Source organism: Lepus europaeus, chromosome 20, assembly GCF_033115175.1.
Source record: "Lepus europaeus isolate LE1 chromosome 20, mLepTim1.pri, whole genome shotgun sequence".
In the NCBI taxonomy this organism is placed as follows: domain Eukaryota; kingdom Metazoa; phylum Chordata; class Mammalia; order Lagomorpha; family Leporidae; genus Lepus; species Lepus europaeus.
Window position 1 is genome coordinate 63,034,360 of NC_084846.1, and position 124,701 is coordinate 63,159,060.

The 124,701-nt window shown below is 60.9% G+C and overlaps 3 protein-coding genes across 20 annotated transcripts in view; 1 reads left to right on the plus strand and 2 right to left on the minus strand.

The window, feature by feature from the left end:
• Nucleotides 1–421, minus strand: part of GCK (glucokinase) — a 10,672-nt gene extending 10,251 nt beyond the window's left edge. The window contains exon 1 of the mRNA XM_062178435.1: nt 273–421. Coding sequence (XP_062034419.1) covers nt 273–296 — 24 coding nt within the window. The 5' untranslated portion in view covers nt 297–421. The remainder of the gene's footprint in view (nt 1–272) is intronic.
• A 36,013-nt stretch (nt 422–36,434) lies between these two features.
• Nucleotides 36,435–45,119, plus strand: YKT6 (YKT6 v-SNARE homolog). Its single transcript, XM_062178611.1, has 7 exons — nt 36,435–36,590; nt 39,129–39,211; nt 40,910–41,010; nt 41,775–41,879; nt 42,129–42,194; nt 43,851–43,952; nt 44,781–45,119. The coding sequence occupies exons 1-7, from the start codon at nt 36,487–36,489 to the stop codon at nt 44,814–44,816; spliced, it is 597 nt and encodes a 198-aa protein (XP_062034595.1). The 5' UTR covers nt 36,435–36,486; the 3' UTR covers nt 44,817–45,119.
• A 3,619-nt stretch (nt 45,120–48,738) lies between these two features.
• On the minus strand, nt 48,739–120,768 carry CAMK2B (calcium/calmodulin dependent protein kinase II beta). 18 transcript variants are annotated; one of them, XM_062179492.1, is made up of 23 exons: nt 120,696–120,768; nt 90,377–90,471; nt 80,590–80,649; nt 76,176–76,230; nt 72,352–72,417; nt 68,782–68,854; nt 65,619–65,721; nt 65,461–65,544; nt 65,018–65,112; nt 64,786–64,908; nt 64,373–64,456; nt 63,647–63,689; nt 62,627–62,701; nt 58,908–58,945; nt 58,747–58,818; nt 57,552–57,596; nt 56,357–56,405; nt 54,967–55,095; nt 53,993–54,121; nt 50,770–50,845; nt 50,599–50,693; nt 49,906–50,020; nt 48,739–49,809 (listed from the first exon to the last, which is right to left on the minus strand). In XM_062179492.1, exons 1-23 carry the CDS (start codon nt 120,758–120,760, stop codon nt 49,653–49,655), a joined length of 1,926 nt encoding a protein of 641 aa, XP_062035476.1. In that variant the 5' UTR covers nt 120,761–120,768; the 3' UTR covers nt 48,739–49,652. The 18 variants fall into 18 exon arrangements, with proteins under 18 accessions (XP_062035476.1, XP_062035481.1, XP_062035480.1 ...); XM_062179493.1 differs by having other exon boundaries at nt 49,721–49,809; nt 49,906–50,139; XM_062179497.1 differs by lacking the exon at nt 62,627–62,701.
• Nucleotides 120,769–124,701: the final 3,933 nt, after the last annotated feature.

Sequence of the window (124,701 nt, forward strand, 5' to 3'; positions counted from 1 at the left end):
AGATGGCACAGGATCTTCACGCTGCCTGACCGTGGAGCCAGGCCAGGCAGTTTGGACCCCAGGACTGCCCTAGCAGCTGCACCGTGGGTGGCCACAGCTAGCAAGGGATGGTGGGGAGAGTGGCCAGCTGGTAGGGTACCGCTACCTTTGCCAGGACTCCCATTGGCGCAGGGGTTCAGTGCCTGCTCACCATCCCCAGACCCCAATCTAGAATCTGCAAAACCCATGTGTCGCCCACTCCAGGGTCCCTTGGGCTGTGGGGGGATCCTTACCAGAGTCGTGGCTTCCATGGTCATACCCCAGGGTGCAGGAGAAGGAGGCTTTGGGGGAAATGGAGACACTCGCGCCTGCTGAGGCCGGAGCACGGTGGTAGCCCTGTAGCCTGTGGCTGCCTGTACAAGCAAGGTCTGGCCCAGAGTCACCTAGGGCGGGCAGCCTGGGGCTTCTGCACTGAGGGCCAGCAGGTGGCTGCTGAAATAGTCTGTCCGCTGCCACAGGGCCAGGGGCAGGACCGGAAGGGCAGAGAGGCCGCTCAGGGTCAAAGTGGACAGGACCATGGGGCAGGTCCGGGGCAGGCGGCTGTGCCCTCTGAGCACAGGTCAGGATCGCAGCCCATGGGCAGGAGGGACTGTAGGCAGCCCAGCCGCCCTCCACCCCTCGTGAGGGTAGGGCATCTCCAGGCTGCCCTGAGGGCTGGGATGCTCAGAGAGAGGCTCGCAGACAGGGGTCCTGAGGGACCCAGCCGGTGCCGGTGCCAGTGCCTGGTGGCCCTGCACCTGCACAGAGCTCCACTGTGCCTTTCCTACAACCAGAGACCTGCATGGTGCGTGGGTGATGAGGGTGGGCCAGTGGCTGGGAACCAGGTCCAAGGCCTTTGCAGGAAGGACCCGGCCCTGAGCGTGGTGGGGCTGGAAAAGAGGAACACAGGACCCAGGGGCTCCTGATGCTCAGGGCAGCCAGTAGGGACCCAAGGGCAGCAGGGCCTTCAGCCCACCAGCACCTGGCCAGCCACTGGCTCCGAGTACTGCAGGAGCTGCAGGCAGGGGCAAGTCCCCGGGGACACCAAGATGCCCCCGCTAAGTAGCAACACACATTGCAGCTGACACTCTGCCCTCATTCAGTGTGGCCCTGCCTCCAAATGCCTCAATCCAAAGGCCAAACAGGAAGGCAGGCAGGCCTGAGGTTTTGTGACTGGGGCTCCATTTGGGTGCACATATCCTGGGGGCAGGCAGCATCTTCCCAGGCCCCAGCCTGGGCTCGCTCAGGAGTGACCCTGACACGGCCTGCACCAGCTGGTCCTTGCCAAGCTCTGCTAAAAATAGCCCGAGCTGAAGGCGGTTCAGGGTCCACAGGGCCCTTGTCAGCACGCCAGGCTCTCCCGCCAATGGCGAGGTGCTCACCCCCAAGGAAGCCCTTGACACGATTGATCCCTTTCCCAAAATAGAGCAGAGACAGCCTCACCAGATCCCGTGTGACAGGCCACTGATCCCGACCCCTGGCTCCCAGCCTCTGTTTGCTCATGGGGGGGGGGCTTATGCCGGGGCTGGCGTTGGGGCCGCTTTCAGGACCAGCCAGGCCAAGCATGCACCAAGCCGGCCTGGTGCACAGCACAGATCAGGAGGACCTATACCCTGCAGCCCGGTTCACGGGGAGATGGGCGCACGGGCGCGGACGGAGCAGGCGTGGCTGGGCTGCTCTTCCTCTCTGCAGGTACCCAGGTGGCCTTGCCTGGGGGCCATCTCCTCCCATTCCCCACCCCCCTGGTCCTGTCTCTGCGCTTCCTCTGCAGGTGGGGGAGCGACACTGGGGGCCAACACTGCACTGCAAGCCAAGGTCCCTGGCCTGAAGTGCTTTGGGGTGGACAAGCCTGTCCTAAACTTGTCCAGACAGGAGTGGCCAGGAGGGAAGGGCCTCGGGGTTGAGCGCTCAGGAGTGGTGCCCTGGACATGCCTCAGTCTCCGGTGTCTCCAGGGCTGTCCGAGGGCGATGGGGAAATGGGGCCGAGCAGTGCACCCAGGGCTGGGTGTCTCTGGAGACAGCGAGCTCCCCGTTGAAGGGGAGGCAGAGGACCAGAGAAAGAAGGGGCTGGCTTGTGTCCACTGTTGCTCCCGGGGCCGATCGACAGGCGAGACTTGGTTTTCTCTCGTTTTTGTTAAGGGAATCACATGACAAAGTCAGTGATGGGTACTTATTCACTCCAGTATCAAAGACAGGGCACAGCCCACACATCTGACTCCAGGGAGCGGCTAAAGCAGTGATGCTGTCTTTACACACACTTGGCAGCGATGCTGAGACAGACCTGGGTCACCAACAGGATGCTGGTCACAGACGCCACGATGGCTTCCACTCTGCTCTCACTCTGGTAGCTTCCCCCGGGGCACACCAGCTGCGGGGTGCTGGGGACACGAGGAGCCAGTGGGAAGGTCCCTTGGGAGGAAGAGGAGCCTCCAGCCACTGTGCAGCTCCCACTGGCCAGGCATGTGGGTGACCACCCCACCTCCTGCACACCCGCCTCAGCAGAGACCCCAAGCCAGACCACCTGCTGCCCTGCGTCAGGAAACCCACAGAGGCGCGTGAGAGAGAGAAGGCTTGTTGCTGGGAGCTGCTGGGTTCCAAGGCGGTTGGGTCCACAGCTGTGGACAACAAACACAGGGGAACCCAGTCAGAAAACACAGCCGGGTGCCTGTGGCCCAAGATCAGTGCCCGTGACCCAGACCCTGCACCTCAGGGGTCAGCACAGCACCGGTGACAGTGATCACCTTGCTGGTGGAAACACGAGTGACTTTAGCTTACTTCCCTCTCTGCTTTTCTGCTAATATATATATAAATATATATTATATATTAATATACATATTATATTAATATATATTATATTATTATATTATATAATTATACATAATATATTATATTATATAATTATATTATATATTATATAATATATAATATAGTGTTATAAAATATATAATAAAATATTATAGAATGATATCTATATTTCTGCTAATATATATAATATATTATATTAATATATATTATATTATATTATTATATAAAATTATATTATATTGTATAATTATATAATATAGTATAATTATATAATTATATATTATATTATTATATATTATAAAATATATAATAAAATATATTTATATATTTCTGCTAATATATGTATATATAAAATATTTATTTATTGACTTGAAAGGCAAAGCTACAGAGAGGCAGAGGCAGAGCAAGAGAGGGGTCTTCCATTCGTTGTTCACTCTCCAAATGGCCACAACGGCCAGAGCTGGGCCAATCCGAAGCTAGGAGCTGGGAGCTTCCCACATGGGTGCAGGGCCCAAGGACTTGGACCATCTTCTACTGCTTTCCCAGGCCATAGCAGAGAGCTGGATGGGAAGTGGAGCAGCCAAAACTTGAACCAGTGCCCATATGGGATGCCGGCACTGCAGGCGGTGGCTTTACCCGCCAGGCCAGAGCATCGGCCCCTGGTTCCTACATTCTTGTGTAATGAGCTGTAACCAAGTCATCTCTTAAAATTAGTGAGAAATCTAAAAAGCGAGAAAAAACTGGAAGTGTGGGTTCATCTGGTCTTCTGAGCTCTGAGGCCCAGACTCCCAAGGGTGGAGGTTCACAGCCTAACGAGCCGACTCCCCAGACCCCAGTGCAGCAGGGAGCCAGGACACCAGAGAGTGACTGGGTGCCCCCACCCCCACCCTGGCCTGGTCCTGACCAAGCACAGGTCTGCTGATGCAATGGGTCTGGAGGCCAGGCCCGTGTTGCAAGTGTTTGCTCACTGCAGAGTAGCTTCCAGACTGGCTGTACCCTGTGCTGGGGCAGGCCAGGGGCCTGGTGAGTACCAGTGTCATGTCAGGCAGTGGGAGGTGGCCTGTGGCCAAGCTGTCAGGGGCAGAGAGGCAGCAGAGCGTGCCAGGGGGGAGTGCCCAGGGGCTGCTGCTTGCTGGATGCCCTGCCGGCCCCTTCACTGGCGGCCACTGGCCTGGGAGCTGGGGGAAACCGAGGCCCACGGAGAGAAGGGAACTTGGGAAGATGCACCAGTCCAGGGGACTCGGCCGGGACTCAGCAGGTCCGGCTGCCTCCAGGACTGTTCTTCAGAGTTCTGCAGGCCAAGCACACGCTGGGAGCCTGGACGTGTCCTTTATGGCCGTGTGCCTGCTGGAGATGCCAGAGGCTTTGGCTCCAGCCTGCAGAGTTGGGACACGGTGCCCGCGGAGACCTGCTCCATCCCAGGACTGCCTCTGACAGCAGGTGGGGCTGGCGGCCTGGGGCAGCGTCAGGGCGAGGCCTCGAGACCAGCGCTGTGTGGGGGATAAGGGCAGCGCTTGGATGGGGGCAGGGAGGTCCTGTGCCCCGGCTGGACCACAGCACTGGCTGTGCACCAGGGCCCTGGCTCACTCCCAGGTAACGCAGGAGCGCGCGGTCCCTGTCTGCATCCAAAGGCCGGTCCTGCCTGCCTCCCACCGGCTCTAGGACCAGGGCCGTGGGCAACGCTTTACCGTTCCTTGGTTCATTCATCGGTGAAAGGGGACCACAGTCTGTCTGCCTCAGAGGGCGACTGAGGGCAGAGAAGGCTCCTGGTGCATCCAGGAGCTCGCGGCTGTGCTGCCAAAGGCGGTTCTACTGCCTGGGCCAGAGCTAGGACCCAGCCGCCCCACGGTCCTGGTCTGCGGCAGTTCAGTGCCCAGATCCCAGCCCAGTGCCTACTGCTTATCTCAGTGTTCTCAGGAGAAAGACCGGGGTGCAGCCTCGTTGATGCCAGTCCCACACGACACCAATGGAGCTTTTTGTCTGCAATGACGAGGGAACGACGTCATGGAAAATGGTGGAGGAGGAAGCTCCGAGGGCTAGTCCCTCTGTATCCAACTAACCATTAAGTGAGGGGAAAAACCATAAGAATCAACTGCTTCAGAACTCTGGAGCCTGGGGCCGGCGTTGTGGCATAGTGGGTAAAGCCACTGCCTGCAACGCCGACATCCCATATGGGTTGCCGTTCATGTCCTGGATGCTCTACTTTCAATCCAGCTCCCTGATAATACACCTAGGAAAGCCCTTGTACCCACGTGGGAGACCCAGATGAAGCTCCTGGCTCCTGGCTTTGGCTTGGTCACTGTGGCCACCTCTCTCTGCCTCTCTCTGTAACTCTGCCTTTCAAATAAATCTTTTTGTTGTTGCTGTTAAAATAAAAACTCTAGGGCTGGCACCATGGCTCAATAGGCTAATCCTCTGCCTGCAGCACCAGCACACCAGGTTCTAGTCCCGCTTGGGGCGCTGGATTCTGTCCCGGTTGCTCCTCTTCCAGGCCAGCTCTCTGCTGTGGCCAGGGAGTGCAGTGGAGGATGGCCCAAGTGCTTGAGCCCTGCACCCCATGGGAGACCAGGAGAAGCACCTGGCTCCTGGCTTCAGATCGACGTGGTGTGCTGGCCACAGCGGCCATTGGGGGGTGAACCAATGGAAAAGGAACACCTTTCTCTCTGTCTCTCTCTCTCACTGTCCACTCTGCCTGTCAAATAAATAAATAAGAACTCTAGAACCTGCCTGGACACCTACAGCAAACACAGGCATGCCTGATGAAGGGACGTGTGGTGGGGAGAACCAGCTGCCGCCATTCCTCAGCCCTCTGTGGCCATGGGGCCAGCACCTGCGTTCCCAGAGGAGCCGCTCGGAGCAAGTGTGGGAAGACAGGACCTTGTTGTCTTGAAGCCTGGGCGGTGTGGCTTGGTTGGTCTAGCTGTTCCCTGGGGACCCGGGTAGAGCTTGCTGCTTTTTTTTTCCCCCTGGCTTCAGCAGCCTCCTTGGTAGCATCTGTCTGAAGATCTAAAGAAACGTGCATGCTTGGTTTGGGGGCCTGGGGGTCACTTTTTGATTCACACATTTAAGGAATTTTCTTAAGAGCCGCAGGCTGACTGCAGAGACGAACAGACTCTTGTGATGACACAAAGTTTAGGATGCACACAGCAGAGCCGTTCAGAGGTCTGTACAGGTGGACAGATGCAGCGAGCAGCGGAGCGAGGGGGAGAAGCGGACTTGCAGTTACCGCATCATCTATGCAAATGTCCAGGCTCAGTCAAACGCTGCAAGGCACAGCTCCCCCCGCCCCACGGAGAAAAATGTGACTCAATTACAGGAAGAAAGAATTTGGAAGAAACGATCCCCAAGGAAGCCCACCCATTGGAATTATTAGTCCAAGTCATTAAATTGGCTGTCTTAAATAGGTTTAATACGTTAAAGGAAACCATGGGCAAAGAATGAAAGCAGATCTGTAATGTAGGAGAGATAGGGAGTCGCCGTGAAGAGACAGAGGAATTTTAAAGGAACGAAATAAGAATTCTGGAGTTGAAGGTACAGCAACCGAAGTGGAAATGGCACTGGAGGTTTCAATGGCAAATCTGAGCAGGCAGAAGAAAGAACTTGAAGACGGAGTAATTGAAATTATTCTGTCTGCAGAGCGAGAGAGAGAGAGAGCAAGAGCGAGAGCGAGCGAGAGAGAGAGAAGACATGAAGCTGGAGGACCTTGGGACACCATTAACCACACCAACAGGAATTCAAAAAGGAGACGAGAGATGGAAAGAGGCAGAATATCTGAAGAACAGGGGCCAGCATCACGGTGCAGCAGGTTAAACCACGGCCTGTGACCCCAGCGGATGCTCCATACTGGAGGGGCTGGTGCGGGCTCCCGTTGCTCTGCTTCCAAGCCAGCTTCCTGCTAATACACCTGGAAATGCAGCGGAAGATGGCCTAAGTGCTTGGGCCCTTGTCACCCACGTGAGGGCCCGGGCTCCAGCCTTCGTTCTGACAGTCCCAGTCACTGTGGCCATTTGGGGGAATGAACCAGCGGATGGAAGATCCTGTCCTTCTCTGTAGCTCTGCCTTTCAAGTACATAAAATACATCTTAAAAATATATTTAAAGAAAGAATGGTGAAACAGTTTCCCAAACCTGATGAAAAACATGAATATACGTGCCTAAGGAGATCAATGAACCCCAAGCAGGATAGGAGATCTACACGGAGACATGTACTAGTCCAAATGTCAAAAGATAGAGACAAAGAGGAAATCTTGAAAAGCGGAGAAAAGCGCAGGCATCAAAGGTACTGAACGAGGCCAACGGCAGATTCCTCATCGGAAGCCACGGGATCCACAAGAAATGGGACGGCACACTTCCAGTGCTGACAGTGCGGTGGGCGTTTGACCCAGCAGTTAGGATCCCCATATCTCACATCAGAATGCTTGGGCTCAGTTCCTGACTTCAGTTCCTGATTACCGCTTCCTGGTGGCATGGGCCCTGGGAGGCAGGGGGCTGGCTCAGGTGGTGAGGTTCCTGCCACCCAGTGACACCCACATGGGAGCCTTGGATTGGGCTCTCAGATCCTGGCTTTGGCCTGGCCTAGCCCTTGCTATTGCAGACATTTGGGGAGTGAGCCAGTGGATAGGAACACACACACACACACACACACACTAGCTCTCTTCCCTCTTTCTCTTTCACTATACACACACATACATTCTCTATCTATGCCTCTCAAATAAATAAGTTCTTAAAAAAAAAGAATGTTCAATTAACAAACAAAGTGCTGAAAGAAAAGGAAATCTATCAACCAAGATTTCTATAGCCAACAAAAATACTCTTCAAAAAATAAAGGTAACATTAAGACATATTTCAGGTCAACAAAACCAAACAAAGAAGAATTCATGACCAAGGCCTGCCTTGCAAGAAATGCTAAAGGGAAACCTTACAGCTAAAATGAAGACACTAGATAATAACTTAAAGCCATATGCAGAAATAAAAGACATTGGCAAAGGTCACTAATAGGCAAATATAACAGTCAGTATTAGTGTACTTTTGATTCATAATTGTTCTTGTTCCTCCATATGACTTAAAAAGCAAATCCAAGTGGAAGATGGCCCAATGCCTGGGCCCTGGCACCCAAGTGGGAGACCTGGAAGAAGCTCCTGGCTTCAGATTGGCCCAGCTCCGCTGTTGTGGCCATCCAGTGGATGGAAGACCTCTCTGTCTCTCTCTCTCTGCCTGTAACTCTGCCTCTCAAATAAATAAATAAATCTATTAAAAAAGTAAATGCAAAAAAATCATTATGCATCTGTGTTAGTGGTTATACCATATTAAAAAAAAACAGAATGTGTGAAAATAGCAATACAAAGGAAGAGGGACAGAGATGTATAGGAGTGTTTATACGCTGTTGGAACTAACAGCATTTCTCAAACTGGATTCTTACAAGTTTAAGATGTTAAGTGTCACCCCTAAGGCAGCCATCAAGAAATTAAATAAAAATATACAGAAAAGAAGTAAAACAAGATGAAACAACACCAAAAGATAAAAAATAATTTTGAAAAAAGATTTATTTATTTGAAAGGTGGAGAGAGATTTTCCATCTTCCACCCACTGGTTCATTCCACAGTTGGTCACAAAAGCCAGGTGTCAGCCAGGCCAGCCAGAAACTCCATCCCCGTCTCCCACACGGGTGGCAGGGGTCCAAGTATTTTTTTGGCCTACCTTCTGCTGCCTTCCTAGGCACATTGGGAGGAAGCTGGATCAAAAGCAGCGTAAGGACCGGCACTTTGGGGCATAGCGGTTAAAGTCTCTGCCCATATGGGTGCCGGCAAGTCCCAGCTGCTCCACCTCTGATCCAGTTCCCTGCTAAAGTGCCTAGGAAATCCTTGGGCCCTGCCCCCTGTGGGAGACCTGGGAGAACCTCCTGGCCCCTGGTTTTGGAACAGCCAGGCTCTGGCTGTTGCAGCCATTTGGGGAATGAATCAGTGCATGGAAGATCTCTCTCTCTCTCTCTCTCTCTAACTCTGCCTTTCAAATAAATAAATAGATAATTTTTTTAAAAAGGTAAGTGGCAGAAATTTCCTTTTCATAATTACTCTAAATGTAAATAAATCTTAAAAAAAAAAGAGTACCCAGACTTGAACCAGCACATGACCCCTTTGTATGCTGTCTACAGAGCACTTTATGTATAAAGACACAAAGAGCTTAAAGGTAAAGGGATGGGAGAAGATATTCCACTAAAATGGTAACAGAGAGAGACACACAGAGAGAGCACTATATTATTGTAATGCAAAATAGATTTTAAATAAAGTCTCAGAATATAAAAAAAGGACATAGTGTTTACTAATTAAAGAGCCCCAAAATACATGAAACAAAAATTTAGATGATTGAAGGGAAGACCAGAGTGTTCTTCAACAATGGTTGGGGACTTCAATATATCACTTTCAATAATGGATTGAACAACCAAACAGAATGTCGACCAGGAGGGGACTGGACAGACATAGACCACTCAGTCCTAACCAGCACAAGCTACCCACCAGCGGAAGATCACGCATCCCTCTCAAGCACGCGTGGTCACACAATCCGTCCTAACACTCACAAAGCAGCTTCTTGGACCACATATGAACCTAGAAATAAGTAGCAGAAAGCTCACAGATGCATGGAAGCTAAACAAGACGCTCTTAAACAACCGCGGGCCAAAGAAGAAATCAAAAGGGAAATCAGAAAATATGAGTGAAAAGGAAAGCACAAGCTACCACACTGTGGGACGCAGTGACGACAGTGTCACAAGGAAACACAGCTGAAAATGTTGACATTCGAGATGAAGGGTCTCAAACCAATAACCTGTGTTCACAGCCTAAGGAACCAGCAGAGGGAGAGAAAACTAAACCCAAAGCCAGGAGAAAGATCAATAAAGATTAGATTGGATATAAATAACATATATATATAAATAAAATATAAATAAAGATTAGAGTGGAGATAAACAAAATGGAAAAACAATAGTGGAAAGTGAATGAAGACAGAAGCTGGTCTTTGAAAAGACGAACAAAATTAACGAACCTTTAACTGGCTCACTAGACGTGGAGCACCCCAATTATTAAAATCAGAAAGACTGGACGTTATTGCCAACCTCACAGAAATACAGAGGGTTAAAGAGAATACTATCAACAACTGTAAGTCAACGAATTGGCTAACTTGGATGAAATGGAAAAATACCTGGGAGATCTCTCTTGCTCTCTCTCTCTCTCTTGCTCTCTTGTGCTCTCTCTCTCACTCTCTCACTCTTTTGTGTGCTCGCTCTCTCTCTCTCACCCACTGTCTCTCCCTCCCCCTCTGTAACTTTGTCTTTCAAATAAATAAATCTTAAAAGAAGAACCGACATGCTATATTACATTACTCAAACAAAGGAGAGAAGTACAGGTCACATGGATCGATGCAGAAACCATCCAACACCTGTCAGGACCGAAGCACACTGGAAGGGAATTTCATCAACTCGATAAAGGGCATTCCTGAAACCCCACAGCTAACATCACACTCAATGGTAAAAGACGCATACGTGTTCCCCTAAGAGCAGGAACAAGACAAGACCACCCATGTTTGCTATTTCTAATCAACAGAGTACTGGAATCAGCGGAGAAAACACACAAGCTGTGCAAGCTGGAGAGGCTGTGGCCTGAGGTCTGAGTCCTCTCATAACTCCTATGCTGCATCCTGATCCCCACAGGGGGGCCCTTCGGGAGGGGACGCGGGGGCTCCAGCGAGCTGCCTTGCCCCTTCTGCCTTGTGAGGTCGCATGGAGACGGTGCCACGGGAAAGCAGAGAGCAGCACTCACCGCCCCCACTCGGCCAGTGCCTGCATCCCGGACTTCCTGGCCCCAGAACCAGAAATGGATGTCTGCTGTCTACAAATGACCCAGTGTACGGCCTTTTGTCTTAGCAGTCAGAACGGACTAAGGCAGAGAGCGAGAGGTAAAGCTCTCTTTAGTTCAGATGACACGAAATTCCATGCTCAAAAATCCACAACATCATTAGTTATTGCGGAAATGAAAATCAAAACCACAGTGAGATCCACTCCACACCCACTAGCATCGCTATATTAATTAAAAAGAATAGAAGAGGTTGGCATTGGGGTTGAGCCACCACCTGTGACACTGGCATCCCACACAAGTGCTCTCTAAAGTCTTGGCCGCTCCATTTCCAAACCAGCTCCCTGCTAATGTGTCTAGGAAAGCAGAGGAAGATGGTCCAGGTAGCTGGGCCCCTGCCACCCACGTGGGAGACCTCTATGGGGTTCCAGGCTCCTGGCTTTGGCCTGGCTCAGCCTGGGCCATTGCAGCCATGTGGTGAATGAACCAGCAGGTGGAAGAGCTCTCTCTCTCTCTGTCTGTCTCTCCTGCTCTGTCTATAACTCTGTCTTTTAATAAACAACATAAATCTATAAAAAAAAAAAAAAGAAGAAGAAACAAGTGTTGACAAAGAAGCAGAGAAAATGGAACCCTCACGCATGGCTGGTGGGAATGCGAAGTGAGTCAGCTGCCAGGGAAAAGTTTGGCAGTTCATCAAAACATTGGCTATAAAACTGCCCTGTAACCCAGCACTGCACTCTGAATATAGGCATAGTTTTTTTTTTTTTTTTTTTTTGACAGGCAGAGTGGATACTGAGAGAGAGAGACAGAGAGAAAGGTCTTCCTTTTTGCCATTGGTTCACCCTCCAGTGGCTGCTGCGGCCGGCACATTGTGCTGATCCGAAGCCAGGAGCCAGGTGCTTCTCCTGGTCTCCCATGCAGGTGCAGGGCCCAAGCACTTGGGCCATCCTCCACTGCCTTCCCGAGCCATAGCAGAGAGCTGGCCTGGAAGAGGGGCAACCAGGATAGAATCCGGCGCCCCAACCGGGACTAGAACCCGGTGTGCTGGCGCCGCAAGGCGGAGGATTAGCCTGTTAAGCCATGGCGCCAGCCTGGGCATAGGTTCTTAAAGAACTGAAAACAGGGACTCAAACAGATCCTTGTGTGCCCGTAATATCACAGGTTACAAGTCGGACAAACCTTGAAAACATAGACCAGCCTTACATATAAGGACAGACATTGTATGTACATTTATAGTAAAGATAAGAACAGGCAAACTCACAGAGACAGGAAGTAGAATTGTGCTTCCAGGGAGGATGGAGGGACTGTGCGCTGTGAGTTTCTAAACAGGGCAGTGAAATGGTTCTGGAAGCAGTATGATGACTGCCTGGTATTGTGAATGTAACTAATGCCACTGAATCGTATCTTTACAAGCAGTTAAAACGGTCAATTTTATGTCATATATAATTTACCACAATGAATAGGAGAACGACTGACGAGCTCACCTATTCTCATGGTAAAAAAAAAATCCCGTTTTCTTTCCCTAAAGGGAATCACCCCTCAGTCACACCTGAACGGTCACAGCGTGTACCAGCAGTGCCTTGCCCAGTGGTGGACCCTGCGTGGCCTACAAGCAGGGCCGGAGAAGTTAACCACAGCTCAGGACTCTTCCAGAATGGGAGACACGCCGAGGAGGGTCTCCTGCCAGCCATCAAGACATTCCACTGGACAAGGGCGATCAGCCTACGGCAGAGTCACGGGTGGGGCCTGCTGCGTCAGGGCCTCAAGGTCCCCACTATTAACAGGGGGACAGGGACTAAGAAGAAAGGAAGGAAAGAAAGAAAAAGGAAGAAAGAAAGAGCACAGGAGGGAGGGAGGAAGGAAAGAAGGAAGGAGAGAGAAAGAGAGAAAGAGAGAGAGAGAGAGAGAGAGAGAGAGAGAAGATATTAAAGGGCAGACATGGGGCCGGTGCTGCGGCGCAGTAGGTTAATCCTCCGCCTGTGGTGCTGGCATCCCATATGGGCACCAGTTCTAGTCCCAGCTGCTCCTCTTCCAATCCAGCTCTCTGCTAATGACCAGGGATAGCAGTGGAAGATGGTCCAAGTGCTTGGGCCTCTGTACCATGTGAGGAGCCCAGAGGAGGCTCCTGGCTTCTGGCTTTGGATCAGCCCAGCTCCAGCTGTTGTGGCCATTTGGGGAGTGAACCAACAGAGGGAAGACCTCTCTCTCTGCCTCTCCCTCTCACGGTCTGTAACTCTACCTCTCAAATAAATAAAATCTTAAAAAATAAAATAAAATCTTAAAAGGGCAGACATTCAGCCCAGCAGATTAAGATGTCTGTGGGCCCCATCGGAGCGCCTGGTTCAGTCCCCGGCTCTGGCTCTGCCTCCAGCCTCCTGCTAATGAGACTCTAGGAGGCAGTGGTGATGGCCCAAGGAATGGGCCTTCTGCCGCCATGTGGGCACCTGGATTGAGCTTCATCTCTGCCCCAGCCCAGGCCAGGTGGGCAAGCTGGGAGGAACCAGTGGACGGGAGCTGTCTCTGTGTCTTTCTGTCTCTCAAACCAACAAAGCAACCAAAGGTAGAGGTAACAACCATATCCAGGAGTGACCTTTGGTTGGGGTTCTGCTGCTTCTGAGCGAATCCATGAGCGGCCCTTGAGTTTCCGAGGGCAGAGCCCACCAGCAACGCCCGCGGAACAGGCCCCTGACTCGGTGGCGGGAGGTGGGCTGCGGAAGCAGAGCGTGGCCAGGAGAGCCTCCCACGGCCGAGCACAGGGGACGTGGACGGGTGTGCTCCCAGGAGCAGCAAGGCGAGCACGGTTTCCGGCTGCCCAAGATCCTGCTGGTGCTGCAGACTAGCATCTGGGTTTTCCATCCTTCCCTTTCCCAAACAGGAAGTTTCAGGAAGGACGTCTGCCCTTGTCCCCTCCTCGAGGGACAGGTGGCTCTTCTTCAGTCACAGGCAGCCTTGGCTGAGCCCACAGCCAGAGCTCCCCTCCCCATTTCCCAGAAGAGCTGCCTCAGGACAGAGGGGTTCAGGGAAGAACAAATATTTGAGTGGCTCAGATCCCAGGCGCACAGAGCATCCCCCTGCCCACGACGGTGCCGCGGGCTAGAAATGAGCAGCAGAGAGCAAGCGAAAACTCTGTCCACTCGAGAAGGGAAAAATCACTGCTGTAGATGGCACCTGGGTCCGAGGGGACCTTGGACTACGGAGACTTTGTGGGCAAACGACCGTGCAGTGCCGGGACAGTGTGGTTGGCAGCGAGGCAGTCCTCACAGGCATGTTTCACCCGCACATGCACTTCTCAGCACTAAGTGGGAAGCCAGGGAGCAGCGCATGGCTCTCAAGATGCCAAAGACAGCCCTGCCCTGGAGACGAAGTAAAATCAGAATCAAGGAATCAGCGATGGAAACAGAAACCCATCATACAGATAGCACACAAATCCACACGACGGCAAATGCGGTTAACAAGTCCCAAAGCCAGCTCTTTGGAAAGACCGAGGAAACAGACAACACTTAGTGATGGGTTCACCACCCGCAGGGAAGATGCTAATGAACAATCTCAGAAATGAGAAAGGACCCGGCGCAGACAAGGGGCAGCACAGGGAGTCTCGTGGGAGTTATACACAGGCTTCCTTCAACCCATCTTAAAAATCTGGAGCAGACACGGGGCCAGCGCCATGGCTCACTTGGTTAATCCTCCGCCTGCAGCGCCGGCATCCCATATGGGCGCTGGTTCTAGTCCCGGTTGCTCCTCTTCCTGTCCAGCTCTCTGCTGTGGCCCGGGAGTGCAGTGGAGGATGGCCCAGGTCCTTGGTTCCTGCACCCACATGGAAGACCAGGAGGAAGCATCTGGCTCCTGGCTTTGGATTGGCGCAGCGCGGGCCGTAGTGGCCATTTGGGGGTGAACCAACGGAAGGAAGACCTTTCTCTCTGTCTCTAACTTTACCTGTCCAATAAAAAAAAAATCTGGAGTAGACGATGATTACCAGCACTGACTCAGGAAGACTGGAAGGCCTGAGCAGACGATAACAGCAGAGGAAATGCTCCCTGGCGTGGAGAAACTTTCCCTAACCAGGATGCCAGGCCCACCCAGCGGCTCTGCTCCCAGCCCAGCTTCCTGCCGATGCACCGTGGGAGGCAGCAGACGGTGACTCAAGTGCTTGGGTTCCTTCCACCCACAGGAGAGACCCAAACTGCGTTCCAGGACCCTGGCTGCAGCCTGGCCCAGTCCTGGCCGTTGTAGGCATTTGGGGATAAGTTAGTGGATGGAAGCACTCTCTTTCTCTCTCTCTCTCTCTGCCTATTAAGCAGATGAAAATAAATAAAAAACATGAAAGAACAATAAAGCATGGATGTAGGTATGCCTCGTGCAAGGCCTGGCCAGTGACGAGGGTTACTCTCAGCTTATCAGACGAGGCGATGAGAGACCGGCCCTGCTGGCTGTCGCAATGCATGCCAGGGACCCTGAGCCCTGCAGGTGCGTCATGGCTGTCCCACACATGACAGCTGGGCAAGGATGGGGCTTGGAGAACGATGCTAGTGGCTCCTGCTATGGCTTTAGGACTTTATCGTGGAGGGAAAGCCATGTGCGCTCAGAAGACACTGCAGTGACTTGGATTTTGCTCTCTTCCTGGCTAGCAGTGTGTTGTGTGGCCACATCTTCCCTCGTGACGCTGGGTGTCGGCAGCATCTCCATGACCACAGGGGAATGCCGGCCCCCGCAGCGTGCCATGCTGCCGGCGGGGTGTTCTCGGCTATGACCGCCCCTTGTAAGTCCAGGAGCATCTGTGTCTACACCAGCCACCGTCTCCAGCTCTTTATGTGGATCACTGGGTTTGATCCTCTAGCGGTCCTTTCTGTTTCAGACAAAGTAACTTAGAGATTCTCGTGATCCTCGCTAGCACACGGCTCAGCCCCTGCTGTTTCCAGGGCCCTCCCGGTCACTGGATGCCCTACCTCCAGGGACATGGAGGCCACACAAGCTGAGACTTCCCTGCAGGAGGCAGCAGCTGCTGGGCTGGGCGGTGGGGGTAGTGGATGCCCCAGTTCATAGAAACAGAAGTACCCGTGGACCCAGGCTGCTCAGCGGGGCCTGGGGAGAGCCACCCTCCCCTCCTAGCGAAAATCCCCCTGGTAAGTCCCTGTGTCCAGAGCACGTACCTCACTGCGAGGTGACACTGGAAAAAAAAGAAGTTTTCAGGGGCCGGCACTGTGGCGCAGTGGGTTAATGTCTGGCCTGAAGCGCTGACATCCCATATGGGTGCCTGTTCGAGTCCCGGCTGCTCCACTTCTGACCCAGCTCTCTGCTATGGCCCAGGAAAGCAGTGGAGGATGGCCCAAGTCCTTGGGCCTCTGCACCTGCATGGGAGACCCAGAGGAAGCTCCTGGCTCCTGCCTTTGGATCGGCGCCACTCTGACTGTTGAGGCCAATTGGGGAGTGAACCAGTGGATGGAAGACCTCTCTCTCTCTGCCTCTCCTTCTCTCTCTGTGTAACTCTGACTTTCAAATAAATAAATAAATCTTAAAAAAACAAAACCTTTGAAAAAAACTCACCAAAGAAGGCCTAGTAAGTTTACAAAAATGCATACAGCACCATTCATCAGAGAAATGCAGACCCAAACCCATACGGTGTCCACCGCACACCCACTGAAACGGCTCCGAGTGTCGGGGCAGGGGATGGAACAACCAGAGTCCTTAGGCATGACCGGAGTAGGAGCCACATGGTCCAGCTCCAAGCCTTTGGAGGATGGTTTGACCATCTTCTGAGGGCAAATTCTTATCACGTGATGACTCCACCAGGTAGTGATCCCCCAGAGGAGACCCTCTCTCCACACAAAGACCTGCGCTTGAGGGGTCAGCAGTGTGGCACAGCAGGCTAAGCTCTGCTTGACACTGGCATCCCACATCCGCATCAGGCTTAGTCCTGGCTGCACCACTTCCGACCTGGCTCCCTGCTCAAGCACCTGGGGAACCAGTGGATAACAATACAAGTACTGGAACACCTGCCACCCACATGGGAGACCTGGATGAGTTCCTGGCTCCTGGCTTTGGCCTGGGTCAGACCTGGCTGTTACAGCCATTTGAGAAGTGAACCAACAGAGGGAAGATCAGCTTCACAATGCCCACCAGCTGGTGCGTGGCTAGACAGATAAACCGACACAGCACACGCGCACAGATTGCGCTCAGCTCTGCGGGAGGGGCACAGACAGGCAGGCCGGTGACCTGTGCCCAGCACTGCCCCAACAGGAGGAAGGCAGGCATGGAAGCCGTGTTCTTAGTGGTTCCATGAACGCGACATTGCAGCAAAGGCAAGACAAGGGGGAGAAAGCAGGGCCTGGGGCTTGGGGGGGGAGGAAGATCCGCCTCAGTGGTGAGGTCACGGGCTCCCACCTGACAGAACTCACTGTGGGCGTTGTAGGAAGGGGTTTACGTCATCGCTAACGCAAGGCGAGGCTGGGAGGTCAGGAAGGAAGGGTCTTCACGCACGAGTGCCTGATGGCGGCTGCCAGACCCACAAGCACACACAAAGGCCCCACAACCCTAAACAAAGAGACGTCTGCCAGGACACCTGCCCGGCCACTGTCTGTCCTGCCTCCCTCTGGGACTGCCGGGTCATGAATCCTCGTGGGCAAGCAAGACTGGCCCAGATGCCCACACGCAGGCCTCCTCACCTTTGCCTTCAGAACCTCCCAGCCCCCGCCCCCTCCAACATGCTCACCCTTCGCCACGGCACGTGCAACGCTCTGCCCCTCCACGTAAACGCTGGAACCCCCCACCACTACGGAGGCCAACGTCACACACTGTTCCCTTACAAAGCTGGGTTTTGTTGTATGGAGGGGGCCAGCAGAGGATGAGGTGGGAATGGCTACCAGGCAGCTACCTGGGGGTTGCATCCACATCTCTCCTTTCGGGGATGGAGGAGATGGAAGGCATGGTTCACGTCCAGTGTGGCAACTGAGAGCTGCCCAGGCACCCACACCATTCCTCCGTGCCCCAAGAGCTGGCAGCTGGACCCTCTCCTGGGACCCTCCTGGATCTAGGAAGTTAAGCTGGGACAAAGACTGAAGTATCACACATGGTTTGTCTAAAACGCAGATCTAACTGGGCATCCTGAGTTTGTATTTGCCACATTTGGCAGGCCTAGCCTCACCCCAGGACCGCAGTGCCCCATGACGTAGGAGCACGCAGGCTGGCCCTGCTCAGAGGGACAGCCTTGCATGTCATTCATGCCACAGTGTGGCATCCCTGGAACCTGTTCCCTGGCCTGGGCTCTTCTCCTTCCTGGGAGCCCCCGTCAGAAGGCACACGTGACCAATCTGTGTCTCGGGCTGTCTGTGGGACCAGACACCACTGAGAGCAGGGTGAGCCTGGAACCGGTCTCTGCAGGTGGGACTCTTCCCCCCCTGACAGCACGGCCACCCCAGCGCATGGCAGCATCTACCCGGGACGGCGGCAGACAGGGCGGCACTGGCTCACCCGGCATCTCTGGCACCAAGGGGCTTGGGGGGCAGACATTAGCCCTGAGCTGTGCAACGGAGCCGCTGACGAGGCCTGCAGTGGACCCGCCTTGAGGCCGGGCGTCTTCCCTCTCCTTTTCTGTTCCTGCCACATCCGGTTTCTCCCTTAAACGCCACTTTCCCAGAATCCCAAACGCAAGCTGCCCGTGGGAACTTGAGGAGGCAGGCCCAGATCAGACCTCCCCTTCCTGCTGTGCAGACGTGAGCCCTACACGGCCCTGGAAGAGTGGCGGGAAGCAGCCGCCTGCACCTCTCCCATCACTACAGCATCACTTCACGTCGTTACATTACACACGTCATTACGGAGCATCGCAGGTGTGCACTTGGAGTGCCAGCACAGGGGACCTACTTCCTCTGGTCACGCCCTGGGGGGCAGAGAAGCTGCTCGGCCTCGCACCACCCCCTTTCTGATCTGCACTGTCAACCCCAGCAAAGATCCCAGCAGTGGGATCCCAGCACACAGCCAGGTCTCCAGGTCTCGCCAGGGGTGTGGGTTTGCTGCTTGCTGTGGAGATCCCAGGGCGTACTGCCTGGCATTCAATCATGCGTGCAGAAACACTACTGAGCGCCTACTGTGTACCCGTGGTGACTGAAACCTCTGCAGCCAGTCATAACTCTGGGGACAGAAAACACAAACCGACCTTCAAGACACAGCAACCGCTCTCGAGGTCCAGAGGAGGGTGCTGCCAGGTCCACTCGGGGAGGCCCTGGCGCCTGACCCCTCCGAATCCACAGTCGCTTCCTGACACGTCCTCACTGAGTGGCCGTCCACTAGGTTGGTGACCCCAGCCCTGACGGCTCCTCTAAGCCCCAGCCACGGCATCACCTACCACCCTGACAAGCCCTTCTGGAGGCCCTACAGCCACTTTCCTGCTCCCCTCTGTGCTGGGGATCGTCTCTTAGCACTCACACCCACACCTGCCCCTGGGGTCTCCCGTGTCCCAGGGGCTGGAGGCTGCAGGCTGCACCTTCCAGCCTCCCTTGAAGAAAGACTCCTGGTCCTGCCTTCAAGTCAACCATAGCTCAAGCGCCTGTGTGGTTGGGAGGTCCATGCAGCTGACCAGCAAGCTGTGGTCAGCGTGAGTGTCAGGGGTGCCGGGACCGCGGCCCAGCGTCAGGAACATGACGCTGCCCAGGCCATGGCAGTCCTGTCCCCGGGTGGTTCTGCCGGTCAAACAGAATGAAACCATCCGCGAAGCACGGTGGACAGGTCCTGTTGGCCCGAGTTCCCTCCTGGACCCTCTCTCTTCCCTTCTTCCACCGCCCTGACCGCAGCGTCCCAGGAGGATCCTGGCAACGGCCCTCAGAGGTCGCACTGCTGCCGCCCTTGACCCTACGGCCTCTTCCCCGCTCAGCCACCCATGTGACCTCTGAGGTCGTAAAATGAGGGCAGCAGCTCCCTGCCTCTGCTGGCTCTCCAGCCTGGGAAAGATCCACTTTCCTGCTTATCCGCCCGTGTTCTGAGACTGCAAGGCTGAGGCGGGTCCTTGACAGAGGGGTTGTTAAGCTCGCAGCTCTGGGCGGCTGAGAGCACGGGGCTGGCTACTGCTCGGCCCTACGTAGAGCACTGTGGGGGCAGCACATGGTGGGAGTGATGAGCGGGGGAGACCAGCTGGTGAGACAGAAGCCAGAGAGTGGCTGGGGTCAGGCTCTCTCTTTTCTAGCAACTCATTCTTACAGGAGCTAACCGGGTGCCCCAAGATCTACTTAGTCCCTTCACCCCTGCAGAGGGAGCACCCTGAAGGCCTAATCACCACCTTCAGGCCCCACCTCCATGGAGGCCCCATGACCTCTCACATCGCCACACTGAGGCACATCTAGGCACAGTGGTCATGCTGTCCTCCACAGCCCCACCCCTGCTCCGACTCCACCCTCCACAGCCCTGCACACTGACTGCTCCCACTCTGAGCCCACCCCTGCTCCGACCCCACCCTCCACAGCCCTGCACACTGACTGCTCCCACTCTGAGCCCACCCCTGCTCTGACTCTGCCTTCCATGGCCATTGGTGAGATAAACACTGGAGCCAGCAATCGCTGAAATTCGGCATAGGTTTTTTTTTTTTTTTTTTCCATAATGTGTATCATCCACGAACATTGTGAAATGGCCTTGTATGGAGTACATGTATAAATGATACTTCCCTGCAGGGTTAGCCCTGTGGCACAGCGGGTAAAGCCGTCACCTGCAGTGCTGGCATCCCATACGGGTGCTGGTTTGAGACCCAGCTGCTCCACTTCCGATCTGGCTCTCTGTTATGGCCTGGGAAAGCAGTGGAAGATGGCCCAAGTCCTTGGGCCCTTGCACCTGCATGGGAAACCCGGGAGAAGCTCCTGGCTCCTGGCTTCAGATCAGCACAGCTCTGGCCACCATGGTCATCTAGAGAGTGAACCAGCAGATGGAAGACCTCGCTCTCTGCCTCTGCCTCTCTGTAACTCTGCCTTCCAAATAAATAAGTCTTTAAAAAAGAAAAGAAATGATAATATTCTGGATATAGGGATTAGACAAAGCTCACAAAAGTTAACTTCAATGCTTTCTTTGTACCTTGTTAATGTATCTACTGAAAACCTTAAAATGCTGTGTGTGGTTCGTATGATCTTTCCCTCAGGTCTACACTGGACGCTGCAAACTTGAGGGGTCAGGCTCCTTCCACAACACAAGCCCAGCACACAGATGCAGCCATGAGTAGTAAGGGCACAGGGCACAGGGCACCCACACAGACCAGGAAGACGGCTCTTTGTCCCTCTCAAAGTGAACTCATTCCTTCCTGCCCTGCTCCTGCCCCGAGCCCTCAGGGGGACACACGGGCACGCTGGGACAGCACTCCTCCAAGGGCTGGGAAAGATAAGCCTGGGAAGGCAGGCAGCCTGTCACTCAGGGGCCTTCCTGCCCACAGAGCCCAGTGCTCGCCCTCACCTGGGGATGCAGTGAGGCTCTGGGTGGGCCACAGGAAATTAGGGGTTTAGACCCCCAGCTGCCTGTGCAATGGAACAGGAACTGGAAAGTCAACAGGTCCGGTCACTCAGCCCCGCCCGGCAGCTCCCGCTGCACTGGCTGTGCGTGGCTGTCCCTCACACCTGACTTCACACCAAGTCTTGGGGACACAGGAGTGCCACAGCGCTTGCACGTAAGCACAAGCCTCAGGGACAGCCTGGTGCCCCCGGGGAGCCAAGGAAACCGGTGCAGAGACGGCCCAGAGCTGCTGTCCAGTCCCGAGGCAGAGGGGCCGGCAGGAAGCACGGCTTTGAAAGACAGGTGACTGTGAGGAGAGAGCAGGGCCTCCAACCCTGCAGACCAGCACAGAGGAGAGCCCGGGGAGCTGGCCCACGCTGCTCTCCTTGTGTACCCTTCCCATGCAGGCCTCCCCGCGGGTCGGTGCCGGCCAGTGAGGGCTGCAGCACAGGGCACCCCCACTCTCGGCTCAGGCCAGCCAGTCCCCCCACAGGCACCTGGCGCCCGCTTGCTTGAGCTCACACCGCACACAGCAGGCCTGGAGGGGCCTCTACCAAAGAGGAGACTGAGGGCTGAGACTTTACAGCGGTCAAAGGCCTCCGGGGGAGCGGGCACTCTCCCCCCCTTCCTGTGGGGCCACTGCAGGACCCCTCCAGGTACAGGCTGCCCTGGCCTGGAGGGCTGTGCGGAGGAGCCGGACTGTGCCTGGTGTGTACACGAGGAAGGGGCTGGTGCTACCAGGAAGGTCCAGGACAACTGGGGGGGTGGGGTGGGGAGAGGTGAGAAACCTGGGGGGACCTCACCCACAGGCCCTCCCACCTGCCTCCACTCCCTCCACAGGGCTCTCATCATCTGTACCTGGCTGTACCTTTCCGCACGACACGCCCCTGCCTTGGCCTCCCTCCCTGGGGGCCCCTCTCTGAGGCCTCCCCGGCCCCTCTGCTCCTCCTAGCATCAGCTCTGCTAGGCGAGGGAGGCACTGGGAGGGGCCCCTTTCCCCTTGGGTTTTAGGGAACAGCGGCCGGCTCCACAGGCTCCCAGGGCCAAGCTGTGGCTGCACCCCTTGGTGCCCAGAGTAGGCTGGCACACAGGGGCTGCCCGGGAGGTGTCTGCTTGTTCTGAGCCAATCCGTCTTCTCCTCGGGCATCCACGAGGCTCAGGAGAAACCTGGGCTGCAGCTCAGCTCTCCCAGGGAAGAGAGAGCCCACGGCCTGGGACACAGAAGGGGGCCACGGCACTGAAGACAGCAGGAAGACCAGAGCCCCAGCCGCACTTGCTGGGAAAGTGGACCGATGAGTCTCCACCCCTCTGGGGAAGCCAAGGACAGGGTTAAACTCTCCCCAGCAGGCACGAGGCGGCGCATGCCCTCAGGACACGTGATGATAAAGCAGTGACTCTCAGGGATGTTTTCGGAGCAGAAATGCTCAGAAAAACAGCTCAGTACAAGTACTTACTGGAACTTAGTGCGCATGACAAAGGTGGCCCGGGCCTGCACGGGTCACAGGCCACCCGCTGACAAGAAAGAATTCAGACAGCATGGAGCCCACGGGGAGGTGGGAGGGGTCAGACCGGCAGGGACCTTGCTGGACACCAAGCTCGTCCTGAGGCCCAGGCAAGTCCCCCAGTGGGAAACTGGGCCTGTGGGTGGATGGGGAGGGGCCCACCAGGGGCCTGAGGCTGCAGACAGCAGGGCTGAGGACAGTGAAAGAGGACACGAGGGAGTCTCCAGCGTGGGCAGACCTACAGGGGTATGCGCTGACACGCGTGACAGGATGGGAGGGGGATGAAGAGAGCTCTCCTCAGTGTGCCCCCAACCCAGAGAGAGCAGGACAGAGAGAGACAGACAGACAGAGATAAAGAAATGGAGAGAGACTGAAAGAGACAGATGGAGAGACAGAGAGTGACAGACACGGATGGAAAGACAGAGAGAGATGGAGAGAGACTGAGAGAGACAGATGGAGAGACAGAGAGTGACAGACACGGATGGAAAGACAGAGAGAGATGGAGAGACAGAGATAGAGACAGAGACACAGATGGAGAGACTGAGAGAGACAGATGGAACGACAGAGACACAGATGGAGAGACAGAGACAGATTGAGAGATGGGGTTGAGAGAGACAGATGGAGCGACAGAGCCTCAGAGACAGACACAAAGACTTCTGTCCTGCAGGGGCTGCAGGAAGGGGTAGCCATTCCTGGGATGGAAGGGAAAGAAAGGCGGAGAGCAAGGGCGGGGTGCAGGGAGTGCTGGCACGCAGAGCTGGAGCCATGGGATCACCGGGGCTGCCTCCCATGCAGCTCAGCTCTGGCAAGAAGCCTCCATGCTGTGGCTGTCCCACGTCCCACAGGCCAGAGTGGTCCTGGTGGGCCTTGCCTACCCTCTGGAACCTCTCGCTCTGCGCTGGCCTTGGGGCAGAGGCCCAGAGCACTTTGAGGCCCTCTGCATGAGCGTCCCTCTGTGTTCTTCACGTCTCACTAGGGGCAGGGGCAGGTGCGGGCCTGGCCATGAGGTCAGAGGAGCTGCTGTGGCCCTTGACCCCTGGGTATCACAGCCTGTGTCCCCCCACCACACCTGCTTCTGTTCTGGCGCCTCCCCAGCATGGTGGCCTCCAGGGGGCTGTGTTCCACAGTGAAACGCTTTTTCCAAGGGTCCAATCCCCCAGAGGCTGGGCCGAGGGCAGCTGAGAACTCCTACTGAGGGGTGGTTCCTCTCCTTGCCTCCCCGCCTGGCCTGGCCTGGCCTCGTGCCCTGGGCTCCTGCAGACACAGCTTCTGATGGGAGCACGGCGGTCCTGGTCCCACAGATGCAGCCCAGCCCCCCACCCTGGCCACCTGCCCACAGGGAGCCCCATCCCCCAGGCTCAGGGCTGTCACTGCTCCCTACCCAGCTTGGTCCCTGGCCCACCTGCTGGGGCTTCCTCAGCCACTGTTCATCTCTCCTGATGGGTCTCAGACAAACGCAAAATACTGACTGCTACGAGCTCACCCGTTTCTTCAATGGGGCAAAGGCACACAGGGCAGCTGGAGACGCTGGGTGGTCAGTGCCCCTGGCTGCCCCCTCCAGTGTTCTGCATTGAACTGTAACCCCCAGCTCTGTACGCAGAAGCCCTAACCCTGCTCTGTGCTGGTGTTCGGGAGGTGACCGGCTTTAGGTCAGTTAGTTACTTAGGTCAGGAGGGCAGAGCCCCAGGATGAGACGGGTTCCCTTAAGAGAAACGACACCAGAGAGAGCTCCTGCTGCCCGCTTTCCACCCCAGGAGGACACAGTGGGAAGGCGCCCAACTGAAGCCCTGCTGGCACCTGGGTCTCGACTTGTGTCTCTGTGTCTGCGGCACCCAGACCACACCTGCAAGCTCACCCTGTGTCTGCGGCACCCAGACCACACCTGCACTCACCCTCCCAGCCTCGGTCCTGAACAGCGTTCACCAGACCCAAGTGCAAAGCTCACTGCACCTGCTTGGCCCTCACCCCCTGCCCACCAGGTGCTCCGTGGAAGGTGTGCTCCATGGGTCATTTTCTGGGCCAGTAGAAAGGTCAAAGTAAGAAGGAGGGAGAGAGAACAGATCAGGAAGCCTCCAAGGAGGGTGCCCAGGGCCCACCTAGAGGTGGGGCTCACCAGGGGGCAGAGCTTGATGCTGAAGGGGCAGGTCAGCCTCGGGGGTGCCTGGCAGTCACACTCGGTAAGAAGCAGGCAAGGACGGGAGGTTGTCCCTGGGACCTGGCCTGCTCCTAGGCAGCTGAGGTGCACAGATGGAAGGAAGCCGGGGCATGAGCCCCTGCGGATCCTGAAGCTAGGGCCGCAGGTGAGCTCTGGAAGGCTGGTATGGGCACGAGGCTGTGCGGAGATGCGGAGAGGCGCCGAAACAGCAAAGCCAGCATCACTTCTGTCCAGAGCAGCCAGAGAGGGAGAGGAGACAGCTCCTCCTGGAGTCTGCACAGGCCTGGCCACAGCCAAGGTCACAGCGCAAGGAGGGCACTGCTCGCTGCTCCAGAGGCAGCGCCTTCCAGGGGACACAGGCCACCTTGGGTGCGCCTTTGGCGGCCAGCTCCTAAACACCAGAGGCCCAAAAACCAAGCCAGGCTCCTCTTCCACGTCCAAGTAGCAGACCCTGGACAGATGTGGGGAGCCCAGAGTCTGAGCCTGAGAGGCAGCTGACCCCACAAGCTGCCATGAACACAGAGACTCAGGGAGCCCAGCTCAGCCTTCACTGAAGTGGTCCCGTGGATGTATACACACACACACACACACTTCTCTCCTTGTCTGGGGAAAGCGTTGGATCTGTGCAGCCACACGACCCCTCTCAAGTCTCCAGCCATCTGTCTGCTTCTGCCTCTCAGAGGCCTGACGTGGCCCCCAGGGCAAGGCCCCTCACCTGCAGCACCAGAGGCAGGTGGGTGTGGGTTGGCTGGGCCTGGGCAGCAGCCCGCGCCATGCACCCTCTGACCTAGGCTAACTCCATTAGCTGTGTCCGACGCAGACAAGCTGGGGTTTGTGCTGACCTCGCGTTTCACACGGAGGAGAGAAGAGGAAAACATCTCCTGATCCCCCGGAGCCCCGGCTGCCCCACTGCTCAGGGTGCGCCACGAGAGAGGTGTGGGCGTGCCCTGGCCCCTGGCCCCTGGCCCCAACTCTCTCCTTGCTTGCTGCTGGCCAGGGCTGGCTCAGAGGACATTTGGATGGTGCTGTTTGGGGCAGAAGTCACAGCCCTCCCTTCCCGACAGAGTAGCTGCCCCAGGCACCCCACGAAGCCGGCCCCGCACCTGTGACATGTCCAGTGTGTGTTCGAGACGATCCCAAAATCAGCCTCTGAACACCACCAGCTCCCAGAGCCTCTTCCCACCTGAGGCCACCTCCCACAGGCAGGTCGCAGGGCCAGCCTCAGAAGCAGGGGCCGCCCTGCCCCTCAGGCACCCCAGCCACACCTTCCCCAGTGAGCCTGTACAGAGATTCCGGCCCTGAGTTGCAAACCCTGGGGATGCAGAGGGACAGCCCAGGGCCCTGGGGGCACAGCTACCTTCTCCTTCTTGGCGGTCTCCATCCTGGCTCTGTTGTCCAGCATCTGCGCAGCAGCCCGCCCCGCGGAGCTGGGACCCCTCCGTTCCCACAGGTGGCCCCAGCAGAAACGTCCCAGGTGCTCCCCACCACGGTCACAGCCAGCCCCGGCCCTCAGGAAGTACGGTCCAGCTCAGGCTGTGCTGGGGTCTGGGGTCCAGTCACAGTTTCCTCCTTTTCATCGTTCTCTTCCAGACCCTGCCCCACGAGGCCCGTCAGGCCGGGTGTCCTGCAGGCAGCGCCATGGCAGCCCTGGGGCAGCGTCCGCAGCACTGGCCGCCTTCTCTCCTCTGTGCAGAGCCGTGAGGGCTGCCGTCCTCTGGACACACTCAGCAACCTGGGTCCTCTCCCCTCCTGGGGCTCACAACGGCCTCTGAGTAATGAGGCCGCAGGCGACTGTGTTCCTCACGCCCAGCCTGCTTCCTGGGCACCGTCACGCTCCACACTCCCTGCTCCGGCCAGGTGTGTGGGGGACGCTCCTACCAGGGCCTCTGTGCTCCTAAGAGGGCCTGCGGCTGCCATGGCGACCATCCTGTCATTAGAGCTGCCATGCGGAAAACCCGGACTGATGTCAAGGCCTCCATCTCCATCACCATGGCGACCGCCCCTCACCTCCTTCCAGCCAGCCTATTAGACTTTGCCACCTGCTCAGCTCCCAGGCTGGCATCTCAGGGACTGTCACACATCCAGGGGAGCAGAGGAGCAGGCAGCCTGGCCACCAGCGTTGCCACAGGTGCTGGGACTACCAGAGCACTTGTGATCTGCTGGGGACAGTGGGCCTGGCCCACGGGAGCCCCGCTGAGGCTGACGCTGCAGAGACGGGGCCTACGGGGCACGGAGCCCGTGCCCTGCTAGGAAACGTGGCCTTGACTGGGAAGGCAGCCCACACGCCCCCAGGGAGGGCGGCCCCTGCCGGGGAAGACCCGCAGGCAGAGCAGGAACCCCGGGGAGGAGTCAGCGGGGTGTGCTTCACTCTCACAGCACTTCTCAGTCAGGACCAGCCCCTCTTCAAGGTGACTGGCGGGCACCACACTGGCTGGGGTTAGTACATAGCAAAGAGGGCTCCGGACCCAGCCCTGGGCCATTGGCTTCCAGGGTCCAGCACAGGGACCAAGGAGAGGCCGTGAGCCCCTACAGACGGACGCACCGCACACTGCCTGGCATCCTCACCGAGGCAATTTCCGGCTCTCACCATCCCCAGCCTGGCTGTGGTGGAAGCCGTCACACTCACCCGAGTGAGCATGTGCAAATGTGCCTCTGGGTGGTGCCTACAGGCGGCCGTGCCCGTGCTGCACCCATCTCCCACGGGACTGCGTCGCCTCCTCGGACGGCTTCACCATGTGTTAACCCCTCATGCTTTTTTTAAAGATTTACCTTTTATTTATTTGAGAAGCAGAGTGACAGAGGGAGGAGAGATTCAGTAAGACAGAAAGAGGTCTTCCGTCTGCTGGTTCACTCACCAAATGGCCACAACAGCTGGGACTGGGCCAGGCTGAAGCCCGGCGGCCTGGAACCTCTCCGTGTCACAGGCAGGGCTTAGTCGGCTGCATCACTGTGCTGGTCCATTGGGCCACCTACTGGCCAATCCTGGAGATGAGAATCCTTGAGATTTTTGCAGATCGGCCTTCTCGTCGCTGTTTGGGGTGCAACGTGTTGGACAAGTTTTCTTGTGCTTATTGGTTACTGCATTGCTTCTTCTGATTCTTCTACTCACATTTTATTCACATTCGTTAACTATGTTATTGTGCTGTTTCCTACTTATTGGTCACTTTTAGAATGCATTTACAGTAGCTAGTAATCTTTTGTTTGCTAAATACACTATGGTGTCTCCCCAGTCTAATGGGAAATGTAAAACTTGAGCAATAGCTTCCTTCCTCATACAGAAATTGTACTTTTGGCCGGCGCTGTGGCTTAACAGGCTAATCCTCCGCCTTGCGGCGCCGGCACACCGGGTTCTAGTCCCAGTTGCCCCTCTTCCAGGCCAGCTCTCTGCTATGGCCCGGGAAGGCAGTGGAGGATGGCCCAGGTGCTTGCGCCCTGCACCCACATGGGAGACCAGGAGAAGCACCTGGCTCCTGGCTTCGGATCAGCGCGATGCGCCGGCCGCAGCGGCCATTGGAGGGTGAACCAACGGCAACAAGGAAGACCTTCCTCTCTGTCTCTCTCTCTCACTATCCATTTTGCCTGTCAAAAAAAAAAAAAAAAAGAAATTGTACTTTTATGAATTTCAATTTTTGTTTTCTTGATTTGGGACCTCTTAAAACTATTTCTGGGGCTGGTGCTGCGGCATAATGGGTTAAGCCACCTTGCAGTGCTGGCATCCTATATGGGTGCCAGTTCGAGTCCCGGCTGCTCCATTTCCAATCCAGCTCTCTGCTATGGCCTGGGATAGCAGTAGAAGATGGCCCAAGATGCACCCAGGTGGGAGTCCCGGAAGAAACTCCTGGCTTTGGATTGGCCCAGCTCCGGCCTTTGCAGCCATCTGGGAAGTGAACCAGCAAATGGAAGACCTCTCTCCGTAACTATGCCTTTCAAATAAAATAATAAATTTTTTTTAAAAGCTATTTCCTGGGCCGGCATTGTGGCATAGCAGGTAAAGCTTCCACCTGCAGTGCCGGCATCCTGTATGGGCACCAGTTCAAGTCTCAGCTGCTCCACTTCTGATCTAGCTCCCTGCTAATGTGCCTGAAAAAGCAGTGGAAGATGGCCCAAGTGCTTGGGCCCCTGCCACTCATGTGGGGAACCTGGAAGAAACTCCTGGCTTTGGCCTAGCCCAGTGCTGGTTGTTGCAGCCATTTGAGGAGTGAACCAGCAGATGGAAGATTCCCTCCCTCTCTCCCTCTCCTCCTCTTTCAAATAAATAAATCTTTAAAAATAGAGAAAAAATAAATTATTTTCCACTCCAAGATCGTAAAAGTGTTCTCCCACATTTCCTTCTTTTTCCAAAAAAAAAAAAAAAAAAAAGTTTTATCTGCTCCCCACTCTAGCCTTTCTGGAATTGTTGGAGCACTCAGGCATCCCCAGGGCACGCCTCCCCTTCTTATCTTCCTCCCACGCCCTTTCTGCTCTCACGGGTCCTGCAGCCGGTTCCTGGTGTAGTGGGGCAGACGTCTCACTGAGTTATTTCTGGGGGACGCCACTCTTTCCCCACTGATTTGTAAAGCGCACTGCACCCACGATTTGTTCTCCGTTGCTGGATTTCTCCATGGAGAGGGAACAGCTCTGCTCTGACCACCTCGCACACAGGGTCTGGAAGCCCAGCTGACGCTCCAGCTGCAGGATGGACAGAGGCGTGCAGGGGCTGCTACGCGCTGTCTGCCACTCTTCCTCATCTGCCTGGGAGCCTCGGGAGCAATCCTTGTTGGCCCCAGATCTGCTGGGGTGGAAGGTGTTCAGTCCCTCCCCTCTGGAGGGTTAGCTGCAGCCTGGGTTGGCTCCAAGCCAAGGCAGGCATTGCAGCCATCTGGTCCCCTCTGCCGTAGGGTGGTCCTCTTGTGGGTGTGGGGCGAGGACCCAGGGGCTGCACGTCGGGTTCCTCCCTCTTGCCATCGGTGTCAGGAACAATTCGGCTGAATGCCAGAGTGACTTGTCCCACTTGACCTGCAGAGTCAGGCTGCCCTGGCCTTGCCTCTGCCTTGGGAGCTGCATCCCTCTCACTCCTCGGCCAGCATCATTCTCTTTCAGATCAGATAACTTTTGTATTTTTAAAAATATCTGGTGGGGCAGCACTGTGATGTAGAGGTAAAGCCTCCGCCTGCAGTGCCAGCATCCCATATGGGTGCCGGTTCAAGTCCTGGCTGCTTCACTTCTAATCCAGCTCTCTGCTATGGCCTGAGAAAGCAGAAGATGGCTCAAGTCTCTGGCCCCTGCACCTGCATGGGAGGCCTGGAAGCAGCTCCTGGCTCCTGGCTTCAGACTGGTGCAGCTCTGGCCACTGTGGCCATCTAGAGAGTAAACCAGTGATGGAAGACCTCCCTTCCTCTCCCTCACCCTCTCCCTCCCCGCTTCCTCTCGTCCTCTCTCTCTCTCTCTCTGCCTCTGCCTCTCTGCAACTTTGTCTTTCAAATAAAAAAATAAATCTTTAAAAAAATATTTGGTCGGGCAAGCAACCTCTCTTTTTTCTTGTAGAATTTTCTTTACCAAATGGGGTCATCTTTCATATCAATCTTAGAATCTACTCATCCTGTTTCACAAAATAATGCTGTTGATAATTTCCTTGGAAATGTACTGAATTTGCATATTTAGGGATTGGCTTCAGAGAACTGAGCTCTTTGTCATAACGAATTTTCTCCTCTAGAAATATATCACACTGTTGTTATTCTTCCTCATACAGAACACGGATCTTTCTTACTGGCTTCACTCCTGAAGAAGGGCAGTATGTTCAGGAGAAGGGACAACGGTCATCCAGACCACTCACTCTTGTACCAGGGGAAGGGACGACGGTCATCCAGACCACTCTTGTACCAGGGGAAGGGACGACGGTCACCCAGACCACTCTTGTACCAGAAGGGACGACGGTCACCCAGACCAATCTTGTACCAGGGGAAGGGACGACGGTCACCCAGACCACTCTTGTACCAGGAGGGACGACGGTCACCCAGACCACTCTTGTACCCGGAGAAGGGACGACGGTCACCCAGACCACTCTTGTACCAGGGGAAGGGACGACGGTCACCCAGACCACTCTTGTACCAGGAGAAGGGACGACGGTCACCCAGACCAATCTTGTACCAGGGGAAGGGACGACGGTCACCCAGACCACTCTTGTACCAGGAGAAGGGACAATGGTCATCCAGACCACTCTTGTACCAGGGGAAGGGACGACGGTCACCCAGACCAATCTTGTACCAGGGGAAGGGACGACGGTCACCCAGACCACTCTTGTACCAGGGGAAGGGACGACGGTCACCCAGACCACTCTTGTACCAGGGGAAGGGACGACGGTCACCCAGACCACTCTTGTACCAGGAGAAGGGACGACGGTCACCCAGACCAATCTTGTACCAGGGGAAGGGACGACGGTCACCCAGACCACTCTTGTACCAGGGGAAGGGACGACGGTCACCCAGACCACTCTTGTACCAGGAGGGACAACGGTCATCCAGACCACTCACTCTTGTACCAGGAGAAGGGACAATGGTCATCCAGACCACTCTTGTACCAGGAGAAGGGACGACGGTCACCCAGACCACTCTTGTACCAGGAGAAGGGACGACGGTCACCCAGACCACTCACTCTTGTTTCAGAAGGGACGACGGTCACCCAGACCACTCTTGTACCAGGAGGGACGACGGTCACCCAGACCACTCTTGTACCAGGAGAAGGGACGACGGTCACCCAGACCACTCTTGTACCAGGGGAAGGGACGACGGTCACCCAGACCACTCACTCTTGTACCAGGGGAAGGGACGACGGTCACCCAGACCAATCTTGTACCAGGGGAAGGGACGACGGTCACCCAGACCACTCTTGTACCAGAAGGGACGATGGTCACCCAGACCACTCACTCTTGTACCAGGGGAAGGGACGACGGTCACCCAGACCAATCTTGTACCAGGAGGGACGACGGTCACTCAGACCACTCTTGAGGAAAACATTTTGGATTTTGAGTTACATATTCCTAGCTGGAAAATGTGGGGCACAGGTCGTCTCCTGCTTCAGTCCCTCCACCAAAATGAGACACTGGGAGTTCTGATACACTGCCTCCGTACTCCTCCACATTGAACCATAATCCTGTGTTGATCCTGTCGGGTTTGCTGACTTTCTTAACTCTCTGCCAATCATATTGCTGCTCTCTTCTCAGAGTCCTGGGTTCTGCTCTGATTGGATGGCTTGCTGAACGGCCAGCATTGACTGGCTGAGGCTTGGGTCCGCTGCCGTCCGTGAGCCCATCGGTGCAGCAGCAGGGCTGCTGGTGGATCAGTGCTGGCCTGGGTGCCCCTGGGTGCACTAGTGCCGCTGCCAGCTGTGGCCCCCTTGTCAGGACTTTCCTGGGTACCACCGAGGTTTGTCAGGCACTGTTCGGTGCCCAGCCCTTCTGAGGGCACTTGTGTCCTCCCCTTGTTCCCTTCTGCTCTCACGTGGGCCTGGACCCTAGGCCATGAGAGGTGCGCAGCGGGTGATGGAGCAGGGACACCCCCAGTCCTCCTCCGCCCCTCTCTGCCTGCTCCATAGACTTCCCACTTCCTGTGCAGGGCAGTCATTAATAGGACAAACCACCAGCCTGAAGGTACACATCCATTCCTAGCTCCCGGCCGGGGGCGGGTGTCCTTAGGGCAGCACAGCTCCGGGATGCTCTGCAGGGGAGGCAGCCTCACTACGGGGGCACCTGACTCACTACTTGCAAGAGCTCCACCAGGCCCACCTCCCTCCCTTCTTCCTCGGCTGCAATCCCTCGTGTCCCTGCCAATCCTTGGCTTTAACAACCCCCATCGCTCAGTGGTGACAGAGCTCAGATCGTGGGTAGCTTGGAGAATCCAGCGGGAACCAGGGCACCGCAGAGAAGGGATGTGGAGGCGAGCAGCATCCGTGTTCCCGGGAGTGGGTCTGCTGACGGCCCAGTGGTGACCACTTTCAGCTCCTCTTTCCCATGGGAGCTGTGGAGGCGCACAGATTTAGGGTGAAACAGCTGGGCTGAGCTCCAGCTGGACCAGCCACCTGGGATTCTGCCACCGATCCCTGGGTTTCTGCTGGGCAAGGCTACAAAGGCCGCGGGCACTGCCTTGTCCAGCGGTGCAGAGGCACAGTCGTTGGCCCCCAGCCGTGACCAGGACTACTCCAGTCCTGTCTGCACACGGGATCTTCTTTTGGGCCCCAGCACCCCAGTTCTGGACTCGTGACCCGCGCCACCTCCACTCCTGTGCAGGCTCCGTTCATCACCTCAGCACCCTGACCACTGCGATCCTTACTATGCCCATCATCTTGGACTTGGAGGACAGTTGTGGTGATGTACAAGGAGTTCCCGGACACCTTTCATGCTGATTACTTAAATTTGCACACACACACATATACATATTTATTTATACCATACATTTGAGAACACTTTTAGAGTAAATGCAGACACCATGACTCTTTACCCCCTAAATACTCGTATTTCCTAGAAACAAAGCATTCTCTCACATGGCCATGGCACATTTGAGTCACATTAAAACAGATACAATCCAATTACCTAATCTACAGACCTTACTCAGATCTCAGCCTATCTCCCAGCCTTCAGTGATCCAAGATCTCTTTTCTCTCATCATCAATGACAACAATACAGATAATCCTTGGTGTTGCCGCTTGTTAAACATCCACAATGACTACAGCTTGGAATGTCATGTGTTATTCTAAGTGACTGTGCCTCGGGGAAAGCTACTTGGCTGGTTCTACAGCTAGGCGGGTACTCAGAGAGGGTCATGGTTTTACTTTTGTGGTTGTGGGGTGCAGCGCTGGGGCTGAATCCAAGTTCAGTTCCAGCTAGGGTAACGCAGGGATGGACAGATCTTGCTTCGATGACATGGACGACTGTGGGAAGTTTGCGACCACACAATCCAGTGAGGCCAGGGAGGCTGGGGAGAGTTGCCAGGACTGGAGTGGAGCTGCGAGAGACCTTGGTAGGCATTTCAACGCTGACATCCGAGCCCCGACTGCCTCTTCCAGTCCCCCTGGCCTCCGTCCCAGCTTCCATGTCTGGTTTCGTGATTATATGAGGTAGCACAGGGACCGCGCTGGGTGTGGGGGAACTCAGCATGGCTACTGCCGCCTGCCGGTGAGCGCCTCGGAACGGGCCTATTGCTCTGTGCCAGCAGTGGCCTCGGGCACAAGGGCACCGGGGCTTTTCTCAGAAATGGCTCTCACCTGCCTCCCCACCCCAGGGCAACTGTCAGCGCAGGCGAGCTGGCCTCCAGCTTGCCAGCTGAGTGTGCCCACGCCCTGGTGGCTGGGCCGCCGTGGCCGATGGTTGTTTCAGGGGTGTGGAAAGACCCGTTCCACCCTCTGCACTTGGAAATACCCAGAGAAGAGGGCTGGTGCGGGAGGCGCTGCGTTGGCAGGCGGCGGCCACCCCCTTTCAGCTGCACAAGTGCTTAGAGCTGTGGTTCTTTTTTTTTTTTTGACAGGCAGTTAGTGAGAGACAGAAAGAAAGGTCTTCCTTCCTTTGGTTCACCCCCCAAATGGCCGCTATGGCCGGCACTGCGCCAATCCGAAGCCAGGAGACAGGTGCTTCCTCCTGGTCTCCCACGCAGGTGCAGGGCGAAAGGACTTGGGCCATCCTCCACTGCCTTCCTGGGCCACAGCAGAGAGCTGGACTGGAAGAGGAGCAACCAGGACAGAACTGGTGCCCCAACCGGGACTAAAACCCGGGGTGCCGGTGCCACAGGCAGAGGATTAGCCTAATGAGCCACAGCGCCAGCCAGAGCCGTGGTTCTCTTAACCACAGCCCCTGGGACACATTTGGTGGCCAAAATGGGTGGTGGGTTGCTGCTATTAGGTAGTGGGCGCATGGGCGTGGTGCTGCCAATACCGCATGGGGAAGCACCCCCTCTCTGGCTCCCATCAAGGTGATCCAACCTAAAACGGCAACAGTGTCGGGTGAGAAAGCTTGATCTAGAGTGCCATGGTTGGTTTTTCCCATCATCCCAGACCTGGCTGCTTCCAGCATGATGACTGTGTGACCACACTGACAACCTGCAAGTACCAGAGTTCTGGGAGGGCAGAGGGTCAGACACATCGTCTGTCCAAGGCCCACAGCTAGGACTTGGCCAGGAGCCTGGAACTCATCCCCGGCCTCCCAGGTGGGCGGCAGGGTCTTGAACACCTGAGCCACGTCTGCCACCTCCAAGGGTGTGAGGGTGTGCATTAGCAAGAAGCTGGCTCACGGCAGAGCCAGGACTCCAACCCAGCTCTCCGATGTGGGACACAGGCCTTTCTGCCGACACGACGCCACCGACAGCCAGGAGATGGGCAAGACGCGCAGCCGTAGGGGACTGGGCCTCATCCCTCCCCACCCAGGCCTGCATTCGCTCAATACCTGCGGCACTACACCGCTCCTCGCAGCCTGCAGCTGAGCTTCTGCCCCCTTGGGGTGGAGGGGCTCTGCTACCCTGAGAGCCCTAGCTCAGCACCCACGCAGCCCTGTCCTGGGAGACCGTGTGGCCGGGGATCAGCTCCCACGGGCAGAAGTAACCCAGAAGTCAAGCTTCACTGCCTTCCTCCGCTCAGACCCGGTGTAGGAGACTTCTCCAGGAGGGCCGTCGCCCCGGCGTAAGGTTCACCGACCACTGCGCCTGGGTGCTCCGGGCCGGGCTGCTCTCACCACCTGGAGACAGCGGCCAGAGAGCCCTGCACGGCCCCGCACGGCCGAGAGGAACCTGGACAGCCCAGTACAGCCTGCACGGCCCCAGAGGAACCTGGACAGTCCAGTACAGCCTGCACGGCCCCACAGGAACCTGGACAGTCCTGCCCGCACGGCCGAGAGGTACTTGGACAGTCCCCCACGACCCCGCATGGCCCGAGAGGAACCAGGACAGCCCCACACGGCCGAGAGGAACCTGGACAGCCCAGTACAGCCTGCACGGCCCCAGAGGAACCTGGACAGCCCAGTACAGCCTGCACGGCCCCACAGGAACCTGGACAGCCCAGTACAGCCTGCACGGCCCCACAGGAACCTGGACAGTCCTGCCCGCACGGCCGAGAGGTACTTGGACAGTCCCCCACGACCCCGCATGGCCCGAGAGGAACCAGGACAGCCCCCACACGGCCGAGAGGAACCTGGACAGTCCCCCACGACCCCGCACGGCCCTAGAGGAACCTGGACAGTCCCACATGGCCCCAGAGTAACCAGTACAGCCACGCACGGCCCAGAGGAACCAGGACAGTCCCCCACGACCCCCACGGCCCAGCACTGCCTAGCGCCGCCTAGGAAGACCCTGGGCTTCAGAGCAGCAGGCAGGAGGGCCCGGCCCGAGAGGCAGCGGCAGCCCGGCACCAGCGACCACGCCCCCCGCCGCCCCAGCCCGCCCCGCGCAGGCCCCGCGGGCGGGGCGGGCTCCCGCGCGGCGCCCCGCCTCTCGCTACGTTGCACTTCCGGCCGGTTCGTTCTGCATCCGGGCACGCGTCTCCCGCCGCCCCGCCCCTCGCCGCCGTCACGGCTCGGCGAGGCCCTGACCGGAACCGGAAGTGGCCGGGGCCCGGAGGCGGAAGCTCCGGCGGCTTGGTCAGCAGCTGGGCGCGGGGAGGCCGGGAGGCCGGCGGGCGGCGGTGGGGAGCCCCCGAGGCGGCCGCGCTGCTCCCTGCGAGCCGGCCCCGCGGCCAGGCGGGCGGCGCCGGGGCGCGGCGCCATGAAGCTCTACAGCCTCAGCGTCCTCTACAAAGGCGAGGCCAAGGTGGTGCTGCTCAAAGCCGCGTACGACGTGTCTTCCTTCAGCTTCTTCCAGAGGGCCAGGTAGGCGGGCGCGGCTGCTGGCCACGTGGAGAAGCGGGCGTCGGGGAGGCCTGGTCAGCGTCCGGGCGGGGCGGGGGCGCGGGAGACCCAGGGTCCGGCGGGGGCGGGGCCTGACTACGGGGCCTCAGCCGCTGCCCCGGGCCTGCGCTCTGGTCAGCGAACTGCACCCCTGCGTCCTGCGGTGGGACCGGACCCCATGGTCCCCAGGTTCTAGGCGTACAGAGACAGTGCAGGCTGGAAGGGTCACGCCCAGTGCTGACCTCGGCTGCTGCGGGCCAGCAGCCGGAGTTAAAACCGCCGCCTCCAGCCGGTCGGGGGTCCCGGTGCGGGGAGCCTGCGTGCCGCCGCGAGAGCCATCGGGGGTCCCGGGGCCCCCACGGGCTCCCCCGCCGCCGCGGAGGACGCGGGCGGTGATGGTGGGCGCCGGGGCTGTCCACCGAAGGCTGCGAGCGCGGCGTGGGATCTGCCAGGCTTCCAGGGTGCGTGAGGTCGGGCAGGTGCGGACCAGAGGAGCCGCGCGGGGCAGCGCGCTCGTGGGACAGCTCGTGGGACGCAGGTGCGGAAGGGTCGCTGTCCGTGGTCACTGCCGCCGGCGCCGTTTGCCCTGCTCTGTTTCTCCGGGCACTGCTGGCCGCGGCTAAAGAAATGGCTGTCATCTTGTTGGAACTTTCTGCTCCTGTTAATTTTTTTTTTATATTGTGGTGAAGCACACACGGCAAGAAATCACCATTTTAGCCGTTTGGAGCGTGCCGTTCAGAGCGTGGTAGGGCCATGGCGCTGAGCGTCTCCACTCTTCCTCTTCTGATACTGGAACCTGCAGCCGTTAAACACGGACTGCCCGGTCCTCGGGCCGCAGGCACTGTCCGCCCAGTGTGGTGGGCCCAGGGACAGCGTCTGCCTTTGGGAGCAGTGTCTGTTGTCCCCACGGCTCGTCCTCGCTGGTGTGCGTGGCAGCGTCGCCTGCCCTTTGGGGCCCATCGCTGTCCGCCGCACATACACCACATTGTGCTTGTCCTTCCTCTGCTCCCGTGTTGGATGCTGGTGAGCCCTGCGCTGCGGGGCGGTGCCCACGCACCCCTCGCCGCCCCGCGGGCCATTTGCTGCTGGGTGAGCTGTTGGGTCATCTCCTGGCTCCTGAGGTCCGCTCTGATCCCTGGCATCCTTTTCCATGTGGCTTCTAGTCTCTGTGCTGTTGCTCTTCTGTGGTAGAACTTGGCAAGAGCCTTTGCGTTAGCACAGGAGCTCCTCACTCTGCCCTCAGCTGCTGGGTCAGCGCCGCACTGTCACGGGGCGTCTCCGCTGGTGTCCCCTAGCACGGTTCAGCCCAGCGCATTTCCGCCCACACCCTGCTCGCTCCCTCGCCCCCTGCCCCTCGTTTCCCAGCCGCGCTGGCCCTGTGCCTACGGCTCCCAGTTAATGCAGCTCTTCTGTGTCTGACGACAGCCCTGCTATAAGTGCTGTCTTTAGCTGTACTGAAAAGTTTTCTTCGTTTGAGGATCGTTTCTTCCGCAGGGATTATTCCTTACTAGCAGGTACGCTGTGTGTGTGAGCTTGTGTAACCGCCGTGCCTGCAGGCACAGAGCAGTACCTGCTGGAGCGCTCATGACCTCCTGAGTCGGGTGGGGAACTTCTGGTCCGTGGGCCATGAAATCGCTTGGTCTGGCCCTGCCAAGGTAGCCGCAGGCAGGGCTGAAGTCCACCAGACCTATAGCAGGCTGGGTTTGAGTTGTAATCTGTGTGGCCCATGAATGACATCCCGATGGCTCCCCACCCCTGCTACGTGATGGAGCTGGGGTCCACGGTCAGGCCTCAGTCCTCTGTGGCTCTGCGGGAACCATGCTGTGGACTTAGCGTTAGGGACGCCGCGACACCTGCTGCATGCTGTGGACTTAGCGTTAGGGACGCCGCGACACCTGCTGCATTTGGAACACGTCCCCAGTTGGAGGCTCCTTGTTAGCCTGGCGCTCCGGCTGGGCCGTCTCCTGGGACCGTTCCCTTCTGGCCAGTTCTCTGTGGGCACATGGTGAGCCTCCTCCTCCTCCTCAGCCTTCGTTTGACCACTTCCCACTTCCTTGCCTTGGCTAAGCCATTTCCTTCCATTCCTGTCCCGGGATGGGCCCCACGCACCTGGGCTGGCTGACAGCACACAGCTGTGTGGCACTGTAGGGTCTGTTGCGTGGTCACCGCCACCACTGGTTGTGCTCTTCCTAACGGTGTTCTGCCACTGTGTGTTTCCGGTGCGATTTATGTTTATCCCGTTTTGCGGAGTTAGTGGGCCTTGAGAACAGGAGCCACGGTTGCGTCCTCCATGTCCTAAATCACACCCTGACCAAAATGATGTCTGCCCATGGCCTGTGGAACACTCCCCGGAAGTCTGGGCAAGCAGGTGTGAGTGGTGCTGGTGATTTGCAGTTCCTGTACTTGTGTTCATTCAGGGTGTGTCTGTGTGTGTTGCTGGGGTTGGGAGGGAGGAAGCATAGCTAGCGGTCACTTCCCATCGTGTTGGGGAAGATGGTGAGTCTGTGCTGTGTTTCCCAGTGTCCAGGAGTTCATGACCTTCACAAGTCAGCTGATTGTGGAGCGCTCGGCAAAAGGCAGCAGAGCTTCCGTCAAAGAGCAAGGTAGGTGCCCGTGGGTGAGCCCGTGCGGCCGGGCGCCCGGGCCCCAGCTCCTGGCTCAGTAGAGGCCGGCGGCCGCTCCGCCGCCAGCTCTTCTCTCCCCCGCTCCTCCTTTGCTGCTGATCCAGAGTTCCGTGCCTCACGTCCCAAAGCTCGGACTGACTTGAGATTAGGGTGTGGATGCCCTTCAAATTCGGGCCCCTCCCCGGGGAGCAGTGGGCAGTCTGCGTGTCGCATTCCTCGCGGCCCCTCCAGAGCCGCAGACCCCTCGGGACGGGGTTTCCCACTGGCGCTGTTGAGGTGAGGCTTGACCAGGAATCTCAAGACTATTTTTCATTTTTCATAATTCGGTTCTATGTAAGTTTTTTTAAAGGTTGATTGATTTGAAAGTCAGAGTTACAGAGAGAGAACTTCAGTTTGCTGGTTCACTCCCCAGACGGCTGCAACAGCCAGGGCTGAGCCAGACCGAAGCCAGGAGCCCAAACAGTTGGGCCATCTTGATTTTTCCCAGGCGTATTAGCAGGCAGCTGGATCAGAAATGGATCAGTCAGGACACGAACCGGGGCCCGTAGGGGATGCCAGCATCTCAGGTGGCCTCACCTGCCATGCCACAGTGCCAGCGCCTCGTGTGAGATTTCTTAAGCACTGATGTACACACACAGGTCAGGAGGGAGCTGCAGAAGCAGAGCATCTCACTGCACTGCCCTCAGTCACGTGGGGTGGAGCTGCTGACCTGGGGGCGTCAGGCCGGGGCAGGCGGTGGTCAGCGGGTGCTCCCCGTGGGTCGCTGTATTCTGAGCCCCACAGAAGGGGAGCTCAACTGGACACACTTCGGAGCAGCCCCTCCGCTTCCCTCGGCCAGCAGCTCTCCCAGCGAGGTTCCCCCCTCCGCTGCCCCTCGGCCGGCAGCTCTCCCAGCGAGGTTCCCCACTCCGCTTCCCCTCGGCCGGCAGCTCTCCCAGCGAGGGTCCCTGGAGACGGCTCCTCTGGTGCCGACCAGCCTGTTTTAGTAGTCTGTGCACTTGAACCCATGTGCCCGTGCCCCCTCCTCCTCTCCTCGCCCCTCGCCCCTGCGCTCGCTCTCAGGAGTCCTTCCCTCCTTTCCTTCTGTTGCTCAGCATCAGGGTCCTCTGGGTCCGACTCGTGAGGACAGGACCTGTGGCCCCTCCTGTTCTCTTGCCTGGGGACAGAGTGAGCCATGGTGAAAGCCAGAGGCCCTGAGACTGTGACACTTGGCGCAGGCTCCCTCTTGACCACACGACGGCTGCAGCACAGTAACGCTGGAGACCTGGGCCACGTCACGAGGTTTTGGACACAGACCCTGCTTTCCCCAGCACCTGCTGCAGAGCGGCGCCGGCACGCACACTGGTTGTAACACAGGAGACTGGGCCTAGAGGCTGCCCGGCCTGTCCAAGGTGCCTTCCATCTGGGAGCCAGGCCCGCCTGGAGCTCAGGGGTGTGACTTGGCAGTGCTCTTGGGCCGTGCTGTCTGGGGGTGTGCTTTCTGTAGCTCTGGAGGCTGCTTCAAACCCTGGTGTTGCTCACGAGGCTTCTGGGTACTTCCTGGTCCTTCAGCAGGTGTTGGGCCAGCCTGCGGCCCCCTTGCAGACCTCACTCAGAGCTGTTGAGCTGCAGGCTTTGTCCAAAAGCAGGAGCCAGCTCTGTGACCCCTTGACCTGTATGTGCCCATTGTCTTTCCAGAGTATCTGTGCCATGTCTATGTCCGGAATGACAGTCTCGCGGGTGTGGTCATTGCTGACAGTGAGTACCCGTCCCGGGTCGCCTTCACCTTGCTGGAGAAGGTGAGTGTGTGGCTTGGCGGGATTGGACCTTGGTGGCGAGCATGGAGCATAGTGGACAGTGCCTGAGGCCCGGGGGTAGAGCGGTCCAGAGTCTGCATCCCCTGAACCAGAAACCACGTTGGCATCCCTGCCTGGGTTCCTGCCCAGTGCTGGCTCCTGCCCTCCTACCCGGCCAGGCTGGGTGTTGCAGCATCCCTTCTAGAATGGCCCTCAGAGACGGCCATGCCTCCCGCTTCCACTGCTGTTCCCACAGCTGCCGCTGGGCTTCTCCCAAGGGGTTGCCCCTCTCTGGGCCCCCGCAGTCCTGCAGCTCTGCTCCAGCCCGGGCACACTGTGGGCTCAGAATCTGAGCATCTGTAACTTCTGCCTGTGCTGCTAATTAGAAACTGCTCGAAGACAGGCCTCATCTTGCCCCTGAAGCACCAAAGCATTTGCAGGCACGGAGATCAGATGGTGTTTAAACCAGAGGACTCAGTCTGAGTTGAAGAATGACTTTGGAAAATTAGACAGCCAGCACCCTCTTTCCTGGCAAGCTAGTTTAAAACACAAGCCCCTTTCTCATCCCCCAGGTGAGGGCCACCCCAGGCTGGGCAAACATCATTCCCGGCTCCCTGAAGACCTAGGGGCTTTGTAACTGATGAGAGTCCGCCCTTCCCGCCTGGGCTCTAGGGGCCTGGCAGCGTCTTCAGGGTGAGGTGTGTGGCTGAAGCCTCTGCTGAGGGTGCCGGGGCACGGCTGAGACGTGTGGCTCCTGTGTCTTGCAGGTACTGGATGAGTTCTCCAAGCAGGTTGACAGGATAGAGTGGCCGGTGGGGTCCCCTGCCACAATACAGTACACGGCACTGGATGGTCACCTCAGCAGATACCAGGTAGGGAGACCGCGTGGCCTGGGTGGGCCTGACCTGGGGCTTCTCTCTGAGGCCAGTGTTCTCCCTCGGACCTCGTGTCTGCCTTCTTCAGACCCAGGGGCGCGGGCCCTCCGCAGGCTGTGTGTCTGCTGTGTGTTTAAACAGGCTGTCGCTTCTAACTGGCGCAGGTTTGTCCAGTGTCCTTGGTTTGAACCTTGCTTCCAGGTAGCCACTGCAGTCCCAACTTTGTTATTTCTGGCTCTTTTCTAGAACCCTCGAGAAGCAGACCCCATGACTAAGGTACAAGCGGAACTAGACGAGACCAAAATCATTCTGGTAAGCAGGAGGGGTGAGCGAAGGCAGTGCTGCGGGCTGAGCCCGGGCGGCCTGTGTGTGCCGGCGAGACCCCTGGGGCCGACCAGTGCTCTGGAGCAGAGCCTGGGGACCTGCATGCCATCGAAAGCTTCTAGGCGGCTTCCCACACGGGTCTGCGGGCCTCGCCCGGAGCAGTGTGGCTTTGGGACGGAAGGTGGCCATGGAGGTGCTGAACCGTCACTGTGTCCTCCAGAATTGTGGAGCTGCCCGGCTGCTGTCTGTCCATGTTCCCTGCCCAAGCCTTGCCCTCCCTCTGCTGGTGGCTGTGAGGCTGTGAGCGCCCAGGGCCCTGGGATCCTGCCACCCTCCCACACCCCGCATGGAGAGCAGCCGAGTCTGATGGCCCAGCCCAGCTCCCGCTGGAGGAGAATCTGGACTGTTGTGTCCGTGTCTTCATCCTGTGCACTTTTTACGTTAGAGTTTGAGCTGCTCATCTCCACCTAGGGATGAAGGACTATCATTTTGCTGACTGCTCCTGTGCCTTTATCCATGGGCGGCGGCTGCTCTGGCAATGGCCGCCTGGGGGTAGAAGTGGGCCACTGCTTCCTCATGGCTGCACCCCCAAACCCACCAAAACCAGACTGTCTTGGGAACATTTGGGCTACAGCCCCTAGGGAAGCGGGACTTGCTCTGTCACGGTGCAGTGGTCGGGTGTGACACACTGTGTGTGTGACTTGCGAGTGTGTGATTGTGAATTCTGTAGCAGCCGTACTTTAAAATGGTAAAGGGAAAAGAGTTGAGATTTACTTGGCCCATTTTATGTGCCTGTGATCTCACCGTGTAAGCAGCGTGAACAGCCCTGGGTTTTGCGCGCTGGGTCTCAGTGTCTGGAAACCGGCTGTTTGCACCGGATGTGTCTCTGGACTCGGCCACAGCCAGAGCACACGCACAGCTTTACCGCTGTGTTAGTTTGCTGTGGCCGCAAACAGGCACCCCCCAATCTGGATGACGTGAGACAGCAGCGGACCCCCTGCAGTCTGCAGGCCCCAGGTCTGGGATGCAGGTGTGGGGGGGGCGGGTTCCTCGTGCTCGGGGCCCCCCTCCAGTTTCTGCACCCCCGGATGGCAGCTGCGGCCCTCGTGCCTCTGCCCATCCTCACGAGGTGGTGCCTCACTTCTCTGTCTGCGCTTCTCTTTTCTTGGAGATCACCGGTCAGGGCTTCAGATTCACGCTAATCCGTGTGTCATCCTAACTGTGACATTGCAAAGACCTCACTCCCAAGTAAGGTCACCTTCAGGGGTTTTAGACAGCGTGCATTCTGGGGAGTCAGTCTCCAGCCCAGCGTAGCCATGCAATGCCTGCCTATAGCTTTCTTCCCCTAGAACCTGTATGATGCACGTACCAACACACCCAAGTTAATATAACTGTGCGGGCACGGGGCTCATCTGAACCCATGTGGGGACAGTCCTGGGGCGGCGTGCACTGTCACAGTGAGAACTAGACTCCCGGGAGAGCCACGGTCCTGCTGCACCCACTGGGACGGCTGCGGTCCTGGGAGCGCGTGCCGTCTCGGGTGCCACCTGTGTTGGAGGAGAGCCAGCGGGTGCCCCCCCACACTGAGCTGCCATGCGAGGCTCACTGAACACAGGGAAAGGTTCTCGTCTGTCTTCCGTCCAGCACAACACCATGGAGTCTCTGTTGGAGCGAGGTGAGAAGCTAGATGACCTGGTGTCCAAGTCGGAAGTGCTGGGAACACAGTCTAAGGCCTTCTACAAGACTGTGAGTACCACGCTGGCGTCCAAAGGGCACCCCCATCTGCGCGAGGGTCCTCTCAGCCACCCATCCGGGGGGACTTGGGCTGCCCTCAGTGTCCAGCGGGTACCCCCATGACCCCTGGGAGCTGTGTCGAGCTGTGAGCAGCCTTGCTCCACCCGGCTCAGCCCGCCCCTTCTCGCCCCACCTCTGGAAGGCAGAGGTTAGTTTAACCTCCACTCGGCACGGTTCGCCCTTGTTCTGCCTGCGAGTGTTTGGTGTGAGACGCCAGCAGGTGACCTGTGTGGAGAGGCCCTCAGAGCTCTGTTGCTCTCCCTTTGACGAAGCGTGTCATTGGTGCAGCAGTTGCTGCTGACCGCCTGGTCTCGGGCCAGCGTTCACACGACTGTTGTTGGCCGCTGGCTGGGACTGGTATACCTGGTCTTTCCACACATCAGCTTCCATGTGCTTTGGGAGATGGCTGGGTGGGGTGTAGCGGGCAGTGGGAGCAGAAAGCAAGAGAGGTGGTACTGGCTGTCCCCGTAGACCTGATTGGGGCCGCGTCTGTCCGGGGGAGGAGTGGGGGCGAGTACCGAGATGCTGAGCAGGTCCTTTGCTTATACCTGGCCTACCAGCAGGAGTTCTACTTCTGGGTAGCATTAATAGGGTGTAGGGAGAAAAGACAAGGTTCCTGGAGCTGCACTGGATTCTGTGGGTCCCCCTGCGCCTGGGGTGGGGGGAGCCTGTGGCTGCAGCCGCCCAGAGGCCTCGAAGGCAGCCCCAAGTCTGTTCCCGCTTCGCTTCCCTGGAGCGTCCTCCGCTCACCCCTCAGCTCCTGCCTTTCTTCGTTTCAAGGCCCGGAAGCAGAATTCATGCTGTGCAATCATGTGACGCAGCGTGCGCGGCCACGCGGGGCCGTCACCGTCATCGCATCAGGACCGCAGCCCGGATGGGAGAGGCCCCAGGGGGGGCCGCCTGGCCATTTTTATTCTGGAATTTCTAGAAGGACCCACGGGGTGGTGGAAGGGTGGGGACATTCGCATTCATATGTCTGGTGATTTTTCGAAAGAATCTAAGACCCTAACGGTGTATTTTTGGGTAAATGAAACCATAAACTCTGAGTGGCTCCTGTGGATACTGAAGGGCTGATTCCCAGCACCCCGGAAGTTCAGAGCCAGCTCTTGTTTGATCCCAGTATGTCTGGATTTTATTTGTGCATTAACGATACTAACTCCAGGAAGCGGGTGGGGGGTGGGAGCATCCTGTGACAGGGCCGGTGGGCAGTCAGCACCCGGGGAAGCTGCTGCAGGAGCGGGGCGGCCCGGCGCTGTGCCTGGAGCCTGGCAGTGGGCCAGCACTCGGGCCCAAGGACACGGGGCGTCGCCTGCGCTGTTTACCTGCCTGTGCCAGGCCGCCCAGCTGAGCACTTGATGCAGATACGCTCTTGGGGGTGGGAGTCGTGTCCCAGCGTCCCGGCGCATGGGGCACGTTCCAGTAGGAGGCCCCGCCACAGGTGCATTCACTGGCCTGAGGCAGGCGCGCTGCCTTGGCTCGGAGTTTGACTTGAACATCCAGGTAGAAGCAGCAGGTGCTGCCGTCTCGGAGAGCAGGACTGTCTTGGCGACCGCCTGGGTGCCTGAGCACATGGATCCTTCCGTGGGCCCCAGCAGTTGGAGTGCTCCCATCACCCGCCTGTGATCAGGGCAGCTCTAAGAGTGGTAAGGCCAGGCTTGGTCCAAGCTGGTGCCTGCCCCCGAGGAGGCCACTGTGACCGTGGAAACCAGGTTCCCTCGTACCAGTGCCACATTCCAAGCCACCTCATCATGCCCCACTGTGCTCAGCCTGCACCCCTGGGGTTCAGTCCCCTCGTCGCTGGATAGTGTCATCTACGAGTTTTGAACCAGTGTGGTCACATCCTCCTGAGCCTACCACACTGCTCTGGCAGCTCCCACTGTCCCCATAGGAGGTCTTGGTGGCCCTGACTCCCTGATGTGGGGGTGAGAGTGCACGGGCCGGGGGTGGGGGCATTGTTCTTGTTCTGAGGGCTCCCTGGCTGTTCTACCTACAGCTGCCTTTTGTCTCCGGCCCCTGGGCTTGCCCAAGGGCTCCAGCCTACCTGCCATGGCCTGCCAGGTCACTTCCCACAGATGCAGAACCCCCAGCCAGGGCCCTCTGGGAGGTGCAGACCAGCCCACGCACTGGGGCCTCAGGTGGAGGGGGTAAACCCGGATCCTGCGGGAGGAGGAGTGCTGGGGCATCACCTCTTCACATCTGCAGAGGATGCTGGGAGATACGGGGTGGAGGTGTGAACTTGGAGGAAGAGGGAGACCTTTGTCCACAGCCCCTGGCCCAGCAGGGCAGCGGGGGCAGGTGGGTCTGACTCTGGCCCTGTCTTTGATGGGCACCCGCCCCATACTTCCCTGCTCGCTGCTGGATTCGGAAGTCAAATCATTGGTGAGAGTGTATTTTAATAACTGCTGCCTCACTCCTCTGTGTTCTGTTGGAGAAACTGCCGTCGGGATAAAATTGTCTTCTGAAATTCCAAGGTGGTTGTGTGCTTTGTCTGTCTCGGGGGAGCCGTTTTGCCTTGGCCCTAGTCGGAGTCGGCATCAGGCTCCTGCCATGGCTAGGCCTTTGCAACAGGAGCCACCCCTCTGCTGTTACCCAGGTCGGGGAGCCCTGTATCAGCAGCCCCGTCATCTTGAGCCCGGCCCTGGGAGAGCTGCCTCCTGGAGGCCATTCCCGATGGGTGAGAGACCACAGGCTCCCCACCACCCACCACAGGGGGAGGCTAACAGGGTGTGTGGGGACTCCTCCCCAAGGAGCAGAACTGGCCCTGCAGGCCAGGGCAGGTCAGACCCGAGTCTGGAGTATGGCCTTGAGTGTAGGGAGTGGCCCGGATGGCTGCTCACTGGAGGGTGGAGGCCTCTGCGGCCTCTTTGATGTGTCCCAGGCAGGAGGCTTGGACCTCGCTTTGAGCTTGTGCTTCTGACCCTTGTGTCCAGTGACCCTCCGCCTGGCCAGAGGTAGTCCCAGACTGTGCAGCACCAGCGTTTCCTGCTTAGGGGACCAGCCTGAGCTGCCTTGGGGTGACAGGTGGCCCAGGGAGCTTGACCCAAAGTAGGTGCCCCTCACGGTGTCCTTGGGTACAGCACCTGGCCCCACACGGGATGTACCGTACCCCGAAGCCATCCAGAGCTGTCTCAGGAATAATGCATGCTGGACCCTGGGGCCGCAGTGCACAGCCTTCCTGGGGAGGCCTGGCCTGGAAAGGCTCCGATTACAGCTGATAGGCAGCAGGCCCTAGATACAGTGCCTGGGGACAGGTGCCACCACGCTCCGCTCACGGGCACTGGCCTAGATTCTCTGCTCCAGTTTATGGGACCTGCACACCCCCCCCCCCCCACGCCTAAGGGCATCTGCCAGGTGCAGCTGCAGAGCCAGCAGCTGCTGTCAAGGCCTCTGCCAACACTCGAGAAGCTGGCTGGGGCTTTGGCGAGTTCTGGGGACTCCAGGTGCCCCCAGCTTGAGGGTGGAGACACCCGCCTGATCCGAAGTAGCTTGGACCCAAGGGGCGGGTGCCGAGGAGGCCCAGCGGCAGCCGAGGGGCCTGTTCTCCTGCAGAGCAGGCTGGGGGCAGCGGCATGACCTGGGAGCACCTGTCCCCTTGCACCAAGGCTGTCAGCTTGCTTGTGGCTCCTCATCTCCATGCTCCCTGCCCACCTCCGGCGGTGAGAGGTGGCTGCGTGCCATGTCCCATCTCAGCATAACCTGCGGGAGTGAGGCCCAGTGGCCGTGAGCACTGCGGTCAGCGTCCAGAGCAGCCCCTACGTGTCGGAAGGGGGAGAGCGGCGGAGGGAGAGGCTCTGCAGCATCGGGGGTCCTTCCCCCCAGGAGGCCACTGGGAATGGGCCTGGGTCTGTCCTAGGCCATGGTCCACAGGGTCCCCTACAAAGCACACAGCCCCCTGGAAGCAGCTTGTCCTGTTTTTCTTTTATTTGCAGTTTCCCGAGACAGAACAAAATAAGAATAATCTTTGTACACTTACAAGGCTCAGAAAGAAAAGACAATGAAACCCAGCAAAAAGAGAGGAGGGAGATGGCCAGCACTGCGGGCAGCGAGGCCTGAAGTGCTGGCGGGCGGCCGACGCCACCACACCGCGGACACCTCGCTAGCAGAGTGCGTGTGGCTTGCTCTTTAAGGGTCATGCAAAAGAATTATCCCCCAGAAAAAAATCTCCAAATTATCCCAGACAGGCAGCTCTGTGGAGAGACAGGTGGGTGGGAGAGGAGGGGAGGAGCCCCCAGGATGCCAGGGTGGCCAGCTGTGGGGCCACAGGCTGTCCGTGGCCAGGAAGCCACGGGAGTGAGCCTGGCAGATGTTACCCTGTGTCCATGGATGGGGGCGGCTGTTCGGGCACAGCGTGGACAGGAGATGCCGTCCACTGTGTCTGGGTGGACACTCCCCTTGGAATTGAGGATCCTGTGTCCCATTCCCCACTCTGCGGCCCTCCCTTGGCTTGACTTGTGGAAAAGATAAAGAAAATACTTGTTGAAAACCTAAGTTTCAGGTGGCCAGGCATTGGGACAGAGGCCACTGATCCTCCGCAGTCAGGTCTCCTGACCACCTGCGTCCCCTCGGGCCCTCTCTGTCCCCACTCCCTGGAGGGGCCGGGAGGTACAAGGATGGCCCCCTGAAGCAGCACTATGGGCCCCACAGACCCTCCCCTCCATCCGTAGATGTTCTGGGCTAGCACCCAGCGTCTCTGTCCCCACTCCGTGGCCTCATCCCAGCCCACCTGGAAGGGCCCTCACACATCACCTGCCAGTCCTCGCCCTTGCTGGCGCCCCCTGTGGACATCACTGTTCTCTGCCCCAACGCGAGGCTCCAGGGTAGCAGACAACTGCCCGGACCCTCGCCTGGCTCCGCCCGGGAGCCCACAGCCCTGCTCTGACCACTGCCTCTCGCTGCATCACCTAACCAAGGTGTGAGCCGTCCAGCCACCCTCTGCAGGGGACAGCCCAGATCTCCCAGCCTGCTCCCAGCATGTGTCGGGGACTTGAGACCCACAGTCCTTTGCAATCTGCTGACACTCGGAGGAGGGCTGCGGGGTGCTGCTGGGTGGCAGGAAAGGGACAGGCACCCCGTGGGAGAGAGGCCAGCTGCAGCCAGCGGGTCCTCGGTCGGCCTGCCGAGAGCGAGGCCTGGAGCCGAGGGAAGTCCTGCACCTCGCTCCCCGGGAGAGCCCGGGCTGGAGCCCAGGCCAGCGGCCTCTCTGATGGCCCTGGAGGCTGGTCCGGAAGCGAGGGCCGTCCACGGACAGGGGCTCCGGGCCCAGCAAGCCTTCACCCAGCCCTTCACGGGATGAGGGGAGCAGAGGGAAAGCAGACAGCGGCTTCAGGCACCACTAGCGGGAAGGCAGCAGCCCGCGGACACAGCCCTCCGGGGCCCGCCCACGCGGCCATGCTGGCCGGGAGCAGCGCGGGAGCGCACGCACAAGCTCACACCGTCCACGCGGAGGCCCGCGGGCCACATCCCGACGGCGGACCCCCAAGGCCAAGGGGGCGCCACAGACACTCATGGAGCTGGGCAGGCGCGGCCCGCAAACACCAGTGGTTTTTACAGCGTTTTCCTTTCTTGAGTTTTTGTTTCCATTTTTCATCCGATGTCGTTTTTTTTTTTTAATTTTTTTTTTTTTTTTTTTTTTTTTTGGGGTTGTCACGGTCGTCATCTCACTTTTGAGAACGAATCACATCTGGTCTTGTTTTTCTGCAGACACAGGCACCAGGGGAGGGGACGAGGCAGACACAAACATGCGACAGGCAGGCCGTGCCGAGGGCGGCCGGGCTCCCACACCAACTGTCCGGCGACACCAGGCGTGGCTCTGCAACAGGCCGGGGTGGCGCAGGGTCACGGGGCTCCGGCCGCACCCCCAGCGGCCGTCCGCGGCCGCCCCGCCCGCCCCGCGCCGCGCGCTCACCTCACTGCAGCGGGGCCACGGGCGCGCCCGAGCAGTGGAAGTGCACGTTCTGCCACTTGCCGTCGCGGCGGTGCCACACGCGCGTCTCCTCCGACTGGCTGGTGCGCGGCCGGCCCTGCCCGTCGATGTACTGCGTGAGGCGGATGTAGGCGATGCAGGCCGCGTCCTCGCCGATCACGTGCACGTGCGGGTTCAGGATGGTGGTGTGGATGGGCTTGCTGTTCTTGGCCAGCACTGCGGGCGCGCGGCGGGGGGTCGCAGGTGGGCCCCCGCGCACGTGCCCACGCCGCCCCGCCCGCAACGTGCGCCCTCCCCTCCACGCGTGGAGCTCTCCTGCGTGCCCCATCCCGCGCGCCCCCAACGTGCACCTACCCCCTCCACTTGCGCCTCCCCTTCCATGCGCGCCTCTCGTGCGTGCCCCGCCCTCAACGTGCAGCCCCGCCCTCCACACGCACCTCCCCTACGTACCCGCCCCCAACGTGCACACACACACACACACACACACCCCGTCCACGCGCACCTCCCCTGGGTACCCCACCCCCCAGGTGAAGGCAGCTCAGTTCCCAGGGCTGGGTGCGCAGGCCCTGGAGGGGGCGGGAGCCAGCAGGGCCTGGCCAACCCTGGGCCGGCCGGGAAACAGGTGCCGTGGGCGGCCACGGCGGGGTCCCTGGCCCGGGGGGACGCCTCACTCACGGTTCTCGAAGTAGAACCTGTGGAAGTCCATCCCTTCCACCAGGTTGCCCAGCGCCTCGGGCTCGAACGAGGTCAAGCCTGGGTCGCAGATCTTCCTGAGGGGCAAACTCCAGTGAGGGGGGGCTGTGCTCCTTCTGCGCCGGTCCAGCCCCCCGCCCCCCGGGGACTCACGCGTAGGCCTCGAAGTCCCCGTTGTTGACGGCTTCGATGAGCTGCTCTGTGGTCTTGATGATCTCCTGCTTCCGGGCTGCAGGGAGACGGCGCCGTCAGGCCTGGGCCCGGGCTGACCCCGCCCTGCACGGCCCCGGGGGCCCCTCCGCGTCCTGGCACCTGTCCAACCGCGGCCCACAGGCTCCCTGCACCTCACCAAGGGTCTCCTAACTTTTCTCAGGAGGGGCTACTCCATCTGTATCACAAAATGCAGGAAAAGGAGCCACCTTCCCGCCCCACAGGGGCTGTGTCCACCTAGGGTCGGCCTCCGGCCACCATGGGGGCTGCGTCCACCAGGCCTCATCCGGGGCTTCCTGGCAGCCCCCACCCTGCGACCTGCCCCTCCGGCTCCATGTTCCACTTGAGTGTTCACAGGGCTTCCTTCCTCCTATAGCTTTGGGAATGGACACTAAGGTCTGGTGCTAGGCTAGGAGACAGAGACCCCTGCCTCTGGAGGCCACGGGCAACCTGGGCAGGAAGGGGGAGGGGCTGGAGCGGTACAGCTGGGGGTGCTGGGGGGGTCCCAGGGGGACTGGAAGTGCAGAATCTGCCCCCCTGTCTGACTGGACGCTCCAGCTGCTGGCTCCACCTGCTCACAGCCCTGCACAGCCCCTCTTCGGTCCTGCTGTCCTAAAGCCCCACGTGTGTCCAGGGCACCGGCCAAGCTGTCCCCCGCCTCCAGGGCACTTGCTGGAAGCCCACTTTGCTGCTTTAACGCCAATTTCTGTCTGTTGTTAACACCTGGGCGAGGCAGCGAGCACAAAGTGTGCTGTGCGTGTGCGTGTGCGTGTAAGGGCATCAGCAGACGCACACATGTGCATGTGTGTGCTTGTGCACACCATCTGCGTGCTGTGCATGGACATGGGGGTGCAGGCACCTGTTCGTGTGTGCAGTGCGCCGGCACGTCCACACTCGCGCATGCGTGTGCTGTCGGGGCTGGCCCTGTCACCTGACCCGGCGGCATTTCCCCTACAGTCGCCTGACTGCTCTGGACCATGTCACGGTCTGGGCTCCGCGCACGCTCACTGTAGACGCCCAGTCCCTCCCACGGACGCGGTCTGCCCAGAAAGCCCACCTCTAGGAGGCTGAGCTGCAGGCTCCGGAGGCCCCTTCTCCACTCCCACATCTGCCTGCTCAGCTCTGGAGGGCCCCAAGGCTCTGTCCCAACCCATGCAATGGTCATTGCCCTCTGGGCCCCCGGGCCACATCAGACGCCAGGCCCCATCTCAGGCCTGCTCCCTTCCGCCGAGCATCCGTCTCTCCCCTGGCACCCCACCTTCCACTTGTCCCTGTCCTTTCTGGGTATGGCTGCAAGCTTCAGACCTGGGCCTCTGACCCTGGTAGCTGCCCAGCCCTGCCCTCCATGTCAAGGGGTGTCCGCAGGTCCCAGGCACCCCCCGACCCTCGCTCATCCTCCCCGTGGGAGGCCCTAGGCACGGGTGGCACACTCCGATCCTGCAGTCACCTTATACTTGTGGTAGGCGAAACCGATCCATCTTCCCCAGGAGGAAGTCATAGCACGTGTTTTTAAACAAGTTGTAATTAAAGTGGCAGGCAGCCATAAGAGGTGGGGACTGCACTGGAGTCGGGGAGACCGGGTTAGAGGGAGAGCAGAAGAGGAAGCTGCGGCTCCCGACCTGTGGACCGGCTACCCCTGGCCCCCAGAAGGGGAACCCCAGGGGCGAGGCTGAGGTGCTGGGTGCGGTCCGGCCCAGACGGTCTCCCATGCCCAGGTGAACCAGGCCTTGTGCTGCCCGTGGCTCTCTTGGGGGCGGCCGGCCGGCCAAGGGAGGCCCAGAGCACCCAGCTATGACCCCAGGTGGCCCCAGGTCCCGGTCCTGAGAGCCAGCAGCAGCTGCCTGGGGATCAGCCTGGATCAGCCTGGATTGGGTATAATCCCCGATTAGGGGGTGCAGCCTGGGGTGCTGGGTGCTGGGGGGGAGGGCCTGGGTCTGAGGTGGGCGGTGGGTCACTGGTACGTCCCTGTGCTATCCATACACTAAGACAGCTGGTCCACGACCCACCTGCAGGGGAGCCAGGAGCCAGCTGGCAGTGCCCTCTCCCCCCAAGGCTCCCTGGAGTCGCCCCTCTGCCCAGCTCTGGCCTGCCCCTCCCAGGGTGGCAAAGGAGCCCCTTACCCCAGTCCTGCTCACAGCCCCCTTTCTGTTACTCAGCCTCCCCTCGCCGAGCCCAGGACAGACCCTGGAGGTGACCTGTCCGCTCAGCACCCACCCTGCTGCCGCATGGCTTCACGGGGGAGGTCTCACTTGGGGCCAGCCTCCTCCACACGGGCAGCAAAGGCCCCTGGAGATGGGGTCGGGGGCTCCGACTACTCCCAGAGGCTCAGCTGTGCACCCACCCCACGCCTCCTATGTGGATTCTGCACTCCCATGCCCCAACACCACAAGAACCCATCTCTCACCTCACAGCTCCCCGCAGCCACCCTGGGGTCCCCTGCTTGACCACAGACGCTCGAGGGGTGCCCTCCAGGGGGGCCCCACCCCGGCCACCACTCCGCGCCTTCCCTCTCCCAACCCTCGGCCCGCCTGACACAGGGACTCACCCAGCCACTGGCCTGCCATGCCCAGCCCCTGGCCCAGCGGGCTCTTCTCTGAGAGCATCCCAGCACCGCCCCCAGCCGGAGTCTCTGGGCAGCAGGCGGGGGAGGCGCCGGCTGCAGCCCTGGGATGTCATCCATCCCTGTAAGCGATACTGGCAGCCGCACACACGCTGGGTACGGCGCAGCCTCGCCACCTCTCCACCCGCCTTTGCCCTCAGTCACCAGGGCCTTGCCCTACTGCCCCCAGCCTGCACCCCCGGAGTCCCCTGCCTGCTCCTTCCGGACTGCCCTCCTCTCCTACAGTTCGGCCCAGGCAGATCCCTCCCCACCCCCAAGCCGGGGGGCCTTGGGGCAAGCAGGCTGCCGCGAGGGGGGGCTCCTGCTTCTTGTGCCACAGCATGACCACCTGGGCCACCAGAAAGAGCCGAGGACCACAGGGAAGCCAGTGGCCAGGCCGGCCCCAACACGCTGTTCCAGATGCTGGCCCCCACGCAGGCATCCACACACCTCCGCTTGTGCGCCCGGTCACTTCCCCACGATGCCGCAGAGGGACCCCGGGCCCCACTCCGTGAGCTGGCCCTTTGCTGGACGAAGCTGGCCCCAGGCCTCTCAGGTGCTACTTACACGGGGCGGGCAGGGGGCCGGGGAGAGTCGGAGACGGGCAGGGCAAGGGCCCCACAGGCGGGGGGCCCTCAGCTTCGGGGGTCCCCGAGCCCCTCCTCACCGAGTTCAGGATGTCAGAGATCCTGGGGGCTGGGGTGGAACAGACAGATGTGAACACAGGGGGTGGGGACATGCGGGGGAGACGGACAGACAGACAGCCGAGCCAGACAGCGGGCGGGGACGACGCGGACAGGGTGACGGGGGGATGGGCGGGGGGCACACAGGGAGCAGGTTAGACAAGGGGTGTGGGACGGAAGGATGGGGTGTCAGGGGGCTGAGAGGAGAGTGAGGGGGCTGCAGGGACACGGGGAGAAGGTTCCAGACTGAGCAGCACATGTTCTGCGGCCCAGAGGCTGGGCTGGAAGCTCCCTGGACAGTGGGTCCCTCCCAGGAGAGGTAGCATGACCTCAAGGAGCCAGGGGACACGGAGGGCAGGTGAGTGGCCCTGGGGAGGGTTCCAGGAGGGCCAGGAGGAAGCAGGCCCGGTCACGCCTCACCTCCTTGTCCCTGAGCTCAGGGACCCTGGCCGGGGTTCCCCTTCCAGCTCCCTCCCCAGTCCCCCAAGTGAGGAAGGGCTCTGGGCTTGGGGTACGACAGGGACTGGAGACGGTCACTTCCGTGCAGTGACCAGGGCCAGGTGGGTCACTGGAAGTCACAGCAGAGACGGCCCGAGGGGGCCGGAGGGCTGCCTGGGTATGGGTCAGACCCCTCGGGAGCTGTCCCCAGCCGACAGGGAGGTGCACGGGCTGTGGGGCTGGGAGGTGAGCCAGGGAGGGCTGGGCCCTGCAGGGAGAAGCCGGGTGCTGTGCTGCCCAGTGAGTGCCCGTGCTTCAGAAGGCAGCTGGGCCCGGGGGCAGCTGGGCCGTGCAGGGCGGGCGCGAAGCTGTGGGCGCCGGCCATTCGCAGCGAGCAGCAGGCCTGCAGCCACTACTTACACGGGGCGGGCAGGGGGCCTAGGAGAACCGGAGACAGGCAGGGAGGGGGCCCCGCTGACAGGGGGCCCTCGGCTTCGGGGGTCCCCGAGCCCCTCCTCACCGAGTTCAGGATGTCAGAGATCCTGGGGGCTGGGGTGGAACAGACAGATGTGAACCGGGGCACAGACAAGGAGGTGGCAGAACCGAGAAGGGGGGGCCCCTGCCCGCTCCCTGACAGGCCTGGGGGGAGGCCCCCACCAGCAGCTAGAAGGCGCAGAGCAGGGGCCAGCCCTGGCGGCTGCAGAGCCCAGGCCGAGGCTCCTGGGCCTCCTGGCCTACACAGAGGTGGGCGGGGCGGCCTCCCCTCAGGCCACACACAGGCGGGGCTCACTCTCACCAGGAGCCACATGGGGGGAGCTTGGAGAGTCCAGGCTGCACCTGCTCTTGGCTCTCCTCACAGGGGGGTCGCCAGCTGCCGCTGCCCACCTCCCCAACAGCAGCAGCAGGGGCCTTGGAGGGACCTCCATGGGGCCAGCACAGAGCTTCAGGAACTAGCAACCGGCAGGGCAGGGCCCTCCGCCTGCTGGGCTCCTGAGCCCCTCCCCACAGAGCTCAGGACATCAGGGACACACACAGCAGCTGAAGTGGCTGGAGGACCACAGACCCCCCTCCCAGGCTCTGGGGGTGGAGGTGGTGACCCCACCCCCAGCGTGCCAGGGCCTAGGGCAGCCCCAGCAGGTACAGGAGGCCGAGCCGCTTCAAGGGGGCTGCATGTATTGCCCCGCCCCGGGGGTGGTGGGCTTGCCAGGAGAGAGGTGATGGCCGCCCCAGGGCACGACGGCCAAGTTCTGTGACCAGGATGGCCTGCTGGGGGCTTCTCTGCACTGGGTGGGTGGCAGCACTGAGGCAGGAGGGTTGGGGGGGGGGGCTGCCTCGACCTTTGAGGCCACAGAGCCATGTCTGCTGCCTCTCAGCCCTTCCTCTCCCTCTCCTGCAGCCCCGAAGCCCAGCCACTGCGGAACCGCGGACGTGGATGTCCGGGCGGCCTCCAGGCTGTGATGCAGGGAACGGCAGACTCACTCCGGAGCAGGGCTCTGTGCCCAGCCCCGTTGGAGCGGGGTGGGGGTTGCTCGGAGGCAGCAGCACACCTGGGGGGAGGCAGGCCCCCGGGGCTATCCTGAGGGCAGCACAGGGCCTGAGGCCTGAGCGGACCGCACCCAGGGCCAGTGCCCGTGCCCTGGGGTCATCCTGGGGTCACCCCTGAGCCCGCACTAGTTCTCTGAGCACAGTCTACAGGGGGACCAAGGTCTGCCCCCAAGTGGAGAACTGGCCCCACAGCACCGCCGGGACCTCCCCGCTGGGCGTGGCCTCTGCTACATCCTGGGACCTGGGAGCCCCGGGGGGCCGGTACCTTTGGCGTCTTCATCCTCTATGGTGGTGTTCGTGCTGTCGGAAGACTCCTGGGAAACAGGGGAGGCGGCAGTCGGGACACAGCCAGGCAGGACCAGGTGGCCAGGAGCTCGGGGCCACGCCCTCCCACCGCCACAGGGCCCCGCCACAGGAAACCCTCCAGGTGGCAACGAGAGGAGGATGTGGGGCCTGCCCAGCCACCTGGACGCTGTGGCCACTCCTCCTTCCCACCAGGGCTCAGCCAACCAGAGAGGTAAACGCAGTGGGCCCTGGCTGGCTCCTGATGAGTGGAAGGTGCCAGAAGCCACGCACTCAGCAGGTGGAGGTGCACCTGCCACCTCCATCCCCACCCCCAGGGAAGGCGAGACCCCTGGGGCCACCTGGCTGGCCCCGCCTCCTAGGTGTATCTCCACCCTGAAGGCCACCGAATAAGAACCCTCCCTCTGTGACCTGGTCCCCAGATGCCCGCCCTGGCCCTCAGGACAGACATCCTCCCGGGCACCCAGGGGACCGAGCCAGTCATTAGGCTGACGGACACTGCTGCCGGCCTGGATCTGTGGATGGAGCCTTGGATCGCCGCCACCCAGAAGCCTGCCAGGACCCTTGCAGGGGAGGCAGCCCTCCCAGACACAGGGCCAGAGAGAGACCACCCCCGAGGCAGCAGGACACCAAGCCCTCAGTGCACAGCCCCCAGCCCCTGCCCCAGGCAAGGGGACTTCTGAAGATGGCCAGGATGGGGGCACTGGCCAGATGAGATGGGGGTCTCCACAGAGGCACTTTGGGGGTCCGCTTGATGGGAATCTGACCCGGTTGCCCCGCCCCGGTCCCTCCCACCACCCCAGAGCCAGCCCCGGCCCCAGCCCTAGTGATGATGCCAATGTGATGGAGCCAATGGCACGGTGGAGAGCAGCAGGGGTGGCAGCAAGCGCTGGGGCCACCAGAGTTGGGGGGAAGGGCAGCTGGAGGGCACCCGGCCCGGCACTGGGGGCCCTGGCTCACCTGCGAGCCAGCCCCTCCCAGGGCAGCACCGGGCGGCAGAGGCCCCCAGGCAGGGGCACTGTGGATTCTGCCCTGCCTCAGCCAGGGGAGGGGATGGTCCACTGGCCACCTGCCCTCCGTTCTCTGACACCACCCCAGACCCTCCTCCTGGGCCCTGGCCTCCTGCCTGGGGAGAGGGTGACAAGCGGCCGAAGTACCTTAATCCCGTCCACTGGGTTATGGATAACGGTGGTTTGAGGCTCCTACAGAGGGAGGAGAGCAGAGAGGAAGGAGAGAGAGGGGCAGTGAGACAGAAGGAAGCAGGAAGAAGGGGAGCATGGGAGCCAGAGGAGTGGGCGTGGCCAGAGCCCGGGAGAGCAGGGAGCAGAGCCGAGGCAGGGCAGGCGGACAGCAGGTGGTCAGCGCGAGATGGCCCTGGGTGGACCAATGTGAATGAACCAACTGCCCATCAGAGGGTGCCGGGCACGTGGGCCCAGGGAAGCTCTGGAAGTGAGGGGCTCTGCCCCAGGGTCCCCCCCTGGCTGCCCAGCATGGGGGCCGGGGCTTGAGGATGTCATGGGGTGGCACATGGGATGGAGGGGTCCGAGGTGGGGCTGGCTGTGAGGCCGGCGCGTCCACTGGGAGGCGTGAGGCCTGGCTGCCCTGGTGGCTCCTGCTCACAGGACGGCCCCCTCCTGGGGACTCCGCACGAGCTCAGGGTGGCGGCTTGCCAGCCCAGCCTTCTCATGAACCCTAAGGTTCTCAGGACAGAGCAGCGCCCCAGAAGGAGGCCAGCGCCCCCGCTCCATCCCCAGGAACAGTCGCTGAGGGGCTGGTCTGGACAGGAGCCCCCTGAGCAAGGGGCCAGAGCTGGTCAGTGCCCTCGAGGTGGGCAGGCCCACTCAGCAGGCAGCCAGGGCCAGCAGTAGGGCAGAGCAGGCTCTGAAGAAACCCGGATGGACGGGCAAGGCCCTGGCTGCTACTGGACCCTTCCACATGGCCCCGTCTCCCCAGGGGACATAGGATGGGCCACACCAGGCTGCTGCCCCGAACAGTCCAGCCGGGCCCCCTCCAAGCTGGGCTTGTTAAGTGCAAAGAGGAGCCTGGGTAGGTGCCTGCAAGGTCCCTGGAGGGATGACGGGTACAGTCCCAGGCCCTCTGCGCGACAACCTCCTGAGGGCCTCTTGCTGCAGGCGCCCACGCGTGGCCCAGGGGGGAGGCCGGGTGCCTTCCCTGCACCCCAGTATCTCTGGGCCCCAGTGAGGGGCTCCCCAGACCGGCCCTGTACCAGTGTCCTCCCATCTGGAGGGTCACTCCCCCAACCGCAACCCCCACCCCAAGTGCAGTGTGGGACGGCGGGGGGGCAGCAGGTGTCAGAGACGGGAGGGGCAGGCGGGGCCCGGAGCTCAGTACCAGGGCGGCGGGAGGGAGTGTCCCTTTGGGGCTGGTGATGGCCGCGCTGTTTTTGGTGCTGTTCGTCTGGGGCTGTGGACAGAGGAAGAGCAGCTGTTAGGGAGAAGCCGCACGCACCCCTCCCGGGCCTGCGGGTGGGCGGGCGTGGGGGCGGCTCTCACCTTGACCCCATCTGCCTTCTTGTTGAGTAGACTCTTGGCTGCTGCATTGAAAGGGAGAGGAAGCGTGAGTGCTGCGCCTGAGGCCCCCTGCAGCCCCACCCTTCCCCAGGAGCCGGCCAGGCCTCGGGGAGGCGGGCTCCTGTGCGGGCGGGCCAGGCTGCCCTGGGACCCTCGCCATGTCCTCCGCGACCCTGGCCACCAGGGCCTCCTGGCCTGTGGCCCTCAGTGTCCAGGCCACACAGGGCCGCACACTGGCTCTTCCCCAAGGAAGGCTGGCCACTGACCCCTCTGAAGTCACCTGGTGGCACAGGCCAGGCCCCCACGTCTCCCCGGCCCCGGCTAGCCGCCCACGCGCAGGGGCTTAGCCGGGCCTCTCCTTCCACTGGGACGCAGCTCTGCCGCCCTCCCGGCAGCCTCCCCTGCAGCGCCGCCCCTCAGCCCTGGCCCCAGGACACTTGTTGGTGGCCGGGGCTGGGGTCTTTGCCCACTGCCCCCAAGGAACTCCAGGCCCTGCACACGCGGGCCCCCGCTGACTGCAGCACCCCGGCACCTGCACCTTCCACCACGGCCAGAGCTCAATCACAGAACTTAATAAAGAAAGTCTGCTTACCTTACAGAAAAGGAGAGGTGAGGAGGGGAGGGAGTGAGGAAGAGAGAGGAAGAGAAAGAAGACAAGGTTTGTGCTGGCTCCGGCAGGGAGCGCCCGCACCACCTGGCACTCACACAGGCTGGCACTCACGAGCCCGGCGCAGGGCGGCGCAGGGCAGCACGGCGCGGCAGGGGTTAGAGAAGCAGCCCAGCAGACACAGTGAGGCCATGGGAGGAGGTGTGGGGCCGTGGCCCTGGCCTGCTGGGGATGGAGAGGCCACAGCGGCTGGGCTCCAGGATGGCCAGGCCTGACCAGAGGGCGGGGACATGGGACAGACGGGGGCCGAGCCCAGGAGCAGGTCACCCCACGCGGTCAGAAATGCAGGTCTCCAGGCCACCCAGCCCCCGAGGCAGCACTGGAGGGGAGGAAGGGGGTGGGGGCAGAGGCTGCAGGGCAGTGCCCGGGCCCAGCCTCCCTCTCTGCTGCCCCCGCCCTCCAGGGCTTGGTCCCTCCCATGCTCTGCCTATGGCACACAGAGCGGCTTCAGGCACAGCCTCTGCCCGGGGCGCTGACTCCAGCACTGGGAGAATGCACACAATGCTGTTATCGAGCCCAGGAGTCCCTGCAGGATCCACGGAGCAGGCTGGCCAGGCCCCCTCACCCTCAGGGCTCTCTGCACCCCACCCTCGGCCACCCCTGACCACCCAGGGTCCAGCCCAACACATCCCTGGGACCAGAAACGCCAACCTCCCTACAGCTCGGCCTGGCAAAACCTCCCTGGAGCTCAGCACTGGGGCCAGGTGGTCCTGGCCAAGCAGGCCCCATCCCAGCCGGGACCCGCCCCTGCTCGGCGCCGGCACACGGGGCTCAGGCCCAGCCGGGCATCTGCCCAGCCCAGCAGCAGGCAGCACCTCCTCCCTGAGGAAGGAGACACCCGGCCTCCTCTGGAGGTCACCGTGGTGGGGAGCTGAGCAGGCAAGGGGCACTGGTGTCCCCAGGGATAATCAAGTCTGCACTGTGGCCAATTCACACGGACCGTTTGCCAAAGGCAGGCCTGACCCCTCTTCCACAGGGAGAGCCCACCAGCAAGCCCACTCCCAGCTGGATTCTGGGGTGGAACCAGCGCAGGCTACTCCACGGGACCAGCCAGCACCCAGAGCCCGCCGGGGGTGGGGGTCTCCCCCTTGGCTGTCCCGAGACGACTCTTACAGGAAAAGAGGCACCTGGGTCGGGCCCACCCGCGTCCATCAAACCCTGATTTCCAAGGAGAAACTGCTGGGGCAGCAGCAGTTACCAGTGGGAGTAGCAGGCCAGAGCGCCCCTGTGCACACGAGGCTGGGCCAAGCCGTTCCGTGCACCCCCTTTCAGGCCAGCCCCTGTACACGCCCTGGCGCAGTGTGGGGTGAAGGTGTCCCCTCGTCTCTCCCCGACAGCCATGTCTCTGTGCTGGGCCAACTGCATGTTGGTGCCCCGTCGGCCCCATCTACCGTCGCGTCCAAAGGCACGGGCGCTTCCTCCGTGGCGTCTCACGCAAGAAGCATTTCTCAGGCGCGGCGGGGGCCCGAGGTAGACGGAGCAGCCCTGGATCCCAAACACCTGGGTTGGGGGCTCTGCAGGCCTCCTCCCTGCACTGGGAGGCATGGCCGCTGCAAGGGCCCGCAGGCTGAGCAAGGGCCACCGCCCTCAGCTGCCCCTCGGCTAGGGTGCCTTTGCCCTCGCACCTGCTCCGCGCAGGGAGACTGCGAAGGCCCACCTGCAACACGCTCGGCAGACAAGCGCCTCCTGCTGGCCAACAGGTGCCTCACTGCTCTGATGTCCGGCACCAGAGCACGTCACCCACATGGAATCCGTGGGCTGCACTGGGCTGGGCCCACCGAAAGGACAGGTGGCTCCCTCGGCCTCGCCTCTGCCTGGCCCCCTATCTGGTCGCCCTGGACAGCCATGCTGGGTGCCGTCCACATGCACTGACCCCCGCAGGAGAGAGCGGCTCCCGGAGCCCAGGGCCGAGCTGCACATGCACGTGGCGTCATGCACCATGGTCCCACGCTCACTTGCAGGCAGGCGGGCGTTGCAGCAGGAGCCCTGGGCGGAGTGCGGTCAGTGTCATGCCACTGTCCCTCCCCAGGGGCACGAGCTTCTCTCTCACCCAGCCCCTCCCTACAGCTGTCAGCTCCACACAGACCGCGGGCCCAGGCCTGCACATCCACGGGGTCCACGTGGGGAGAACGGAGGTCTCCCTGAAGATGGCTGAGCCCCGAGGGGGTCGTCTGATGGGGAACGCCTGGCTGTCACTCCGTGGGCTTGTGGGGTACAGTGGGTGGGCATGCAGGAAGGAAAGGGCCCAGGGAGGGTGGTCCCCACCCCCAGGACCTCTGTCCTGGCCCTGGCCCTGCTGAAGGGACCAGGCAGCCTGGCTCTGGGGCCCAGGCGGGCCCTGGTGGCTCAGTGACAGCCACGGCTGGCTCTGCCCCTTAACCCTTTGCTGGCCCTCTGCTCCGATGGTGGCTGTGGAGCCCGAGGGCAGCCCTGGGGTCGCCTGGTGCTCATGGGGTCAGTGCCGGGAGGAGCAGGTCGGCAGAGCCACCTCCTTCCTCCAGGTCTGGGACCAGCCAAGGGCGGCCTCGTAGAGGGAGCCTCACAGGAGCCCTTCAAAGTCCCTGGGGGGGCAGCTGAGGCCCCGGTTCTGGGCCAGCCTGTCCGGAGCGGCTCACGGGCCGGCCGGGCCCGCTGGGGTCAGCAGCACAGACCGCGGGCTCCTGCTCCGAGACAGGGCTGGACCACGGCTCCGACAGGCAGCTCCCCTGCCCTCTGGCCCTGCTCCCCCCAGCCCCTCCAGAACTCAGCCAGCTCCTGCTGGGGTCAAGGTGACTGTGAACGGGGGTCTGGAGACCCCCAGAACTCAGGGGAGCGTTTCCGTCGAATGCAGCTGGGGGCCACCTAGCCCAGTCCCTTCTCCTCCAGGTGAGGAGAGGGGGTGGGGCTGTCTGCTTGCCCTTGGGTGGGCTCTGCTGGGATTGTGGCCACAGCGGGAGCTGGCGCTCCCGGGGGGGCCTGGCAGTGGCTGCGTGCAGCAGGGGGGCTGCATGCCGACGGGAGGGTGAGCGATGGACGCTGGGCAAGACACATCTACCTTGTTCCACCAGCCCCATGGTGGTGCCGGAGGCCGCGGTGGACATTGTGGCCGGAGCGGTGGTCTGTCTGCCCACTGCGAGCACCGGGTTAGAGACGAGGAGAGGGAAGGGGCGGACACAGACGGGGTGGGGGGCGAGGTGGGGAAGAGAAGAGACAAAGGAAGCAGAAGAAGTTAGAGTTAAGGTCTGGGTGCGGATGGCTCCAGCATCCCTCCTACAGGAGGGAGCAAACAAGATGGGCCGGGCCTCCACCTCCTTCCTCTTTAGAAAACCCCAAGGGGCTTCTCGGCCGCCGGGGGCGTGGCGGCCACACAGCAGACAGGACAGTCCCGTTGGTGTCGGTGTGACCGTGCGGTATCACAGCAAAGGAACAGGACGGGGTGCCGATGCAACGGACAACGAGACGGACGACCACACACGCTCGCACACGCAGTGTCGGACGACGGAGAAGCAGCCACAGCTCGTACAGGCGTCGGGGCCCCCGGCTCCCCACTGGGGCCTCTGCTGCCCCCCGCCGGGTGGGCCCACAGTGCCCTGACCCCGGGGGTCTCTGACAGACCCCCCTGGAAACCTCCCTTCCCCTCTACCCGCCACCAGCTGGGTGGTTCCAGAGCCCCCTGCCCACCCCAGTACCTGCGTCCTGCACACAACACGGGGCTCAGAGCACTGAGAACAAGGACGCCACGGAGCTGCCCGAGAGACGCCTGGACAGACACACACGGCGCTGCGGCCGGGCGGCGGGCGGCACAGACACTGGGTCTCGGGAAGGGACACGGACCCTGGGGGCTGCCCGACAGATGCCTGGACAGACACACACGGCGCTGCGGCCAGGCGGCGGGCGGCACAGACACTGGGTCTCGGGAAGGGACATGGACCCTGGGGGCTGTCCAAGGAGGGAACGCAGGGTTCAGGTGGGCACGGGCAGTCTCGGAGCTGCAGGCATTGGAGGGCGTGGGCTGGAGAGGGAGGAGGGGGCTCCACGCCATGGCGGCACCTGTCCTGCCCGGAGGACGGCTCACCTGAGAAATTCCGCGTGGCCAGCATGGTAGTGAGGATGGCTCCCTGGGGGGACACAGACAGAGCCAGGGCCAGCCTGTCAGTCTCCCCCGAAAACCTCCTGCCAGGACAAGACCCCCGCCCCCACCACGGGCTCCGGGCAAGACCTGACCACGGCCTTCTGTGAGGCAAGAGTTCGGGACCCAGCATCTACATCCAAGACAGCTCCCGCTTCCCAGGGACCTAAACCTAGGGTCTCCAGGGCCCCCGCACTGCCCTCTGGCTCCTCTCGGCCCCTCCTGCCCTGACAGGCCCCAGATGCCAGCTGAGCCCCCAGGAGAGACATTCAGAGGCCCAGAAGGGCAGCCATCATGGGGGCCCAGGCCACAGCTTGCTGTCATCCCGGGCACCGCCCAGGGAGCTGATGGAAGGCTTGACCACACAGCAACTTCGAGACCAGCCCTGGCCATCCCTTAGCGCCCGGCTGCCCCTGCCCACCATGACCAGCATGGGCTCTGCTCTCCGCATCAGAGCTACTGTGGGCTGGAAGATTCTGGACTCGCTTGTAGCCAGAGAGAGTGGCGGGGCTCAGCAGGTGACCTCTGGAGGCCCTCCTGGGCCGTGGGGGCTGGGCCTGCTGCCTCTGTGCCCCTGTCTGCTCCAGGGAAGGCCTGAGGGGGCTGTGATGCAGGCTCCTGCTGCCCCTGGGCCTCCCCGCACCCCAGCCCTGTGCAGCCTGGGGGCCTCACCTTGAGCTTCCTCCGGGCGTTGAACTTCTTTAGGCACTCCACGGTCTCCTGCCGGTGCATCATGGAGGCCACTGTGGAGCGTTGCTGTGGGCAGAGGGCCAGGGAGCTCAGAGAGAGGCTGGGCGTGGGGCCCTCACATCCCACACGCCTGTCCCCACCTGCTGTCCCCGTGGCCTGCGACTTGCAGCACTGGCTGTCGCCCGGCTCTGCCCGCTCCTGTCCCCTCGCAGACAGCACCGGGGTCCGGAGCCAAGGGTCTTTCTCTACCTTCCCCTGCCCTCCAGGCAGGAAGTCCCACCCCTGGGGTCTCAGGGGGGCGCCCGGGGCCCGGTTGGGGGTGAGGAGCCCTCCCCAGGGCAGTGGTCCATGCTGCCCCCAGCAGGAGCCCCCAGCGGGTGACGGGGACAACTTACGCAGACCCACGGGTGCTTCAGGGCCTCGTGGGCCGTGATGCGCTTGGCGGGGTTGATGGTCAGCATCTGGTTGATGAGGTTTTTGGCTTCGGGAGTGACGGTGTCCCACTCGGGGGATGGGAACTGCATGGGGAACGGAAGCCCAGGCTGCGGCAGAAGGCCCCTCCCCGGGACCCAGCGCACAGCCACAGGGAGCCCTGCCCCCACCAACCGCCCCGGGGAGGGCACTCACGTCGTAGGCCCCGGCCTTGATCTGCTGGTACAGCTTGTGCTGGTCCTCGTCCCAGAAGGGCGGGTAGCCCACGAGCAGGATGTACAAGATGACACCTGCGGCAGGGCCGAGCGCAGCGCCGTCACCACAGCAGCCCCGGGGGCACTGGGTCCCCCTCCACGGCACCCCTGCCTTGCGGGGAGACCCCCAGCAGGGAGCAGACCTGCGGGGGGGGGGGTCTGACAGCCCCTGAGCCCTGCATTCGGGTTTGAACCCCCGCTCCTGGCCCAGACCTCTCCTATGTGCAGGTAGACCTGAGCTAAAGGACCGGGGATCCTGTTAGCAATTCCAGTCCGCGTCGGGAAGGCGCTCCAGGCTGCGGAGACACCAGCCCAGGAGCCTGGCCCTGGGGAGGACGTCACCCCCTCCCCGCCGGGGCCCTCCTGTCCCCCTACGGGGCTCACCACATGCCCAGATGTCCACGGGCTTGCCATATGCCTCCTTGCGAAGGACCTCAGGGGACAGGTAGCCAGGCGTGCCCGCAAACCCTAGCAGAGGGGAAGGGGCCGTGAGGGGCCACAAAGCCAGCACCCTCGCCCGCCCGCCTCCGCCCGGCACTCACCAAACCACGCCTGCTGGTCCCCCTGCACTTCGATGGCCAGGCCGAAGTCAGCCAGCTTCACGGCGGCCCCTTTGCACTTGCTGGCCAGGAGCAGGTTCTCGGGCTGCAGGGAGGTCACCGCGAGGGTGTGAGGTGCACATGTAGGGGTGCAGCACAGGGGGTGGGGTGGGCAGGAGAGGGGTGCATGGGCCTGGCCCATCGGGGATGGACGCGGTAACCAGGCTGTCCGCAGAAGTCGGCTTTCACCAGAGCTTGGAGTCTTGGAGCCCCACACCCCAGAATTCCACCCTAGGGGCCCCGGACCCAAATCGCCACCTTATCCTTACATGCAGCTGTGCAGCTTCCCATAGCCCTGGGATGCCCCTTGGTGAGGGGGCACAACGGCCCCCCCAATTCCTGATATGGGGGGTGAGGACGAGGCACTTCCTGTGGGACAACGCCCCCTGCCACACAGGGCAAGGAAGAGCCTCGGCACTCAGAAGAGCCCAGGACATCCACCTGCCAGGCACGGCTCCCCTTCCGGGTCCCCCCACCCCCGGATCCAGGGAGCCCACCACCCAGGGCTGAGAGTGCTGCCTGACCACTTGCCCGTATGGTGCCCACGGGCGGGGAGAAGCTGCTCAGGCCCCACCTCGGGGAGCGCCACCCCTGCTCCAGGCGCGAGGCAGAGGTAGCCAGGGACTGGGGACAGCTGGCACGGAGGGCCTGAGAGGTCTCAGGGCTGCTGGGCCCGAGGGACCTTCCTGTCCAGCTTCCAAACCAGCATGGCTCCCGTGTGTCCTCAAGGCCCCACCACCTCCCGGTGACCAGAAGGCCCGGGAGGTGCTCAGAGCCCAGCAGGTGCACAGCAGCCAGGCTGATCTCTGACCACCAGGGGGCTCCCAGGCCCTCGGGTCACCGCAGCAGCTACCCTGAGACCAGCCCTGCATCCTACAGACAGCGCTGCTTAAGGTGGCCACCAGGGGCTGGCGCAGTGGGTTAAGTCGCTGCCTGGCATGCCAGCATCCCATATGGGCTCCAGCTCCACTTCCCATCCAGCTCCTTGCTAATGCACCTGAGTGGACCTGGATGGAGCTCCTGGCTCCTGCCTGACCCAGCCCTGGCCGTTGCAGCCACTTGGAGAGTGAACCAAAAGACATGGAAGATCTCTCTCTCTCTCTCACTCTGCCCTTCAAATAAATAGAATACATCTTAAGAAAAAAAAAGTCACTAAAGACGACAAAATGCTTCCATGTGACCTGCTTTGAACTCTGGCTATGAACTCAGTTTAAAATGTGAGTGTGGCCCCTGGACCTGAGGCAGGGGGACCCTCGCTGCCCTGAGCTTGGACCCCACACCCGCATGCAGACCCAGAGCTCACCTGAGGGCTCCCAGGTTCCCAGCAGAGCAGCCAAGCACAAGCCTGGTGGCCCTCGGCAACCCTGTCGGGCTGTGGCCTTGCCTACAATGCCCTGCCCCTTGCCGACAGGCAGGTCCCTGTGGCCCTGCCCACTGAGCACTGCCCAGAGGCCCCTGAAGACCTTGATTTTGCAAACGTGATTGAGCCAAGGGCCCCAAGCTCCCGCACACTCACACGGAGAAGCTGAAAAGAAGAGGGCAGGGGCTGCTCCAGCCGTGCCCCCGCCCCCTAGGAAGTAGACCAGGGTTTCTTCCCATGCGGAAGACAGAGCCTCAGGTGACCCTGGGCTCTGGGAAGCACTGGGCAAGGAGGCCTAGGGGACAGGCTCCACCCCAACTCCCTCGCGGCTGAGAGATGGCGCCCTCTGCCGCCCCAGAGGGCTGCAGCCTTGGCTCAGGGCTCAGCGTGGTGGCCCCAGTAAGCTTTTTCTCCAGGACAGGAGGCACATCTGCCACTCAGCAGGTGAGAAGCCACAGCAAGGGCTCTCTTGTCCTCAGAATGGGGGGGGGGGGGGGCAAAGTTAACAAAGTGCCCAGGTCCCCTCACATTAAAGCCACCCACACATGGCCCCCACATGGGAGGAGAACCCAGAATCGCTCCTCCTGGGGCCCTGATAAGACGGCAGGACCTGCCTGGCCACACAGACCGGAGGGAGCAGGAGCGGACCACGGGCCTGCTCGGTGTGAGACCCCCACCCCGCCGAGAGCAGCTGCCGAGAGCAAGTCCCCCGGTGGCCGGTGCAGTGGTTAAGCCCACATCCCATATCCGGAGGGCCTGGGTTTGAGCCCAGCCCCACTTCCAACGCAGCTTCCAGTTCATTTACACCTTGGGAGCGGCGGGTCATGGCTCAAGTACTTTGGACCCTGCCACCCACGTGGGAGACCCAGATGGAGTTCTGGACTCCTATCTTCGGCCTGGCCCAGCCTTGGCTCTGGTGGGCAGGTGAAGAGTGAACCAGCAGATGGAAGAGCTCTCTGTCTCTCTGCCTTTCAAATAAAATGAAGACAAATAAATAATTTTTTCAACGATGGATGGGAAGTCTAACCTTACCCGGTACAAACCCCTGTGGAAAGCTAGCCTTGGGCATGCTGGGGCCAGGGCCCTGGGGTCCACACAGCCCCTGGCTGAGCCAGACCCTGGAGAAGGTGGGCTGAGAGGGCAGAGCAGGAGGCTGGAGGCAAGAAAGCGGGAGAGAGGCAGGAAGAGAGGGGAGGGTGACACCCCGCCCTGTGCCCTGGGGTGACAAACCTTGTGCACAGAGCATCCGCGCTGTGGAGAGAGGCTGGCAGGAGTTGGCAGGGGGAGCCGGCTGCCGGCACCTGCCACACGCCCCTACCTGTCGGGCTGTCTGGACAGGAGCCCAGGAGGTGAGAACCTGAGTGTATGCTGGTCACCAGGCCCATTTCTGCAGACTGCCCTCCCCAGCCCTGGGCTGGAGACGCAGACGCCCCGCCCACATGCATACCCGCAGACTCACGGGTGCACATGCACTAAGGGGCACACGTACCCACACACGGACACACAGTGCACAGGCAGCCCATGCTCATGTGTGCACCCACATCTCACAAACACACACGCATCCCTCCATGCAGTGCACAAATGCCCACTGTGTACACTCACGTCACAGACGGGCACACGCACCTTCGTGAGGAGCACATGCACGCACACACTCCGCATGGATGTGCCTTGTCCCGCAGCCCCCACTCTGCCCTGGCTGGCCTCGCAGCTCTGCTCAGACGCCCGGCCAGGCGTGGGCGGACTCACCTTGAGGTCTCTGTGGACGACCCCCATCTGGTGACAGTGCAGCACAGCCTCCAGGATCTGCTGGATGCAGTGACTGTGGCAGACGGCAGGCAGGTTAGTGCGGGTGGGGTGGGCTGCTGGGCGTGGCCTCCGGGCTGGGGGTCCGGGGAGCGTGTGGGCAAGCCGGCAGGAGGGGCCGCGGCGCGGGCTCCTCTCTCCCTCCCAAGGCCAGCTGCGACTCCCACAGGACACCCCCATGCTCAGCGCCCCCTCCCTGACCCACACAGCCACTTCTGACCCTCGGGAGGGAGGCATGGCAAGGCATGTGGACAGGAGGGAGGGGAAACCACGGCAGAGAAGAGCTGCAGCGGCCGGAGCCAGGGCCCGGGGTGCCGAGGTGCAGGGGGCGCCCCCAGGACTGGGCATGTGCCTGTCGCTTCATTTGGGTAAACTGAGGTCTCACCGACTGCAGGGGCTGCCCCGCCCAGCTCCTGGGGTCTGCGGGAGCAGCGGGAACCCAGGGCCCTGCTTTTCTGCCCTCCCGCTGGTCCCCGGCAGCTCTCAGCAGCGTGGCTGGAGGCAGGGTCTGAGCTGCCCTGGGGCACCTCCCCGGCACCACTGCTGTGCAGTGCAAGCCCAGGGCCTCCCAGCTCTGAGTGCACTGTAGCCTCCGCCTGCCTCCCCCGCCTCCTGCTGCCCCTGGAGCCAGGCTGCCCACCCAGGGACAGCCCAACGCCGCAGCGTGAAGTAGCCACAACCACGGAGACCCTCAGCGGGGCTGGGGGCACCTGCTGCAGGCTGCCTGAAGCCCACCTGCCAGGGTCCCTTCGTGGTCCCTCTAGGTGCAGGTGCGGGAGGCGCAGGCAGATCCCCGCAGGACCCACCTGTCCCAATGGCAGCAGGAGGGTGAGCTCATGTCCTGCCCTGACGCTCCAGCAGCCCCACCCTCTGGCCAGCTGCTCATCGGCCGCAAACCTGACTTTCTTTCCCCAGAGTCGCAGCCGTGCAACCCTACTGGGCCTATAGAGCCTGAGTGTCGGCGTGGCCAAGGGCTGGCAGGGCAGTCCCTGGCCACCCCAGCTGCCCTGGCCTCCAGGACACGCGCCGGGGCTACTGGGGCTGAGCCTGGGACAGCCTTCTCCATAAGGCAGTGGGCAGGGGCTCCACGTGACCCTCCCAGGGGCTGGGGCTGGCCCTGGGCAGGGCTGTCCATGGGGCTTCCTTTCCCTCTCCATGCCTCAACCTCCTTACTCTGCCCCGCCCCCAGCACTCTGGACTGGAGCTCCGCCAGGCAGCAGGGCTGGGAGAGAAAACGGAGAGAATCCAGCCCAGAGTCCCGTGTCTCCTGGGCCAGCTCCAAAGAGCCAGGGTGCCCTCTACCTGGGAGCCCCGGTGGGGGGATGCAGGGGGGGGCTCCCCCACTCTGCAGTTTGGGTTCTGGGACCCGAACAGCCCAAGCAACTCCCGAGGACCTTGGAAAACCCCAGCTCTCCCCGCTGAGCCCACTGAGGCCACTGGGGTCCCAGGCAGGGGCCCTGGGGTCCAGGCAGGCAGGGCTCCCGGTGGGGGAAGCCAAGTCCATTGGACACAACATGAGAAGTGGGGGTACAAGGAGGGAGGCCGAGGCCGCCCGCGACAGGCCAGAGGCTGACACTACGGAGTGGCCAAGGCGGCCACCTGTGCCCTCTCCTCTGGCCTCTGCCTGAGGGCCCCAGCACTGGGGGAGTCTGCACATGCCAGGCATCTCCTTTGTACCTCCAAACAGGGGGGAGCCCCAGGCCACTCAGAGGGCAAGATGGGCCCAGGGCTGAAAGACATGGGCAGGGGCGGGGCAGGGGGGATGGAGGCGGGGCATGCGCAGGTGCTGCAGAAGAAGGAGAGTGCCAGGCCCTGGGCAGGTCCAGTCCCATGTGAGGACGGGAGGCACCAGCTGCCCCTGAGAGCACTGGTCCCAGCCCAGGCCCCACCACCACCTCCCGTCTCCACAGGTATCTGGGATGCCCAGCCAGCATGCAGCACCGGCTCTGTGTAGCTCCAACCAGTGTTTCAGAGTGGGGTGTGGGGGCTTCTTCTCTTGCAAGGAGACCATACAGAAAGCCTCCACTCAGTGGGGACTGAATGTGTGCAGGTAGTTTTGTAAAATACAAGGCCCTGGGCTGGCGCTGTGTCACAGCAGGTTAAAGTCCTGGCCTGCAGCACCAGCATCCCATATAGGCTTCAGTTTAAGACCCTGCTGCTCTACTTCCGATCCAGCTCTCTGCTGTGGCCTGGGAAAGCAGTAGAAGATGGCCCAAGTCCTTGGGCCCCTGCACCCACGTGGGAGACCCAGAAGAAGCTCCTGGCTCCTGGATTCAGATCGGTGCAGCTCTGACCGTTTCGACCATTTGGGGAGTGAACCAGTGGATGGAAGACCTCTCTCTCTGCCTCTACCTCTCTCTCTGTAACTCTTTCAAATAAATAAATTTTTAAAAAAACCCAGGCCCCTCCTCCAGGAGCCTTTGAGAAAAAGCCGGAGGCTGCACCCTTTTGGGGCTGGGGCCCAGGGGAGCCCCCTCCTTCACCACAGCCAGCCTGGACCCTCGCACCCTCCTGTGGCGACAGGTAGGGGCAAGTCACAGAGAGCCGCTCCCCCCAAGAACCCTTGTTTTCCTTGCTAGGAAGCTAGTACACACTCTTTGAAGACGAGGTTAGAGAAGACAAAAGACCTAAACTCCACAGAGTAGCGCCTGGGGAAGACCCCCTCCCCCTCGCCATGTCTTCTTCAAAGGCAGAGCCCGTGGGGCAGGGCTGTGCAGCCTGGGATGTGCCATCGCCGGTCAGGCGGGCACCCAGCAGGCACAGGTAGCGGTCACCTCCCTGGCTGACACCAGCCACCCCTCCGCCTGGCCTTGGCAGCCACACCACACCCAGCCATCTCCGAGACCCTCGCACTTTCCATCCCAGCGAGGGCCGGTGGAGAGAAGGGCTGCCCTCGGGTGCCCTGGGAGGCCCCCAGCCCGGATGGCATTGGCGCCCCTCAGTCGCCCCCCACAGCGGGGCCCTGGGTGTGCTGAGCAGGGATGCAGGTGGCCTGGGTGTCCCCCACCCCACCCGGCGCAGTGCTGGCTGCTACCCAGCCTTGGCACCACACCCAGGCTGGGTGGGCCTGAGCGGACAGTGAGGGGACAGTGGGAGAGCCCAGGGAAGGTGGCTCCTGGCCCAGCTTTCTGGGAAAAGTGTTGGGAGGTAGTGCGTGTCGTGGCTGGGGACTGAGATGGCCCAGGGAAGGGATGGGAAGGAGGACGGCCCTCTGCCTGCTGCCTGCCCCTCCAAGGCCACCGAGGGACACCCCTATGTATTCCAGTGTCCACCCGGGGACACACAGCAGGCCCTGGGCCCCCAGGCCACCCCACTCTGCTCAGGGACACTCAGGCTGCCCTGTGCTTTCCACCTGTCCGGCAGAAGCCCGGGGACAGCTCAACACGTCCACTTGGCTTCCCTCCAAGGGCTGTGGGAGGAACCGAGGCGCCTGCTCAGGACTGGCCAAGGATTAAGGAGGGGCAGGAGTAGGGCTGCGGGAGGGACAGCAAGGAAGGCAGGCTCTGCACCCACCTGGCATCAGCCTCGCTGTAGTACTCTCTCGCCACAATGTCTTCAAAGAGCTCCCCACCAGTGACCCTGTGGGAGAAACATAGGGATCATGGATCCTGTCCCCCCCATCACCTTCATCACCACCACCACCATTAACATCACACTACCATCATCACCACCATTATCATCACCTTCATCACCACCACCATCACCATCACCTTCATCGCCTTCATCACCACCATCCCTACCTCTGCCCTAAGACCAACGTCACCTGGAACTGAGTGATGACACGTACCATTCACCTGCTCACAATCACGCATGACGCTGGCACTGTTATCCCCCATTTACAGACGAGGGAACTGTTTCTAAGGGGCCAGGGACTTCCCCAGAGACGCAGTGCAGGAGATTGAAGCGCTGTGCCCGGGGCCTGTGATGCTAACTCCCAGTCTGAGCTCAGACTTCCCCTCCCCAACTCCACCCCCAGGGCCAGCACGGTGGGGGAGGGTCTGGCTCACAGGAGAACCAAGGGGAGCCTCTGTGCACCCCCCTCCTGCCCCTAGCCCCTCCCAGGGCACAGTCTCATGATCAGGGCAACCCCAGGGCAGGCCACTGAGGACTCCAAAGAGTCTGGGCTGCCAGGGTCCCATGGGCAGGCGACGTGGCATGGCACAAAAGGCAAGGGAGGGGGACAGATGCAGCCCCTGGCTTTGCCCAGGCCCCTCCCCTACTCAGCCACTGGATCTGCTCAGGACCCGTGCCCCACCCCCCAGCAGAGGCTCTGGCCCTGAGGGCTGGGGACGCCCTGTATGTGTGGGGACCTGAGGGCACCCTCCTTCTCTTGGCTAGTCCACCTGCACTTCAGCCCTCACCCCTTCTGCGGGGTGAGGCTCTGGCCGTCCTCACTTTGGTGCCTGGCACCCAGGGCTGGGCTGGCCCGCAGCAAGGACCGGCCCTGGCCTGAGGAGTGAAAAGCAACGCCAGGGAGGTCCCAGCAGCCCTCAGGGTGAGGGTGCGCACGGCCTCTGGAGGAGTGAGGCTGAGGGCGGTGCCACCAAGGCAGGGCAGGGGTGGGGGAGGCTGCAGTCCTGGGCAGCTCCCCGCCGGCCCCTAAGTCAGGGCCCTCCCTAAGGTGGGCCAGCAACCCGGGGAGGATGGAATGCTTGCCTTCTCCCCTGGGTGGGGGCTGGGCACGGGGGCTCTGCCTCTGTGTCCGTGTGCACCCATGGGTATGTGGATGTGTGTGTGTGTGCACCCATGTGTATGTGGATGTGTCTCTGTGTCCGTGTGCACCCATGGGTATGTGGATGTGTGTGTGTGTGCACCCATGTGGATGTGGATGTGTCTCTGTGTCCGTGTGCACCCATGTGTATGTGGATGTGTGTCTGTGTGCACCCATGTGTACGTGGATGTGTGTCTGTGTGTGTGCACCCATGTGGATGTGGATGTGTGTCTGTGTGTGTGCACCCATGGGTATGTGGATGTGTGTGTGCACCCATGGGTATGTGGATGTGTCTCTGTGTCCGTGTGCACCCATGTGTATGTGTCTGTGTGTGTGTGCACCCATGTGTATGTGGATGTGTCTCTGTGTCTGTGTGCACCCATGTGTACGTGGATGTGTGTCTGTGTGTGTGCACCCATGGGTATGTGGATGTGTCTCTGTCCGTGTGCACCCATGTGTATGTGTGTGTGCACCCATGTGTATGTGTGTCTCTGTGTGTGTGCACCCATGTGTATGTGTCTGTGTATGTGCACCCATGGGTATGTGGATGTGTCTCTGTGTCCGTGTGCACCCATGTGTATGTGGATGTGTGTCTGTGTGCACCCATGGGTATGTGGATGTGTGTCTGTGTGTGTGCACCCATGTGGATGTGGATGTGTGTCTGTGTGTGTGCACCCATGGGTATGTGTCTGTGTGTGTGTGCACCCATGTGTATGTGTCTGTGTGTCTGTGTGCACCCATGTGTACGTGGATGTGTGTCTGTGTGTGTGCACCCATGTGTATGTGGATGTGTGTCTGTGTGTGTGCACCCATGTGTATGTGTCTGTGTGAGTGTGCACCCATGTGTATGTGGATGTGTCTCTGTGTCCGTGTGCACCCATGTGTATGTGTCTGTGTGTGTGTGCACCCATGTGTATGTGGATGTGTGTCTGTGTCTGTGTGCACCCATGTGGATGTGGATGTGTGTCTGTGTGTGTGCACCCATGTGTATGTGTCTGTGTGTGTGTGCACCCATGTGTATGTGGATGTGTGTCTCTGTGTCCGTGTGCACCCATGTACATGTGAATACATGTCTCGGTATCCGTGTGTACAGTGTGCACACATATCCATGTGGACGTGTCTGGGTCTGTGTGTGCCTGTGTGCACACATGTGTATGGGTATATGGGCTTGTGCTGTACTCACGAGTGCACAGCCCCAGCCCACGTGAGAGCCTGACCTCCCCAGTGCTGGGGGTGAGCTCTCCAGGCCTCAGAGTGTGCAGCCCAGAGCAGGCTCTGTGGACCTGGAGTCCAGGCACTGGACAGTGGTGGAAAGGCCACCAAGCAGGGCCAGGGCTGCAGCCCAAGGACCCCACCTGAGAGGTACCTGGGCCAGGTGCTCAGAAAGCTGCAGTCTGCACAGCCTGCCAGGCCACCTCTGTCCCCTTGCCTTATGCGATGGGGACACGAGGGAGCCTCCTTCCTCTGGGTGTGTAGACGCATGCAAGGCCCCTGTGCCCAGGCGTGGGAGCACCACGCACACGCACACAGGTGTACAAGCAGGGCCCACAGAGAGGCTCACGCCAGGACAGGCCGGGCAGCACCTCCCCGGGGGCTGCTGCAGGCACAGGGCCCAGAGATCGGGGGGTGGTAGAGCCCCTGCAGACTCAGCGCCCTTCAAAGCTCTCCCGCCAGAACACAAGTGTGTGCTGGGCCAGCCAGGAGGCACAGAGCCCCTCGCATGGGCACATGCACACACGTGCACACACCACCCCTCTCCCCTTCTCAGCTCCAAAACACAGTCAGTCATCTGCTGGTCCCCAGGGGCCCCAGGCAGGGCCAGCCCCAGCTCAGGGTACCCAGGGCGGGGCGAGCCACCTCCCTGCCTAAGAGACACACATTTCACGGCACAGCTTCCGTCCCAGCAGCCCTGGTCACCCAGCTGTGATCCTATGGGACTCACACAGGTGACAGAGAGGTGACCAAGTTCCTGCAGGGACAGCCCAGTCTCTCCTGACCAGGGGGCCTCTCCTGCTGCACTGATCCAGTTCTGCCAACAGGGCCTGGGGTAACCATGACAACCGCACCAGGCGGGCTTCCCCGGCCTGGCTATTGCTTGGAGGCCACAGGGGCTTCCCACAGCTATGGCCTGCTCAGCCCAGGGTCCTTGGCACTGACTCAGGACAGCTAAACATAGCTGCTCAGCAGGAGCTGTGAGCGGGAGGGAGATGACATCACTGCTTCTACATCCAGCAGGAAGTGAGAGGTGGCAGTGGCCCAGACGCCTCCTCACTCAGCGACAGCCCACAGGCGGGCAGGTGCACACACGCACACACTAGCCCACAGGCACCTGTGCACACACACACACCAGCCCACAGATGGACGCACACACATGCTGGCCACAGGCACGCACAGACACGCAACAGGAGAGGTGGCGAATGCACCCCAGACTGTCCTGGGGGTGCTCCCCTCCCCTCCGCCCACCCGCTATGTCCTGCAGCTGCTCTCTGTGGTGCAGGGGCCCAGGACGTCAGTCCCAGCCCCATGGGACTCAGCAAACCTAGTGCAAAGCCAAGGAGAGGGGAGCGTGGAACCCTGCCAGGGCCAACACTGGGGGTGCTGCGGGGTCCCCAGCTCGGACACTCACAGATCGAAGACCAGGTAGTGGAAGCCCTCCTCGGAGATGCTGTCATGGAGACGCACTGCGGGCACAAAGAAGTCGTGAGCGGCGGCTGGGAGCCGGGGCACAGCTCCCTGCCCACCTCAGAGCCCCCAGGGCTGCCTGCCGTATGGGGAGGGCCCAGGGGCGTGGCCGAGGGCAGGGCCCTGACGCCAGTGTCCACAGGCCTCTGGGCAGCGCCCCTGCCCTTCCTGCAGCCTCAGCTGCCTGCCTGGGTGCCCCGCAGGAGGGGCTCACCCAGCACAGGCCCGGACAGGAGCCCACGGAGCGTGATCTGCGAGAGGACACGACGGCCACACGTCTCCTGCAGCCTCAGGCTCTGGGTCCGTGCCACACATGCACAGACTGATGGCGTCGGTCAAGGTCTGCGCCACGCATGTACACAGACTGATGGCGTCGGTCCAGGTCTGCGCCACGCGTGTACACAGACTGATGGTGTCGGTCCAGGTCTGCGCCACGCATGTACAGACTGATGGCGTCGGTCCAGGTCTGTACCACACGTGTACACAGACTGATGGCGTCGGTCCAGGTCTGCGCCACACGTGTACACAGACTGATGGCGTCGGTCCAGGTCTGTACCACACGTGTACACAGACTGGCGTCGGTCCAGGTCTGTACCACACGTGTACACAGACTGATGGCGTTGGGCTCTGCAAGGTTCAGAGGCTGACTCGGGGCTGCAGAACAGCTGGGCCTGGCACATTCCACCTCGTGCCTGTGGGGTCGGTGTGCTTGGTGACAATGGAGGGATAGGGGGGTGAGGGTGACTGCCTGCCCTGGGCCACCCGTGCGCCCTAAGCCTGAGCAGCAAGAATGTTCCAGAACAACCCATGCTGGGCCTTGCTCTCGCATGTGAGGACTCTGCCTGCTGCTGGCAGTGACAACAAGGCACGTGCCCAGGCCCGCTGGCGCCCTCACGGTGTTTACCCAGGCGGTAGGTGGAGCACGGAGAGGCCGAGCACCCTCAGGGTACCCCTCGGGACACCCACGGCCACGCGGGAGTGCCTGAGCTCAGGTCCCGGCCCCTCTTCCAGTCCCAGGTTCCTGGGAGGCAGCAGGGGAGGGCTCAAGTGCTTGGGCCCCACCACCTGCCTGGGAGGCCCAGATGGAGTTCCAGGCTCCCGGCTTCGGCCTGGCCGAGCCAAGGCTATAGTGGGCATTGGGGGAGTGGGCCAGCAGATGGGAAATCTCCCTGTCTCTCTGCCTTTCAAATAAATAAAAAAAGAAAATTGAAACAATTGAAAACATTGGAGGAATAGTTACATACTTACTGGTCTAGAAGAAAACCTAACTAGCACATCAGATCTGTGAAGTCAGAGTTAAACAAAAAAAACTGATCTGTCCCGAATTCTATTTAAATAAAGACACTGGACAAAAAGCCCCGGGGAGCACACAGTGGGCAGTGGGCAGAGTCCGCCGAAGCCCAGGGGGAGGTGCACAGGGACCCTGTCCATCTTCTTGCTCTGCTGGCTGGGGCTCTCCCCTGGGGGCTGCCCCTCTGCTAGGGGCATTCAAGGGCCTTGCTGGGACCAAGGCAAGGGATCCAGGGCCGTCTGCCCATCCCAGGCAGCCGTCGGACCTTCCTCTCAACACCTGGAACACCCACGGGCCTCGGAGGGCTGACCCCGGTCCTGCAGGGCCTGACCAGCAGCCCGTCACCCCTGCCCCTGCTTGAGCTCGACCTTTGCACAAAGACCCCAGAGCCCTCCATCCCCGCCGCGACCCCCTGCCCCGCTGTCAGGGAACAACCGGTAAAGGAGGCCGACCCAAGCCCGAGGCCAGGGCCAGGCCCGGGCAGGTGCAGACGCATGGAGGGGAGGCTGGGGGCAGCTGAGACGCCCACTCCCACTCGGGCACTGGTGGTGAGACAGACGCCGCCCCCCCATAGATCCTGGGGCCCCGCCGGCATGGGCAGCCTGAGTGCTGAAGGGCAAAGCCCAGCATCTCCCCGGGGATGGAGTTCCCTGGGGCATCGCGGGGCACTGGGGGCAGCATGGGGGCAGCCCAGCCCCATGCCCAGGTGGGGACAGACCACAGACGCCTCAGCCGTCACCGTCACCATCACCGAGCAGGGAGCCAGCCCCACACTCGGCCCAGAAGCTGGTCCTGACAACAGCCCCTGCAGCCCACGTGGCCCAGGGCTCTGACCTGCGGCCCTGCTTCCGACAGGCCCAGGGCCCGGGCAGCCGGAGCCATGCTCACCCCACCCCTTCCTCCACAGGGCCCCCAACACCTCACGGCAGACACGGCTGACACAGAACCCCGAGAGGTGAGGACCTGGCTGGCAGCCTGGATGGGGCTGGGTGGCTTCTTGGGAGCAGCAAAGGCCCGGCTCGGAGCTGCCCGTGGTCCCTCCCCGCTGTGGTCCTGGCTTGGGAACCCCACACACAACGTGATGGCTCAGCCTGGGGACACTGGCCCATGGCCCGAGGTGCTCACACAGCAGCTGAAAGTCACTCTGTGGCCCACGGAGCCACCGTGGGGACCACCAGGACCTGCCAACCAGAGGCCAACCCAGGGTTTCCGAGACCCAGCGATCCCAGGGTCCCGAAGAACTGGGAGCTGTCCCTGCACTCGGGACTCGGACAGACACAGCTGGCCCTGGGTGCCGATGGCTAAGCAAGGAGGAGGACTCTCAGTTACCCCCGGGGAGGCAGCGGGCGGGGCATAGGCACCTGCAGCTGCACCTTGCTCGGTGAAACAAGCCAGACTCCCAGACACGACAGCACTGCGGAGGCTGCCGGATGCCCTGCAAGCTGTCAAGCTCACAGAGACGGAGTGGAAGGGGTGCCCGGGGCCGGGGGCCAGGGTTTCAGAAGCACCAGGTTTCTGTGGGGACAGGTTGGGGAGTAGTCACTGGCGCAGGGCACTTGCCAGGGAGGGTGTCTGGAGTGACTCAGAACCCCGCCAGCACAGACGTTAAGATTATCGGTGCTATGTTATGCATGCTTTACCGTCATCTTTTTTTTTTTTAATTTATTTATTTATTTGAGAGGTAGAGTTACAGACGGTGAGAGGGAAAGACAGAGAGAGAGGTCTTCCATCCGCTGGTTCACTCCCCAGATGGCCAGAGCTGCGCTGATCCGAAGCCAGGAGCTTCTTCCAGGTCTCCCACGTGGGTGCAGGGGCCCAAGCACTTGGGCCATCTTCTACTGCTTTCCCGATCCAGCAGAGAGTTGGATTGGAAGAGGAGCAGCCGGGACTAGAACTGGTGCTATATGGGATGCTGGCACCGCAGGCAGAGGATTAACCCACTGCGCCAGAGCGCCGGCCCCTACCTCAATCTTTAAAAAGACTGTGCTGGGGCCGGTGCCGTGGCGCAGCATGGTGAGCATCAACATTCCGTGTGGGCGCTGTTCGAGTCCCGGCTGCTTCACTTCCAACCCAGCTCCCTGCCAATGCGCCTGGGAAAGCAGCAGAGGACAGCCCAAGTGCTTGGGCCCCTGCCACTGACACGGGAGACCCCATGGAGCTCCTGGCTCCTGGCTTCCACCTCCCTGGTCGTTGTGGCCATTTGGGAAGTGAACCAGTGGATAGAAGATCTCTCTCTCCCCCTCTCTCTATAACTCAGTCTTTCAAATAAATAAATATTTTCTAAAGACACTGTCTTCCTTGTTTTCTTTTCTGTGTCTCAGCTATCTTCTGTCTCTCCCTTCTCTCTCTCCCTGTCTCTCCCCTCTGCCTCATCCCTGTCCCTGTCTCTCCCTCTCTCCCTGTCTCCCTGTCTCTCTCTCCCCCCTCTGTCTCTCTTTCTCCCTGTCCCTGTCTCTCCCTCTCTCCCTGACCCTGTTTCTCTGTCTCTCTCTCCCCTCTTCTCTGTTTCTCTCTCTCCTTGTCTCTGACTCTCCCTGTCCCTTTCTCTACCCTCTGTCTCTCTCTCCCCTGTTTCTGTCTCTCTCTCCCCGTCCCTGTGTCTCCCTCTCTCTCTCCGTCTGTCTCTCGCTGTCTCTGTCTCTGTCTCTCCCCTCTGTCTCTTGCTGTCTCTGTCTCTCCCCTCTCGCTGTCACCGCTCTCTGGGGGTACAGTGGTCCTGATGACACTCAGTACCCCTCTGCACCTCGGCCCTGAACTGGGAGGGGTGTGCATGCTGCAGGCCCTAGAGCTGGCTGCTTCTCACAGCTGTTTCAACACAGAGTCCTGGGCCCACCCTGGCACCGGCCCAGGAATCCACCCACAAGCTCCGGGTGCAGCACCCAACACGGCAAGGCCTGAGTTCCTGGGGGCAGGCTGCCGGATGCACACACGCATACAGCTGCTCCCGTGGCAGCCCATCCTTGAGGCCACCGCACCCACCCTGGGAGGAGGCAGGGGCTGGGCACTTCCGGGCAGCGGAGGGAGAGGGGACGGCCCCGCCCCGCCCAGCCCCGCCCCTGCGGCTCACCGATGTTGGAATGCTTCAGAAGGCGGCAGATCCTTGCCTCTCTCTCCAGCTTCTGGTGATCTAGGGGCAGAAGAGGAGCAGACGTCAGCTCCGCCCCAGCAGCCGGCGACACACGCTGCCCGGGCAGGAGAGCCCCCGGCAGGAGGCTGACAGGTGGCCCGAGGAGGGCACACGCCCACCCGCCGCCTGGTCTCTGTGCAGACACCGGGAGCAGGCGCTCAGGGCAGGAGGCAGGGGCAGGTGCACAAGAACAGAAGTGACAGGCACTGGTGACACAGCCTGCACCCTTCACTTGTCTGTCCTCACCCCACGCTCTCGGGAGCGTTCTGCTGATCCAAACCCATCCTTCCAGCAGGATGGGGTGACAGCAGGATGCGCCCTCAGGGCCCTCGGGGTGCTAGCCGCCCCTCCTCCCACCCACAAAGCTCAGGGCCCAAACAGACGGCCGCTGGGCACCTGGACCCCCAGTCTTCAGAGGCCACTGCCCCTTGAGCAGCTCCTCCACAGGGTCCCCAAAGAATGGAACAATTTGTCAGCCAGAAATCTGGTCTTCCCAACAGCGGGGCCAGGGAGATTTCAAGGCCAATGGAGACGGTGACAGCAAAAAGCACCCCCCGCCTCCCCACGGCCCAGAGAAGGGCAGGCATGCGGCTGCCGCCACACGGCACAATGCAGGGTCCCCGCCAGCACCCCGGGTCCCAACAGCCTGCCGGCGGGAAAAGCAGGGCCCCAACTGGGCTCTTTGCATCAAGGTCAAAGCTGGCACATCCCAGGGGAACAGCCACGGGGGCCGCGAAGCAAGTACAGGATGGTGCTCGGCTCCTGGGAGAGGGGAGGTGGTGCTGGATCGAATGCCGAGCACCTGCTTGTGCCCACCAAGGCGGCAGGGGCCGTGTCCTTCAACGGTGAGAAAGATGGCAGGCGCCAATTAGAAATGACCACTAGGAAGTGGGACAGCTAGGCAGTCTGTGGCCGGGCCATCGCTGGGCCCCGTCCTCTGAGGCGGGCACGGCGAGGTCTGGGGTACGGGCCACATGAGTCGCACAGCCTCCCTCGCACACAGGCGCCTCTCTGCAGAACTGGCTCTCTGCCCCAGGACTACCCCAGAGCTCCCCCGCCCTGCCCACCTGGCTGCCATCTGCTTCACGCCGGGTGCCTGGCACCTGGCACCCCACAGAAGGGAGGGCCCCAGGGGAGGCTCCAGGCCAACAGGGTGAGACCCCGCCCCAGCCTCTGGCTCCCTCGACCCCACACCCAGCTCTGCAAACACACCCACATGCTGCTGCCGTGGGCGCTGACTCCCAGGAGGGGCGGCAGGGCGAGGGGCGGCTCATCTCAGCGCTTGGGGATCTGCACACAAGTGAAGGCAGGGGTGTGGGCTGGTGCAAGCCCAAGGTGACAGGCTGGGCCATGTGGGGGCAAGTCTGCGCACACGCATGTGTGCCCCCTCCTGTGCACCTGCTCAGATGCTGGGGGAGAGGAGCTGAGTGTTTCCCCTGCCGGAGGCGCAGCCCACAGACATCATAGCACTCATTGCTCATTTATACCCCCATGAAAGCGCTTATCAGAAAACACAAAAAAAAACAAAACACAAGACAAAACAAACAATTTCACTGCAAGATCAGCCTACACGGGAGCCTGCAATTACCCACCCACGAGCCCGCATGCCGATGATGGCACAACAGCCGCGCTCCCCGCCCCGGGGATGCCGGGCCCCAAGGCTTTTCCAGGTGATTCTGCCGCGAGATGCCGTTGCGTGTGCTGCCAGCCCTGCACCCTGGGTGCCCCTGAGGGCAGCAGGACCTGTGGGGCCCAGTGCTGGGCACACCCCACGCTTGGCTACCCCATGCCAGGGATGCCCACAACCCTAGAGGCCATCAAGACTGGGGTTCAAGGCCAAGGCCTCTCGTGATGATGCCCAGATGCTCTTGGTGTGCAGGCCTGGGTGGTGTCTGCTGGGGACAACAGCCTACACTCACCACACAGCCCCGCTGATCTGCAAACACTGTCCCGGGGGTGGCAAGGGCCGCGTCAGAGAGAGGAGGAGACAATGTGTGTGCCTGGGCTCCGCTCTTCCCATGCCTCAGCCGTCTCCAGGGTCTGGGGCGTCCCAGCCGGTGTGGGTCACCTGCTTGCAACAGCCAAGCAAAGCAGGTGCACCTGCAGCAAGGACACCTGTGGGCTCTGCCCCCCCCCCCCGGCCATCACAGCCCATCAGAGAGGGACCACGGCCCTGCAGCACAGCCACACTAACACAAGGACACCTGTGGGCTCTGCCCCCCCCCGGCCATCACAGCCCATCAGAGAGGGACCACGGCCCTGCAGCACAGCCACACTAACACAAGGACACCCTGTGGGCTCTGCCCCCTGGCCATCACAGCCCATCAGAGAGGGACCACGGCCCTGCAGCACAGCCACACTAACACAAGGACACCTGTGGGCTCTGCCCCCTGGCCACCACAGCCCATCAGAGAGGGACCACGGCCCTGCAGCACAGCCACACTAACACAAGGACACCTGTGGGCTCTGCCCCCCCCCGGCCATCACAGCCCATCAGAGAGGGACCACGGCCCTGCAGCACAGCCACACTAACACAAGGACACCTGTGGGCTCTGCCCCCCCCCCCTGGCCATCACAGCCCATCAGAGAGGGACCACGGCCCTGCAGCACAGCCACACTAACACAAGGACACCTGTGGGCTCTGCCCCCCCCCGGCCATCACAGCCCATCAGAGAGGGACCACGGCCCTGCAGCACAGCCACACTAACACAAGGACACCTGTGGGCTCTGCCCCCCCCCCCCGGCCATCACAGCCCATCAGAGAGGGACCACGGCCCTGCAGCACAGCCACACTAACACAAGGACACCTGTGGGCTCTGCCCCCCCCCCCTGGCCATCACAGCCCATCAGAGAGGGACCACGGCCCTGCAGCACAGCCACACTAACACAAGGACACCTGTGGGCTCTGCCCCCCCTCCCCCGGCCATCACAGCCCATCAGAGAGGGACCACGGCCCTGCAGCACAGCCACACTAACACAAGGACACCTGTGGGCTCTGCCCCCCCTCCCCCGGCCATCACAGCCCATCAGAGAGGGACCACGGCCCTGCAGCACAGCCACACTAACACAAGGACACCTGTGGGCTCTGCCCCCCTGGCCATCACAGCCCATCAGAGAGGGACCACGGCCCTGCAGCACAGCCACACTAACACAAGGACACCTGTGGGCTCTGCCCCCCCCCCCCCGGCCATCACAGCCCATCAGAGAGGGACCACGGCCCTGCAGCACAGCCACACTAACACAAGGACACCTGTGGGCTCTGCCCCCCCCTGGCCATCACAGCCCATCAGAGAGGGACCACGGCCCTGCAGCACAGCCACACTAACACAAGGACACCTGTGGGCTCTGCCCCCTGGCCATCACAGCCCATCAGAGAGGGACCACGGCCCTGCAGCACAGCCACACTAACACAAGGACACCTGTGGGCTCTGCCCCCCCCCGGCCATCACAGCCCATCAGAGAGGGACCACGGCCCTGCAGCACAGCCACACTAACACAAGGACACCTGTGGGCTCTGCCCCCTGGCCATCACAGCCCATCAGAGAGGGACCATGGCCCTGCAGCACAGCCACACTAACACAAGGACACCTGTGGGCTCTGCCCCCCCCCCCCGGGCCACCACAGCCCATCAGAGAGGGACCACGGCCCTGCAGCACAGCCACACTAACACAAGGACACCTGTGGGCTCTGCCCCCCCCTGGCCATCACAGCCCATCAGAGAGGGACCACGGCCCTGCAGCACAGCCACACTAACACAAGGACACCTGTGGGCTCTGCCCCCCCCCCCCCGGCCATCACAGCCCATCAGAGAGGGACCACGGCCCTGCAGCACAGCCACACTAACACAAGGACACCTGTGGGCTCTGCCCCCCCCCCCCGGCCATCACAGCCCATCAGAGAGGGACCACGGCCCTGCAGCACAGCCACACTAACACAAGGACACCCTGTGTGCTCTGCCCCCCCCTGGCCATCACAGCCCATCAGAGAGGGACCACGGCCCTGCAGCACAGCCACACTAACACAAGGACACCTGTGGGCTCCGCCCCCTGGCCATCACAGCCCATCAGAGAGGGACCACGGCCCTGCAGCACAGCCACACTAACACAAGGACACCTGTGGGCTCTGCCCCCCCCCCCGGCCATCACAGCCCATCAGAGAGGGACCACGGCCCTGCAGCACAGCCACACTAACACAAGGACACCTGTGGGCTCTGCCCCCCCCCCCTGGCCATCACAGCCCATCAGAGAGGGACCACGGCCCTGCAGCACAGCCACACTAACGCACAAGCCTGGGGGCTTTGTGTCCAACTCTTGTGGGGGGGGGGTTGGAAGGTTCCGCAGCTCCTCTGGGCTGTGCCTGGGGGCACGGTGGTGCTCAGGTGTTGCTCAGAGGGAGCGGGTGAGCTAAGAGTAAGGAAAGTTCTGCTGAGGGCAGTGGGGGTGAGGATTCTCAACGACCCCGCTGCACCTGCTGTGTGAAGCCCCATCAGAGATAGAAACTGAAGCACAGGGACCAGCTCAAGGCGGCCAGGTCTGAAGGCCCAGGCTGAGAGCCCAGGGACAGGCAGCTGCCCTCGGGACCCCCAGGTCTGATCCTGGCCAGCACCCCCCTGAGGAAGGAGGGCCTACCAGGGCGGAAGCCACAGACCCAGGACAAGCGTGTCTGTTAGGAAAGTCTCTTCCCTTCATTCCGCATCGTGCAGCTGGGAACCGAGCTGGGGAGGTCTCCCCACCTGCTCCTGACAGCGGGTGACGAACGGCAGGGAGGGTGCCGGGGTGCCTGCCCCCAGCTGCAGGGCTGTCTCTAGGGAGGCATGAGGCTTGGGGAGGCGGAGCAGGGGCAGGAAGCGGGGGCACAAGGTCCACCCACGACAGGGGGCTGTGCCCCGCTCCTCCCTACGCAGGGAGACACCGGAGCAGGCCGCGTGGGAGCTGCTCCACTCCCGAGACCAGAGCGGCCACACCGCGCAGGTGCTGTGAGTCCCATCTGCTGCACGGCCTGGACGAATGACACCCGTCCCAGGCCACTCTGGACGACAGAACAAGAACAGGCCCTACAGGGCCTCATGGGCTGCACGGGAATCGCGTGTGCCTGGTGGGCAGCCCGGCCCCACCCCAGGGATCCCATCTGAACGTCAACGTGCAGCTGGCTGAGGGAGGGCCTGCGGACAGGGACCCTGCCAATGGGGACAGCCCTGCCCCTACTGCCCTGGCCTGGACACAGGGGGCTGATGTGGCGGGGGGCTCTGGGTTAACGCTGCAGGGGCTCTGCTCCCCAGGCTAAGCCGGCAAATCTGAGCCTAAACCAACATCATCGAGGCGGGGGAGATGTCAACCCATCTTACACCAGGCAGGGTGGGCACAAGGACAGTGGACACTGACACTCTGGGCGGGGCAGCTAGAGGCACCCTCATGACCAGGACCACATCTTAGGGCTCAGGCCCTGCCTGGTGAGTGGCAGCTGTGTCCAAACCCCACTGGGGGCCTCAGTTTCCCCACTGAGACAGTGAGGGAGGTGTGCGTCCAGCTCTGCTGTTCCAGAGCTGCCCCAGGCGCCCTTCATGCCCCAGCCTCCCTACATTCGGGGGCCCCAGGGGGACCAGGGACTCCACTCTCCACACCTGCAGTGCACGGCAAGCCCTGCGGGCCCCAGGTGACCAGCCCTGCCAGGGGAGCCCCTCCTCCTTCGCCTGTCTCAGCCACTTGCACCACCCAGCAGCGTCGAGGCATCCAGGAGTCTGGGAGGGCTCTGGAGGTCCACACCACACCCGCACGTGCACCTGCCCACTGTCTGATTCCCGCACACATGGCCCCATCCACCCCAAGGGACCCAGGCGTTGTGTGTGTGAGCCCAGCGGTCAGCCCTCTACAGAGGCCCCAGGTCAGAACCCGACATCCTGGACCTTTACAGTAGGCCTGACCCCACGGCCCGCTCACCACGGTCTGCCTGGCACCTGCGGACCCCGGTGCGGGGTGGCTCTGGGCCCCACCCAGGCCGGTAAGCAAGGAAGGAAAAGCAGCCCAGCCCCCGAGCCTCAGGCTCAGCCGGTGCAGGGGCTCAAAGCCAGGCCCCTGAGAGTGGACACGGGGCCTGTGTATGGGACCCCTGCACCAGGGAGGGCACCGGTGTGGGAAGCCAGGCGGAGGTGGGGCTGGGCCCTGCACCCTGGGGAAGCCTCGTCACCCCCTTTCCCTTCTGGGGGACTTCTCAGAGCCCTTCTGAGGTGGCCTTGGAGCCAAGCCCGAGGTGCAGCAGAGCAGGCGCCCGTGGCCCCCGCCCGCCTGCCCTCTGGCCTCCAGCGGGCACTGGGGCGGGGGCTGGGTTTAGGGCAGAGCCGCCGGCCCTGAGGCATGGCCAGGTGGGGGCTGGGGGGCAGAGGCAGCCTCCTGCACCAGGGACCCCAGCACGTCCAGGCAGGCTGGGGGGTGGCGAGGTGCGGAGGCTCCCGCTGCGGCTTCTGCTCTGTGACAAGAAGGCGGCTCGGCAACCAGCAATTACTGCGCCAGCGACGGCAGCGCCCGCGGCGCAGGAGGCGCCCGGCCCGGGTGCTGGCCTGCAGCTGCCTCCCCTCCCTGCGCTGGTGTGGGGGAGTCCGGCGGGGCTCCGTGCGGGGAGCATCCTGCTCCTGACGAGCTCTCGGGCCCATCAGTGGGCTCCCCCCAGCTGCTCACGGTGCAGAAGCCTGGAGATCTCTCAGCACTCGGGACCCGCACAGTCTGACGTCTCGCCGTCCTCCGCTGCACTGGGTAAGCTTTAAAAACCCAACCGTTGCTGCCTTTAGCACGGCCCAGCGCGACGTGGAGCGCTGGGGGTGCCTGGGAGAGCTTGGATCCCTGTGCCAGCCCCTCCTCCTGCACACGTGCCACCTGCCGCCTCTCGCACGGGAGCCCTGGGCGTCCTGGACACACGGGGGCCGAGGGGTGAGGGGTGGAAGCACGGGCCCCGGAAGTGACTAGAGCTTCGCCTCAGGCCCCTCCGAAAATAACAGGGCCAAGGCCATTTCAGGGACACCCTGCCCCCGGCCACCCGTGCCGGGAGGAAGCCAAAACCAGCACGCTTGCTGTGTGGGCATTTGTCCCCAGGTTCCTGGCTCTGGGCTGGGGCCGGGGAGGCCGCCAGGAGGACCCGCTGAGTTTACCCAGAGCCCAGGGCCCAGGGCCCAGGGCGTCCAGGGTCCCTGATGGCGGAGGGGGCCCTGGGGCTGCAGCAGGGCCAGCCGATGGCACCTGAAAGTGACAGGGCGACCAGGCAGGCCCAGGAGGAGCAGCAAAGAGGAGGGGGGTTCACATTCAGGCAGCCTGTGCCGGGGGCTCCTCCAGGCACCTCCACTTGCCAAGCCTCTGAATGTTACAGCTGGGGAAACTGAGGTGTACAGTGGGGAGGCCCCCTGTGATGTCCGAGCCCCTCTCCCTCACCCCTTGGCCCCTCACTGGGGAAGCCCAAAGGGTCTGGGGAAGGTGGGCGGAGCCTCCGCTCTCGTGGGGAGGCCGCTGGGCAGTGGGGGTCGGGGACCCAGAGCAGGTGGGTGGGAAGGCAGAATTCTGCCAGCTGCAGAGGCCAGGAGGGAAGGTCCCAGCACCCTCCCCTGTGGTGCCACTTGAGGGTGCAGCACTGCCACCCCAAACCCTGCGGGGCAGGCTGGGGGCAGCAGAGGGGGAAACAGAGGCACAGCCCACAGCAGTCAAGGCAAGGCCGGCTCTGGGTCGTCTTCTGGAGTCCCCCATCCCCACCACCAGGCCCCCTGACCTCAGCGCTCTGCAGATGCATGTGGGGGTGTGGGGTCAACTTGCAGGAGGGAAAACTGCCCAGGTGCTCCGCTGCCTGGTGCCAACCAACTCCTCTCACGCTTCAAGACACACCCCACACAGCCCCCGCTCCTCCCCGGCCCCGGCCCCGGCCCCGGCCTAGGCCTGCGGTCAGCACCCTGTCCTCTGCTGTCAGGACAGCGGCTCTGCTCAGCCTCCCTCGGCCTCGCACAAGCCTGCGGGTGAGACGGATGTGCTGTGGGCCCGGGAGCCCTGCGTCTGACCCGATGCTCGGTGCAAACCCAGGGAATATGGGCTGCGGTCTGGGGAAGGCATCCAGAGAGGAGGCAGGGCCGGGGCCTCACCCGTGCAGAGGTGCCCAGGGTGGCTCTCTGGGGTCTCGCACACCTGGGGCAGGGGTCCTGGAGGGATGCACATCAGGGCCGGGCTTCCAGGGGGACAGGGCTCCCCGCACCCCTGTGAGGACCAGGAGGGGGGCAGAGGGAAACACAAGGGAAGAGACGGGCCTCTGGGGTCTGGCCTGCCAGGCTGGTGGGTTCGGACAAACTTTCGCAACAGTCGAGCAGGTCCAGACCACCTTTCTGTCAACATTCTCACTCGCACGTCTCCTGGGCATGGCTGGGTCTCCGGGGACACCCCTGCCCCCGTCGTCACCTGGGGGTGGCACAGTAGCTGCTCTGTCCCCCAGTACAGCACAGCACATGGACGGGCCCCACAGGGGATGCTGGAGCGTGACAAGCAGCGAGGACAATGATAGAGGACTGCAGTGGGGACGGACGACCACGAAAGCCGGGACAGGGCGGGGTCCCGGCCTGCCTCAGTCCTCCCGCCCACCCCGGCCCAGCACAGCTGAAGCTGTGTCTCCAGCAGCGCCGGCCACTGGACGTCTGAGGACACGGAAGCTCCCGGAGCGCACAGCAAGCGCTGCGTGATGCTGACTTCGCCGTGACAATGACCAGCGCAGTATGGCTGCGGCCAAGCTGGGTCTCAGCTCCTGGCACACCAGGCTTGCAGTCCAGTGAGGCTTCCCCAACTCGGGGGTGAAGCTGGAGCCCCAGGGCCATGGCTGGCTGGCGGCATTGGGCGTGAGTGCCGATGGGATGTCCCCCTGGAGGCTGAGTGCCCACCAGCGTTCAGCCTGTGAAGTCTGACCAGGCCTGGGCGCCTCCAGCCCCTTGAATCTCAGAGACAAGAAGCAGATGAGGGCTGGGCCAGGGGCAGCCCGGGGGCCTGAAAGACCCCCACTCCCACTCCAGCCTACGTTTAGAGATAGCTCCCAAGAAGAAGAAATACCCAGCGGAGCCACTGGCCTGGCATACAGCAGGTGCTCAAACAATTCCTACACAGAGCTGACAAATCACACGGGCTGGCCCCACTGCTGCCCCAGCTGCAGACCCCACAGTCGGCAGGCAGCCCTAGGAGGCCAAGGGCACCTGACAACCAGGGCTCCTCAGCTGGCAGCCAGCTCAGATCTGCGTCAGGATGCCCAGTGGGGAGGGCAGTGTCCAGGAGCAGAGGAAGACAGAGAGCAAGCAAGGCAGCACACCCCCTCCACGCTCACCTCCACGGCCACCCCACCTTGGAGACGCCACTCAGTCCGTGGACTCCAGCAGGTGCGCACTGCAGGCCTCGGTCCCTGGCTTCTCACCAGCCATAGGTCATGGGGAGATGACTACCCTGACACCACAGGGCCGGCCACCCCCAGCCTCTGGGGCAGAGACCCCACTAGATGCGTCCAGGGGAGGCTAAGCAGAGGCTCATGGACATCTGGCTCCGAGAGCCAGGGCACAGGCCTGGGTCCACGGGAGGGTCCCATACCCCGCTCCCAATCAGCCAGACGCACAATCCAGCCCCCCAGGACTCCTGAGCCCCACTCCATCTGTGGAGCCGCAGCAGGGGCCAGCTGAGCCCACCAGGGGCCTGAGGCCCAGCCCGGCCACCGCAGGTGCTCCCAGGCCTACCTCTGGCTGACAGCTTCTTGGTGTTGATGATCTTGGCCGCGTACTCATGGCCAGTGCAGAGCTTGACGCAGCGTCGGACCACAGAGAAAGCCCCCCTGGGAGCACGCAGGAGCGAGAGACAGACAGGGACGGACGGGGGGAGAGAGAGAGAGAGAGCGCTGGTTAGTCCCACAGAACACCCAGCCAGGTGGCGGCAGGCGGCGCTCAGAGGCGGTCTGTGCCCTGTGCACGAAGCTCCTGGCCACCCTCCTTGGCACCAGCAGGACAGGGCCAGGCCTGGGACAGCGTCTGCGAGGAGCAGGAGTGGCCGCGGGCTGGGGGAGGCTGGGGATCCCCGCTCTGCTCTCCTGCACCCCGGGGGCCGTCTGCTCTCATGAATCAGGCAGATCGAGGGTCCACCAGGGAGGCCCCCACACCACACACCCCAGGGCGTCTACACAGGCTACGGGACTCTGGGGTAGGAACTAACTCTGAGCTTGCTGAGCAGGCTCATTGCAGGACTCGCGGAAGGTTCTGGAAGGAGAATAGAGAGGCATCCCATCACCCAAGGACACAGCTTGGGGAGAGGGTCCCCGGAAATCCCCTGCCTGGGGTCAGAGCAGAGGCTGGGGCACTCACACCCGTGCACCTCACAGGGCACTGCCAAGGGACACAGGGCAGACTTGGGACCCTGCAGGCGGCCCACCAGGTGCCCAGGGAGGGGCAGCAGGAGGGGCCACCCGCGGGCAGGGGCTGGGAGGGGGCCAGAGTCGGGCTGCACACTGCAGCCCTGGCGGCCATGGTCCCTAGCATGGCCCGCCCTCGGCTGCCCCCAGCCCTCAGGCACCCATGCCCAGGCTGTAGGGGCAGGAGCTATGATCCCGGGAGACAAATCCCTGTGAAAATGCACTATTTATTCCTTGGGAAAACACTGACGGCCACACAGAGCCTAATTGAGCACTTTCTGAACACCTCGGGTCTTCATGCCACGGGCTTCACCGTGAAGGTGGACAGAGTGGGGGGAGGTGGGCGGCGACCCCCTCGGGGAGGGGGCGGCACAGGAGGCACACATTTTCACTCTGCATCTCTCATTCCACCTGATGTTTTATAAGATATTTGTTTATTTATTTATTTATTTATTTAGGAAATCAGAGTTACAGAGAGGGAGGTCCTCCATCCACTGGTTCACTCCCCAGATGGCCACAACAGCCAGCACTGGGCCAGGCCGAAGCCAGGAGCCAGAAGCTTCACCTGCCCCCCCCCGCACCCCCCATGGGTGGCAGGGGCCCAAGCAGTCGGACCATCCTCCACTGCCTTCCCAGGCCATAGCAGGGAGCTGGATCGGACTCCAACGGTAAATGCAGGTGTCACGGCAGCGGCTCCATCCCCTATGCCAGAGCGCCAGCCCCATCCATCCGATCTTATCACCGTGCGCACCAGTTCCAAACAGAGTCAGCCACTGTAACTTTAGCGCCTGGGAGAAGCTGCAGGTGAGGACGGAGGTGAGGAGGGGTCAGGCAGCCCCGTGGTCTGACGAGGGAGGTGGACGTCAGGGCCCGGGCGGAGGGAGGACCCAGCGACCCGGCAGCAGCCTCCCACTCCTGCTCCTGAGCCTCCCGCAAAGCCTGAGAACCCCCAGAGTAAACCAGCAGGGGGGACACCCAGTGAGGCCCAGCACGGGGGAGGGGTGCCTGCGGGTGACGGCCGTCGTGTGTGCTGAGGCCGGGGCAGGACACAGGCCAGGCAGAGGAAGCCCCTCCTCCCATCCAGACGCACATCTGGGCCTGGCAGGCAGTGGCCGCCTCCAGCTGCAGCTCCATGGAGGACGACCTGGTCAGGGTGGCAGGTGCACCCCTGACCACGCTCCCACCCACCACACGTCCCCTGCTGGTGGAGGCGGCCTCGAGCCCCCTGCAGCATCCATGTCGCCCGTCAGAAGCCGCCGGGCTGCCTGCCGCTGAGGGTGGCTCGCCCAGATCACCGGGCCCCAGGCACCACGCGTGTTAAAATCAAAAAAAGCTAATTAAAGCCAGACGCTGCCTTTGAGTCCCCGCCTCGCTGACGGCTCAGCGCTGCCTCGGTTGCAGTGGGATCCACAGCACTGGGGGGAAGAACGGCTCCAAGATGGGCCCGGCTGCGCCACGGTTCCGGCCCACATGGGGCTCCGGCTTCACTGCTGTCCCCTCATAGGCAGGGCCTGGCCCCCAGTGCCCCACAAGCCCCAGCTCTGAGCCGCGCCCAGGTGCCCACCGGGTCCCACCATCATCTATGGCTCCCACCTCCATCCCAGATCCCAAGGAGCTGCGGCCCACCTCACCCTCTCCCGGGGGCCACCTGCAGCCCTCCTGCTGCCCAGGCTGCCCCGCAGGCTCCTCCCCCTGGGCGGGGCCAAGCAGCCGGAAGTCTGCTGGAGCTGGCCGGGGTTGAGCCTCACTCTGGGCCTGCAGTAGGGGCTGCAGAACAACCCCAGGGACCCTCTCCCTCCTCCCCTCATCACAGTGGGCCCGGGGACACAGGAGGGCTCTCGGCACCAGGTAAGACCCCCGGTGCGGCCATCAGGCCACCCCTCCTGTCCCATGGGCCCCAGGGTTGGCCCTGTCCCCAGCGTGTGGGACAATGATTGTCCCTCCTGCCAGACCACGTTCATATGGTGGACGCCAGGGACCGTGGAGTCTCAGGGGCGCTGCCAGCCACGCCCTGGACACACAGACTCTGGCTCCCTGTGGGCGTTCTGGAGTGGCAGGCCCTCCCCTGTGTCCACCCTGTGACCCCGGGTTGTCCTGCCTGTCTGGCCCCCGCTGGCTCCCTACCAGGGTGCTGTCTGCGTAAACAAACCTGCCAACCCCACTTCACTTCCACCCGCGCCACAAACACACGTGTCTGCTAACAACACAGCACATGCGTGCATGCACACACACACACACGATGCACCTTAGACTCGCATGATGCACTTCACACACAATGCATGTCACACACATGACACACGGCACACTTCACACATGATGCACTTCACACACGTGCTGCATGCCACACGTGTTGCACTTCACATGCATGATGCACACACATGGTAGTGTCACGCACGTTACACTTCACACCATGCACGTCACACACACACGATGCACTCAGCACACACACACATGCACACGCACTCTCTGGATGGGCAGGAAACGCCCGGCCCACGTACAGACCTGTCACTCCACAGGAGACCACGCTGTGGAGCTGACAGAGCGGGGCGTGTGGAACGAAAGCCAAGAGCTAACCCCGTGACCGGCTTCGTAAGCTGAACGTCCTCTGGCTTCCGGGTGAGCCCCACGTGGCTCCGGCTCTGCCGTCCCTGCAAAGCGCAGCCCACCCCGGCCCACACCCCTCTGCAGACCTTCTTGGGACAGGCGACTCCTGCTGTGGACTGGCGAAAGGCTGTTCCGCCTACCCAAGCTCGTCCCAACTTTTCTCTTTAAATATTCACTTGAAACGCAGTTAGAGAGAGAGAGAAGTAGAGAGGCAGAGAGACTCTTCCATCCACTGGTTCACTCCCCCAAATGACTACAACAGCCAGGGCTATGCCAGGAGTCAGGAATTCCATCCAGTCTCCCACGTGGGTGCAGGGGCCCAAGCACTTAGGCCGTGTTCCACGCTTTCCCAGGTGCATTAGCAGGGAGCTGGTTTGGAAGTGGAGCAGCCGGGACTCAAACCAGTGCTCGTATGAGATGCTGGTGCTGCAGGCAGCTGGTTAAGCCGCTGCACCACAATGTCAGCTTAATTTCCCAGTTCTTAAAAACCTAAGTCAAGCAGGTACTGATTTGTGTTTCAAAAAGCAAAAAACAAAAAACCCTCTCCTACCTTTGATCAACTGGGCAGAAGCAGTGAGACCGTGGCTGGTCTTCCCTCTTCCTGCTATCGGACAGGAACGTGGCCCTGCTCACGGCAGGTGCACCGCGTTTGCACAGGAAGTGGGCAGTTTGAAGACCGCGCTGCCCTTCCTGCGGGGTGCAGTTCTCCCATGGTGTCTGCTCTCACATTTGGGGACCGCTTGTCCCTGACGTCTGCTTTTCTCCCAGTATTTCCCCACGGAGCTGATGACCCTTCACCAGCGCGCTGTGACAGCCACAGCCCACGACACGGTCTGGACGCCCGCCCCAGGAAGCCCTGCAGTATTCAACCCTCCGCAACCTCCCTGGGCCTGGGCTGAAGCAGGCGAGGAGACAGGCGGGAGCTGTGGGAGCTGCACGGCCCCAGCCGAGCGAGGTCCCACAGGGAAGGCAGAGGAAGCTGGGCTCGGGGTCTCCGTGCTGGGAGTCACGCTGTGGCAGCTTCTGGGTTCCCAGTCCGTATTTCGCCTTTGGTTTTTATCATGGCTTCACTCACGACGCCTGCGTTTCCGTCGCGCTCACACATCGGCACCTTAACCACGGGGCACAGCAGACAGCTGGGCGCCCCCTCGGCGGACAGCGCTGGGGACCACGGCCACAGCAGCCCGCCCACTTCCAGAGTGCCCTTCCGAAGGTGCAAACACTGGTGATTCTACCTCCCAGCAGCACAAAGCCCCAACCCCGGCCTCCTCAGGGTCCTTCCTGGGAATCGGGGGAGGGGCTCCCAGAGCCCCAGGAAGGGCCCTTGAAGCTCTCAACGGCTCCAGGCCACCCAGCTCCCCGACCCTGACCTTCGAGCCCAGGGAGAAGCTCCTGCCACCTGAACAAAACACGGAGACTGGGCGGCTCCCACGCCCTCCCAGTCTGGACTCTGGAAGTGAGAGGTCAGGGGTCAGTAGGCCGGTGGGAGGGGAAGCCTGTGCCCGCCTCCCCTGGATCTCTGGGGGCGCCAGCCGTGCCCAGCTTGTAGACTCGCCGCCGACCATTGCCTTCATGGCCCCTGGGGCCTCTGCGTGTGTCTGTGTCCAGAGGTCCCTGTGCCCAGCGGGACTCCCGCTCCTGACGGCTCACAGCTGCCGCTGCCAGGTTTCCCAGTGGGGCCGCAGGCCAACGTGCGGGGGCAATGACTCCAACAACCCCCAGCTCGGCTGCCCCGAGGCTGCCTGTGGAATCCTGTCCAGATGCAACCACCCCCGTGTCGGCTCCCAGGGGCGTCGTCAGGTGCAAGGGCCCAGTGGGCACCAAGTTCGGGCCCTGTGGACTGGGTGCTCTCCCTCCCTCCTCTTTCACTGCACTGCGGCTCTCTGGGAGGGGACCGGAGCAGCCTCTCCCTCCCCCATCCCACCACGGACGCCTTGACCTCAGAAGGCTCTGGGGGCCGGGCAGGAGGGTTGGGGGGAGCAGCTTCTCACACTTGGGACTCAGCCCTGACCCCAGAGGGCACGTGCTTCTTCCGACGACACAGGAGCAAAGACACACGTGGCAGCCCGGACAGAAACATGGCTGCCTACCCACCAAGGACACACCCGGACTCCACGGCCACACCCCGTGACGGCAGCTGCTGCCCTTGGGGTCTGGTGGGCGCATCCCAGGCCAGAAAGACCCCCGTGGGGCCCCCCACCCTAGCCTCCTGGGTCCTAGGCGCCCCTCCTGCTGTAGCCCCCTCCCCAGGCACATGGCGGGAGCTCTCAGCTCCATGGGGGAGCCCCAAAAGCCACCAGCCCTCCACGCCTGTCGTGTGCTCTCCTCCCCGAGGGCAGAGCTGAGGTGTGGGAGGGGTGCCTCGTGCATCCAGCGAGGCTGCTACAGACACTGTCCGTGGCTTCACATCCAGCAGTGTCCCCGCTGTCACCTTTCCCAGCTAGACCAAGTCTCCTCTACAGCCCCGGGGCCAGGCGGGGGTCTCACAGGCACCGCACCCCCAGCACAGGTGTTCTGGCTCCTCCCACCTGCATCCCACACGCCTGGCCAGCCCCAGGAATGTGACTCCGGCCTCAGCCTCTCCTCCTGGGTTCTCTCTGCCTCTGCCAAAGTCACCACCCAGCGGGCCACCAGGAGGCCCCTGACTGCTGCTCAGAGAGGGGACAGGAAGGGCAGGGCCCTGTGTCCCGGCCGCCGCTGGCGTGCTGGTCAGTCCGAGAGCGACACACAAAGCAGACTGGCTAACGCCAGTTCCCGCCCCTGTCCCAGTGACAAGCCCGGCACAGGGACAGGAAGCACCCAGCTGCGGAGCAGATGGAGCCTGGGGCACAGCACATGTGCTCAGTCGCTGATTAGCAACGCCGGCCTGAGTGCTTGGAAGGACACTGGGGCCACGGCGCACAAGGTCCCTTCCCTTGATCTGGAAAAATCTCCAGGCCAGAGGCCTTGCGGCCCTCGTCCCACCCCTCCCTGTGCAAGTCCCTCCTCCTGGGCTCTGTTTTCTCTCCTGTCACAACCCAGGCAGCCTGGAGGCCCCCTTGATGAGCCCTCCAGGGAGCAGCCCCGGCACCCCCAAGCCTGCCGCGCGCCCCCTGCCTGCAGCTCACAGGCCGTTTCTCCAGCCCTGATCCATTCCCTGGGGGCACCGAGGCCAGCCTCCCCCTCCTCAGCACAGGAAGTCAGTGTGCAGGGGGCTGCCCTCCCGGGACTTAGCGCAAGTCCCCACCCGTCCTGACACGGCCCCAGCCTGCCCCAAGAGCAGATGGGGCTGAGAGCCGGGGGGCCCCAGCAGGCTCAGACCATGTGTCCCCCGGGGCGCTGCACCCCCCTAAGACAGGAGGTCAAGGGCCATCGGCCAGTCCCATGACCCTGGACTCAGAGAAGCCCAGGAGAGAGGAAGAAGACTGAAGACTTCATCCGGGGGATCTGGGACGAGTTCCAGGCTTGCAACCTAGTGGCCACCTGCAAAATGGGTTCCATGATCCACGTCACACAGGTGATATGTCGGGATAGCAGGTGCATCCCTCAAACCACTTCTGGGCAGACTGGTTTATTTATTTGAAAGTCGGAGTTACAGAAGGAGAGGGAGAGACAGACAGAAAGAGTTCTTCCATCCACTGGTTCACTCCCAACCTGGCTGCAGGCCGAGGCCAAGAGCCAGGAGCCTCTTTCGGGTGTCCCACGTGGGTGGCAGGGACCCAAGCATTTGGGCCATCTTTCACGGCCTTTCCCAAGCTAACATTAGCAAGGAGCTGGATCAGGAGTGGAACAGCCAGGACTCGAAGCTGCACCCGGAGGGATGCCAGGGCCGCAGGTGGTGCCTTTGCCTGCTGTGCCCCAACACCGGCCTCCTCCTTTCTTTTCTAAAGACCTAAATGTGAAAGGGAACACTCCCGACACTTTCCATACCAACGCCAGAAGTCTGGAAGTCGACGTCGCTCCCATCCTCGGAGACAGAACCCTGAACAGCTCCTCCTATACTCCCCCAGAGAACTGAGGCTCGGGGCGAACTGCTGCCCCCCAAACTGGGGAGACAGGCGGCCACAAACCGCTGGGAGCAGAAGCCGCAGAGAACCAGCGCTGGGGGAGGGAAGCCGAGCCCCGGGAGGACCAGGGTTAGGGTTAGGGTTAGGGTTAGGGTTAGGGGGGACCAGGCAAGGCTCAGGGGCCCGGGGCTGCCCAGCCTGTGCAGGGGCTCCCACACTCCCGCTTTTCGCTCCAGCAACCCGGCCAGGGTCTCACAGGGAAGCCTGCAGGCAAAAGCCCCAGACATCTACCAGAGGGAGAGGAGAGGCCGGTGTCGTACACCTGGGCGTCCAGTTCTCCTGAACGAGACCGACCTCAGGAGAAACCTCTACTGAAGTCGGATCTGCGGGGTCGTCGGAGCCACGCCTCCGGGGGTGGGGACACAGCCCCTCCAGCCCCCCCAGCCACCCTGCCCCGTAGCAGGGGGTGGGAAGGAGACCGGGAAGCACCATGGAGGCCACAGCCTGGGTGCCGAGCTCAGCAAGGCACTGAGACTCGCCACAGGCTGCTGTGGCCTCCCGGGCTCCCCACACCCCACCGCCCGTCACTACTCATCACCTTCCTCCTGACCAAAAACCACCAAGCAAACCAAGACACGAGCTGGCCACACCCACAGCCAGGCTCGGAAGTGGCAGTGACTGGACCCAGCAACCTGGAACGCAGAACAGTTCCGCTGAGGGCACCAGTGAGAACTCTGTCAAGGACAGACAGGCGAAACAGACAGATGGAGAACTTAAGCGTCAATCAATAAGAAAGACTAGAAACCAAAAGTAACAGAAACAGAGTGGCTTTGAGGAGCTCACCCGCAAGCTGGGCATAGCTGAGGAGGAACCGGCGATCCCAAGGAAGCATCGGTAACAGCTTCCAAAACAGAAGTGAAACTTGGACAAAAGCAAAAGACAAAACAAAACACCCCAGAACTACGGGAAAGTTCCAGAGGTGTAACACGCATACGACAGGTAACAGGAATTCTCGCGGGAGAAGAACGTGCAGGAGACAAAGCACAAGAAACACTGAGGCACCAATGAACGGCCTGGCAGTTTTCCACCGCTGAGGAAGGCGCCAGACCACAGAAAGCTCAGCCAATGCCCAAACACCTGCAGCTCGTGCGGAAGATCAAAGACCCAATCCTCCGAGAGGCTAGGAGTAAAAACCCCGTCCTGCAGAGCGGCAAAGACGAGGACGGCGGCGGGCTTCTCTCCGGAAAGCACGGGAATAAGACAGGGCAATGTGTACGTGTGGAAAGAAAAGAACCACAAATGTAGCAGCGCTGGTCCAGAAACAGCTACCCTCTACAGCAAGGGAGGTGAAGGTGCGCTCACACAAAACCTGAGGGACTGGGATCCCAGGAGACCTGCCTCGCAAGAAATGCTAAGAGAAACTACCTAGGAAGAAGGAAAATGAGGGGCCAAGCCTCCACCTGCAGGGCTGGCACCCCATATGGGAGCCCGTATGTGTCCTGGCTGCTCTACTTCCCTGCCCCCGCGTGGGAGACCTTAATGAGGCCATGGTTCTGGCTTCGGTCTGGCGCAGCCCCGGCTGTTGAGGTCATTTGGGGAGTGAACCAGCGTATGGAAGATTCTCTCTCTCTCTCTCTCTGCCTCTGCCTGTCTCTCCATAATTCTGACTTTCAAATAAATAAATACAATTTCAAAAAGAAACTTAGATCTGTATAGAGTTGGAGAAGGAGTGAGTTAAGATCATGCAAAGTGCTTTTTCCTGTTCTTCATCCATCTAGCAGGTAACAGTTTGCTGAAAATAGTAGCAACGATGTATCCAGTGACTACAGCTTACAGCGACGATGTATCCGGTGACTACAGCTTACAGCGACGATGTATCCGGTGACTACAGCTTATGCAGAAGTGAAAAGAACCAATATGTGAAGGAGCTGAAGGAGGAATCAGGATGCTGGGGTGTGGTGCTGGCACTGCTGCACCACTCGTGAGCTGGGATGGCATTATTTGAAAGTGGACTTGGATGAGCTGTAATGTATATTGCAAACTCTAGGGCAAGTACCAACCACGCGAGGGGGGGGGGTGGGTGGGAAGAGGACTGATATGCTAAGAGAGGAGAGAACGTGGAGTCCACAAAACGCCCAATGAGGCGTCGGCGCTGTGGTGCAGTGGTTAAGCCCCCTACAGCACCAGCAGAAGATGGTCCAAGTACCTGGGCTCTTGTCACCACATGGGAAACTCTGATGGAGCTCCAGGCTCCTGGATTTGGCCTGGACGACCCCCAGCCATTGTGGCCATTTGGGGAACGAACCAGTAGATGGACGATCTCTCTCTGTCGCTCTTTCAATAAATAAAATAAATCTTTTTTTTAAAACGCCCATTGAAACCACAGAAAACAGAAACAGGATGGAAGACAAAGGAAAAAAAAGAAAGAAACGGGAATAAACAAAATATAATAACAAAATGGCAGATATGTCAATTCCAGTTTAAATCTTATTGGGTCTAAACACACCAATTAAATGATAGAGGCAGCTAGACTGGGTTGAAAAAAAGACCCAATTATATATTGTCTACAAGAAATCCACTTTTAATATAAAAATATAAATAGATTAAAATAAAGGCATGAACATTACTCTCAAAGTGATCTACAGATTCAGTGCAATTCCTATAAAAATTCTAACAGCCTTTTTTCTTTTAATTTTTTGCAGGCAGAACAACTTATCCTAACTCAAAGAATCAAGGGGCACTAAATAGCCAAAAACAATCTTGAAAAACAGTAAAAGATTTGGAGGACTCACATTTGCTGATTTCAAAATCTGCCACAGAACTACAGTCATCAAAACAGTGTGGCATCGGCATAAGGAGGGACAGACAGACCAAGGACTCCAAGAGCCCCGAGAGAAACCCTCCCGGGTGTGCCCCACTGATTTTCAACGGCAGAGCCAAGACCGGCGCACAGGGATGGAACGGAAAAACTGGACAAACACATGCGGAAGAACGGGGCTAGACCCTCATCTAACAAACTGAGAACGGATCACAGAGCTGAACTTACGAACCACAGAACGAAATCAGCGGACATCCTCACAGCATCCGCCTTGGCAAGGATTCCTTGGATCTGACACCAAAGTGCAGGCAACAGAAGACACCAACTGGGGCCAGCGCTGTGGCGCAGCGGCTTAGGCTGGCACGCAGGACGCAGACTGGAGTGCTGCTTCGATCCCAGCCGCCTTGCTCCCTGCTAAGGTGCCCGGGAAGGCAGCGGAAAGTGGCCCAGGTGCTTGGGCCCCTGCACCCACGTGGGAAACAAGCACGGAGCTCATGGCTCCTGACTCCATCCCGGCCCCGCTGCAGCTGTCACAGCCACTTAGGGAGGGAGCCAGCAGACGGAAGATCTCTGTCTCTCTCTCTGTGTCTCTCTGGTGCTCTGCCTTTCAAGCAATAAAGCTTTAGATTAAAAAAAAATAGATAAACTGGACTTCACCAAAATGTGAAACTTTTGTGCATCAAGGGACCCTACGAAGAAAATGCAAAACATCCCAGAGAATGGGAGGAGACATCCGCACTCCATACATCCGATAAGGGATAAATATAGGCGAACTCCTAAAAGTCAACAGCGAAAAGCAAACACGCCAGTGCGAAAATGAGCAAAGAACGCGACGAGGCGCCATTTCTCCAAAGGACTGCAAACGGCCAGGAAGCAGAGGCAAAGACGCTGACGTCGAAACCACACCGAGACACGGCTTCAAACCCATCAGGGCGACTCCTGCGCAGCACTGCCTGAGAAGCTGGAAATCACAAGTGTTGGTGAGGTTGTGGAGACGTTGGAACCCTCGCGCCGCTAGTGGGAATGGAAGGTGGTGCAGTCGCTGTGAGAAACAGCTTGGCAGGGCCTCCGAAAGTTAAACATAGAATTACCGCACAAGCCACCACTTCCACTCCTAGGTGAAGCCAAAGCAACTGGAAGCAGGGAACCAGAGACGCTCGTGCCAATGCTCCCAGCAGCGGGAGCCGCGGGCGGCCAGAAGGCAGGAGCAACTCAAGTGTCCACCGACAGGGGAACGCACGGGGTGTGGCGCACACATCCGGGAGACTAACACGCGCCCAGCACAGGTGACCTCTAGGGGCACTGGGCTAAGGGAAAGAACCCAGCCACAGAGCAGCCATACTGCGCGGTGCCTCTCACACAAGGTGGAGCACTCACAGCAAAGCGACCCGAGGCTGGGACAGGGGAACTGGAGTTACTGTGGACTGGGCCAGAGTTTCAATAAGGGAGATGAGAAGAATTCTGAACCTGCTGGTGATGAGTCCTGCACGCCACTGAGCTGTGCACTGGAAAGTGGCCAAAACGATACAGTTCTACTGTGTGAATGTCATGCACGAAAAAAACTGAAAATTATAAGTATAAAGAATAAACCAGGGGCCGGCGCCATGGCGCAGTGGGTTAATCCTCCACCTGTGGCGCCAGCATCCCATGTGGGTGCAGGTTCTAGTCCCGGTGCTCCTCTTCCAGGCCAGCTCTCTGCTGTGGCCCAGGAGGGCAGTGGAGGATGGCCCAGGTGCTTGGGCCCTGCACCCACATGGGAGACCTGGAGGAGGCTCCTGGCTCCTGGCTTCAGATCGGTGCAATTCCAGCCGTTGCAGCCATTTTGGGGGTGAACCAACGGAAGGAAGACCTTTCTCTCTGTCTCTCCCTCTCACTGTCTGTAACTCTACCTCTCAAATAAATAAAATAAAATCTTTTTTAAAAAAAGAGAATAAAGCAGAGGAGCCCAATCAGAATCTAAGTTAGTGAGATATTTGCACAAATTAGGGGAAAGGAGAGCTTGGACAGACAGTTCTTTGGCTGTTTCTGGTCTCTGCCATGTGTGATCCTGAGAAGAATCTTCCTCTGTCAATGAGGATGAGAATAGTCTCTTCGTAAAAGTCAAGAAACCATGCACAGTCTGGTGTCCTGTACACACGCAATAACCGTGCAGCTGTGATTATTTGTAATGGTTAAAAACGTAAGTTTCATGTTTTGTACATTTTACAGATTATACAGGATGGAGAAAGATATACCACGCTAACATTGAAGAGAATAAAGCAGGACTAGGGGCCGGCACTGTGGTGCAGCAGGTTAATGCCCTGGCCTGAAGCACCAGTATCCCATATGGATGTCAGTTGGAGACCCAGCTGCTCCACTTCCGATCCAGCTCTCTGCTATGGCCCAGGAAAGCAGTAGAAGATGGCCCAAGTGCTTGGGCCCCTGTACCCGTGTGGGAGACCTGGAAGAGGCTCCTGGCTCCTGGCTTCAGAACGGCACAGCTCCAGCTGTTGTGGCCAATTGGGGAGTGAAACAATGGATGGAAGACCTCTCTCTCTCTCTCTCTTTCTGCCTCTCCTCTCTCTTTGTAACTCTTTCAAATAAATACATAAATAAATCTTTAAAAAATAAAAAAATAAAGCTGGACTAGCTATATCAGAATCAGACAAAGCAGACTGCAGATCAAGAGCCACTGCCGGGATAAAGATACACATCGGGGGCAGGCACTACGGTGCGAGGGTGAAGTTAGCGGTCCCGCGGAACACCCACATCCATGTCAGAGGTCATTTAAGTCCCAGCTAGTCCACTTCTGATTCAGCTTCCTGCTGATGCACTTGGGAGGCAGCAGGCAATGCCCAGGTACTCGGGTTCCTGCCATCCACGTGAGTTCTGGGCTCCTGACTTCAGCCTGGCTCAGCCCAAGCTGTTGCAGGCATTTGAAGAATGAAGCAACAGACGGAATCTCTCTCTCTCTCTCTCTCTCCCTCCCTCCTCCCTCTCACTCCCATTCTACCTCCCTCCCTCCCTTTCAAATGAAACCAAAAGAAATATTTTAAAAAGAGATACAATGTTCATAATGATAAACGAGTTAATTTTCTCTGTGTGTGTGTCTCCCTCTCTCACTCTGCCTTTCAAGAAATAAATAAACCAAAAAAAAAACAGTCTGATATAAACACTCAATAAATGTTATCTATGATTATTTTAATAGCCAAAATGGTAAATATTATCTTATGTATCTTAGTACAACTTTAAAAAGTAAATGGATGGACAGATATATACCATGCTAACACTAACTAAAATAAAGTTGTAGTAGCTATATTAATTTCAGACAAAACAGACTTCTGGACAATGGAAATTGTCAGGGATAAGGACACAGAATGGGGGCAAGTATTTGGCTTAAGTCCCTGCTTGGGATGCCCACTTCCAGTAGTGGAGTGCCCGGCTCGTATACTGGCTACTCCGCTTCCAATCCCGCGTCCTGCTAATGCACACCCTGGGAGCCAGCAGATGACGGCTCAAGTGCTTCTTGGATCCCTCCCACCCACGTGGAAGACCCAGATGGCGTTTCTGCCCCCTGTTTCGTTGGCACAGACCTGGCATTTGGAGAGTGAACCAGCAGATGGAATCAATCAATCTCTCCCCACCCCTTTCTAATGAAATGAAATTTTTAAAAAGATATATAGTGTTCAAAATGATAAAGGAGTCCGTTTTCCAAGAAGGGGTAACAATCCCAAACGTGCACCCAAATACATGAGGCAAAAGCTGATGGGAATGGCAGGAGACACAGGCACACCTGCTGTCACCCCAGGAGACTCAGCACCCTGGGCCAGAGCCGGGCAGAGCCAGGAAGGGCAGAGTGAACTCCCCGGCATCACCGACGCCTTCACAGCCACAGAAAACACACGTTCTTCTACAAGCGCTCGAGCCATCTTTCACGGCTCTCCCAGGTCTCAACAGAGAGCTGGGTCAGAAGTGGAGCAGCCAGGACTTGAACGAGCGCCCATATGGGATGCCAGCACCATGGGCTAAGGCTTAACCTAATACGCCACAGATCTCCACCGCACATTTAAGGAGGAAATCATAGCAATTATATAAAATTTCCTTCAGAAAACAGGAGCAAAGGGAATACCTCCTAATTCATCCATCAAGGCCAGAATCACTCCAGTACCCAAACCAAAGATAAAGACATCACAAGAAATATATAGACCACTATCCTTCATGAACACAGTGGCCAAAATCTTCATCAAACATTACTTAATTCAGTCCAACAAGGTATAAAAGGAACCATGTACCATGACCAAGTGGGCTTTATTCCAGGTATGCAAGGCTGGTTAAACCCTCAGACGGGTTCCTGCAGCCCACGTGGGAGACCTGCACTGCCTGCCTGCCGCCCAGCTGCAGCCCCAGTTTCTCTCCTTTCTCTCTCTGTCTTACAAATAAATAAATAGTGATTTGTTCAAAATCAATGTGATCCATCACATGAAACGTTAAAGAAGAGAAGTTGCATCACTAGATGCAGAGAAAGCCCTGGACCAAGGCCCACCCCTTTTCATGATTAAAATTCTCGGTGAACTACGACTAGAGGGGGAGTTCCTCAACCTGATCTAGAAAGATCTACAGAAGAGCTGTGCTTGACACCAGATTCACGGTGGGCAGCTCGGCATCTTCCCGCTGAGATCAGGAACAAAGCCAGAGTGTGCACTTCCACCGCTGTGATGCAACGCCCTGGTGAGTGCCCAAGATGGGAAGAGCAGTTAGCAGCTGAGCTAGAACGATCTTTGCTGGCACGTGACATGTCTAGGTCAACAATGTCCACAACAACTAAGACCCTCCTGGCCCTGAGAAGCACCCAGAGCACGGAGCGGGACACCAGGTTAGCAGACAAAGGTCACTGCTTTCTTCCAGACCAGCATGGACAGCTGGGATTTGAAGTTTACAACACAGCACCGTTCACACCAGCACCCCCAGGACGGAAACACGCAGGCTCCAGCCGAACAAGACAGCGTCGAGATCTATGTGAGGGAAACTGGACCTCTGACGAAAGACAGCAAAGAACTAAACAAGCGGAGAGAAATCCCCACTCCTGGGCAGGAAGACTCACTGCTGTCACAGGCCCGGTCTTCCCACGTCTCCGCACGGGGACCTTAATGCTCTCCCAGCAGAAACCCCGGGGAGCTGTGCTGTGTAAGTTAGCAAACCCACTCTGAAGTCTGTGTGCGAGGCAAAGGACACTGAAGAGCCAACACAACGTGGAAGGGAAAGCAAGCCAAGTCCGGGGTCTGCAGAGACCAAAGAGCAGCGCAGTCCTTAACAGTGGTGCCTGGAAAACCGGACACTCGGACACAAGCTCGGATCTGACACAGATCTCACACGTTTGACAAAAAGGAGCCGAAGTAGATCACACACCTAAATGTAAAAATGCAAAACGACAAAATTCCTGAAAAAAATAATATAGGAGGGGGCGGGCTTTATGGTGAAGAGGGCTACAAGCCACGGCTTGCAACGCTGGCATCGCATATCGGAGTCCCTGCTGCTCTGCTTCCGATCCAGCTGCCTGATAATGCCCCTGGGGAGGCAGCAGAGGATGGCCCAAGGGAGGGCTCAGGCCCCCGCCCCCTTCCCCACCCCTGCTGTGGGAGAGCTGGACGGGTTCCTGGCTCCTGACTTTCGACTGGCCCAGACCTGGCCATTTCAGGAGTGAACCAGTGGTTAGAAAACCTCTCTCTCTTGGGCGGCGCTGAAGATAGACAGAAAGAAAGAAAGAAAGAAAGAGAGAGAGAGAGAGAAAGAGAGAGAGAGAAAGAAAGAAAGAAAGAAAGAAAGAAAATCTCTCTCCATTGCTCTGCTTTTCAAATAAATAAATATTTTAAAAATACATGAACCAAGAACCCCTGCATTGAAACCACAGGCCCAGTGCAGCACCAAGAAATGGTGCCTCACCGGTGCAGCTGCCAACGCCAGGAGACGCCCTGAGGCAGCCCCGGCCTCTCCAGAGCACAGGTGTCCCCAAAGAATGGCTGGCCCCTCCAGACAGCATTCCCGAGGGCCCGCCCGCCCTACCAATGCAGTCTCCTAGGGACAGACAGCGCCTTCCTGTGAGGCGGAGGAGGCGGGGACAGAAGAATGACCCAGGAATCTGAGAAGGGGGGGGAGGAGGGGGGAGAAAGAGGAGGAGGGGGAAGAAGAGGAGAAGGAGGAGGAAGGGGGAGCAAGAGGAAGAAGAGGAGGAGGGGGAGGAGGAGGAGGGGAGCAGCAGCAGGGAGAAGAGGAGAAGGAGGGCGTGGACAGAGGAATGGGGCGTGCACAGCGCCCGCCCCGTTCCTGTCTCTCAGTGGCGTCACCCAGCTCAGCTGCATCCTTGCAGCTCCTCTCCTGCCTACACCTGGAGGCCCTGGGGCCCTTCCAGGACTGAACCACCCACTGGTGACCACACAGCGGCTGTGGCCCTCAGCCGTGGTCCTCGGCCCACACTCTGGCTCCTGCTTCCTTCAGTGGGCAGCCCAGGGTGCTCCTCGCTGACCTGCACACGTGTGCACACCCGCTCCTCCCCACACAGCCCACGGAGATGGGGGTGCGCCCTTGTTCCGCCCTCTCAAGTGTCCCTTCTCTCGGCCCCCAGCGTCCAGCAGGCAGCTGTGCCAGGACAAGCCTGTCCCAGGACGGGCGTGGTGTCCAGACAGGAAGGCCAGGTGGGCTGGAGGAAGACTGGAAGGCTGGTGGGGACACAGGGACTGGCACAGGCCCTGCTGCCTGTCACCTCCACCCCCTGCCTCTCCCTTGGCCGTCGTCCCCAGGACCTGTCCAGCTACCCTCCCAGGGCTGGGTCCGCAGGGACCCGGTCACAAAGGCAAGAGGTACAGACGAGGCACCAGCGGCCACCTTGCACGCACAGCCCCTGGCAGCCCCTCCCCATTGCCCAGCCAGCCTGCCTCCATCTCCTGCCAGGCAGGTGGGCCCTGCGGGAGCCTGGGTCTGGGACAGCTGCCTCCCTGGGCCCAGGCCATGCTACTGGCCTGTAGGGAAAGGGGACACAGCCACTGTGCCCTCAGGAAGTCCCCAGACCCTGAGCTCCGAGCCAGCCAGAACGGAGGGGCCGCCCAGGTCCCCGCGTCCCTCCGCAGAATGCGGAGAAGCCACGCCTGGGGACAGGCCCTGAGTCAAAGCCACGCCCAGGGACAGGCCCTGAGTCAAAGCCACAAGGGTCACAGCAGAGCCAGGCCGGAGGACGGAGCCCGGGGCGGGGCTGCAGGGCGGTCTGTGCCTGCGCGGTTCCCTTCCTGCAAGATGTGCGTCAGCGTACGTGCATTCCAAGTCAATCGGACTCCCTCCTCTTAGGTTCTGCTCTCGAGGAAGGAGAACAGACTTGGGAAGTGTCCGCCGCGTCCGCCCACGGGTGAGCGCTGTCACGGGGTTTCCACTGCGCCACACGCGGGGCCGGTAAGGACCCCACCCGCTGGTTCCCAGGGCGCTGGAAGCCAGTGGGACGCCGGGTGACGAGTCCTGCCCCGGGGAGGAACCCCGCGGCGCGTCTCCGTGGGTCCCTCACAAGGGCCAGGAGGTGCCGGTAGCCCCGGCGTCCCCCGTCGGACGCCCGCGATGGAGCAGCTCGCGGAGCCATCTCCAGGAAGGGGGTCCGGGCAGATGCCACAGTACAAGCGCACCCGGAGGTCGTGTCCTGGGGGCCTCCCACTGACCAGGCCAGAACGCAGGCCAGGGGTGCCGGACCAGGGGAGGGGAACAGGACAGATGAGAAGGTTCCAGAGACGGGTGGTGGCAATGGCTACGCAATGATGGGAATGGGCTGAACGCGGGAACTGGGCACTTGACAATGGCTGCAGCGGGACCCAGCTGCTCCACGCATCCCACCCCGGAAAAGGAGGGTGGCTAAGCAGCCGCGGCGCCAAAGCCCTGCGAAGCCTTGGCACTCTCCCTGGAAACGGCCCTGCCACGAGGCAAATCAAACCTTAACCTCTGCCAACCGCCAAGAAAAATCCCGAGGGAAACAATGAACGCTGACTCCGGCCAGAAATCTGGGGGCTCGAAGCAATGGCCGCGGCCGGCGCCGTGATGCAGGGGGCAAAGCCACCGCCGGCATCCCACGGGGTGCCAGTTCAAACCCCGCTGCCCCACGTCGCTCAGGACACACAGACGCAAGGACAAAACGCAGCGGGGCTGAGGCCGCCGGGGAACTGTGGGGAGCACCACAAACGTGGTCTGGCCAGGGCTCTGGCCAGGTGGGGCCAGGTGACAGGGGCACGAGAGCAGCGGGTGAGACAGGGGTGGGCAGCAGAGGGCTCGGGCCGGGCAGGAGGAGACCAGGCTCTGCCATTCATCTCCAGGAGAGACCAGGACCACTGTGGGGGCTCAGCCTCAGATAGGGCAGTCCTAAGGGACACTCAGGACAGGACGTGGCAGCCTTCGGGTGACATCTGGAAGGACATTGGTCTTAGCAGCAGGACCCTCTGAAAGGCGGCCCCCAGAGTGCAGTGGCACAGTGGCCGGGCTCCGAGCCTCACTCTGCTGTGCAAGAGACAGGAATGGCAGGGTGGGGCCGCTTCTCCAGGTGGCTGGTGACCCCCGGGAGGGGCCCTGCACCCTGGTCCCCAGCAGGAGCCTGCCCACCCCAACCCCTCCCAGCGTCTGGCCGGAGCCTGGCTCTGAGCTAGGGTCAGGCAGAGGCCCAGGGAGCGGCTAAGTTTAGCGACACAGTCATCAGGCATGCACCCCACGATCCAACCGCTCTGAGGAGGGGCTCCGCGGCTGAGGCTGCCCTGGGGGCGGTGACCCGGCCAGAACCACCCTTCTGCCAGGGCCACCCTCGCCAGGGCCACCGGCTGGGCCTTGGCAGTCACTTCCGCTGGGATCCAGACATGGGAGCTTTTGTTCCCCAGGCAGGTTTCACCTACTCTGGTTTTTAACGTCCTGATGGAAATGCAGTGCAGACGGCGGACGCCTCGGCGTGCAGCGCGGAGGCCTGGAACGCACGTCACCCGGTCTAAGTGTCAATGCTTTCTTCCCAGCCACGAGCAACCTCTGGCTTGCCAGCCTCACCCAGCTCCCTTCCTGCCCCTGACAAACTCCATCCGTGGGGATCGTGTCCCGCCAGTCTTCTGCGGCTGCTCCTGCAGGCAGTGTGGCACGTCTGTCTAGGCCTGGGTGGTGGTCCACGTGCCGCTGCACCACGCTTTCTCCAGCCACTCATCGGGCAAGGCCCACGGCTGCTTCTGCCCCTGGGTGCGTACCCGGCGGTGGATCTCCGAGGAAGCGCCCTGAGTACCCCCAGCACGCACGTGGGAGGGGGGCGGGGTCTCGTTGCTTTGGACGCTTCTTGTGCACCACTGGCCCTTTGCATGTCTTCCAGGAGAAACGCCTGTTCAGGTCCTTTGCCCATTTTTTAAAATGGAGTTGTTTCTTTTCTTACTGTGAGGTGGTAAGAATTCTAAAAATCCCCTGAATACAGATTCCTTACGAGGTCCATGGCTTGCAAATCGCCTCTCCCTCCCGAGAGGCAGAGGCCGCCTTTTCACTTTCTCGTTGGTGCCCTATGAAACAGGGAAGTTCTTCTCCCTGATGAACTCGTTGTCTACGCATCTGTTTCTGTTTTTCTTCTGCTGCTTGTGTTTTTGGTGTCATGGCTAAAACAGCCACTACCCAACCCGAGGTCCCTAAGATGTACACCTACATTTGCTTCTAAGCATTGCACGGCTTCAGCACCCGTGTTTAAGTCTCTGCTACATCTCGGGATGCTTTTTGGATCTGGGGTCAGGTAGGGCTCCAGCTTCCCTCTCTAGCATGTGGTCCCCAGCTGTCTCTCTGTGGAATGGACCATTATCCTGTCACCCCTGAGTTGTCCGGGCGTCCTGGTGAAAGCCAGCGACTCTGGATGCACACATGAACTCCACACGCATCCTACGGCGCTGAGCTGTGTGTCCATCTCGTGTCAACGCCACACGGGCTCAGAGGCTGCAGCTGCGCTGTCGATTTTGAACAAGGGAGGCGTGAGTTCTCCAGTTTGCTCTTCCAAGACTGTGTTGACTCCTCTGTACCGCTTGTATTTTCCCGGGAGTTCTAGGACCCGCCCATCAACTCCGGCCAAAAACGCAGCTGGAGTCTTTACAGGCTCCCCCTGGAGCGCCCTGTCACCTTCATGACAGCAGGTCTCCCCACTGACGGGCTCTCTTCCCATTTATTTAGGTCTCCTAATTTCTCTCAACAATCTTCAATAAACAAATCTTGTAGTTCTTTTGTTAAATTTATTACAAGGAATCTTATTGCTTTAGATGCTACAGTAAATAAAAAATGTTTTCCTAATTTTATTTGAAGAGTAAATATTGCTATCGTTTAATTAAACGCAATGAACTTTTGAATATTGATCTTGCAACTTCGCCTAATTCGTTTTTTGGTTCTAATGGTTTTTAGTGGATTCTTTAGGATGCTCTACATACAAAATCATGTCATCAACAAGCAGAAATTATTTTCCTATTCCTTTCAAGCCTGGTTATGTCTTCCTCTTCCCTAGCTGCTCTTCCTCGAACCTCTCATCCGTGTTGAGCGGAAATGGACAGAGCAGACATCCTTGTATTGTATCTAAGCTCAGGGAGTTGGGAAAGTTAGTCTTTTTTTTTTTTCAGGATTTATGTAATTTATTTGAAAGGCAGAGTTGCAGAGAGAAAGAGGGAGGGAGAGGGAGAGGAAGAGGGGGAAAGAGAGAGAGAGAGAGAGATCGATCTTCCATCCACTGGTTCACTCCCCAAATGGCTGCAATGGCCAGGACTTGGTCATGCTGAAGCCAGGAGCCAGGATCTTCATCCGGGTCTCCCACGTGGGTGCAGGGGCCCAGGCACTTGGGCCGTCCTCCACTGCTTTCCCAGGTGCACTAGCAGGGAGCTGGATCGGCAGTGGAGCAGCCAGGACTCAGACCAGAGCCCATATGGGGTGGCCCAGCATTGCCGGCGGCAGCTTAACCACCACACAACGCAGCCCGAAAGTTAGTCTTATGTAGAGATGTTAGTTGAGGTCTTTTCATAAATGTTTTTTTTCCAAGTTGAGAAGTTCTTTTTTCTTGGTGTTTTTGTTTGTTTCTTCATTTTCATTTGGTTGTTTTTTGTTTGTTTGGTTTTTGGTTTTTGGTTTTTTTTTTTACCATGAAAGAGTGTTAGATATTTTCAAATGCTTCTTCTGCATGTGTCGAGATGGCCTTAGTGTCTTTGTTTACTTAGCCAACTGGTATATTATATAGATTGATTTCTTAAAAAGATTTATTTATCTGAAAGTCAGGGTTACAGAAAGCGAGGGGGGAGGGGAGAGATGTCTTCCATCTGTTGGTTCATTCCCCAGATGGCTGCAGAGCCAGGACTGGGCCAGGCTGAAGCCAGGAACCAGGAGCTTCTTCCAGATCTCCCACATGGGTGTCAAGGGCCCAGGCACTTGGACCATCTTCCGCTGCTTTGCCCAGGCTGACAGCAGGGAGTTGGGGTAGGAAGTGGAGCAGCCGAGACACGAATCGGCGCCCATATGGGATGCCTGCGTCCCAGGTGGCGACTTCACCCGCTGCGCCCACAATGCCAGCCCCTTGTTCCCGGGATGGATCCTTCTTGTTCACAATGGCTTCTCTTTCTCACGCAACACTGCATTTGATCCTCACAAGCAATCCTCTCGGCAGTGTCTGGAGTCCGACTTTGGCAGCGGGGTGGTGCTCGCTTCATAAAGTCGGTCGGGAGGAATTCCCTCCTCTCCCGCCCATGGGGAGGGTTTTGAGGATGGTGTTGGTGCATCAGGACTGCCCGGAGGTTACCTGGACGCCATGTTTTCTCGGGGCGGGGGTGGATTTCGGGACCACTCCTCCAGTCTCCACTCAAGTTCTGATGGATTTTCTGTTCTCTGGAGTCGCTTCCAGCCACCTGCGTCTTCTGAAGGGCTCGCCCATGCGTCTCCAGTGTCCAGTTTTCGTAGATAAAATTTTTTAAAAATTTATTTGAAAGGCAGAGCTACAGAGAGAGAAGGAGAGAGAAAGAGAGAGAGAGAGGTCTTCCATCCGCTGGTTCACTCTCCAAATGGCCACAAGTGCCAGGGCTGGGCCAGGCTGAAGCCAGGAGCCAGGAGCTTCTTCCGGGTCTCCCACATGGGTGCAGGGGCCCAAGGACCTGGGCCATCTTCTACTGCTTTCCCAGGTGCCTTAACAGGGAACTGGATCAGAAGTGGAGCAGCCAGGACTCAATCCAGCACCCACGTGGGATGCCAGCATTGAAGGCCGAGGCTTAACCTGCCATGCCACAGCGCCGGCCTGCAGGTGGAAATTTGTTTCTGGAAGACCTCAGCGACGCTCCCTCCTCCATTCCTGGCCTTAGCCCTTTGCATCTCGTCTTGCTCCTGGCCTCCCCGCGCTCACTTGGCATTCCCTTCCTCCACACCAGCACTGCCACGTCTCTTGGCTGCTCCCAGCCGTGTCCTCTGTCCACCCAGCACATGGCTCCCTCTCCCCACCGCAGAAACACCGCAAGGGCCGTGCCGCCTGGGCACCCAGGAAATACCTGGCGCAAGTGCTCCACTAGGCTGTGGAGGAGCGAATGAGCAGGGACGACCAGGAACTCAGACGGTCCGGACTGGCACGTCCCTCCTCAGACGTCAGACCAGCACTTCCCTCCTCAGACAGTCGGACTGTCACTTCCACCCTCAGATGGTCTGGACTGTCACTTCCGTCCTCCAACGGTCAGACCGGCACTTCCATCTCAGACGGTCGGAGCAGCACTTCCACCCTCAGACGGTCCGGACGGTCATTTCCCTCCTCAGAAGCAGCCTTTACAATGGGAAGGAGCCAAGTCCTTGGGCGCCTGCACCCGCATGGGAGACCAGGAGGAAGCACCTGGCTCCTGGCTTCGGATCGGTGCAGCGGACCGGCCGCAGCAGCCACTGGGGGGTGAACCAACGGCAAAAAGGAAGACCTTTCTCTCTGTCTCTCTCTCTCACTGTCCACTTTGCCTGTCCAAAAAAAAAAAAAAAAATGGGAAGGAGCCAACAGCAAAGGGTGACCTTGACGCTCTGGCCTGGTGACCCCATCCAGCTGTCGCTGTTGTCCCAAAACCACCAGAACCTGGACCGTGTCTGGCCCAAACCAAGACACGCAGCATCACGCGCACAGCAGGTTTCAAAGGCTTGTCCAGAGAATGTAGAACGGTGTAATGCAAGCCTGTGGACGACTGTCTCTGTGTCCCCCGAAGTGCGTCCGTGGAAAGCTTGGGCCCCGGCGTCTACATTAATGGTCAACGGTTCGCAGATAAACGTGGACACCGAGTGCCTCGTGGTGTGAAGCTCAGGCTTTTGGGATGCGATTAGGTTGGAGCAAGCTGCTGGGGTGGGGGGAGGGGCCCACGCACCTCTCTGCTTCCCTGTGTGGCCTGTGGCCCCTCGGGATGCGCTGTGCCACCCCCACACTGGTCAGGTATCAGACCCGTGGCACCCCGATCCTGTGAACTTCCAAAACCGGACAAGGGACCCCCTTCCTGCCTAAGTGGCTTCTCTCCCGGGCATTCGTTGGTAGCGACAAAACGCCGACCCAGGCACACAGACGCCCTTGTATGGACTACGTGCTGAAATCATGCGTTAGGTACAGGTGAAATAAATACCTTAGTCAAGTTCCCTCTACCTGTTTCCTTCCACTCTCCTTTTAAGTACTAGAAAACATTTATTTTATTTTATTTATTGGAGAGGCAGAGAGAAATACAAACAGGGAGAGACAGAGCAGGCTCCCATCTGCTGGTTCACTCCTCAGATGCCTGACGGCTGGGACTGGGCTGGACCAACGCCAGGAGCAAGGACCACAGTCCGGGTCCCCGTGCAAGTGTTGGGGTCCCCAGTACTTGAACCATTAGCAGTACACGGACAGGGGTCAGGAGCTGAAAGCAGGCACTCCAGCGCAGAATGCAGACATCGTAACTGCTGAGCTAAGGCTCACAGGAGGAGAAAATTCTACATCACACGTGCGGCTCCGCTTTGGGGCCACATTTCATTTTCTCTGGAGAACACTGCTGTGGGCGGCTATGGCACTGGATGCATGGAGAACGAAGACAAATTCACAGCGGGGCTCCTACAGAACCAATGGGTGTAAAAGGGCATGGGCAAGGGCGAGGGTGAGAGCGAGGCAGGGTGCTGCACCTGCAGGGACCACTGGCACCATGGGGAGCAGACAGAAGCCCTGCTGCCCCATCCCCCCGGCTGGGGTGGGGCCTGGACACCTCCCAGGGGCCTCCCACATGCAGCGCAGGCCAAGAATCACTGCCCGGGTGCCATCTTGAGCTGACCTGCCTCCTAAGGGGGCCCAGAAACCCCCCCCCCCAACCAATGGCCTGGGTCGAACCCCTGGGCTCTGCGGATGGGGCTGGAGCCCGACACATGTGGACAGACATGACGTTCTGGGAGGGGAATTGAGCAGAGCACAGAGAGCCTCTCGGGGTGCAGCTTCGTGACAGCTGGGCCTGCATCTCCCGGGGGCAGGGGTCCCCAAGGACCCCCCCCCGTTCAGGATGGGTGTGCCACTGCTCCGGGAGGCAGTCCTGAGTGACCCAGGCTGTGTCACTGCACGGGTCCAGCCTCCAGTGCAGTGCTGCTGGGATGTGCCCGACCTCAGGGGGGCTCCCGGCAGAGCCCCCAGCCCCCTCCCCGAGCTCATAAGCTGAGGAATCAGGCACCGTGGCCTCCCAGGCAGCCGGCTCTATGGCTTCTGCCTCCCACGCGACATGTTCCTAAGTCTTTGCCCAGCTACTGCCAATCTGTTCCAGAATTCAACAAGCGCTTGTCTTGGGCGAACAGAAATCCCAAACTTTCATGATTTTAGGATCATTATCCCAGCTTGTAAAGGCCCAGGTGTGCTGACAGCTGAGCCTGGGGTTCAGTCTGTGACCAGCCCAGGAGACCAGGGCCACCCGGTGACCCGGCAGCTAAGCAACGCCACCCCCACCAACAAAGGATGCTTTCATTTTAAATAAATGCAGATCTTATAAAAATGAATAAAGGACATATTTCTATGTGCTATGCCAACATGATAATTTTGTTTAAAACTGCATTGATACATAATGCATTTTTCGTTCTGTCTCCACGAACACAGTAACTCACAGCTGTAAAAAACGCTTCACGAGTGATCAGATCAGATGCCAGCCTTGTGGGGCAGAGAGCGGGCATTAACGTTTTTCGAGAACATATTTGGAATCTCCAGAAAGCTCCCGTCCCTTGCTTGGACCCCCGAGTGGGCATCGGGGATCCAAGCATCTGCAGGTTCTCCCAGGGCAGACACCACGCACCTGTCCCCACCTGGTCATTTCCATGAAACCACCTGTGAACCCCAGGGCCTCTTTGCAGGCTGTGAACAGACACGGGGCCACCCCACTGGGACGCTTCTGCAAGAAGCCACCCTCTGTCCCTGGGAACACGTGCCCTTCGGTTCCTGGGGGGGGGGGGGGGCCTGGACCTGGGCCAGCATCCACCTGCACCTGCCTTCGCTTCCTCTCGACAGCCCCCACCTGGCCACTCCAGGAACACAGCCCTTCCTGCCCAGGGTTCGAGCCACAACCCCCTGACCTTCCAGGCTCTGGTTTCCCACACAGGGTCCCGTGATCCTGCCACACGCATCACAGGGTGGGTCCCACATTTTGGGGTTCAAAATACACAGATCTGTTAAGAAACCCTGCAATGCTGAGCGACAGAAGAGATTGGTGTGGGGGGAGGGGGAGAGGCATGAAGTGCCCAGCGGACACTGCAGGGAGCACACGCATGGCGGCTCCACATGTGTTTTAAACTCATACGCGTGTGTTGTGCATGTCTGCGTGTGCCCCTTCCACCGCCATCCACACACACAGTGCAGGCACCTCTGAGCGGTGAGGGTCCCTGACCGTGCCGACACACGCCGTGTTGCTTGGGTGTTGTCTTACAAAGAGACCACATTGCCCCTGGTAAACTGTTCAATAAAATCAAAACGCGCATGTCCTCAAGCGAGGCCAGAGATTCGGCTGTCACAGAGAATGGACGAAAAGGCTGTGACGTTTCACACAGGGGAGCCGTGGGCAGTGCCCCCCGGCTTGGAAAACACAAACACAGCCCGGCCGGCCACCAGCTGCGGGCAGGCGCATCCAAGAGCCTAGGAGCAGAGGGGACCACAGTGGAGCAGCAGCGCTTGGGAAGCACAGTGCGGAGAAGGGTCGAGACCCCTGAGGGGGCCAGACGTGGATCTCAGAGTCGCTCTGACCCTGTGCGACCTCTGCCGGCTCAGGGTCTCTCCAGGCCTGAACCCTGGCAATGACCACAACACCCAATCACAGACGGAATCAGCGCCATTGAGGTGCTAGCGACTGTCACCAGGAGGGAAGGAGTCGGGTAGCAAGCACGAGGTATATTCTTAGCTCTCCACCAAAGTAGGTTATGGTATAAAAATACCAGTACATAGTAACTCAGCCAGCCCCACGGCCGGCAGCCTCGCGCGGGCGCCTCCTTCCTAACTACCCTCATTACCGAGTCAGGGCCAGAGCCCGGTGCACCCACCCCTCCGCACACGGGGAGGAGACCCCTGGGGCCAGGGCCTGGGGACACAGCTGACCTGGGCAGGGGGCCCCGCATGAGAGATGGTGTGGGGCACCGGGGACAAGACAGGAGTTGGGGGGGCAGGGTGTGCGGGCACCCGAGGGAGCGCAGGCGGCTGGCTGGGCGGCCCAGGAGTGAGGGGTGGCGCCTGGCACGCTCCGGGAGGCCAAAGGCAAATATGGCACTTCCTCCCCCGCCCGGGTCCCCTCTTCCTTGGCAACCACTCTCAGAGCTCGGCAGACCCAAAAATCGATTTGCTCTGAACGTCCTCAGTTTATCCATTAACCACCCAGAGGCCACGCCCCAGCCCAGAGCACAGCTCTCCGCAAGGTGGGCACGGTGACAGCAATGGGGGAGCCAGCGGCGCCCCGCCCGCCCATGGCCCGCCAGGCAGCCTGCTCCCTGGGGCTGGGGGAGCCCCGGCAGTGTCAAGGACACAGCAAGGTCAGTTCTGGGCCCATCTGAACTCGGGCAAGCTGCCCGCCTTCCTTTGTCTCAACGGGCAGTGGGCGGAGGGCTTCCTGGGCCGCCAATCAAATCAGACCTCTTGGCGCTTGTCTGGGTGTTGTTTCACATGGGTCACAAAAGGAGCTCATGGACCCCAAAACTGCAACCGATGCCCCAGGGAGCTGCTTCCTCCCATGGAGAGCATCCACACTTTCAGGACACAAGGGCTCCCCAAAAGGAAGACATAAAAATTCACACCACGTCTTGCCCAGCATTTACCATCCAAGTCCAGGGCCTGCAGCACCCCAACACGCCTTGGGAGCACCCCGGGCCTGCAGACCCTTCCTGGGAGGCACGCCGAAGCAGCCCTCACGCCTGTGCCAGCAAACACGTGTGTGCTGCTGTCCGCACTGGCAGAGCGCAGAAGCAATGGCAACCTAGATTCCCACCTGGAGCAGGCCGGTGAGCCCAGTTGCCTCCAGGATGTCACACGGGGCACCCACGGCTGGGAGGGCCACGGCTGGGGACCGAACGACACCCGCCTTTTCAGAGAAGGCAACGCTGCACGGAAAACACATGCAGGAATCCCATACGCAAGCCTCGGCTGTGGTCCCCGCCGCGCCGTGCAGCTGCGCCCTGAGGAGCCGCGAGGAAACGCACAAGGCACAAATGTGCGACAGCAGCCAGGGGCCACGGGCTCCCTAACGTATTCGCCTGTAATACTTCACTTCTTATAACTTGTGAGAAAGGGAGAACTCAGCGAAAATGGCAAAAGATGAACAGTTTGCAACCTGAGCAGGCGAAGCACCGGCATTTCTTTTATGAGTTCTGGTATTTTCTGAATTTTGAAAAATCTACAAGATGTAAAACCAGCGAGACCCACACTGCAGGGTCTGCACCGCCCAGGACGTCCCTGCTTCACTGTGCGCCTGGCCCTGGGGTCCCTGGGCTCCAGGCAGCTTCGGTTCCCTGCAGGGCTGGACACTGAAGGGCACGCCCACAGCCCCGAGGCGGGTAGGACCCAGGGCACGGCCCCCAGGGCACACCCAGGAGCAGAGGCGGAGAAAGGACAGGGCAGGAGAGGGAGAAGCCTTCGAGCAGCCACAGGCCCGTGGCCCAGCCCATCCACCAGCAGGGGCAGCGGGCAGCTCGGCGCGCCTGACTGGGTGCCAGGGCTGCAGCTTTAAATAAACTTGGACCAGTCCACCTGGGCTGGGAGGCAGCACCAACTGTGCCCCGGCCAGCCCTGTCAACAACCAGCCAGCATGGCCGCTGCGGATCTCGCCTGCACGACCCGGCCCCCTCCCCACACACTGCCAGACCCCATCTCCTCCACCCTCTTCCCTCCAAGGCCCCGCCCCAGCAGACATTCCCCTGGGGCCAGATAGGCTCCACAAACGTGTGCTGGGCTGAGCTGACCGCTGCTGGCTCAGACGCCCCCTCTCGTCCCAGGTCGCTGCAGGCCCCTCACATCCGCACCCACTCCCTTCCAGCCGCTCCTCCTGCCCACCTGGGGAGCAGTGAGCGATTCCAGCCCTCACCTGCCCCCCTCCAGGGGAGTCAGCCCCAGAGACCTCTACTCTCAGGGCGGCGGCAGCTGCCGATAACCAGTTGCTGCTGGGACGGGAGGCTGGGGGCCGGGGGACCCAGCCAGCCCGAGCTGCGGCCAGGGTAGGTGGCCCATGCCACAGGGAAGACGGGAGACACGGAGTGAGCCTGGGCTGGGGCCCCCCGCTCGCCAGGGGCTGCCCTGGCAGATGCCCAGGGTGAGGGCCTGTGTGATACCGGACACAGTGGAGGAGAGGCCACGAAGGTCCCTGGAAGTGACCACTGCCCTCTTCCCGGGACAGCCGGCCACCTGCCTGACCCACAGCGTGGAGACAGCGCCAGGGACACAGGGCAGCGGGCGGGTCTGAGCACCACTGGGTCAGACCCAGGGCTCCCATGGGAGGACCCTCAGCCCACCCAGCACCCCCTTCCTCTCTGCCTCCGGCCCAGCCTGCCCCGGAAGGTTGTTCCTTCCAGGGCGGCCCTCCACATGCAACAGGCCTCCGCCAAGGGGTCCTGAGCTGCCCCTATCCCCTCACTTCCACCCTAGGCCGCCCCCAGGCCTGCTTGACCTGGGGCGTCCCCACGTGCAGAGAGAAGCGAGGAAGGCGCGCAGCTGCTCCACAATTATCAGCCATCAGCGTCCCTCGCCCACCACAAGCTTCCACCAGGCGCTTTTTTAGTAAAGGGGAAAAAGGATCTGCCGCTGCATGTGTAAGAGAAATCTCGCCAGCGCCCCCACCCGCAGGAGAACTGGGGGAGGGCGGAGAGGAGGGGGGAGGGGAAGGACGGCCCGGCGCGATCCGGAGTTCTGAAGCCAGCCCGAGGGGTGCCAGGCGCAGCCACCTTGGCGCACGGAGGGGGACCTGTGGGGCTCCCTGGCCTCTGACCTGAGGGGCAGAGCGGCTCCTGGAGACCCCAAAGCAGGGCACGGCTCGCCTGGCGGAGCGCACGGTGCGTCCAGGGGCTGGGGCACCTGTTCCCAGGAGGCCCCACCTGCGCCTGGCCATCACGGCCCCTCGCCGCCTCCGGGAGCCCGAAAACAACGCTCCCAAGCCCAGCCCCAGGAGCCGCCCGCGCGGGAGCCCTGCCTCACCCCTTCATCCCCACCCTTCATGACCTGACCCGGACTCCCTGACCTCGCCCCCTCCTCCAAATAACTGTTTCCAGAAGAATCTGGGGGAAGATCCTCCCTGGTTCGCCGGGGGCCCACGCAAGGCTGCTCCCACGCCGGCAACCCGCACGGAGGGGGCCACGCAGGAGCAGGCGCGGAGCGGGTCCCGCCGCCCCCGCCGCCGCCGCCCGGTGGGGGTGGGGACAGCGCGCCGCGCGGGGGCGACCCCCGGGGCCGCTGCCGGCCGGACTCGGCGCACCAGGCCCCGCGCCCGCCCCCGCGCCCGCCCCCGCGCGCCCCTCCTCGGTGACCTCCCAGCCGCCAAATGCGTCACGTCTGCCCCGCGCTCGGGGGACACCTGCTGCCGCCCCCGCCGCGCGAGTCCAGAGCCCCGGGCCCCCGGCGCCGCGCTGTGCGGCGCCGGGCCCGGGGTCGGGGTCGGGCCGCGCGGGGCCGCACGCTCCGGCCGGGGCCCGGAGGAGCCGGGGGCGCGCCGGGCCGCAGTGCGCCCGGGGCCGGCGGCGCCGAGGCTCCAGCGCCCCAGGGGCCCGGCCCTCGGGGGCCCGGCCAGCGCGCGCGCCTCGGCTCTTACTTGCCAATATCCTCGTAGAGCTGATACTCGTCGGTGAAGCGAGTGCAGGTCACCGTGGTGGCCATGGCGGCGGCGGCGGACGGGAACGGCGTGCGCTCGGCTGCGCTCGGCGGCGGCGACTCCGGCTCCCGCTCGCGGGCACGGCGGCGACACGGGCGCGGGCGCGGAGACACCTCGGCTCGCGGCGCCGGGCGGGGGCCGGGCTGGGCTGCGCGCGCGGCGGGCGCACGCGAGATCTGCTCGCTCGGTCCCCGCCAGGAGCGCGCCGCACACCTACGCGGGGAGGCGCGGGAACGCTGTCGCCGCCGCCGCCGCCGCCGCCGCCGCGCCCGCCCCGCCTGCTGCCCCCAGCACGCGCCGCACCCGCGCCCCGCACACGCCGCTCCTGCGCTCGCGCCGCGCCACACCCGCGCCCCGCACCTGCACCAGGCCCGCGCCCTGCATTCACACCGGTGTCCTGCACCCGCACCGCGCCGCACCCGCGCCCCGCACACGCTGCTCTGCACCCGCGCGGTGCCCTGATACAGCACGCTAGCACGCACGCCGCCCCTGCACCCACATTGCACCGGCTCCTGTGCCCCACTCGCGGCCCTACACATACACCCACCCTTATAGCGGTGCCTTTCGTCCGCACATGTGTCTGTCGCAATACATGCGGCCGCACCATGAACCTGGACACGCACCTATGCCCTGCACCCACACTCTGCACCCACATCATGCCCACACACTGCATCTCTCGGGCAGCATCCGCACGGCCACGTTCTGCACTCCCACTCGCACATCCTGAACCCGCACCTGAACAGGGCCTGCACCCTGCACCCACAGCCTGTGTCTGTATCGCGCCCCCCCCACACACCTGCGCTGCACCCACAGCCTGTATTCTGTGCTGCACCCACACAGTGCCTGCACCCATGCTGGCTCCAGGACGGCTCTCAGTGGGAGCCCAGCCTCCTCTCAACACTGGAGGCCCCCAGGCTCTGACAGCAGAGGACACTGAGGCCCGTGTGGGGGCCCTGGCTCCTGCGCTGCCCTGACAGCACTCACTGCTCCACCCCCCCCGGGGGGGGGGGCGGTGCCGCCAGAGCCCTCCTGCTCAGGCTCCCTGGGGCCACATGCATGCCATCCGGTCCCCTCTGCCGGGACTGCCTGGCGGGCCCATCACTGGGGCACTAGAGCCAGGGATGACAGGATGGCCCGAGGACATTCCTGCCCCGTGCTGCCCGCCCCTCACTCCCACACTCCTCCAGGACCGTGGGCTGAGGCTGGGGCACCTGGATTGGAGGTTCTGGGAGGTTTGGAGTCCAGGTCATGGGCTTTGAGTCAGAGGGACAGAGGCTGCTCTGTTAGTGATGCTGGGGTCCTGGGAGGCCAGTCCTCCTGCCCAGCTAGTGGGCACATTCGCCCTCCCCAGGTCTGCTCCCTTGCTTGTCCCTGCTGTGGCCTGGAAGAGGAAGACCAGAGAGTGGGTGTGCAGGGCAGCAGGGCAGGGGCGGGGCCCACCAAGGGCAGGCACCCAGGCTGCCCTGTGGAACTGGAGCTTCAGGCACCCCGCCCCCTCCTGAGGCCACAGGACCAGGCCATCCCCTGGAGGCTTGGAGGAGCGTTTCCAGCACCCATGGATGGGGCCAAGCTGCTGGCCTGACAAGACCCACATTCTGAGCCTGTGTCCCCTTCTCGACTGGCGGCCAGAGCCAGCAGCCCCAGAGCCCCGGCACCTGCGACCCCAATGCAGCAGCAGAGGAAGCGGCAGCCAGGGACCTCCCAGCCGGGACGCGGAGCCCTGGCCACGAGGCTTAATGGACAGGGACACGCAGGCGACAGGCAAGTGCAGGTCCCACCCGGAAGTCCCCGGCTGGGGAGACAAAAAGGCTGGCTTTGACCTCAGCAGGGAAGGACAGCCTGTCAGTGTGCATCCTGCCAGGCCAGGGGGCGGGGAGCTGGGGGTCCCCACAGACCTGGCTCGGGTTTGCTCTGGGGCTTGCTTTCCACCCCACAGGAGCGTCCCCAGCACCTGCTGGCTGCAGCTGCGTGGCGCCCGGCTGACCTCTGGACGGACGCAGGACACACGTGAGTCCAATTAGCAATCAGACAGAGCCACACCGCACCGCCCGAACGTCAGGCCTCTGCAGGCTCCTGCACAAACGTACATCCCGCCGGCGCCGCCGTGGACTGCGCTCCGTGCCTCTCACGTGCGTTCCCTTACCCAGTTCTCCAGCAGCCCCCCAGGCACCTGTATCCATGTCCCCGCTTCACCAGGCACCGGAGACACGGCAGTGGGCATGGCTGGGGCACACACCTGCAAACACAGCACGCACACTCGTTCACAAACACACGGCACACACGCTGACACGGTTTCCCACAGGCAGCCCTAGGCCGGGGGAAAGCAGCTCCCTGGGAGGTCTTTTGCGAGGTCACCTTGTAAAAGGCGGGACCATGGTTACACAAGATATGGGGGTCCCCCAAGGGTGTGACCTGAGGACCACGGCAAACTCCACTCCTGCTAGCCCCTGGGATGCTCTGGCAGTCCCTGCTGGGGGCTGGAAGGGTTGAGGCGCCAGGGGCTTGCCCCTGCCAGCCTTGCCCCTGACCCCGTCACAGAAGAGCCCCCTCGTACCCAGGCCCACAGGGCGCCTGCTCTCCCTAGCGCAGCAGAGACTAGGAGAGAGAAGGCTGCCAGACCCCAGGGGCCCTCTCCTCCGGCTTTGGCTCTGAGGGCCCTTCCCCAACTCCCAGGAAGGGCCCCCTGCACCCTCACCCCCACGTCATCACTGCCTCCCCCTTGTCCTGGCTCGCTCGCTCACAGGAGCGTAAGCGAGGAGGGCTCTCCCTCCCAGGTGGCAGCTGGGGCGGGTGTGGGGAATATCAGTTCTGGGAGGTTATTGTTAGGACAGTCACCATGGCAACCAGCATCACCTCTGCAGAGCCCAAAGTGCTGCACATGGGGCCCGTTCTCCCTAGGAGAGCCACGGCCTCCAGGGGCTGCTGTCACGCGGGGACGTCACTGCCACTTCTCTCAGGCCTGGCATCTGCCTGGCAGAGCAGGCGCTGGCCCCCAAGCAGGAAGACCCTGGTCCATCAATCCCAATCTCCCAGCCCGGACATGGCGGCCTGGACAGGACCTTGAGGTAAGCAGTTGGGGTAGCAATGGTGACGGCGCTGCTGCTGCTGATGGCGCAAAAATGGCGACTGGTGATGGTGGCGGCGGTGAGCACGGTGGCACTGGCGGGGGCTGGAGCTATGATTTGGAACGCACTTATCACACGCTGGAGGGCACCATGAAGGTGCGCCTCGAGACAGGCACTGGCGCCGTGGTGAAGCCCCAGCTCTGCCTCCTGCTGATGTGGGTGCTGGGGGCCACAGGTGATGGCTCAGGTGGGAGGCTGGAATGACCTGGCCCACCTCTGACCGGCCTGGGCATGTGGGGAGTCTGGGTGGGCTTTTGTTACCTGCTTCCACGGACGAGGAACTGAAGCACAGAGGCTTCTACGTGGCTTCACGCAGGCCACACAGCCGGTACAGTGCTGGCACGCAGACTGCCGGGCTCCTAGCTGGTGTCTCTAACTGGCTCTGCTCCCTGCTGCCATTGCTGTGAGCCCGGCTCTGCCCCGGCGAAGACGACGGACGTGGCTGCCGCCCGTGCAGGGCTGACTCCCAGGGCCGACAGAGAACAAGGGGGAATTGTGGGGGAGCCACGTGCGTCACAGGTGGATCTCCAGCACAGTGACGCGCTGGAGGGTGACAGATGGCACCGTCAGGGTGGCCGTCCACGGGAGGCATTCCGAGGGTGGACACTCAGAGGTCTGAGGGCCAGAGAGCACGGGGAGGAGGGGCACTGGCAGAGCAGGGGGCTGGGCGGAGGCCCCATGGCCACCTCGAGCCGCTGCACGAAAGGAGAAGAGGGAAAGCCCGCAGAGCCTGGGACACTTGTCAAGGGTTCCTTTACAGAGGCCGCGGGCACCTGCGTCCTCCAAGGCGCTGAGCCACTTTGGGGACAGACAGGCAAAGC

Bases quoted from the DNA above. Each gene is read 5' to 3' on its own strand.
- YKT6 (XM_062178611.1), top strand. From the start codon at position 36,487: ATGAAGCTCTACAGCCTCAGCGTCCTCTACAAAGGCGAGGCCAAGGTG. The intron at 36,591-39,128 runs GTAGGCGGGCGC...TGTGTTTCCCAG, and splicing joins AGCTTCTTCCAGAGGGCCAG to TGTCCAGGAGTTCATGACCT. The intron at 39,212-40,909 runs GTAGGTGCCCGT...TTGTCTTTCCAG, and splicing joins AGCTTCCGTCAAAGAGCAAG to AGTATCTGTGCCATGTCTAT.
- CAMK2B (XM_062179492.1), bottom strand. From the start codon at position 120,760: ATGGCCACCACGGTGACCTGCACTCGCTTCACCGACGAGTATCAGCTC. The intron at 76,231-80,589 runs GTGAGCCGCAGG...TTGTGCCCGCAG, and splicing joins TCTGAAGCATTCCAACATCG to TGCGTCTCCATGACAGCATC. The intron at 65,722-68,781 runs GTGAGTCCGCCC...ACCTCCCTGCAG, and splicing joins TCGTCCACAGAGACCTCAAG to CCCGAGAACCTGCTCCTGGC.